General features: G+C 42.5%; 4 protein-coding genes across 7 annotated transcripts in view; 2 read left to right on the top strand and 2 right to left on the bottom strand.

Moving 5' to 3' along the window:
* PLLP (plasmolipin) overlaps window positions 1-4,070 on the top strand; it is a 35,242-nt gene extending 31,172 nt beyond the window's left edge. The window contains exons 3-4 of the mRNA XM_032157433.2: window positions 1,567-1,689; window positions 3,124-4,070. Coding sequence (XP_032013324.1) covers window positions 1,567-1,689; window positions 3,124-3,240 — 240 coding nt within the window. The 3' untranslated portion in view covers window positions 3,241-4,070. The remainder of the gene's footprint in view (window positions 1-1,566; window positions 1,690-3,123) is intronic.
* A 2,927-nt stretch (window positions 4,071-6,997) lies between these two features.
* Window positions 6,998-15,780, bottom strand: ARL2BP (ADP ribosylation factor like GTPase 2 binding protein). The gene is made up of 6 exons (XM_032157432.2): window positions 15,490-15,780; window positions 14,768-14,829; window positions 11,973-12,079; window positions 10,764-10,849; window positions 10,109-10,205; window positions 6,998-8,455 (listed from the first exon to the last, which is right to left on the bottom strand). The coding sequence occupies exons 1-6, from the start codon at window positions 15,525-15,527 to the stop codon at window positions 8,393-8,395; spliced, it is 453 nt and encodes a 150-aa protein (XP_032013323.1). The 5' UTR covers window positions 15,528-15,780; the 3' UTR covers window positions 6,998-8,392.
* A 4,661-nt stretch (window positions 15,781-20,441) lies between these two features.
* On the bottom strand, window positions 20,442-71,996 carry RSPRY1 (ring finger and SPRY domain containing 1). 4 transcript variants are annotated; one of them, XM_058441021.1, is made up of 15 exons: window positions 71,887-71,996; window positions 55,759-56,263; window positions 52,647-52,699; window positions 51,581-51,693; window positions 47,694-47,820; window positions 46,817-46,875; window positions 44,578-44,644; window positions 43,711-43,842; window positions 40,227-40,342; window positions 39,655-39,798; window positions 33,693-33,804; window positions 30,028-30,130; window positions 29,528-29,680; window positions 25,621-25,725; window positions 20,442-22,023 (listed from the first exon to the last, which is right to left on the bottom strand). In XM_058441021.1, exons 2-15 carry the CDS (start codon window positions 56,106-56,108, stop codon window positions 21,927-21,929), a joined length of 1,731 nt encoding a protein of 576 aa, XP_058297004.1. In that variant the 5' UTR covers window positions 56,109-56,263; window positions 71,887-71,996; the 3' UTR covers window positions 20,442-21,926. The 4 variants fall into 4 exon arrangements, with proteins under 4 accessions (XP_058297004.1, XP_032013321.1, XP_032013320.1 ...); XM_032157430.2 differs by lacking the exon at window positions 71,887-71,996 and adding an exon at window positions 71,065-71,811; XM_032157429.2 differs by lacking the exon at window positions 71,887-71,996 and adding an exon at window positions 71,671-71,811.
* On the top strand, window positions 71,949-104,341 carry PSME3IP1 (proteasome activator subunit 3 interacting protein 1). Its single transcript, XM_058441022.1, has 7 exons — window positions 71,949-72,091; window positions 84,232-84,373; window positions 85,229-85,327; window positions 85,731-85,853; window positions 90,843-90,975; window positions 94,023-94,087; window positions 103,379-104,341. The coding sequence occupies exons 1-7, from the start codon at window positions 71,969-71,971 to the stop codon at window positions 103,594-103,596; spliced, it is 903 nt and encodes a 300-aa protein (XP_058297005.1). The 5' UTR covers window positions 71,949-71,968; the 3' UTR covers window positions 103,597-104,341.
* Window positions 104,342-108,923: the final 4,582 nt, after the last annotated feature.

The raw sequence follows: 108,923 nt of genomic DNA, 5'->3' as shown, positions 1-108,923 counted from the left end.
AGGCGCTCCTCACTTCCCAGATGGGGAGGCCGGGTAGAGGGGCGGCCAGGCAGAGATGCTCCCTACCTCCCAGACGGGGCGGCGGCCGGGCAGGGGCTGCAATCCCAGCATCCTGGTAGGCCAAGGCAGGCGGCTGGGAGGTGGAGGCTGCCGCGAGCCCAGACCCCGCCACTGCACTCCAGCCCGGGCAACACCGAGCACCGGGTGAGCGAGACTCCGTCTGCAGTCCCAGCACCTTGGGAGGCCGAGGCGGGCAGAGCGTTAGGGGTCAGGAGCTGGCGACCAGCGTGGCCAAGATGGCGAACGCGCGCCGGCAGCCAAGGGAGAAAAAAGAGGCAGCGGTGGCGCGCGCCGGTAGTCCCAGGCAGTCCGCGGTGCGGGGCAGCAGCGAGACGAGGAGATTGCAGCCCGGGCCACAGAGGGAAAGGGAAGGGAGGGAGGGAGGAAGGAAGGAAGGAAGGAAGGAAGGCAAGAATTTTTTAATAAGAAATTTTTACATGAAGTCTTCAGGTTTTCATGAAATTTAATTTTATAAGGTTGGTAATTTTTTAAAAGTATATTGGACAAACTGAATGAATGTTTGAGGACTATGCGTTTGAAGACTGTGAATGGGCTCCTGGGGTCAAGCGTTTGGGATGAGGGACTGGGGCCTGGTTGTCAGCAGAGGGCCCCTTCCTGCCAGTCTGGTTCCGTATCCAGCTTGAAATATCTGGTCCTCCTGGTCCTGACCCTGGCATTTGCTTAGAGCCTTGAGCTTAGGATGTAGCCGAAAGGGAGACTAAGATTCTTCCCCCTGAAGGCAGAGAGGGATATGAGGCCCAGCCCAGGACTGGCCACAGAGCCAAACCTTGCAGTGGTACCAGGGATGGCCTGGGCTTGGCACTGGGCTGCACTTGGAGGAGTGGCCTGTGTTTCTTTAGCTGGTATAAAGAGATGGGTCATGGATTGGCCTCTTTCTGTGAGGAATGGGTCTGGCACTGCCCCTACCCCATCACTGAGGCCCTCCTGTCATTCCCCTCCCCCAGCCTCAGATGTGTTCATGCTCCCTGCTCAGCAGGCTTCCTGGGGACCAGGGCCTCATGGGCTGACCCCCTGGCAACTGTGGCCTCTTGAGGCGCTGTCGGTGGGAAAGACCCAGGTGTTTGCATCCCCATCCAATGGCTACTCAAGGAGTATGCCAGTGGGAACCAAGAGGCCCCAACCGTTGGTCTCCTTGTGTGTCTTTTTTTTTGATACAGGATCTCACTCTGTCACCCAGGCTGGAGTGCAGTGGTGTGATCATGGCTCACTGCAGCCTCAACCTCCTGGCGCCAGGTGATCCTCCCATCTCAGCCTCCCAAGTAGCTGAGATCACAGGCATGGCCACCATGCCTGGCTAACTTTTTTATTTTTGTAGAGATGGGGCCTACCTATGTTCCCCAGGCTGGTCTCTAACTCCTGGGCTCAAGCAATCTTTCCACTTCAGCCCCCCAAAGTGCTGGGATTACAGGTGTAAACCACCGTGCCCAGCCTCTCTTTGTGTCTTAAGCCTTTTCTCTCCCCACTCCCTACCCCCATGTCCTGCAGTTAATGATCTTTAACATCAGCGCCACTGTTCTCTACATCACCGCCTTCATCGCCTGCTCTGCGGCGGTTGACCTGACATCCCTGAGGGGCACCCGGCCGTATAACCAGCGTGCAGCTGCCTCGGTGAGTCTGCTTCCCAGGCTCCCTCGGTGGTCTGCAGGGTCTCGGCCCCAGGACTCGCACTGCTCGCTTGGTCTGAGGCCAGGCACCTGCCACCTCCTGAGGAGTTGTCACCTGAACACTCAGTAGGTCTTAGAGGGGAGCTGGGCTGCCTCCAAGTTTCCATAATTAACAGTGGGGAGTGGTGTGTGGTGGGCAATGGAAGTTTTGGGTTAACTATTTTTTTTTTTTTTGAGATGGAGTCTTGCTCTGTTGCCCAGGCTGGAGTGCAGTGACGCGATCTGGGCTCACTGCAACCTCTGCCTCTTGGGTTTAAGTGATTCTCCTGACTCAGCCTCCCAAGTAGCTGGGACTACAGGTGTGTGCTGCCACACCAGCTAATTTTTTTGTATTTTGTATTTTTTTTTTGGAGATGGGAGTCTACACCTGGCTAATTTTTGTATTTTTAGTAGAGATGGAGTTTCACCATGTTGGCCAGGCTGGTCTTTTGAACTCCTGTCCTCAGGTGATCCACTCACCTCAGCCTGTTAAAGTGCTGGGATTACAGGTGTAAGCCACCATGCCCGGCCTGGGTTAACTATTGAACCTTGTTGTAAATCAGCTGTGCCACACTGACTTAGGGTCACGTGCCCCCTTGGAGAATGTGAAAAACATGCTCTTCCACTGACAAGTGCACGTGCAAAAACCTTTTGGTTTAAACCATTCTGGGAGATTCATAGGCTCTCCCATGAAACCCAAACTCCGGGCCCACGTCAGGTGGCCAGTGAAATGGCTGCAGTCCCTTCCATGCCTGTCACCCTTCACACCACCAGGCCATGCACACCATCTCCTCCCAGGATCCTGCAGCACCCACAGTGAGGGGAGAGGAAGGGACTACGAGTCCCTTTTGACAGACAGGAGGCTCCCACTCAGAGAGGTTGGACGCTGGGCCTGGAGCCACAGCCAAGCCCAGGGGAGGGCAGGGCCTCGATCGGCATGCATTTGGTTCCTTACTCTTCCTGATGAGGGCAGTTTTGAAATTAGCAAATTCAGTGAGGGGGACAGAGATGGGGAGCTTCTGAATGTGGCTGCAGGTGTTAGTATAGAGGCATGAACTGGTTCTAGGAAATTCCTAGGGTGGCCTTTGAATGTTGTCTTTTTAGAACTAAATCCTTGCTAGGTGTCCCCTGTGTCACTCTTATCTTCTCCTTCATTGCCCTTATCACAATCTGACAGGCCCCGCCTGTGGTTCTTAGCTGTTTCCCGTGCTTAGAAGGTAATGTTGGCATCCCAGGACCCTGGTGCTCATCATCTCCACCATAAACAGCTGTGAAATGCACCGGGCTAAATGTGAGATGGTGCGGCTGCTACAACCCCTCCTGCCTGGCCTGAGATCTGGTTGGAACTTATGTCACTGTCACCCTCTCGGTCCTTAAGCCCTTCTCACCTCTCTTTCAGTTCTTTGCGTGTTTGGTGATGATCGCCTATGGAGTGAGTGCCTTCTTCAGCTACCAGGCCTGGCGAGGAGTAGGCAGCAATGCAGCCACCAGTCAGATGGCTGGCGGCTATGCCTAAACCACCTGTGCCACGGCCCCCTCTGGGGCTGAAGCCGCCGCTGGGTCACAGAGCAGGGTCGCCCTGCAAGCCCGAAGCTGGGGAGCCCTGCGCGGAGTCAGCCCGACAGGGACTGCATTTGCTCCTCTCTGCCCATCAGACACAAGCTCTCACAGCGCTAAGGAAGCAGGCCCAGGCTGGCAGGCACCTCGGCTTGCAGGAGGCCAACCGCTGAGACCTCCTCTCCATCCTCCTTATTCAGTGGAAGGTGACGGGGGATCTGAGGCTGTGTCTCTGCCTTGTCTTTAGAGGACTTCAGCGTCCAAGACTGGGGCCCACCCTTCTCACCAGCACTAAATGCACTAACAAGGACTCCACACCTGCAGCCCCAGACCCGCCGTAGTATAAGCCTAACAAGCAACATGTAGCACCTTAGTCTTTGTTCCAGGAGAGCTGAGCAAGCTCGTGAAACCACTCTCCTTTTTTTAAACACCGTTTCGACCAACCTCTCCCTGGAGCCAACCTGTAAAAAGTGGGTTATGATTGTTGACAGCATGGTCTTCCCTCCCTGCATTTCAGACATACCAGTTACTGAAAGCAAATCAGTTTTAAGTGATTTCTCAATGCTGAAAAGCCTGTCCAGGTTTCCTTCCCTTTCCCAAGCCTCTCTCTGTAATACTTCCTTTGGGCGAAGCTAACATCAGTGCCGACTGCCTCCCCGACCTTGCTGACTAGGCACACGGGACGCGAAGGAGGGAGGGATGCAAGGCCTTGCCTGGCGAGTTGTCATGTGGTTGGTGGTGACTGTTTTATTTTATTTTTTTTAATAAAAATAAATATGAGAGAAATTATTTGGACAAGACGTTGGCGAATCACTTTTGCAGGTGCTTGTAACCTCCAGGAGACCTCAGCTTGACTGTAGAAGATGCCTGCTATAGGGCAGTTCACGTTCTGGAGTCGTTCAGCAACACCTGCCGACCCTTTGACCAGAGGAAGGCTGCCTATACTTCCTGCTTGCTGGGTCTGGAACAGTCCTGGTTTATGCTGTTTGTGCTGGCATAAGTAGAATAGCACGGACTTTTATTCTCACAGGTGACTCAGTTTGACAATAACTTAGTCACCCTTGCTTTGGGCAGGTTAGATGAGCTTACTGAATGAGAGATTTCAACAATATCATCTACCTTGAAAGTCTGTGGAGCTTGGAGGTCATATAATCAAGGCGGCTGGCCATGCTGCCTGCTCAGAGCTGGTAGAGACAGCAGAGGAAATTCTGCAGCTGAGTATTCCTGAGCTTATTTTTCCAACACCACAGAGCAATGTTCTCTAAACAATAAGGTAAAAGCATTTCTAGGTACCCTCTGTACCCTTTTCATTTATTTTATTTTATTTTTTTGGTGACGGAGTCTTGCTCTAGCACCCAGGCTGGAGTGCAATGGCGCAATCTTGGCTCACTGCAACCTCCGCCTCCCGGGTTCAAGTGATTCTCCCACCTCAGCCTCCCAAGTAGCTGGGATTACACCCAGGGTTTAAACAACAGGGTTTCACTATGTTGGCCAGGCTGGTCTCTTAACTCCTGACCTCAGGTGATCCACCTGCCTTGGCTTGTCAAAGTGCAGATAAGCTACACTGTTACTAAGGGATGGGGGATTAAATCCAGTACCTATGTCCCAGTCCGCCTGGGACAAGCCCAGTTTGTGCTGTTGTCCTGGTATAATTTTTTTTTTTTTTTTTTTTGGAGATGGAGTCTCACTCTGTCACCCAGGCTGGAGTGCAGTGGCACCATCTCGGCTCACTGCAACCTCTGCCTTCTGGGTTCAAGCAATTCTCCTACCTCAGCCTCCCGAGTAGCTGAGACTACAGGTGAGCGCCACCATGCCCAGCTGATTTTTTGTATTTTCAGTAGAGATGGGGTTTCACCATGTTAGCCAGGAATGGTCTTGATCTCCTGACCTCGTGATCCACCTGCCTCAGCCTCCCAAAGTGCTGGGATTACAGGTGTGAACCATCGCACCCGGCCAATTTTTTTTTTTTTTAAGAGACAGGGTCTTGCTGTTGCCCAGGTTGGAGTACAGTGCCACAACCACAGCTCACTGCAGCCTTGACTGCCCAGGCTCAAGCAATCCTCCCACCTCAGCCTCCTCAGTAGCTTGGACTACAAGTGCCGGCCACCATGCCCAGCTAATTTTTTTTTTTTTTTTTTTTTAAGACGGAGTCTTGCTTTGTCACCCAGGCTGGAGTGCAGTGGTGTGATCTCGGCTCACTGCAACCTCTGCCTCCCAGATTCAAGCGATTCTCCTGCCTCAGCCTTCCGAGTAGCTGAGACTACAGGTGCGTGCCACCACGCCCGGCTAATTTTTTGTATTTTTAATAGAAATGGGGTTTCACCCTGTTAGCCAGGATGGTCTCAATCTCCTGACCTCGTGATCCACCTGCTTCAGCCTCCCAAATTACTGGGATTACAGGCGTGAGCCACCGCACCCGGCTGACTTTTAAATTTTTTGTAGACACTGGGTCTCGCTATATTGCCCAGGCTGGTCTTAAACTCCCAGCTTCAAGTGATCCTCCCACCTCAGCCTCCCAAAGTGCTGAGATTATAGGCATGAACCACCACACCTGGCCCTGGTATAAATGTTAATAGCATCTAAAGTCTCAGAGTTTGAATAATAAATTAGTCCTTCCAGGAGTAAGTTATAAGAGTTTGGTTTTAAGGAAGGGCAATGCACTTAAATGCAAAACAAAATCCCAGGCAAGTTAGAGAGCTCACCCCTCTTATGTTTCCAACATGAATCAAAAAGCCTGTTTCAGGGGGGACATTAAAGGCACTCAGTCAATGCTAAGGCTCAGCAGTTTGCATGACTATTGCTTCCCATTGGGGAGGAGTCCTAAGCAAGAGGACTGGGGCTTCCTCACCCCAGGCCAGATGAGAGCCCCATCAAAGGTGGCACCTGACATCTCAGTCTAAGTGTCTGTGGATGGAGAGACAGGCTGCTAGTTTATTTTAAAAGAAATCAGAACGTCTACTTATACTAAGTGACAAAAGACTTGCCTCCTTTTTTCTGAGCAGAAAGGGTGAAAAAACAGCCAGTCATGGTGGCTCACACCTGTGATCCCAGCACTTTGGGAGGTGGGTGATCACCTGAGGTCAGGAGTTCAAGACCAGCCTGACCAACATGGTGAAACCGTCTCTACTAAAAATACAAAAATTAGCTGGGCATGGTGGTGGACACCTATAATCCCGGCTGCTTGGGAGGCTGAGGCAGCAGAATCACTGGAACTTGGGAGGTGGAGGTTGCAGTGTGCTGAGATCATGCCATTGCACTCCAGCCTGGGCAACAAAAACCAAACTCCATCCCCCCCAAAAAAAGGGTGAAAAACCAATTTGCCTTTATCATCGTTTTTTCATCATTTAATCTCTGGACTTGTCCACTGGCCTTTTCTCAAGCAGGCAGGCTGGTCCACAGGTCTTAGCAAGTGCTCCCAGCATGCCTGGGCTGTGGTGGACAGTCCCATTTATAGACAAAGCAAGGGAAAGCAAGCCCAGGAGAGGTGGCATTTTGAAAAGCTGGCTCTGAGAGTGGTTTTAAAGGGCCAAAGCAGGCTGGTGCGAGTGCAGTGGTGTTTACAACTAATAGATCACAACTAGTGGCAGATTTCTTTGTTCCTTCTCTACTTCCATTGCTTCACTTGACTAGCCTTAAAAAAAAAAAAAAAAAAAAAAAAAGACCAAAGCAATAATAACCTGATGGCAGTGGCTACCTTAAAGTAAGAGTACGACTCATTGAGAATGGTGGTTCTCGCAAAACACCTCAAATTTTACTCATGGTACAAAAGTATTTAATAAGTGACACATCAGTACAGAAAAACACAGAGCTTATAGCTTGTCCTTTAAAACCAGAATGGCCAAGTGAAAAGTAAGTACAGATTCTTTTTACTATTAAAAAAAATCAAAGGGACACACTGGGAATTGAACTACTATGCTTTTTCTTCATTCTAGAGATGACATATATGTTTTCTGATAAGTAATCTACCACACATTGCACTAAACTAAAGCATACAAACAGCCAGTAAAGCTGTGCCCTACCTTCTACTCATGCTGGGCTGGACAGTGGAACACCATCTTGGTAGGAGAGATTTTGACAGGAAGAAACTGCAGAGTCCCTACCAGAGAACCTTACAAACTGGTTTATACACAAAGGATTTTCAGCAAACATGCAAACACACTAACATGCTATAAGAATATGTTTTAGTCTATTTCTAGCACACAGCATACATTCATAGGTGCCCAGTAAAATAGGAATGAATGCCAATGTAGAAAGCATTTTTGCCTTCACGAGTACTAACACCTAAAAAGCACACAGCATATAATACTTTGATCTTTAAGTGGATAATCATGGAAGTTCCAAGATCACATCCACTAGGTTAGCCTGAGTATTCATCTATAAAAATATTTTTTTTTTCAAAAATAATGCTTAAAAGAGACTTCTAGAAACAGTGGGACTACATCAGGACCAGAAGACAGTGACACAAGGACTGCAAATGTTAAGACTAGGAGTAGCTTTTCACATGGACGTCTTTTATGTAGAGGACGTCTCTTTCTGTTGATTCCTACAGCTGAGACAAGATGTGATCACAGGAGATTCCAAAATCTCAAACTGGGCTTGAGTAACACCCTAGATAAACATCAGGAACCCCACTGAGGCTGAAGTACTGAAACTGTGGCCCATGTGAAAAAGAGGTGCAAGTGCACAAAGATTCATGCAAAGCCTGCTGGAACAGAGGGTGGTGGTGGCGGGTTAGTCCACACTTACACACCAGCAGGTATGCTGGGGAAGGGCCCCCCAGGTGGAGTGCCTGACACAGGGCTCGCTCCAGAGGCATCTGACTCAGAAGCTCCTGAGAGAGATGTCTACTTGAGGTGGGGAGGAGTACTATGGTTAATGAATACAAGAAGGTGTTTCAGGATAAATAGGTCCAGGAGGGTTAGGTCATTTTGGTTTTGACCTATCAATACTTAACATAAATGAAGAGTTACATAACAGAGTCAGTCTTTCCAAGATGTGTTCTGTCATCATGAGCTGAGTCTATTGGGCTGGTGACATCCAGAATGATCCCATTCATTGGCTGGAGGTAGGACCTAGTGCCGCAGATTGTTCTGGGAAGCTGGCAGAGAAGATTATTTGCACAACGAAGTCACCACTAAGCCACTGCTTAAGTCCAGTCCTCGGCCTTCTTTTTCCTATATGAGAAAACAACCAAAAGGAAGGACTAGAAAGAGCCCTGGCTTGGAATCTTGCCGCTGACATGGGGAAGGCAGAGCTGAAGGTGGGAATGTGGACCTCCAGGGTACATAGGAAGGGAACACAGGTTATTGGTTATTCTGCATTTCTGCTCAATACTGGCCTGCCCTAGTCTTAATTTTTTTTAATATTATTTTTAAAGAGGTAGGGTCTTGCTCTGTCACCCAGGCTGGAGTACAGTGGCTTGATCATAGCTAACTGCTGCCTGGAATTCCTGGGCTCAAGTCGTCCTCCTGCCTCAGCCTCCTGAGTAGCTATGACTACAGGTGTGCACCACTACAGCTGGCTAACTTTTTTATTTTTATTTTTGTAGAGACAGGGTCTTGGTATGTCACTTAGGCTGGTCTTGAACTCTGGGCTCGAGTGATTCTCCTGCCTTTGCCTCCCAAAGCACTGGAATTGTAAGTATGAGCCACTGTGTCTAGCCTGGCCCTGGCCCTTAAAATGGACTCTTAAAAGGTACCTCCTTTCACTGGAAAACATTTTTCTTTCTTTTTTTTTTTTTTTGAGATAGGGGTCTTGCTATGTTGCCCAGGCTGGAGTGCTGTGGCCACTCACAGGTACCACTGCTGTGTAATACAGCCCCAAACTCCTAGGCTCAAGTGGTTCTCCTGCCTCAGCCTTCCAAGTAGCTAGGACGACAGGCATGCACCACCATATCCATTTCTTTTTTCTTTTTTTTTTTGACACAGGGTCTGGCTCTGTCACCCAGGCTGGACTGTAGCGGTGCAATCACAGCTCACAGCAGTCTCAACCTTCTGGGCTGAAGCAGTCCTCCCACCCAGCCCCCAAAGTAGCTGACTGAGACTACAGATGCACACCAGCACACCAAGCTAATTTTTGTATTTTTCATAGAGACAGGGTTTTGCCATGTTGCCTTGGCTGGTCTCAAACTCCTGAGCTCAAGCCATCTGCCTGCCTTAGCCTCCCAAAGTGCTGGGATTATAGGTGTGAGTTACCATGCCCAGTCTCCTATTTTTCTTATAAAGAGCTTGCATTATAAGAAAAGCAAGGCAGGGCCAGGTGTGGTGGCTCACGCCTGTAATCCCAACACTTTGGGAGGCCGAGGCGGACCATGCTTCAGGAGTTTGAGACCAGCCTGGCCAACATGGTGAAACCCCGTCTCTACTAAAAATACAAAAATTAGTTGGGTGTGGTGGTAGGTGCCTGTAGTACCAGCTACTCAGGAGACTGAGGCAGGAGTATCACTTGAACCTGGAAGGCAGAGGTTCCCGTGAGCCAAGATTGTGCCACTGCACTCCAGCCTGGGTGGCAAGAGCAAAACTCTGTCTCAAAAAAAAATAAAAGAGAGGCAAGGCAGAACGAGACCTGAGACCTGCTTTTTGGGTTTTGTCCTTCTGATTAGGAACTCTAAGATGGTACCTGGGGCTTGTTTCATGAAAACATGAGAAGGTCCCAGCCACAGTAGAATAGCAGCTCACTCTTCTGATGCCTCATCGGCTGCTAGACTGATACTAGCCAGTTTGAAGGGAGAATGATGGGGGAAGCGCAGGAGGTTCATGTGTGGTATTTCTACCTGGAACTTTCTAAGTGGCTCAAAGTGGCTAAATAAATAGGCAGTAGTAACTTACTGCTCTGTAGTCCAAAAACATTTCTTTAAAAGCCAGAAAATCTGTGAAGGTGAGCAGCATGTCGAATATGTCACCAGCCACTTCATCCTTATGGTGCCTGCAAATGGAACAGATGGCTGTTTCGTGAATGAATGATGAGACAGTCCTCAAGACTGCTTTCATTTTTCTTTCCACCACCCCAGCCCCACCCCCGCATTTTTTTTTTTGTTTTTTTTTTTTAGAGACTGGGTCTTGCTCTGTCACCCAGGCAGGAGTGCAGGGGTGCAATTATAGCTCATTGTAGCCTTGAACTCCTGGGCTCGAGGGATTCTCCAGCCTCAGCCTGAGTAGCTAGGCCCACAGGTATGCAACACCACACCTCACTAATTTATTTTTTGTAGAGTCGGGGCCTCACTATGTTGCCCAGGCTGGTCTTGAACTCCTGGGCTCAAGTGATCCTCCTCCCTTGGCCTCCCAAAGCATAGAGAACACAAGCGTGAGCCAATGCCTGGTCTTTTCAAGATTTCATTAAAAGGTTTGAGGGCTTCCTACATAGGACCTAACCACTAAGGGCATGCACAGGAAAACAAAACAAGGAGGGTCTTTTGGTCAGCCTAGGGAAGGAAGAAAGTGAGGAAACAAAACAAAACATAAAAATCCGTCAAGCTCAACTCACTGTAATGTTGTGGTGAAAGCTGCCATGTTGAACCCAGGAATCCGCTGCAGCAGCTGTTCTTCAATATATTTTTCTACCAAACAAATCTGCAACAGTGGAAAGGATTTTGGTGAGACCACACTTTGGGAAAACAAGACTTCTTTTTCAGAAAGCCTGCCCAACCCTTCCTAAACATTTCCTGAGGTCTGTGTGCCACAATCTACACTGAGTGCCAAGGATACCAAAGAGGACCAAAACACAGCTCCTGTCCTGGAGAAGTACTCAGCCTCGTGTGGAAGAGAAGCATTAGCTGATAATGATGCTGTAACAGGGTGGATGCTCTGACACAGGTGGAGACCGTGAGTAGCACGGTGCCCACATCCACAACCCAGTGCAGGATGCAGTAAGTGGGGGCTTTGCCTCCTGGGTAGAGGGCATCTGTGTAAACAGAACATATGGACATGGAGGCAGTCACAGGTTCCTTCTGGACAGGTTTGTTTATGCCATGCTTCTGTGTTAAGAAAATAAAGTCCTGGAGGCCGAAATGGATTCTTAGATGACAAAATCCCAGGGGGCTGTTAAGAGGCCTCAGGGTAAAGTGTAGAGACCCAAGGATGACAAGCTGAGGTTCCTGGGTTCCAGTCTTGGTTCTTCCACCAAATAGTTAGTGATCTTGGTCTCAGTTTTCACTTTTACTTAATAGTCATGCATATATGACTGGATTATATAGAAGAAAGAAAGAGTATATGAAAGCAGAAAGGTTTGTCAAAAGCATGCAAATGCAAGGTATGAAGAACTCATGTACTGTGATTAAAAGCAGGATTTTGATAAGCCAAATGTCTTTTATTTATTATCTTTATTATTATTTTTTTTTTAGAGACAGAGGTCTTGCTGTGTTGCCCAGGCTGGTCTCAAACTCCTGAGCTCAAGTGATTCTTCCACCTCAGCCTCCCAAATAGCTGGTACTACAGGTGTGCTACCAAGCCCAGGTCAAACTTCTTTTAAATAAGAAGCTGATGAGCTAATCAAATATTTGCCTGAAAGCCTTTTGGAAAATAGCCCCAAAGGCTGTGCAGAGGAAAATGAACTTCAACCAGATTCTAATGAGGATTCCTGGCAGTGTACAGGTGGCACATTTTAAAAGGCAACAAATTTCAATGTCTTTTGATTCTAAATTTAAATTTTTAAAAAACTCTGACCTCCTGGTAGGAGGCATAGAAATCTACTTACGTATTCATTAAAAATAGGTGTGTAGGTGAGTTTATTCTCTTCTGTGTCTTCAAACTCCAGGTAGTACTTGTCCATGAAATTTCTCTGTAATAACTGGAACTCGTCATCTGAACCACAATGGGGAAAATTTATTCTTTTTAATGGAGATTACCAATCACTATGATTTATAAGTAGGCAGGATATATGTCAGCAGTACTGCTTTCTCAATGGTCAGTCTCTGGAAGGAAAGCTGATGTTTTAAGAGGGTATTAAATGGGACCCTGATGTTGAAATAGCCCAATCCTGTTTTCTTTTACTTTCTTTTTTTTTTTTTTTTGAGCTGGAGTTTCTCTTGTCGCCCAGGCTGGAGTGCAATGGTGCGATCTCGGTTCACTGCAACCTCCACCTCCGGGGTTCAAGAGATTCTACTGCCTTAGCCTCCTGAGTAGCTGGGATTACAGGTGTGTGCCATCTCGCCAGGCTAATTTTGTATTTTTAGTAGAGACAGGGTTTCATCATGTTGGCTAGGCTGATCTCGAACTCCTGACCTCAGGCGATCTGCCTGCCTTGGCCTCCCAAAGTGCTGGGATTACAGGTGTGAGCCACCGCACCCAGCCCTGTTTTCTTTTTAAATTGTGGTGAGATATATAATTTTTTAAATCATTTTAATGTTTAAGCACACAGCTCAGTGGCTTTAAGTATGTTCACATTGTTGTGCAATGATCACCACCATCCTTCAGTCCACTTTAACCATATCCACACAGGGTGGCTTGGGAACTCCCTCACATTACTTTTCTGAAAAGGAATGAATTGGTTCTCTCTTATTTTGATATAACTTCAGCAGCAGTTGTGGAAACAGTGTAGTAATTAAAATTATGGGGTCTGAAAGAGGCTAGCCCGTCTGGGTTCAAATCGCGTCTCAGCTACTTACTAATTGTGTGACCTTGGGTAAGTTACTTAATTTCTCTAAACCCCGTATAAACTTCTCATTTATCTGGAAAATAAGAATGGTTTATGGTAGTTATCATATAGGATTGGAAGTGGAATTTAGATGAAAATTCATGTAAATAGATTAGTTCATGTTGAACACTTAATAAATGATAGGGAATAGGGAATCTTTTTTTTTTTTTTTTTTTTTTGAGACAGGGTTCTCCCTATGGTGCCTAGGCTGGTCTTGAACTCCTAGACTCAAGCAATCCACCTGCGCTGGCCTCCCAAAGTGTTGGCGTTACAGGTGTGAGCCACCGTACCCAGCACGGAATAAGGAATTTTAACAACTGAATAGATTATTTCTAAAAATAAAAGGAAAGTTTCAGAAAGGACCCAGACCTTGGGATAAATACCGTAGGCTCACAGAAGGCTCATTTTCCCATAGCATATAGGGCATAATAGGCAAGAGAACTGAATGGATTCTTCGGTATTCCCCAGAAATCCCCAAGTCCACATGGGAAACGAGCTTAATGATGAAACATCTATATTCAGGAGTTAAGGGCATGAACCTTTATACCTGAAGGTATAAAAACTTGGTAATTTTCATACTAAATGGATTAAGCCATACAGCCAATAACACCAAATAACAGTGTTCTTTTCTCAATTCTCATAAAACTTAAAGTCAACAGAATTTTCTCAAATGTAAGTTTTCCCCTCCTACATACTTGTCTTAAACCTCTGGGGAGTGTTACTGCTTGTCTGTTACTTAGCAGGTTTCATGGATGCCCAAATACATCCATAAGTAGGAACTCAAAACCTAGGAAAATACAGAACCAGCTGAAGCTTAATACCTTGTTTTCTTTATGGCCATGTGTGCTTGTGGTTATGGTTTTATGTGTTTATTTTCATTTTTATTTTTTCCAGACGGAGTCTCACTCTGTCGCCCAGGCTGGGGTGCAGTGGCACGATCTTGGCTCACTGCAAGCTCCACCTCCCAGGTTCACGCCATTTTCCTGCCTCAGCCTCCTGAGTAGCTGGGACTACAGGCGCCCACCACCACGCCCGGCTAATTTTTTTGTATTTTTAGTAGAGACGGGGTTTCACCATGTTAGCCAGGATGGTCTTGATCTCCTGACCTCGTGATCCACCCACCTTGGCCTCCCAAAGTGCTGGGATTACAGGTGTTAGCCATCGCACCTGGCCTGGTTTTATGTGTTTTATGGCATGAAAATGTTAAAACTCAAAACTATCTAAAAATGAAATTGCTCTTACCCTACATAAGAAATAGAATAGATCATTATTTCCTATAGTTTTGCAAAGAACGCCACACTGCTGGTGCCCCATTAGCCTGAGTCAGTCCCTTCCAGGCCTCTGAATCTATGCTTATTAGATGTTTTCAGGAGTACTGGGCTGTTTGTTTCTAAGACAAACTGCAGTAAGCCTTTACTTAAGTATTACACTGTGCTACATTAAAAATTGCAGGCAGCTTGATGTTTTCTCTTTTTAAAATTAACTCTCCAAATTGATTTCAATGTCCTTAAAGAAGAAGCAAGCACCGGGCGCGGTGGCTCACGCTTGTAATCCCAGCACTTTGGGAGGCCGAGGCGGGCGGATCACGAGGTCAGGAGATGGAGACCACGGTGAAACCCCGTCTCTACTAAAAATACAAAAAATTAGCCGGGCGTGGTGGCGGGCGCCTGTAGTCCCAGCTACTCGGAGAGGCTGAGGCAGGAGAATGGCGTGAACTCGGGAGGCGGAGCTTGCAGTGAGCCGAGATCGCACCACTGCACTCCAGCCTGGGCAACAGAGCGAGACTCCGTCTGAAAAAAAAAAAAAAAAAAAAAAGCAGCAAGCAAGTCCTTAAAAACAGTATTTTAAAAGCTTACCCATGATAATGTCCTCTAAATATCCAACCACAGCATCAAATTCTGCATCAGAGGCGGAGGAGCTGAAAAACATGCCTGGATTAGGTGCTATTTCAAATAATGCATTAAAAAAATGTTTTTAGTATGGACGTTTTCAAACATGCACAAGAGAAAAAAGAGTAGCAAAACGAACTTCCCATCACCCATCTTCAACAATTAAGAATGACTGATTGTCTGATCTAGTAAGTCCAAACAGAAGAAAACACACTCGGCACGTTTGTGACATGAACGTTCAATGTCATGACTCCACTTTAATAAAAACTTGTTCTCCAGGCTCTTCGCTATCACCCCATACCTGTCTGCTTGTGAGCATGAACCCGGCACGGGCGAAACACCTGCCAGGGGGGTCATTTGGTCAGGAGTCCGGGAGGCAGGGGCCAGGGAGGCGTGGAGGGGCCTCGGGCGCTCAACCCCTCCAGGCTTTGCTGACAGCTGAGGGTTGGCGGCTGGGGATTGTGATGGAGGCGCTGATCAAGGTGACACCCGCCTCGCACTCCTGTCCTGCGGGGCCTGAAACCTGCGGCCTTAGTACTCTACAAAACGAAGGCCTGGAGCTGGGACGGCGCCTTGGCGGCCCCCACCCTGCCCGGCCCCTAAGGACACCTGTTTTATAGGGTCAGGCCCGGGGCGAACGCCCGCTGCCCCTGGCCCCAAGTCACCTGCGCCCTGGTGGAGCTACTCACAAAGACAGCGCAAAGCTCTCTTCTTCTAAGGCGTCCATCGCCGTCGCTCCGAGTAGGCTCCAACCCCGCCCGCGGCCCAACTCGCATGCAGGGCGCGGCGGCCGGCGGGGTTAAGGCCTCTCAGCCAAGGCCGCGGCCCGCTCACTGCCAGGTCGGGTCAGCGCCTGCGCGCCAGGCCCGGCCTTGGGTACCCGCTGCCGCCACGCGTCGGCCCGGCCTCTAAGCCCGGCCTGGCCCTCTGCGCGCGCCACCGACGCCGCAGGTCCAGGCCTCGGTGACTGCCAGAGGGGCGCGGCGCCCCGCCTCCCGTCACCATGGCTACCGCAACCCTTTCCACCGCCTCACGGCCTGCCGGCAGCCAATCACAGGCGCGCGTTACCGATGCGGGCGGGGCAAGACAGGGAGAGGAAGTCGCGGAAGGGAGTGCGGAGGGATGCGGAGACTCGGCGGGCACGCGTTGTGTGCAACTGCGTCTCACGTCGCCCCCATTGTAGAGATGAAGGAATCGAAGAGACAAGCCTGAATTTCCTCACTCGCAACTCGAGAATAAATTGCGCCTCCCTGAGTGTGGAAGATTAAATAAGTAGTTTAAGGCGTGTTTGAAGAGCGCTTGTAAGTTGCCAAGTCGCTAGAGAGCAAGTCCCTTATCCCTTGAACCAGGTGATGCTGACGTCTGATTTCAAGACAGTTCCTACCCCTCGTGGAAGGAAAGCCCCATCGCAAGAAGTAGATGTCTTGTAATTTACATTATAATCTTCGCATCATAAAGATTACTCGGCAGTAATTGGTTTCTTGACTAATTATACAAGATGAGAATTGAAGAACTATTTTGAGCCACGCAATCAGGAATCAGATACCTTTCAGGAAAAGGCCTCTTCAAATCTGCCAAACTTTGAAAAAGGATTCGTTTGAGCTGATTTCTCTTGATTGGACAACTAAGCATTGTGTCTCTTTAGTTGCATGATACCTTTTGGCCAAAGTGTGGTATATGACTAGAGGAACTAGAGGGGTTTAAGGTATGAACTGAGGGTCAGGTGGCCAGTCAGAATGGGTTAGCAGACATTTTTTATTTTTTTGAGATGGAGTCTTGCTCTGTCGCCCAGGCTGGAGTGCAGTGGCATGATCTCGGCTGGCTACAACCTCCGCCTCCCAGGTTCAAGCGATTCTCGTGCCTCAGCCTCCCGAGTAGCTAGAATTAAAACTGCCTGCCACCATGCCCGGCTATTTTTGTATTTTTAGTAGAGACAGGGTTTCACCATGTTGGCCAGGCTGGTCTCGAACTCCTGACCTCAGGTGATCCACCTACCTTGGCCTCCAAAAGGGCTAGGATTACAGGTGTGAGCCACCACGCCCGGCCTAGCAGATATCTTTGAATGGACGGAAAATAGATATCCGTGGGATCTGGAACAAAGATGGTTACAAAGACATAGTCTGGTGTGACAGCTGTGACCAAGGTGACATCAATTATTACTAATTAATTTATTTATTTATTGAGATGGAGTTTCGCTCTTATTGCCCGGGCTAGAGTGCAATGGTGCGATCTCGGCTCAACACAACCTTCGCCTACCGGGTACAAGCGATTCTCCTGCCTCAGCCTCCCGCGTAGCTGGGATTACAGTCATGCGCCACCATGCCTGTCTAATTTTTTTGTGTTTTTAGTAGAGACGGGGTTTCTCTATGTTGGTCAGGCTAGTCTTGAACTCCCGACCTCAGGTGATCCACCCGCCTTGGCCTCCCAAAGTGCTGGGATTACAGGCGTGAGCCACTGAGCTCGGCCTATTTATTTTTTGAGACGGAGTCTTGCTCTGTCGCCCAGGCTGGAGTGCGGTGGCGCAATCTCGGCTCACTGCAACCTCTGCCTCCCAGGTTTAAGGGATTCTCCTGCCTCAGCCTCTTAAGTAGCTGGGATTACAGGCACGTGCCACCACACCCGGCTAATTTTTGTATTTTTAGTAGAGACAGGGCTTCACCATGTTGGCCAGCGTGGTCTCGAACTCCTGACCTCTGGTGGTCTGCCCACCTCGGCCTCCCAAAGTGTTGGGATTACAGGCGTGAGCCACCACGCCCGGTCAGGTGACATCAATTATGAGTTACTCTGTTTAGCACCAAGTGGAAGATAGGCATTTTAAATGGTTTGCTGAATTACTGGACTGAGTTGTTTAGTCAAGCCCTGGTCACACAGCTCACAGCAAACTCAGAGTTTCTTCATGACCTACTTTCTCTATATACCACACATTTCTGGACAAAATGAATTTGCCTACCCTTCCTAAGTCATTGATGGAGTGGAGGAGGAACACACCTTGATTTAATCTGTTCTGGTTATCTATTGCTGTTACAAACCCCCTGAAAACTTAGTGTCTTACAACAACCATTTTGCTCACTAATCTGTAATTTGGACGGGGCCAGCTAGTCTCTATTCCAGTTGGTGTCAGCGGGGGCAGCTGGAATGGATTAGAGGAGCTTCCTCCAAGGAGTTTACTCACGTGGCTGGCAAATTAGTGTTGGCTCTTGGCTCTCGGCTCTCAGTTGTGGACATTGGCCAGAGAACTGGGGCCGGGAGTTGGGGGGTTTCAGTTCCTCTCCATGTATAGGATTCAGGGGATTCTTGGGTTTTCTCATACCATGGTGCTGGGTCCGAGAGCAAGTGTTTCAAGAGACACTGAAATGTAAGCTGGCAGTCACTTAAAGGCCTGGTACTGGAAACTGGCACAATATCCCTTCCACTGTGTTCCACTGATCAAGCAGACACAGAACCACCCAAATTTAAGGAGAGTAGACATAAACCTCATTTCTTGACGGGAGGGATGTCAAGTAATTTGTGGCCATCTTTTAATCCATTTCACCACCCTTATTGACTCTAGGAACAAATGGGGATAAAGATAAAAAGTACCCACTCACTCAAGGATCTATCAGATAGTGTGCTAAACATTTATAAATACATTGTCTCCTTTTGAAATATTTGAGACCCTATAAAAACAAAAAACCGGTATGAAGTGGGTAGTATCTCCATTTTACAGACTGGGAAGCCAAGCATTAGTGGGACCTGGGTCCAGTCCCACTCCAAAGGGCCTATTTCAACCATCATGCTATATAGCCCCTAATCCCTGGGTTGTTAAACCATATTCTTGGAAATCAGAACATGTTTTCTCCTGATTACAGAATGGCCTTTTTCCACTTGTAGCAAAATTAAAAATTGACTTGAATATACTAAATGTTTTTCCATTAATACTCATTTTTAAAATCCTTTGATTGGGGGTTGGCACTAGGAATTCTTCTGAGTGAATAAATAGCAAAAGGTAAATGATGGGCAATACTGGAAAGAGCTGATCTTAGGTGGTTTTTGTGGATACACATTCAAGATGGTTGAAACTTGTGCAAAAGTCATTTTCTGCTAGTGAAATTGTGTCAGTTTTGTGACTGAATCAGTTTCCTGGCACTCTGCAAATGGCACCATGACTTTCTTCTGCTCTATGTCATTTTAAAAAGGGGCCAATTCATTAAAAAGCTTTTTTTTTTTTGGCTGAAACGCTGGATTTCCCCAATGAATCACCTGACAAAATACCATAATTTTTTGTTTTTCTCCCTAGTAACAATTTATCAGTAGTAAAAGTCTAGCTTTTAATTTCTCTTAAATGCTTACATTCAGTTCAGAATATGGATGTACGATTTTACTCTTCCACATAGCTTGCTAACCCCTAGTTTTTTCTTTGATACGGAGTTCCTGTCTTTCCCTTTGAGGTGACTCCAACTTTACAACTTAGCTTCCATCCTGGATGATTAGATGAATTTAACATTGAAGCCCTTTTGTTTTATGATCTAGAAGTTAAGAACAGGAAAAGTAAACCACCTTAGGAACAAAGTTCAAGGGTAGATTTTTAGAAAGCTGTTAGGCTCCTGCATTCCTTTGCCTGGCAAATTATTAATTCCATCTATTTTTCCTTCTCTCCACTAAGTGTACAGACTACCTTTAGTTTCAGCTGGACCACACATTTCTTTACTGGTCTATTTCCATTTTTTTGCTTGTCCTTTACCCCCAGCCCACCCCACTCCTCCATTCCATTCTCCAAATAGAAGCCAGAGCCATCTGTTAGAATTATCAAGGCACTTACATGCTTAAACACCTTTGCTTTCTACTGCACTTAGTATAAAATAGAAAATCCTTCACATAGCCTTCATGAGCAGTTCCCTGGCCTCTCCAACACTGTAGCATTACCTCTTCTACCTACTTCCTTCCTATTTTTCCAGTTACAGGGGCCTTCCATCGGATCCCCAAACCCACTGAGACCCATTCTTCCTCAGTTAGTGCCTTTGCCTAAAATGTTGTGTTTGCCTAGCTACCCAGTCCTAGAAGCTAGTCCTCAGTCTCTGCCAGGCTATGTCCCACTTCCTCCTTTAAGTTTCACTAATGTTACTTCCTCAGTGAGGTTTCTTCTGACACTCCCACCACCATCTAAATTAGGTCCCCCTCATTCTCTCTAGGACCCTATTCTTTTCCGCTAAAAATTTGTTACAATAAACACAAATATACTGTCTTCTCCCCACCTTAGGAACAAACTTCAAGGGTAGATTTTTAGAAAGCTGTTAGGCTCCTGCATTCCTTTGCCTGGCAAATTATCTATTAATTCCATCTATTTTTCCTTCTCTCCACTAAATGCACAGACTACCTTTAGTCTCAGCTGGACCACTTCCAAATTACTGTTAAGACATAATAAGACAATAATTAGACAAACTTACTAGACATAAGCTCTACAAACAGATATTTTGTATGCCACATAGGCACAGTGCCTAGCACATATTAGGTGCTCAATAACAATCTGCTGGATGAGTAAGTGCCCTTATTCTTAATTCTAATACTTGATTCTCTCCTACTCCCAAAAGTAGCCCTTAAAGTCTGAGAGTATAATGTCTTGGAACCTTAGCAGTATACACCAATGAAAGTTGTGAAATCTTAGTCAAAAAAGGCAACAGATGTTTTATTCTTCAATGCAAATTACTGTATTCACCACAAGCTAAAGAACAGAACATGTATCTACATATATATTTTTATATATATATATATATATATTTTTTTTTTTGGATTTATGGAAGACTAAAGACACAGAAAAAAATCCAGCACCCCAACATGTACAGCCAGGAAGGAAATCAGCTCTGTAATAGGACAGGTATAATGAACTACAAATAAGAAGGGGTGGAAAAAGAAGAAAAAAAAATGTGCATTGAGTTTAAGACACTGTAAAACTCAGAAGACATATTTACTATTCAAGTATAAACTCTGTAAGGACTTGGCATAAATTGAAAGGCAGCTGCTGAGGTACACCATTATAAAAGAAGTTCTATGAATTTACAATTCTACCTTCCAATTTCCTGGGAGAAAAAACCAAACTCTTGAAGGTCTTCACCAGAGACCCTGAGAGGGATTAACACTTTTGATGAAGACATAGTCAATAATTCATGATTGAACTTACTATTCAAAAACATGTATTTATTTAGAACAATAGAAATACGTGTTCTCAGACTGTCCTCTAGAGTTTTTGAGACTATTAGTTCAAGAGTTTCAAAGTATATTACTTGTAAAAACAATACTGATTTAAAAAATTTAACAAAAAAAACAGAAATCTGATTTGATGGTACCTTAAAAATATCCTAAATACCAAATTTTCTCCAACCTAACATTACAGCTAATTTAAGAATTCCTCCTGCATTGGTAAAACATTTTTTCCTCATTAAATGTGGGTACTGAAATTGGATAGAAACACTATGAATGTGAAAATACCACCAATTTTCTGCAGTAAAAAAAAAACCCAAAAAACAAAAAAAAAAACAAAAAACCTAGAACGTTCTTTGGAATCACTGAAATACCACAAACTTGGGCTTTTTCTTACAGTCTGTGCACCTTCTTTCAGGTTCTCTGTTTTGCTTATACTACTGACTGTGTGATTCTAATTTTTATAGATTCAAGTCTTGCAATGCAATATCCATGCTTGACACACCGGTGTCTCTGACCAGTGAGAAGTTATGCATAACCCAGAAACGCTGTCATTTACATCTCCATAAAGACTTCTGCCCCAAATAAAAACTTCAGAATGACACAACACATCCTGTGTTAAACAATCAAATGAACCCAACATGGAGGATTCCAGTGTGATTTCAGTACTTGGGAGGGCATTGTCTGCTATGGTTTTTCATGGAAGTACCATAGGCCTGGCTGCTAGCATTCAGCTTTCCTTGGCCTTAAAAGGGATTTTCTCAGGGCTGGCAAGTTGGATTAGATTCTAAGAGAATTTTGTCTTTGACAAACTACCATTTTTAGCGTAAAATCTGGCCATGGCTGTAAGTTTCAATGTGTGTACAACTGATTAGAGAGTTTTTTTTTCTTTTTCTTTTCAACATTGGCTGGAATTGAGTAGAAAAAAGTCCACGATGCCTCTTCACATGTGTCATGAAATATGAGAAATCTGTCTGATTCTAGATACTATTTCTTTACGACACAATGGGCAGGTCTCCAGTTGCAAGGCACAATCCATGCACAGGTCACTGGGGAGAAACACAGAAAAGTCAGTCAAGTTAATGCTTCAAAAGGTCAAACTCCAACTGCCTGCCAACTAAATCTAAAATGTTAACAAGTTTGTTCATTGAAAGGGTTACTAATTATACATGGTTTAAAAAAATGAATATATAAATAAAAAATCTTACATTTCTGATCAATTGTCTTAGTCTGAGGAACGAGTAAAAAGTTCATATGCATTCTTTCAGACACTCTATATATGCACAGCATATACTTACAGATGTGTACATATAGGTAGGGATATACTATTTCTCCCCAGAAAGCTAGCCATTTATCCCAGAATCATTTACCAAACAGTCCATCTTTCACCACAGTTTTGACAAAATGCCTTTGTTATATGGTAAATTTTCATTTTTAGATAGTTCTATTTCTGGGCTTTTATTGTATTCCATTATTTCTGCCATTCTTGTCATATAGTCATGGGACCAAACTGTTCACACTTTTAAATCAGCATGTCAAGTTCCAGAAAAAAATCATGTTGCTCTTTTTATGTTGACCAAATTAAACTTAAGAGTTTAGAGAAAACTGTCACCTTTACAATACTGAGAGGTCCTCCTATCCAAGAAGAGACTCATTTATTTAAGTCTTCTGTTATAGTCTTTGGTAGTTTAAAAGTTTTCTTCATATACGCTCTACATATTTTTCTTGCTGTGTATTCTTAGATAGCCCTTTTTTTTAACCCTTGTAAAAGGGATCTTCAATTACATGCTCTAATTGGCTGCTATTTATACATATAGCTAGAAGAGCTACTGATTTTTGTGTATTTTTTAAGTCATAGTGGTGACAGTAGGCATCCTTATCTTATTCCCAACGTCTCTTGAAATGCTTCCCATGTGTCACCATTAAAAAGATGCTAGCTGGTGAGACCCCGTCTCTACTAAAAATACAAAAATTAGCTGGGCATGGTGGCGGGCGCCGGTAACCTCAGCTACTTGGGAGGCTGAGGCAGGAGAAATCACTTGAACCTGGGAGATGGAGGTTGCAGTGAGCTGAGATCATGCCACTGCACTCAAGCCTGGGCGACAGAGCGAGACTCCGTCTCAAAAAAAAAAAAAAAAAATAAATAAATAAAAATAAAGAGATACTAGCATTTGGCTGAAATATATGTTTTTTATATTGTTACAGAAGTATCCATCCATTCCTATTTTATATTGTTTTCGTCCCTTCATTCATTTCTGTTTTGTAATATTTCATCCATTAGGAATGGATATTGAATTTTAACAAATGCTTTCTCAGCATTCTTGAAGAAAGTGATAACTGCCCCTCTCCTGCCTCTGGCCTATTTGAGTAATTACATTAAAGACTTCTATATTGTAGGCTGGGCACGGTGACTCACGCCTGTAATCCCAGCACTTTTGGGAGGCTGAGGCAGGTGGATCACTTTAGGTCAGGAGTTCGAGACCAGCCTGGCCAACATGGTGAAACCCCATCTCTACTAAAAATACAAAAATTAGCTGGGCCTGGTGGCATGTGCCTGTAATCCAAGCTACTCGGGAGGCTGAGACAGGAGAATTGCATGAACCCGCGAGGCAGAAGCTGCAGTGAGCTGAGATCGTACCACTGTACTCCAGCCTGGACGACAGAGCGAGACTCCATCTCAAAAAAACCTGCCCTTGCCTGGGCTGGAGTGCAGTGGCACGATATCTGGTCACTGCAACCTCCACCTCCCAGGTTTAAGCAATTCTTTGTCTCAGCCTCCTGAGTAGCTGGGATTACAGGCACCCACCACCATGCCTGGCTAATTTTTTTTTGTATTTTTAGTAGAGACAGGGTTTCACTATCTTGGCTAGGCTGGTCTCAAACTCCTGGCCTCGTGATCCACTTGCCTCGGCCTCCCAAAGTGCTAGGATTAAACAGGTGTGAGCCACCGCACCCAGCCTAAGATTTCTATATTGTACCATCCTTGCATTCCTAAGATAACTCCCCCTGCCAGTTGTGTTGCTGGGTCTTACTTTCTAATATTTTATTTGGGAGTTTTAGATTTATATTCATAAATAAAAAATAGTTTTTTCTTTTTATGAGTTTTATCAGCTTTTGGTATGATTACTAAAAATAACATTGTGGTTTTCCTACTTTCTCTGTGGTTTGGCCAAGTTTAAATAGAATTGGACTACCTATTCCCTGAAAGTTGTAAAGAGTTCACCTGTGAAACTAGCCTTAGTACTTGTGGAAGAGAAGACAAAGGTAGCTTTGATAACGATTTCAACTTCTTTTTATGGTAATAGGAATGCTTAGATTTTCAGTCTCCTCTGGGGATTGATTCTTGTAATTCATTTTATCCAGGTTTCCTTTCTTTGTCCCTATATCCCTTTTAAAATTGTTGCTGCTCAAAGTTTAGCTAAATTTTCTTATAATTCTTTTAATGTCCTCTTCCAACTCTATTTTGGATATATATCTACTATGGAGACTATGATACTTAAGATACCTAGTTCTAAAGTTTTATATTTCAGCACTCATAAATGACCCCTTGTATTATGTGCAAGACTGCAGAGCCAGAGAGCTCAAAGCTGATTAAGACCAGATCCTGCTGTTTGAGATTTTAACATTCTTACAGAAACAAAGATCAAAAAGGGCATGAAGATATCCAACCTTTAAACTCTGCATCTGTCTGTGAGGCCCTGATAACTAAAACCTCCAAATATGCTCAAACTGAGAAATTCTGGGCTGTAGAAGTAATAGGGAGGATCAATCACAGCTGGAATCACGGTGCCTTTCTTTCAGAAGAGAGGCTGGTATAGCTAAGAGTGAAATGAGATACACTCTACTTCCCTTAAGGGCACAGCCAATTAGATAATCCGTTTCAAAAGACAACAAACGTAGAGAGGCAGAGTCAGGGGCCCAGGCTGAGTCATTCCTGGGGATGACAAACTGGGTCCATCACTCTAGGCTCTGGACCCCCGTAGAGCCACGTGACTAAAGCTATGTCAAAAATAAGACCAAGGCAGGGTATGGGATATGATGAATTACAGGTAGCTGGCTTGTAACATCAGCTTGAGTGTTGCTCATAAACAATCGGCACACATTGACTGGCCAGGACGCCACATTGCCCAACTGCTCTTCTCCTTTCTAAACTTAGTTGGGCTAGCCTTCCTGGGGACCATCTTACTTGCTTCTCTTGCTGATGCTCACTCTGTTCTATAGGGTCCAAGCTGCCCTCTGAGTTCATCTCATACAACTGAAATTTAGTAAGATGACATGGAGGCTGCTAACTTCTCAATGGTTGACTGTAAATAAGAAGTAAATGAGGAAGCTCTAAAACTAAAAGAGTGCCCAGGAAGCTCATAAATAGCATTAAACCTGTTACATTTTGTGAAGCCAAAACTGTATCAAAAATACAGTACTAAGTAAACAAAACAAAAAGAAGCCTTCCACATCAAGCAGCAGCTTCTATTTCAGGTACTTTGTGGAAGACAGCCAGGTTCTACTTAAACTCTAGTTCCTCATTCGGCCTGCTTTAGATACAATAAACCTTGACGAACAGCCATGGAACTAGCAATTCAAGAACAGTATGAAACTTTGCCTAATATAAAGTACAAAAGAGGAAACAACCCAACAAATCCTCTTACCTGTGTCCACATGGCTTCAATTGTGTGTCTGCTACCTCATCACAACAAAGGGAACAGCAGTTTTCTCGGATACTGACTTGCTTCAACAGAGCAAGACGCCTGTGCCTGAGTAGAAAAAGCAATTTGAAATACATTTTGTCAGCAGGGGGCCTGTTAGCAGTGATGCATATGAAATGTTTTGAAAATGCTCTGCACCTGTGAGATATATTCCTTAAACTTTGTTCAGTAAGGTTTTCATACATGCCATCTCCTTTCAATCCTACAATCGTTTTCTAAAGTAGGGAATGAAGGAGGTATAACCATTCCCATTTTACAGACAAAGTTCAAGGAAATGACTTGTATAAGGTATGCAGTCAGGAATCAAATTCAAATCCTTTAGTTCTAAGTCCAGCGCTCTTTTTATGTTACCAGCAAATTTCAGCCTTTTAAGTCACCTATGTGAGAGTCTGCTCACAAGCATAGAGCCTTTCTCAAGAAAAACACACATATACAAGTTTTTATACAATTTCAAGGGGTTTATAACAGTCCATTTTAGACTCCCTGCAAGTCCAAACACCTCAAGTTAGAACCCTTCCATTATACTTTCACTCAGCATGGAATGGAAGCAGACAGGCAAAACTGTTCTGCTGAAGGTACAGCCCTAATAGATGGGCAAGGGAAGCATGAAGCATGTATTCAGTTCACTTATGGGCTTACTGTGTGCCAGACACTGTTCCAAGCCCTAGAGATTCAGCAGTGAACAGAGGACTAAAAAATTATCCCTGCCTTTGGAGAGCTTATGCTCCAGTAGGGGAAGACAGAAATAAACAAGATAAGTAAAATACAGTGCTAAATGCTGATAAATACTATGAAGAAAAGAGAAAATGGGAAGGACAAAGAGTGTACACATCAGAGGTGGCGTGTTATTAAAACAATTTTAAATATGGCAGCCAGGAAAGGTCTCACTAAGGTAATATTTAAGTAAAGAGGTAAAGGGAGTGAGGAAATGAGTTTTGTGGTTGTTTGGAGAAACTGTTTCAGGTAGCAGGAACAGCAAGTGCCCTGAAGTGCCTGGTGTGTTTCAGGAGCAGCAAGGAGGCCAGGGTGGCTGAAGGAGCATGAGAAAATGGGAGAGGGTAGGAAATAGGTCAGAAAAGTAACACAGGGAAGGGAGAGGACAAATTGTACAGGGCCTGGGAGGTCACCGGAAAGGTTTTGGCTTTTCCCTTCAGTGAACAGGAAGCCACCCACTGGCGTCTTTTGAGCAGAGAAGTGTGTGATCTGACTTACGTTGTAACAAATCATTCTGGAGGCTGTGTTGAATAGACTGAAGGGGGTCTGGGGAGGAACAAGGTAGAAGGCAAGACAAAAATAATATAGGTAGGAAATGGTGGAGGCCTGGACCATGGTAGCAGCAGTGACGGTGATGAGTAGTGGGATTTTGGATATATTCTGAAGGCACAGCCTACTGGATTTGCTGAGAGATTGAATGTGGAAATAGCAGAAAGTAAGGTGTCAGGGATACTCTACGGTTATGACCAGGGAAACTGGGATGATAAAGGAGTTATTTACAGATGAGGGGCCAGGCACAGTGGCTCATGCCTATAATCCCAGCACTTTGGGAGGCCGAGGCAGGCAGATGGCTTGAACCCAAGAGTTCGAGACCAGCATGGGCAACATGGCGAAACCCAGTCTCTACAAATAATACAAAAATTAGCTGGGTGTGTTGGCATGCCTGTAGTCCCAGCTACTCGGGAGGCTGAGGTGGGAGGATCGCCTGAGCCTGGGAGATGGAGGCTGCAATGACCTGAGATTGTGCCACCACACTCCTGGGCAACAGAGTGAGACTCTGTCTCAAAAAATAAAAAATAAAAATAAAAAAACAGAGATGAGAGAAGACTGTAGGAGAAGCAGTGGCTGTGAGTGGATGACTTGTAGCTGAGAGTGGGTATGTGGTGCTTCACTGTACTATTGTTTTTTTCTTCTGTGTGTAATTGAAATTTTCCATAATAAAAAGGTTAAAGAAAAAAAAGAATGAATGGAAGAATTACAAACAGAGAGTATATACAACACAGAACAATTTACAAAATCCCAGTTAGTAGTAACAGGGCCATGATCTCCTACCCTGATGCCAGAAAGGAGTAATATTCCAGTGAATATAAAGTATCACTGAATATACATTTTTGGAACACAGGATGAAAATATTAATGGCACAGAAAATGGTCTTAAGTTCATACTTAATGCCACAATTTATAATTAAGCACAACTGGAATGTTAAGGGCAGCAAGGTGCAAGAAGGAGGTTGGCACTAAGGTGGCCACTCAATTAGGCTCCTGACAACTCTATCTTCTTGTTACTATCAGAGAAAACAGTCTAGAGACAGCACAGGATTGACCTAGCTTGGAATTCAGCTATTCTTATTCAAGACAAGACGATCTTTGGGTACCAAATTTATATACATGGTTACCAAGACAGTATGTATAAGCTGCCTGTAAAATGAGACTTTCTGACAGTTGATGCCCATTGCCATCTGGGTTTGGGAAGGTTTAATTCTGCAGGAGCAGTTAACTAAATGCTGAAGCATTTTAACTATGTCCCGTCCCCATGGGAACTTAGATGGATCAATTGTCCCTTTTAGGGTATATGTGAGAAGACTTATTTGTAGGCCTCATCCAAGGAAAAGGCAGGCTAGATGAAAAAGAATGGGGTATGATAGATAAGGGAGAGGTGTCCCCTCAGACTTTGGCCAAGAGGAATTTAAAGTTCAGAATCTCTGTCAGGCACCAAGGATGAGCCTGAATGAAAAGTTCTAGGAATTAACCTCAGAACCCTGAGCGGGAACATATGCAACCCTTATGTTCTTGGGCTATTACTGAGGCTTTGCTGCCAATGCTACCATCTGCAGACAATGCTACCATCATCGTCCCATTTTCTAGTTCATCTGGAAACTACTGAACCACTGAGACAGTGAGTCCAAGGTGAAGCACAGCCCAGAGCACTGCTTGCAGATCTGCTTTTTGAGCCAAAACTAGAGCTAGGATTATGTTACAGATACCTTCAGGGGCGTAACAGTCCGACATTAGCTATGTCATGGCCAGTATGCTGGCCTTGGCTGCTGAGAGAGACTCTCTTACTGATATAAGATATGTGGTCTTAGTAACAGGAATACCCTTTAAACAGGCAGCTGCTCTGTTTAAAATGATAAACTTTAGCTCACATTGTGAAACAAGCTTCAACTTGAAGTAATTAACAGGAAGCAGCTGGAGTCTTTCCCCAGCCTAAGGAATAGACTACATTCATCTCACAAGGAAGCAAAGCAGGCATTCATCTGATAAATTAATGCCAATCACAGTTTTTGTCAAATAAGGGCTGTGAAATTTTATGCAAGATGGTATTCACTGATGGTTGTGGAACAGTGTTGTCATCTTTGCTACACAGTTGAAACCACATAAAAAGTCTGTTTCAATAAAGCCGAGTCTATTAAAAGGTGCACTAGATTTCCTAATATTTAGGATTTTGACATTGACATTCAAGTGAAGTTAGTTTGCAGTTTGTGTGTACGTGTGTCATATTTTTCTGATTTTTATACCAATCTTGTTTATCTCACAAAAAAAATTTGAAAGTGTTCCGTCTTTCTGGGTTTGGTAATATTTTAAATAACAATAAGGTTATCTGTTACCTAAAGATTTGGTAGAGACCCCCTGTGAAACCACCTGGGTCTGGTGCTTTCTGGGGACAGATAGATACAATAATTGGTTTGTGTATATTTCTTCTGGGATCTGTCTCAGAAATTTATATTTCCTGAAGAGTCATCCATTTTACTCAGGTTTTCAAAATTTGTTATATTCTTTTAAAGTTGATTATAAATTGTTTAACTTCTCATAAGATTCATGTGAAAGTCTGGAGATAGCCTGGGCAGATTCCTTACCTTGGCAAAATGATTTTTTCTTCAGCTGTTAGGAAGGCGTAGTCATTAAAAGTGCTAAATTTCATAGATGGTGGGTATTTGAATGGTTTTGCTCCAAAATTGAACTCACATTGTTGATATGACATGAAACTAGCTGCAGCAAAAAATCCAGATCTACAAATAAAATGAGTACAGAGGCCAACAGAATTAATAAAAATCAAAATAGAGTTAATAGAACAGTTTTCAGAAAGACAGGGTGAGTCAATCCTACCCTGGCAGAAAGGAAGAGTGACAGATTGTGTTTATAACCCACACAGGTCTGTGACCAGAGAATATTCTGCCTTATCTTCCTGTATCAAATTTTGGGATAGTTTTAGGTCTGATCAAATGGGTTCCCAATCACTTGAAATTAATCGATTTCTCATCACAATTGCATATATAAATGGACAAAGACTTTTTTCCCTAGAGAAAAGGGCATTCCGTGCATCTACTCAAATTTTTGACTGAGAAAAGCTACTTACACAGTAGATGAAAAGACTTGCTTTTCAGGAGGCAGCTGGTTGCCATTTAAAAAGAAGATCATTTGCTTTTCATTCAAGTCTAACAGAAATCCTACTGTGTCTCCTAGAGGATAAAGAGAAACACTGTTAGGATAATGATGTGTACTACCAGAATTCTTTGCTAAGCATCTCAAGTGTTTCAATGGCACTGTATTAAGTCTGCATCTTTAGCTATGCATTCAACATGTTCATTTTTGTTTCTTCTGTAACTGATCTGACCCCTATACACCAATATTTTAATGTAACAATAAGAAAAAAATACTGCCAATTAAATTATGACAAGCCAATCTTAAGATGCATCCCAATTTCAAAGATGTTAAAATGTGGGGAAAAATGTGCATTTTGGGCTCAATGAAATATGGTAAGATCAAGAAATCATGTGGTTACTTGCCTCTCTGGTGAGATTTATAACTCCCTAGATAACTACCCCAAAATATGCCTTTCTTTAAAAAAAAGGCAAGGCAGGCTGGGCGAGGTGGCTCACACCTGTAATCCCAGCACTTTGGGAGGCCAAGGTGGGCAGATCACCTGAGGTCAGGAGTTTGAAGACCAGCCTGGCCAACATGGTGAAACCCCATCTCTACTAAAAATACAAAAATTAGCTGGGTGTGGTGGCGGGCACCTGTCATCCCAGCTACTCGGGAGGCTGAAGCAGGAGAATCACTTGAATCCGGGAGGCAGAGGTTGCAGTGAGACGACATCACGCCATTGCACTCCAGCCTGGGCGACAGGGCAAGACTCTGTCTCCAAAAAAAAAAAAAAAAAAAAAAGGCAGGGCATGGTGGTTCATGCCTATAATCCCAGCACTTTGGGAGGCCAAGGCGGGCAGATCATCTGAGGTCAGTTTGAGACCAGCCCAGCCAACATGGTGAAACCCCATCTCTACTAAAAATACAAAAATTACCCGGGTGTTAATTGCGGGTGCCTGTAATCCCAGCTACTCGGGAGGCTGAGGCAGGAAAATCGCTTGAACCCTGGACGTGGAGGTTGCAGTGAGCTGAGATCGCGCCACTGCACTCCAGCCTGGGCGACAGAGTGACACTGCATCTCAAGAAAAAAAAAAAAAGCATTTATCTTCACTTATCAGACAAAGTAAAACTCTAAGGTTTCAGTTTTTGGTTTTGTTGTTTTTGTTGTTAAGACAGGGTCTTGCTCCATTACCAGGGTGGACTGCAGTGGTACAATCCTAGCTCACTACAGCCTCAAACTCCTGGGCTCAAGTGATCCTCCTGCTTCAGCTTCCTGAGTAACTAGGACTACAGGCACGTGCCACCACACCTGGCAAATTTTTAAAATTTTTTTGTAGAGATGGGGGGTCTCATTATGTTGTCCAGGCTAATCTCAGACTCCTGGCCCCAAGTGATCCTCTCAAAGGCTCCTCACACTTTGACCTCCAAAAGTGCTGGGATTAAAAGTATGAGCCACCACGTCTGGCCCAATTTTGGTTTTGAAAGATGAGATAAACAAATTTGTTTGTCAAAGATAAACAAATGAAATTACACAGCAATGACAAGAAAAATGGACACTCAATGCTGGTGGAGGAAAATCTGGCAATATATAGCAACAGCTTTGAAATTCTATATCCCCCTTGCCAGAGAAGTTTCACTTCTAAGGGTTTTGTCTTGAGAAAATCCAGAATGGTCTATAATGATAATTTTAAAAGGCAAAAATATCAGTGTCCAACAATGAGGCATTAATTAGTATATCATAGTACAATTGTATAATGGAATATTGAGAAGCCATTAAAAGTAATGTTATTGGCTGGGCCATGGGGGCTCAGGCCTATAATCCCAACACTTTGGGAGGCCAGAGTTGGGTGGATCACTTGAGCCCAGAAGCTTGAGACTAGCCTGGGCAACATGGCAAAATCCCATCTCTACCAAAAAAATACTAAAATTAGCCGGGTGTGGTGGTGTGTCCCTGTAGTCCCAGCTACTGGAGAGGCTGAGGTGGGAGGATGGATTGTACCTAGGAGGTCAAGGCTGTATGAGCTGTGATCACACCACTGCACGCAAGCCTGGGCTATCGATAGATGAAACCCTGTCTCAAAAACAACAACAATAAAAAGTAATGTTATTTAATAAACTGGAAAGCTGTTCAAGGTATTAAGTATAACAACAACAAAAATATATGTATATAAAATTTAAGTGTTTTTAAAAAATCTCGAGAAATTACAGGAGATTTTTAGTTTATTCATTTTTTTCTTTTTTCTTTTCTTTTTTTTTTTTTTGAGATGGAGTCTTGCTCTTTCACCCAGGCCAGAGTTCAGTGGCGCGATCTCGGCTCATTGCAAGCTCCGCCTCCCAGGTTCACGCCATTCTCCTGCCTCAGCCTCCCAAGTAGCTGGGACTACAGGCGCCCGCCACTGTGCCCGGCTAATTTTTTTGTATTTTTAGTAGAGATGGGGTTTCACTGTGTTAGCCAGGATGGTCTCGATCTCCTGACCTCGTGATCTGCCCGCCTCGGCCTCCCAAAGTGCTGGGATTACAGGCATGAGCCACTGTGCCCAGCCTATTCATTTTTTTCTTTTTCTATTTTTCAAATTTTTATAACAAACATATGACTCGAATAATCCTTTAAAAAATTCTTATTAAAAAACAAGCTAGTTTTTGAAAACAGTGCCTTTATCATATGCTCCGTTAAATGAAGAAGTTTTACGTTCCTTCAAGAACCTGCAAGCCATTAAAATGAGTGTTCCTGTTGGCTTTTCTAATTTTTTTTTCCCACACCAGCAATTTAATCAAGTGGAGCTGTTTCCACATGGGGGTGGGCAAATTCCTGCTTTCTTTCCTTTTTTTTCTTTTTTTGAGATGGAGTCTTACTTTGTTGCTCAGGCTGGAGTGCAGTGGTGCAATCTCGGCTCACTGCAACCTCTGCCTCCTGGGTTCAAGTGATTCTCCTGCCTCAGCCTCCCAAGTAGCCGGGACCACAGGTGGGTGCCATCACACCTGGTTAATTTTTGTATTTTAGTAGAGATGAGGTTTCACCATGTTGGCCAGGCTGGTCTTGAACTCCTGACTTCAAGCAATCCACCTGCCTCAGCCTAAATTTCTGCTTTCTTAGCTTGCCTAAAAATTCAGTTTATATCCATAATGCTGATTGGGGTAGCAAAATGAGAGAGGGATGCTTGGAGAAAGAGTTGGGTTATATCCTCTATCTAGTTCTGATGCTAGGAATCAAATCCTTCCAGAGATTATATCCTCTGCCATATGATCCTACTTCCTTAGAGTGTGGCCACTGGATAGGACCTGTTCCGTAGCCATCTTGTCCCTGAAAAATCCTCATTTTAGTGGCATTACAATTCCAGTGTCCCTGATATTGCCATGGCTGCTTTAATTCAAAACAGATCCAAAGAGGAAAATAGAATTCATACTAATCTTGAGCATCATTTTCTGACAAATGTAAAAAATTTATTTTCTGAAATGTTTTTGCTACAGGAAGGACTCCACCAGAGGTAAATTTATCAGAGGAATACCATTTATATCCTTGGCAGTGACACAAAAGTTAATATTCCTTTTCACATTTGATCATCTTCTAAGACATTTTAAGGCTTAATGTAATAAATGCCTCATAATAACCAGATGTCTTAACCCACTTGATAAATTTATAATGGAGGGAATGAATACCTTCTTTCCAGCATGGGTGTATGTGAGGCTTACTTCTGGCATTGTACCAAATCAGCTGCCGGCAGCCATCATACGCACAGGAGTATTCATCATCCCCAATGCCATAGCCTTCCTGGAGAGAGACAAGGCCCAGAAGATTAGCAAGTCTGCCTACTCTGACCTGGGAAGAGAGAGTGTATCTTTTACGACCACTGACCTAATAGCTTGGATTCTAAGCTTTCTGGATGAAGAGAGAGCTCATGGTTTTTTGAAAATACTAAAATTATGACTTAGAGGGCTGGTTCCAAGTGAATAGATAATGACTTCACCAACAAATATTTTCCCAGTGCCTCCTTTGTTCAGGCACTTTCACATTTGTTAGTTCATTTAATTCTCACTATCATGAGGCTGGTGGCATCAGACTCCATTTTAAGAGGAAACAAAGGCTCAGAGAGGTCAACCAGCTTGCCCAAGCACGTATTACTTGCCCAAGAAACAGAGCCAGGTTTGAACCTAAATTCTTCTGATTCCAAGATCAGTCAGTACACTTGTATATCAGCACAAGATTGTCAGAGGCATTCAAACCAGATAGACTCCATCTTGAACAGGGGCAGGGTAAAATGAGGCTTAGACTTGCTGGGTTGCTCAGCTGCATTCCCAAGAGGTTAGGCATTCTTAGTCACAGGATGAGATAGGAGGTCAGCACAAGATACAGGTCACAAAGACCCTGCTGATAAAACAGGATGCAATAAAGAAGCCAGCCAGAAGCCGGCCAAAACCCACCAAAACCAAGATGGCAACAAAAGTGACCAGTTGGTCATCTTCACTGTTCATTATATGCTAATTACAATGCATTAGCATGCTAAAGGACACTCTAACTGTCATGGCAGTTTGGAAGTTACCCTATATAGTCTAAAAAGGAGAGGAACCCTTGGTTCCAGGAATTGCCTGTCCCTTTCCCAGAAAACTCACGAATAATCCACCCCTGTTTAGCATATAATCGAGAAATAACTTACTAAGTTACTTCTGTTTCTTTAATAAACTTGTTTTCACTTTATTCTATGGACTCGCCCCAAATTCTTCCTTGCGCGAGGTCCAAAAATCCTCTCTTGGGATCTGGATCCAGACCCTTGCCAGTAACAAGATCAGATCAGGCAAACACCTTTCTTGCATGTAGCAGACTTCAAAATACCCAAATATTCAGAGATTTCAAAACTGGAGATAAGAGAAAGGTTATAGTGGACACTCAGCTAAAAGCTATTCTGAGATCAGCTTGATTTGAGGATTGTACAGGTCCTTGGCAGTTTCTTCTTTTTTTTCTTTGAGATGGAGTTTCACTCTTGTTGCCTAGGCTGGAGTGCAATGGCGCAATCTTGGCTCACCACAACCTCTGCCTCCCGGGTTCAAGCGATTCTCCTGCCTCAGCCTCCTGAGTAGCTGGGATTACAGGCATGCGCCACCAGGCCCAGCTAATTTTGTATTTTTAGTAGGGACGGGGTTTCTCCATGTTGGTCAGGCTGGTCTCGAACTCTAGACCTCAGGTGATCTGCCTGCCTCGGCCTCCCAAAGTGCTGGGATTACAGGCGTGAGCCACCGTGCCTGGCAGTTTCTTCTTTTATTACTTACTGCCTTTCAATTATTTCACAGAACTGTTAAAATAAAAGGGTGGCTGAGATCTTAAGAAATTATTTTGAGTGCTTATAAAAAAATAGAAGAAGCATGCAAATCAGACAACTGCTATCTTTAAGGAACAATGGTGAAAAGTTTTACTAGAGAAAGAAATTGAAAACGGCCAAATCCAAGTAAGATCAGGTCCTGATGGCCTGCTTCTTCTATGGGGCAAACAATACAGCGAGGAGATAGATTGGAAAAAAAGTTCTGAGGAATGCAACAACGATTTTGTACTGGATTTTTGGATTACAACATACTGAATTTGGATGAATGCTCTCCAAAGTGACTCTTCTGAAATAGCTATTGATATTCACTATTCAGACTATTCAAGAGTTAAATGAGCTTGCATCTAATTGCCTTAGAAATTCACCACCCAAGGCTGCCAGGAGCAGTGGCTCATGCCTGTAATTTCAACACTTTGGGGGGCAGATCACCTGAGGCCAGGCATTTGAGACCAGCCTGGCCAACATGGTAAAACCCTGTTTCTACTAAAAATAAAAAAATTATCCAGGTGTGGTGGCGCACACCTATAATCCCAGTTACTCTGGTGGCGGAGGCACAAGAATCACCTGAACCTGGGAGGCAGAGGTTGCAGTGCGCAGAGATCACGTGCCACTGCACCCTGGCCTGGGTGACAGAGCGAGACTCTGTCTCAAAACAAAACAAAATAAATTCACCACTTGCTAGAAAGAATGCCTTGCCACCCCTTTCAAAGGCTGAACAAGTCAGTAAGTAAAAAACTTAAAAACCACTAAAATGTAGGCACTGGGGCATAAGTAAACAGCAAGCAATTCTTTTCTATCTTCACCTTCTAATGTCCTGAGAAGTCCTTGACAGAACACTTGAAAGAAATTCCTAGAAGCAAGCCACCATGAGTTGGTAAAGAGCAGACTCATTACACATTCTTTACCATGCAATGTCTTTGATGACTGGGTAAGTTCCACAACAGAGTGGCACTGTAGCACAAAGAAGGGACTCTAATAACTTTAACTACAGAGCAGCATCTACAGATTTAAGGAGAAGATGCCTCTGCCTAGCAGAGATGCACTTTAAAAATCTCTTAAGCTTACATCTCAGAGAACAACCTAGATGTCCTACACCTTCTCTCAGCTCAAAATGTTCCCAGCAGGATTAATCTTGGTTTCCATTGGCTAGGACAGATAAATGAGAGAATAGAGTGGCTAGCTTGGTATTTATTTTGAACTACCTGTTTTTTGGTCATGCATATTTTAGCAATGGAAACATTACCAAATACAAACAAAAGAAAGTTTATCCACAGCTTGTCATTCAAGGAATAGTTTGAGTCTCTTTCCCATGTGGTGGACACTGTCCTTTTTCCTGCTGTAGGGCATCCCAACCGCTTCCTGTTACGGGAAATGTATGAAGACAGTGTTCTGCCTCCTCCTTTGGAAGTGGAAAGGTAAGATATGACCTAAGCTTGGCCAGCTGGACCTTCCCATCAAACACTCAGTATGGTGCAAGTGACCCCAAACAGAAGAGGGATAGTTAGGATTGATTTCCAGCAGCAATGTTGGCTGCATGCTGGCCAGATCATTCCCCTAAAATACCGGCTATTGTACTTCCTGTTTCTTGGCCCTGACAGCCTTGGAGCCTGTCTAGTTCCAAAATTTCTCCACAATCTGCAGGCCCCGGAAAGGCTTCTAAGTCATTCCTTTTCTGTCTGTGATAGCCAGAGTCATTTTCTCCAAGGCAGATGCTTCAACAGGGGAAGGAGCATGGGCTATCCCGACCTGAAATCTCTAGCAGCTGGAGACTAGATGGCTTTGGGCAAGTTTCTTAATTTCTCTGAACTTGATTTTCCTCATCTTTAAATGGCAGGATAATACCTTTCCAAACTCTCAAAAAGATTAAAGATGAATATGTGAAAGACTTACCACATGACAGATGCTCACGAAAAAGCAAAAGATATTTATTTATTTATGTATTTTTGAGACAGAGTCTCACTCTATTGCCCAAGCTAGAGTGCAGTGGCACTATCGGGGCTCACTGCAACCTCTGCCTCCCATGTTCCAGCGATTCTCCTGCCTCAGCCTCCCGAGTAGCTGGGATTACAGGCGGCCACCACCACGCCCAGCTAATTTTTTATTTTCAGTAGAGACGGGGTTTCACCATGTTGGCCAGTCAAACTCCTGACTTAAGTGATCCACCCACCTCAGCCTCCCAAAGTGCTGGGATTACAGGGGTGAGCCACCGTGCCTGGCCAAAAGGCAAAAGATATTTTAGATAAATCAGAGTACACCCTTGGAGAGTTGCTCCTCCTAAGCCTCCATAAAAATATACAATACAACAAGACAAATTGTTCTGTAGGTTACCTGAACAGAACTATCCTTAAGCTTATTTTAATGACCTAACATTGAGCCCAGTGGCCAGCCTTTTAAAATGGAAATCTAAGCAGCAAGAGTTCAAGTAAGAGGCACTATGGAGAGACCCGGAATCTTTTAAAACTGGGGGTATCCTAGGAATGACTTACTTCATAGAATCACACCCTGTCTGAATAGGCAAAAAGATTCAGAATCACCAGAACAATGTACATTTAAAGCAAAGTTTTATATATGGCAGCATCATTAAAATCCTGTATTTGGGAAAAGACATCATGCCAGACTTTATCATTTTCTAACAGGGAATCAACTAATGCTTGGATCAGGGAAGAATGTTTGTTTTTAAAGAAACCAATAGCCTGTCAAGTGATCTGGAGGATAAAAAAAAAACAGTATTTAAGTCTTTAACTTGACAAGCCAAAGGTCTGCAACTACATGGCAAAAATTATAGTTTCATCGAGCAGATGAAATGATCCAGCTTCACTGGTCATTAAAAAAACACACTTGTAACATGCAGTGTCAGACCTAGATCTGTAGTGTGTTTGCTGCCAAATCAGGAGAGGCAAATTTTATATCAAAGCTTCCTCCCTGGAAGAATCCCCTATTACTTCTAGTTCTAGAACAATTTTTCACTTCCAAATGAGGAAACTAGCTAATTCTCTGAGATTTTCCCCATTTTTGAATACAAAGAAAACAACTGTTGTAGAATAGGAAGGCCACTGAATTCTGTTATGAGTTTCTTCCTACTCTGTCTCAGTTTTCTCATCTGTGAAATGGAAATTGCAACAGTAAAAGCTATTGTGGGAATCAGATGATTGGCAGACTGGGGTCTAGTTCTCCACCCCAGACAGGAGTACAGACCTGACCTCTCCACTGGCCCTTTTCCTCCAATTTGTCTTCTCTCCAGCCTAGGAGTTTTAATAACACACCATCAACAATTCCAGGGTGAAATACAGCCTTGCTGAAATAGGCCTTTAAAAACTATGCTTATAAGTAGGTCACCATGGGATGTGCCTGTAGTCTCAGCTATTCGGGAGGCTGAGGTAAGAGGATGGCTTGAGCCCAGGAGTTAGAGGCCAGCCTGAGCAACACAGTGAGACCTGTCTCTAAAAGCAAAGCAGAAAACCAGAAAACCTCACCATGCTTACGGCCGGCAAGTTTAGCTTGATTTTGTTGGATCACTTCTAAAACCCATTCCAGGATCTTACATATTGGAGAGGGGGCTATTATTTACATTAACAAAATAATCCAAGGGGCTTTTCCCACCTCAAATGGTAGAAACCATATGAAAACAAAATATTCCTGATCAAAACTGGATTAATTCCAAACAGCTTATAATTTGACCATCAGAAGAAAGCCAATTGGTCTGGGTGTTAGAAGAGTATAAAGTGGCAAGAAATCATACATCTGTAGGAAAGGGAGGAACTCCAACACCTTCAATGCTACTTACTCTAGGATTTAAGTTTCCCTTTTATATTATAGCTTTCTATAACAAAAGATAAATAACTAAATAAATATTGAGAAAAATGTGCCAACTAATTACCAGGTAAAAGTCAAGTGAAAGAAGTCAAGCCAACACTATTTTTTGAAAGGGAAAGAATCCCTACAAAGCCCTTGGAGCTTCAACTCAAGGTAATAATCAGCACTACTTCCTGTATAAGAAATGAGCCAAATATGTGGTTGGGGTGGAAGCAGAGCCTACAAAGACAAAGGACACATCCAGCCTCTAGGTGAAAAATTAGCGTGAACTTAAGATTCAAGAAAAATCAAAGGCCAAGGGACAATTTCACTTGTTTTCCTATTTCTCTATCAGTTTAGTAGATCATTGTTAGGGACCTGGTACCATGTGGCTCTGCCCAAGAAAAGATTATTGAGCAAATCTATTTGAAAAATAAATATTTTCCACCCACCAACTAGGGGGAGAAAGCAAACTGCCACTGCCCCCCATTTTCACAGTTCTCTAGGGTACTCACATGATTGAGGAATTTGCTGTCTCGAGTGGCCCAGCCAATCTGCATGACGCCAGAAGTGACTACTGTTACTTCATAGTACCATACCCCAGCATCCACACAAAAGGTGCAACGCACACTTTCAAAAGAGGAGGCATCACAGCGAGCCTGACAAAACCAAAAAATGTGACAATCAACCATGAGGGCCTGAAGACCACCAAAGATAACTGACTACTGGGAAGGTTGAGTGTATTTTTCCTTATTAAAGCTTCTGGTGGACTATTGCTTCCTCCTCTGTCTATCCTCAGTGACAAAAAGTACAAAACCAAACTATATAAGGCATTTGGCAACATACAGAATCAAAGAATTGTTTGCAGCCATTCTTCAAACAGTTCTTTAATCCTGACACATCTAGTGCCTTATGGTACCTTCTGTTCATAAGCAGCTCTTTCATCAAGACTTCCCCATGAAGTCAGCAACACTTCCAAAATATAGGGAGAGAGGGAAGCACTAACCCTAAGACAACTGGCTATGCAAGCATTAAAATAATTACCCTCTCATCCCCCAAAGGGTCCAACTGTAGAAGCGTTACCTACCTCTAAGCCATGAGGTGAGATCTTCAGGTACTCGCTGACATCATTGCTATTCAGCATGGCCCTAATGCTACTCAAGTTCACTTTCTCATAGGTCAGCTGTCTACCTTCTTTTAAAACTGCAAAAGAAAGAGTGTTCATGTTTCTAAGGCAGGCTGCTGTGGAGAAAAGAAGAAGCTAGTGCCAGCTATAGCAATCAGACAAGAGAAAGAAATAAAGGGCATCCAAAATGGAAAGGAAGAAGTCAAATTATCCATGTTTGTGGATAATATGATCTTATATTTAGGAACACCTAAAAAAATCCGCCAAAAACTATTAGAACTAAAAAGCAAATTCAGTAAAGTTGCAGGATATAAAATTAACATACAAAAATCAATAGCATTTCTATATGCCAATAGCAAACAATCTGAAGAAGAAATCAAGAAAGTAATTGTATTTACAAAAGCTATAAATAAAATAAGATACCTAGGAATAAACTTAATCAAAGAAGTGAAAGATCTCTACAATGAAAAGTGTAAAACACTAACGCAAGAAATCAAAGAGGACACAAAGTTATACCATGTTCATGGATTGGAAGACTCAATATTGTTAAAATGTCTATACTACTCAAAGCAATCTACAGACTACATGCAATCCCTATCAAAATACCAATGACATTCTTCACAGAAATAGTAAAAAATAATCCTAAAATTTATACAGAACTACAAAAGACCCAGAATAGCAAAAAACCTGACCCTGAGCAAAAAAGTGAAACTGGAGGAATCACATTACTTGACTTCAAATTATACTACTGAGTTATAGGAACCAAAACTGCACGGTACTGGCATAAAAACAGACACATGGACCAATGGAACAGAATAGAGAATCCAGAAATAAATCCATACATCTACAGTGAACTCATTTTCAACAAAGGTGCCAAGAACGTACATTGGGAGAAAGGACAGTGTCTTCAATAAATGGCGCTGGAAAAACTACATATCCATAAGCAAAAGAATAAAACTAGACCCCTATCTCTCATTGTCTACAAAAATCAAATAAAAATGGATTAAAGATTTAAATCTAAGACCTCAAACTATGAAGCTACTAAAATAAAACATTGGGGAAACTCTCCAGGACACTGATCTGGGCAAAGATTTCTTGAATACCCCAAAAGCACAGGCACCAAAGCAAAAACGGACAAATGGGATCATATTAAGCTAAAAAGTTTCTTACAGCAAAGGAAATGATCAACGAAGTAAAGAGACATCCCACAGAATGGGAGAAACTATTTGTAAACTATCCATTTGACAAAGGATTAATAACCAGAATATATAAGGAGGTCATATAACTCAATAAGAAAATATCCAATAATCTGATTAAAAAGTGGGCAAAACATCCGAATAGACATTTCTCAAAAAAAAGACATACAAATGGCAAACAGATGTATGAAAAGGTACTCAACATTATTGATCATCAGAGAAATCCAAATCAAAACTACAATGAGCTATCATCTCACCCCAGTAAAAATGGCATTTATCTAAAAAACAAGCAACAACGAATGCTGGTGAGGATGTGGAGAAAAGGTAACGCTTGTACGCTGGTGGTAGGAATGTAAATCAGTACGGCCACTATGGAGAACAGTATGGAGGTTCCTCAAAAAACTAAAAACAGAACTACCATATGATCCAGCAATTCTGCTGCTAGGTATATACCAAAAAGAAAGGAAATTAGTATATCAAAGAAATATCTGCAATCTCATGTTTATTGCAGCACTATTCACAATAGCCAAGATTTGGAATCAACTTAAGTGTCCATCGAGTGACAAATGAATAAAGAAAATGTGGCACATATACATAATGGAGTACTGTTCAGCCACAAAAAAGAATGAGATCCTGTCATTTACAATAACATGGATGGAACTGTAGGATATGATGTTAAGTGAAATAAGTCAGGCACAGAACAACAAACTTCGCATGTTCTCACTAATTTTTGTGGGAGCTAAAAACAACTGAACTCATGAAGATAGAAAATAGAAGGATGGTTACCAGAGGCTGGGACGGGTAATGGGGGTGAGGGAGAAATAGGGTTGGTTAATGGGAATATAGCTAGATAGAATGAAGAACACCTAGTATTTGACAGCATAACAGGGTGACTACAGTCAACAATAATTTATAGTACATTTAAAAATAACTAAAAGAAAAGTACAAAACAAAGAAATTTTAAAAAACCAAAAGAGTATAATTGGAATGTTTGTAACACAAATAAATGATAAATGCTTGAGGGGACAGATATCCCATTTACTCTGATGTGGTAATTACTCATTGTATGACTGTATCAAAATATCTCATGTGCTCCAAAAATATGTATTACTATATATCCATTAAAAATAATCCTCCTGGAAGGTAAAACACACTGATTTTTCATACATTAAAAATAAACAAACAAATAAGCTAGTGCTACCCTAGTCAAGAAGTAGAGGTGCTCATAAATGGCAGAATAGGTGAGGAGACATAGCCAGAGCTTTGCTGCTGCACTGCCATTTGAAGATCAATCAAACAAATGCTAGGAAAGGCAGCACTGCTAGATTTATGCTTCCATTCCCTAGAGTATCCTTTTGTACGAACAAAATCCAAATTGCACTCTTTCAGAATTATTCTTTAACTGGCACTTCACAGGCTGTGCATGAAGCTCCTCCCCACAATATTGGGGTAACAGTGGGGGTGGATTTACATGTCCAGTTGTGCTTTAGCACAGTACTAACCATGGATGGGGGAGTGAGGGTACATAAGTATACAGGTTGATCGCTCTTAATCTGAAAATCCAAAATGCTCCAAAATCCAATAATTTTTGAGTGCAGACATGAGGCTCAAAGGAAATGCTCAATGGAGGAGTTCAGATTTTTTGATTAGGGATGCTTAACCTGTTATCTGCATATACTCCAAAATCTGAAAAAATGTGAAATCTGAAATACTTTCAGTCCCAAGCATTTCAGATAAATTCTACCTATAAGAGAAACTATAGTAGGTTTTGTCCCAGCAGCCATTGGAGGAGGAAAAGAGAAAAATCAAGAACAATTCTCATGATGTAGGTAAGACATGACTTGGGTTTTGAAGAGCAAAGTTGGGAAAGGGAGAGAAGTAAAGAGGGAATTCCAAGTGAGGGGAATAGGTCCAGAGGTAGGAATCATCAGGACCTGTTTGTAGGACCGTGAGATGATTTGTGTTGGAAAGAGATGGTCAGACAAGTGCCATATAATTAAGGGCTTTGATGCAGCAGGAAACTGGGAGCCAGTAAAGGTTTTTGAACAGGAAAATGCTGGAATTAGAAGCATACCATGTAATTCTTGTCTAAAGGGTCTCTAGGATACTTCTGCTAGAATATATCCAACCTGCCAGTAGAGGTCCTTGTAAGGACTCATACTTACCATTGCAAAAGACCAGTGAGCCTATGAAAGAAATGAGTCTGGAAATGGAAACAGACATTTTAATAAAGGACAACTCCCACTTACAGAGATTGTCTAAGCTCCACTGGGCACAGAAACCAACTTGACGTTTCAGATAATCAGGATCATTAGCCCAGGACTCCAGTGTGACAAGCCGGTCACTAATACTGGATTCAGAAATAGTCAATTTATTTTCACCTGTTTGGAAAGACATAATCTTTGAATTAACAATGAAAGGGTAGAATGATTTGCTCAGCAAATTAGTATTGCTAAGGAGGGGGAAGAGGCAACTAAAGAATTGGAGACTAGATTAGACTTCAATTAAAATTTCTAGGGATAACATAGCCAAAGAGCTTTGACTATTTTCTTTTCCTTTTTTTTAGTCACAGGGTCTCACTCTGTTGCCTAGGCTGGAGTGCAGTGGCACAACTATGGCTCACTGTAACCTTGAACTACTGGGCTCAAGTGATCCCCGCCCCCGCCTCAGCATCCCAAGTAGCTAGGAACATAGGTGCATGCCACCATGCCTGGCTGATTTTTAAAAATTTTTTTGTAGAGATTGAGTCTTGCTATGCTGCCCACCCTGGTCTCGAATTCCTGGCCTGAAGCAATCCTCTGGCCTTAGCCTCCCAAAGTGCTGGGATTATGGGCAAGAGCCACCACACTTTTTTCTAGAAACTAGCAATTGCATCACTAAATTTTTGGCTATAAAAAGTGAGTAATCATGGTTACCAAGTTTTGATTCTTAGGTGAGAAAATCCTTGCCTTTGTCCCTGTTATACTTCATTGGCTTTAACGTGTCTATCCAGATGAAAACAGAATGTATGCCCATCTGATGGGGTTCAAAGTGTAGGCTCATCCAGTAACTAAGAAAAATAAAATTTTTAACAACCAATACAGAAGATCATTAGTGCAAGAAGTCACTATACCTACTTGTCTGTGCAAACTTTTCCAGTGCGATAAGTGCAAAAAGCATGACTGTGGGGTGGGACTGTAACTTCTGAAAAACAACAAAAGATAAAAAAAAAAAAAAAAAAAATCATTCCCCTGCAGAGGTGGCAAGTTATCAGTCTCATTTCCTTGCCCAATATGTGCTAGAAGTTTTTTTGAGTGGTCAGAAAAGTTTCATTCATTCAAGTTCTCAATTATCCATTTGGCTAATAATGTTAGTAATGAACTGGACAGGCTCTCTTAATCTTGTATTTTTTTTCTTAAAGTCACTAGGTTAATTTATAGATTTGGAAATTTCAAAAGTATCCTGTTAAATACACTATGTTATTTTACTTAGTAAAACTTATATTAGGGCTTTGTTAAATAAAATATTCATTCTCACATTCATTTATGCAAGCCAAACAGAAACCTAGAATTATAAACTAAAAATGATCTTTTACTTAGAATCCTAAAAACAACCACTTATCACTACCAAGTTCCAAAACTATAAATAAATTAACAATTAATGGCTTAGTTTTTAAGCTGTTCCCTGAAAGGAATTCTACAAATGCTGATGGTAGACAGGAGAAAGCAACAAGTGAACTCTTTTAGTTACATTTAAGTTCATGTCACGTGAGTTCCCCTTTAAGGAAAGGTCTATCTGCTGAACATGACACCTTCTCATAGCTGTGCCTTCCCTACTGCTACATTGGGAGGCACCAGAGGAGCTCCAGAACATCAGATGATTCCCACTCACTTCCCTGGTACCCCCCTAAGTTCTGGAAACCTCACATAACCACCATCCCTGCTGCTGGAAAGCCTATTCAGCATTCTATTTCTTCTCATATCCATCTAAATCCCTCTGCCTGGCTTTTCAGGCCCTGAACCCTTTCTAGCTGCCTACTCATTCTGTGTCCTATCTCTGAACACTGTCTTCTCTCATCAGACAATTCTCTGTCTCTGGGCTTCTGCCTGTGATGTTCCCTTAGCTAAGAAACCAATTTTTTCCCTCCTCTGGGCACAATAAAATCGTCATCTTATGGCATGACCCAGCTGAGGGTCCACCTTCATCAGGAAGTCTCACTTTCATGACACCCCGGCTCTTATTACCCATACCACCCACCTCCCTCACCTTCTCATTTAGTTTTTTTTTTTTGAGATGGAGTCTCACTCTGTCGCCCAGGCTGGAGGGCAGTGGCGAGATCTCAGCTAACTGTCATCTCTGCCTTCTGGGTTCAAGTGAATTCCTGCCTCAGCCTCCTGAGTAGCTGGGACTACACACACATGCCACCACGCCCGGCTAATTTTTGTATTTTTAGTAGGGACCAGGTTTCGCCATGTTGGCCAGGCTGGTCTTGGAACTCCTGACCTCAGGTGACCAGCCCACCTCAGCCTCCCAAAATTCTGGGCTTACAGGCATGAGCCACCGTGCCCGGCCCTCATTTAGTCTTGACAAAGTACTTTCTCCCATGATCACATCCTGTGATAAAATGGAGGCTAATTACCTTGTCTGACTAGTTTTGTTTCCTCAATTAACCAATAAACTTCTTGAAATCAAAGGACTGCCATGCTGTAACCCCAGAGTGCTCATTGAGAGTAAGGTAAGTGTTTTAAGCACGTATCAGTTGGTATTGACAAATAAGGGTTTTCAGACCAGAGTTTTGAAAAAGGCCAATGCTCACTAGGCCTACAAAAATAACTTTTAAAAATACAGACCATTCAAGACCACAGGCCAGAACTATGAGAGATCTGAGGGCACAGTCTCAGCAAACCACAAACTTCACAGACAATATATTAAATACTCCAGTGACAACAGTTTTAAGAAGAGTAGCAGTGAGGGGGAGGGCAGGGAGGAGTAGAGATTTATATATACTGGGAATCTGACTTGATTGCCTCCTGGCTTGGAACGCCATGTAATTTTGTTTCTACTGTGGAAGTCCCTATTACCATTTGGCAAACTCAACGAACATGCAAAAGAGCCAATCATAGCAGCTATCTTATGACTAAATTTAAAACCAGACCAACTCAGCTGTTTTTGCTGTTGGGATAAATTCCAATCCCACTCTCTTTTTTAAACATAGGAGGGAATAAATAAGCACTTGGGAAACACCTGCAAATAAAATTTACAATTGATTCCATTCTCTGTGCCAGTGGCTATGCCAGCAATTTGAGAAAATGCACAGTTCTAGATGATGCCCACTTCTAGATGACTAAGAATAAATAGTTTTGATGTCTCACTTACCAGACACTGTAGCAAATATTCCAGTATTCCTGGGCTAAGTAAACCTATACTTGCAGGACCTAGACAAATACAACAAACACTTGATATAATTAAAATGCCATATTATTTTAAATCACTGGTAACAATCAAATTGTTTTGGTAGAACTCTTTCAAGCACATTATCTTATTCAAGCCCCCTGCTCTGAGATAGAAAATAGTACGAGCCCCATTTCACAGTTAAGCAAGTGCGCCCACGGAGTGAAGCAACTAACTCCAGGGCACTTGGCGAGCACATGGGAGAGTCCAAACCAGTAGCCACATGTTCTGATTTCTAATCCATTGCTTATTCCACAATACGTGATGTAAGTAGCTGAGGTATGCCCCTGTACTTTGCTGTTAACTTTCTTAAAATGGGTAACATTCATAAACAAATTAAATATCTGCTTCTCAGGAACTGCTCCAATCAGAAGTTCCTTTTCCTCTCCCTCTCCCTTGTATGTCTTCATAATCTGGCTAAACTTTATAAAGTGTGTATATATGCAAATTATATATTGTATACACACATACATATCTTTGTTATGCTGAATTTAGCTTTTTTCCCCTTTTTTTCTTATTTAGCTTTTTCCCCCTTTTTTTCTTTTCCTCACTCCCTATTCTTAAAGCAAATAAGCACAACTTTTTTCTTTTAAAATTTCCCCTGAAAATCCACAAAGCTAAATTAAATTGCATTTATCTCTGTAGCCTTTCAGTAATTTTCTTCCAGTTAGTCTATGTCTCTCAATATCATTTTTAAGAGATTTCTTTCTGGTATAGCAGTTTGATCAAAGACCTACAGTACAGATTTCCCTTTAATGTCAAACAACTTAAGATCTTCCACTGTGGAATGTCCCGAAGTTACCTGCTAGTTTCTCAGCCAAGCAGCCTAGGACTGCAGATGTGTTCCTGTGTTTGGCAGGATGGCTTGAGTCCTGGCAAGCTACTTCTCCATTTAAATTGAGAATTTCAGTCAATTTCTGGAGCGCATCCTAAAACAAAAAAGTACAAGTGGGTTTGACCCATATACTACACAGGTTGTTTTCCCAGGCTCATTTTTTTTTTTGAGACAAAAGCTATAACCAGCACTTTGGGAGGCTGAGGCGGGCAGATCACGAGGTCAAGAGTTCGACACCAACCTGGCCAACTTGGTGAAACCCCATCTCTACTAAGAACACAAAAATTAGCCGGATGTGGTGGTGCACACCTGTAATCCCAGCTACTCGGGAGGCTTAGGCAGGAGAATCACTTGAACTTGGGAGGTGGAGGTTGCAGTGAGCCGAGATCAAGCCGCTGCACTCCAGCCTGGACAACAGAGCAAGGCTCCGTCTCAGGGGGGTGGGGGGAGCTATAACCAGGTGTTAAATAAACTCAGAATGACCATATAAAAATTATGCAATGTACTCCAATGATATCATTGATGGGAAATATCTGATCAACCTGAAAGTCTCCTTACATGACTTACTAGATTCCATTTCATTCAGAATGCTTAAGTTGTATCAAATATATGCTACATATTCTTGAATCACTAAACAGATTAAATCCACTCAGACGCCATTATGAAAACATTAAAGGCTAGTGATGTTGAAGTAAAAAGTTACTTTAAAAAAAGTTTTACTAAGCAAAAACAAATCCCAACAGAGTTTTCTTCTTTTCTTTTTGCTCTTGCTCTGTTTCCCAGGCTGGTGTGCAGTGAAGTGATCATGGCTCACTGTAGCCTTTACCTCCTGGGCTCAAGTGATACTCCCACTTCAGCCTCCCTCATAGCTGGGACTACAGGCACATGTCACAATGCTCAGATTTTTAATTTTCTGTAGAGATGGGGATCTCATTACGTTGCCCAGGCTGGTCTTGAACTCCTGGCCTTAAGTGATCCTCCTGCTTTAGCCCCCAAAAGTTTTGGGACTATAGGCATGAACCACTGCACCCTGCCCCAACAGAGTTGAAGGCAAATTGAAACAGGCACCTCTTACAAGCCTAGGCAAAGGTCAATTCATTGGTGACTAGGCTAAAGACTTTCCCCTTCTGTCCACAATGTTTTTCTGCACTGGGCTTAATTAGATGAATGAAAATGCCAGAATCGAGGCTGGGCACAGTGGTTCATGCCTACAATCCCAGCACTTTGGGAGGCCGAGGTGGGAGGATGCTTGAGCCCAGGAGTTTGAGACCAGTCTGGGCAACATAGCAAGACTCCATCTTAAAAATGAAAGATGCCAGAATCCAAAAAAAGAAAAGAAAAAAAAAGGACTCTGTAAAACACATGGACTAAGGCAATGAAAGTTCAATGCTTTTGTTCTATGTAAAGGATAACCAACGTTACACTAATCATTAATACATTTGAATAAATTCAAAAGTGCTTTCAGTTTTAACTTTTTTGTTGTTGTTGTTGTTGTTGAGACGGAGTCTCACTCTGTCGCCCAGGCTGGAGTGCAGTGGTGCAATTTCGGCTCACTGCAACCTCCACCTTCTGAGTTCAAGTGATTCTCCTGCCTTAGCCTCATAAGTAGCTGGGATTACAGGTGCATGCCATCGTGCTGGCTAATTTTTGTATTTTTAGTAGAGATGAGGTTTCACCATGTTGGCCAGGCTGGTCTTGAACTCCTGACCTCAAGTGATCTGTCTGCCTTGGCCTCCCAAAGTGCTGGGATTACAGGCATGAGCCACCATGCCTGGCTTTTTTTTTTTTTTTAATAGAGACAAGGTCTCACTATGTTGCTCAGGCTGGTATCAAACTCCTGAGCTTAACTGATCCTCCTGCCTTGGTCTCCCAAAGTGCAGGGATCACAGGCATGAGCCAGTACATCCAGCCCCGCTTTTCCTCTTAATAAAAAACATTCTTAAAACTTTTGTTAAGAGGAAATTGCTTAGAGAAAGATAAGAAAATCAGCTCAGCAACTCAACATTCTCTTCTAGCTTCTGAATAAAGATCACCACCTCAGATATAAATACTTCTTTTTTTAACCAGGCTGGAGTGCAATGACGCAATCTTGTCTCACTGCAATCTCGACCTCCTGGGTACAAGTGATCCTCCCACCTCAGCCTCCTGAGCAGCTGGGACTATAGGCACGCACCACGACACCCTGTTAACTTTTGGATTTTTTTGTAGAAACAGGGTTTCACCATGTTGCCAGGCTGGTCTTGAACTCCTGGACTCAAACAATCTGCCTGCTTTGGCCTCCCAAAGTGTTGAGATTACAAGTGTGAGCCACTGCGCCCAACCTAAATGCTTCTTGTTCTTCTTCTTTTTTTTTTTTTTTTTTTTGAGACAGAGTTTCGCTTTGTCACCCAGGCTGGAGTGCAGTGGCACGATCTCAGCTCACCGCAACCTCTACCTCCCAGGTTCAAACAATTCTCGTGCCTCAGCCTCCTGAGTACTGGGATTACAGGTGCCTGCCACCACTCCCGGCTGATTTTTAATAGAGACGGGGTATTTTAGTAGAGACAGGGTTTCACCATGCTGTTCAGGCTGGTCTCGAACTCCTGACCTCAGGTGATCCACCCACCTCAGCCTCCCAAAGTGCTAGGATTACAGGCGTGAACCACCGCGCCTGGCCTTAAATGCTTCTATTTTTAACATTTTAAAAATTTTAACCTAGGCTGGGCACAGTGGCTTACATGTATAATCCCAACACTTTGAGAAGCCAAGGTAGGAGGATCCCTTGAGCCCAGGAGTTCAAAATCAGCCTGGGCAACAGAGTGAGACCCTTTATCTACAAAAAATAAAAAAAATTTAGCTGGGTGTGGTGATGCACGCCTATACTCCAGCAACGTGGGAAGCTGAGGCAAGAGGATCACTTGAACCTGAGAGGTTGAGGATACAGTGAGCCATGACTGTGCTGCTGCACTCCAGCCTAGATGGGGCCGGGGGAGGAAGGGAGGCAAGAAGTTAAGGGAGGGAAGGAAGGAAGGGAGGGAGGGAAAGAAAGAAAGAAGAAAAAAAAGAAATTAAATAAAGCCTTGATAGAGAATGTGGTGGGGCACGGTGGCTCATGCCTACAATCCCAGCACTTTGGGAGGCTGAGGTGGGCTGACTGCTTGAGCCCAGGAGTTTCAAGACCAGCCTGGGCAACATGATGAAACCCATCTCTAAAGAAAATACAAAATTAGCCAGACATGGGGTCATGCACCTATGGTCCCAGCTACATGGGAGGCTGAGGTGGGAGGATCACCTGAGCCTAGGGAGGTTGCAGCTGCAGTGAGCTGTGATCGCTCTACTGCACTCCAGCCTGGGTGACAAAGTGAGACCCTGCTTCAAAATAAATAAAAAGACAGAGGGCTGGGCGCAGTGGCTCATGCCTGTAGTCCCAGCACTTTGGGAGGAGGCCGAGGTAGGTGGATCACTTGAGGTCAGGAGTTCAAGACCAGCCTGGCCAACATGGTGAAATCCCGTTTCTACTAAAAATCCAAAAATCAGCCAGGTGTGGTGGCAGGCGCCTGTAATCCCAGCTACTTGGGAGGCTGAGGCAGGAGAATCGCTTGGACCCGGGAAGTGGAGGTTGCAGTGAGCCAAGATCACGTCACTGCACTCCAGCGTGGGCAACAGAGCGAGACTCTTGTCTCAAAGAGGAAAAGAAAAAAAAGAGAACATAATTCTTTGTAACACAAAATAAATTTACATAATAAAATCAATACTGAATAAAACAGACCCCAAATGTATAAAGATGAAACACATTACATCAAATGTTCTTTGTGGTCATTTTTCCTGTGCTTATGCACAAATGATAGTTTCATAAAAGATAAGTATTAACTTACTTTAGTGGGCAATGGACATTCATCTAGTAACAATGTTATAACAGCTGGTCCCAGTGGATCTTCCAGTGGAATAACTCTAATTAAAGACTGGACAACATCCAACCATCCTTCATCTAAGAGCAAATCAAAAAGATTATATGATGGAGTCACTATTTTTAAAATGTGAAAATACGTCACACAAGATCAATTCACATTAAAAGAAAGACTTTTGGTCTATAGATTTTTAGCAGCTAATATTTGGCATGGACATAATCATCAATTGCTAGTCATCGTGGTGGAGTAAAAACATCTTAAGTTACAGGAGTCTGGTAATTTGTGGGTACCTTTATTTGGAGAAAGGTTAAGCTATGGTCTTGTGCTCTCACATTAAAATAGTTTTAAGCATCTTATTTACTACATAGGAGTTAACTGAGAAAATGAAGTATACTCAGCAGTTGGCTTTGTTTTCAGAATGATACTTAGGAAACTAAGGAACAAAAAATATCTTTGGCCAGAGGCTGTGGCTCACACCTGTAATCCCAGCACTTTGGGAGGCTGAGGCAGGAGGATCACTTGAGTCCAGGAGTACAAGACCAGCCTGGGCAACATGGTGAAATTCTGTCTCTACAAAAAAACAGAAAAATTGCTGGGTATTGTGGCATGCGCCTGTGGTGCTAGCTACTTGAGAAGCTGAGGTGGGGTGATCACCTGGGCCAGGGTAGGTTGACGCTGTAGCTGAGCTGTGATCATGCCACTGCATTCCAGCCTGGGCAACAGAGTGAGACTCTGTCTCAAAAAAAAAAAAAAAAAAATTATATATAAATAATCTCCTCTCCATTCCAGAACAGTATGGTGAAAGATCCATCAATGCCAAAAAAAAAACAAAAAAGGATATAATATGCATTGCCTATTATACCTATTCAGGGAAATTTCCATACAGTAAGGGCTTTTTTCATTGTTATGTATGCTGTATTTTTGGAGTCTTTTATCTCAAAACAAAACAAAACAAAACCAAAAACAAAAGGTGGCTACTTTTCTTCATTATTATATATTCATTATAAAGTAATACAAACAAAACTAAAAATACCTGTTTCTGCCATTTCGTGTAATGTTATCATTGAATAGGGAGGTTCCTGATCACTGGAAAAAAAAAATTCAAGGCATTAAACCTGAGGAAATAATAAATGACAATTCCAAATAAAAATTGAAACTGGAGGTGTGGAGGTAAAAAGGGACAGAAGAAATGAACACAAATGTAAGGAAAGAGATAGAAGAGACAACCTGAGCTATGACCTGTAAGGATGAATGTATACCGTATGTGCTAATTTCCAGTCACTGTCCACAATGACCCACAGACAAAATGGGCAGGTGGGCACAGACAAGGACTACTATGTGTCCTGGGGTAAAAGCACAGGACTAAAACTGGAGATCACAGCCTACTCTCAGCTTTACACTCAGAGGCCCAGTGCCAACTAAGACAAGCCAGGAAGGTCAACATCATCTTCATACTTACCTCAGAGAAATGCCAGGAAGAGAGATGACGATCCTGGTTGAGGACTTATGGAAGCAAGGGCCTATATACACATCTTCATTTTGAAGTTTTCTTCTGGAAATACCACTACATGCTTATACTTCATAAAATGGTATTACAAGAAAACAAAACCAAACTTAAGGAACTACTTAACATTCTAGACATTGCTCCAAAATGGCATTATACACCTTAATTCAGTGGTGTGATCCCAGAAATCTTTACAAAGTCCTTCAGGGGAACTTCAATAATGAAATGTTTTCCATTAAACAATTCTAACTGCTTAAGAACTCACCACTTATTGTTTACATATTGTGGGTCTCTGTTTTACTGTGGAAAAAAAAAAAAGCCCCAAAAACTATCAACTTAAGTCATTTAATCCTGAGAATAACCTTGTGATATGGGAATTAGTATGGTCATCTCAGGTACTCATTAGGTGCTGCCTGTTTAAACAATATAACTGACTGATGCAAACATTTCTGAAGAATGATCTGGCAATAATAAAATTAAGTATGCATATACCCAACAGTTGTAGGTAAATTTTTACACAGGTCCAAAAATCGATGCATATTTTTGCTGTTCACTGCAGTGCTGTTTGTAAGAATAAAAATTTGGCAGTAACCTAAGTGACCATCACCAGATGAAAATGTAATAAAATATAATACTTTCAGGCATACAAGGGAATACTCTGTAATAGTCAGAAGCAGTTGTAGATTTATATATAGCAACATAGATTTCAATGTTGAGAGAAGTTAAAAACAAAGAGGTTTGTATAACTATGTCACTCTCTTTTAAAATATTGCAAGGGGCCAAGCGTGGGGGCTCACATCTGCAATCCCAGCACTTTAGAAGGCTGAAGCTGGACAATCGCCTGAGTTCAGGTATTTGAGACCAGCCTGGGCAACATGGCAAGACCTGGCTCCACAAAAACTTTTAAAAAATTAGCCAGGTGCAGTAGCACATGCCTGTAGTCCAAGCTACTTAGGAGGCTGAGGTGGGAGGATGGTTTGAACCCAGGAGGCTGAGGCTGCAGTGAGTCATGATCACGCCACTGTATACCAGCCTAGGTGACAGAGTGAGACCCTGTCTCTTTAAAAACAAAAAAAACAAAACAAAACAAAAAAACTCTCTCTCTCAAAGTCTATTCTGCACCCATTTTTCCAATGAGCTTAAATTAACATTGCTTGTGGTTTACTTCCTTATTTGGGAAGGACAACTTTTATTACAATTTGGTACAAGGGATTTAAAAATTTTTTTTAAATTAATTAATTTTTTGAGACAGGGTCTTGCTCTATTGCCCAGGCTGGAGTGCAGTGGTGTGATCATAGCTCACTGCAGCTGGAAACTCCTGGACTCTAGCAGTACTCCGGTCTTAGAATCCTGAGTAGCTGGAACCACAGGCAAGCGCCACTGTACCTGGATAATTTTTAAATTTTTTTTGTAGAGATGGGGTCTCCCTATGTTGCCCAGGCTGGTCTTGAACTCCTGGCATCCAGCTATCTTTCTACCTCAGCCTCTCAAAAGTGTTGGGATTACAGGTATGAAGCCATTGTGTCTGGCCAAAAAATTATTATTCTTGAAGACTAACAAATGCTCCAGTGTTTTATGGAAAAGTTTAATACAGCTCTAAAAATTCATTTGTATTCACAGGTACACTCTCTTTTATGCTTAATTTTTGAGGAACTAAATGAAACTGGATTTCTATAAATGTGATTATCAAATGTTTATATACTTAAATTTACTAGCAGGGCCTGAAGCAAAAAGAACACATAAGTAACTTTTTAAAAAATACTACCATCTACTGAGCAACTGTTAAGTACAAAGCTCCACGCTGAATGCCTTATGTACATTATCTCATGATAATCCTTGTGGGAAAAGTATTATCCCCCCCATTTACAGATGAGGAATCTGAGGCTTCAAGAAGTAACTTACCCAATGTCATGCAGTTAGTAAGGCACTGGGCCAGAACTTGAGCTAGGCCCATCATGGTTCTAAGCTTTGTACTCTTAACTACTGAAGTATACAACCTTAAATTAAATGTTTTTTTTCTACTTGGATGCCCTTTAATTTCACTGTTATTCAATCTATGATTTTGTATTTAGAGGTAGACAAAGCAGAGGAAAAGACAAAACAGGTACAGGTGTGCCTTGCAGTATCAACTGACAAGCTTCCTAAATGGATTAAAGATAGTCAAATAAGGGATAAAGGATCAAATAAAGGATAATGAAAACTCTCCTTGACCTTTGTCCTTATGTTGCCAAGAGAAGTTGCCTGTAGCCATATTCTTGGTAAAACAACTTATCTTGAATCTGAGGTCAGTGGAATAGACAGGCATGTACCATTAACAGCCTTCATGAAACCATTTCCTATTGTAGCTAGCAACATAAACTCACTCCATATTTACTCTATTCTCTAATAAAGATCATAGCTTTATAGTGTTTTCTGCTACAGAAACATTTAGACATTTCCGGACAGAGTAGATGACAGAAAGCAAAAACATCAAATCTTATCATTTACTCTGCCATCAGAGGAGAATTAAAATATTCTCCTTTGCCCTGTGAGCACAAGGCTTGGCGAGTATGTCCTAAAGGAACTGAAGGAGTCCTAAAGTCATGGTTCCTGACAGAACACTTTTCATTCCACTGGAGGTGACTGTGAATTAGATACTTACTTATCTACAAGAGTCCGTATTACTGCCAGCGTGTCCAACACTAGCCCATCCACATTTTGTTTCTTTCTCCTTGGCTCATGTGGTCCTCGGCCCCTCCTTGGTGGCCGAACAGGGTCCCGTGGTTGGCTCCTTGTGTCAGCAGTGGGTACTGCACTGTTCTCGGCCTGTTGCTGCTGGGTGTCAACACTGTCATCTGTTCCACTGTCATCTCGACAGATACAGGAATTACCCATGGTAGTAGTGGCACCTCCACTCCCTAGGAGGTGGGCTATGTGCTCTTCTAGAGTCAACAGCAGACCCTGGCCAAGGCTTCTGCTCGCTAAGAACACGGCCCAACCAAAGACGATCATTTAGGTAGTTTTCAGTTTTCCAAGTACTGTTTTCATAATCTGGAGTTGAGGAATTTGCATCCTATTTGTTTTTAACAACTGAATGCCAAAGAAAGTTGCAGAGCTTATTTCCAACATTATCAACTACAGGGAATTCTGGTCATCCAGTGGCAGTTCTAAAAGAAAATGAGAAAAAGGAAAATGAATAAAAGATTCTTGACCACTTAATTACTCAAATTTTCCTAGTCTGATTTTATAGATATTAGGATTCTAATGAAGAATTATCTTTGGTTATTTTTACAGGTTTCCAACACAAAGAGATAGCTTTAGATAACAAAATTAGCAATCAATCAATCAATTTCTTTTTATCATTCTGTTACAAAGTTGACTGACAAACCATATTCTTATAGACTAGAGGAGTTATCATTGACTTTTTTAAAACCATATGTATAGTTTTTCCTATCTATATAGAAATACATTAGAAGGATGTGTGCATTTCTTTTTCAAGGGCTCCTTTTATCATAAAAAAATGAATTGTCTTTCTGTGTAAGAGGTAGGTGTTAAAAAGAGAAAAATCTTTAAAAAAATGAGTTATCTCCTTTCTTTAAATCCACAGGATAATTTAACAAGTTTTAAATAAAATAATTATAGATGTTTGTTGTTAAAAAAAGTTATGATACAAATATGATAGCACCATTTGATATCAAGGAGAATAAAAGGATAGAGTTCCCCATTGGAAGCTCACTCAAGAACTGACAGAATTCATACAAGTTGTTGCAAAGTGTTTCTGTTATGTAAGCAAGGCTTTGTTTTGGGAAAGGAAAATTGATATCACAAAAGTTGTATTTTCACAATGATCAGTTTGTTGCACATGTCTGTTACAAAGTTCAGAATAAGATGCACCAATTTATCTTTGCCTGAAAATACTGACTAAGCACCTTGTGCCAGGCACCACGCTGGATTAGGAGAATAAAGATGAATAAGGAATAGTTCCTGCCCTCCAGGAATTCATGGATGGCCATTCTCATCCCACACAGTATGTTTATCATTAAAAACCTAATGAAAGAACCAGCTCTTCAAGAAGCTGATAAAATCTGGTTAGATTCTGGAAGGAAGTAAAGATTTAGAAATAGGAGACTTACACGGGCTGGTAGCAAAAAGTAAAAAAAAAAAAAAAAAAAAAAAAAACAGGCTGACATCTGGCGAATAGGCCACATAAGGAATAGACTATGCTAGTGTGCAGTCTCTACACAACATTTGGTTAGTTACAATTAATTCCTCATACCTTGAGCACCGACCAGGAATAATATAAACCAAACTTATAATTCAGTGGAATTAGAAGAGAAATATTACTTCCATTATTTTATTTATTTATTTATTTTTGAGGAGTCTCACTCTATCACCCAGGCTGGAGTGCAGTGGTATGATCTTGGCTCACTACAACCTCCACCTCCTGAGTTCAAGCAATTCTCCTACCTCAGCCTCCCGAGTAACTGGGACTACAGGTGCTGCTACCACACCCAGCCAGTTTTTATATTTTTAGTAGAGACAGGGTTTCACCATGTTGGCCATGAACTCCTGACCTCGGGCTATCTGCCCACCTCGGCCTCCCAAAGTGCTGGGATTACAGGTGTGAGCCACTGTGCCCAGCCTATTTCCATTATTTTAGACAGATTAATGGCAAATTCTTTTTATTTTCCCAGTTTGATTACTGCTACAGGGGAAACATAGAAGAAAAAGAGAAAAATGGAGACAGTAAGTCTTCATATACATATATATATAACAATAATCATATGTAATAAAATATATATAAAGAGGGAGGAGGCAAAGGGAAGGGACAGAAAAGAATGGAATGGGATGGAACAAGACAGGAGAAAGAAAAGGATAAAGGAAATGAGAGGCAACAGACGTTTTCGCTATTAAGACAGCAATGGCTGGGCCAAGTGATACCACAGATGTTCTTGGTTCCCCCAAACCACTCGGGCTGTCTTCAAAATTTGCAGGTTGTACTGAAAAGGATGTGACTGAAGTATATAGGTAGGAGTATGATGCAAGGACCAGCTGGAAATAGCTTTTTAAAAGAACACATTCTAAATCAGCAGAGTTGAAGTAACAACATTGCCATTACTGTGGGGATCAGAGTATGATTCGCTTTAGAGGGTAGATAACTAAGAGATTTCAATGCTTAAAAGAACAGAGGAAACAGAAATCCAAAATAGGAATAACTCTTTAAAGCGTCCCTGGAATTTCTACAGATCTTATAAATTATGCTGGTTTCTGAGAAAGATGAAAAAGCAACATTTAAGAAGCTATGCTCTGGGTCCTCTCACAGAAATTTCACTGATAAGGCGCTGTTAGAATATTTCAGGTGAAAAGAGGTAAACAATTCAAGGTTTTTGGACAGTTCTGACTCTGGGCCAGTAGGTCAGATGATTGTGCCACCAGAGTATTTACTTGAAATTGTATTTTATTAAAAAAAAATCTTTATCTAGAAACCTTAAAATATACAAATTCATTTCTAAAACCTAAATGCTGCACAGGCCTATGGAATGTGAAAGTTCCTCTTCTGCTCTGCCTGGCCCATGCCTTTCCCAGAGATAACTAACCTCTTAAAAGCTTCATATGTTTGCCTCCACATCTATTATTATATACTTTCAAACTAGCTTTTTCTTTTTTTTTTTTTTTTTTGAGATGGAGTCTCACTCTGTCGCCCAGGCTGGAGTACAATGGTGCGATCTCGGCTCACTGCAACCTCTGCCTCCCAGGTTCAAGTGATTCTCCTGCCTCAGCCTCCTGAGTAGCTGGGATTACAGGCACATGCCACCATGCCTGGCTAATTTTGTATTTTTAGTAGAGACAGATTTTCACCATGTTGGTCAGGCTGGTCTCAAACTCTTGACTTCGTGATCCGCCCACCTCGGCCCACCAAAGTGCTGGGATTACAGGCATCAACCACCGCGCCCAGCCGCTTTTTCTTTAAATCTAACTAGAATGAAGCCATAAATACTGTTCTACGATTTGCTCTTTTTAATACCACAACCCTGTATATGAGTATATATATAACTACCTCATGCATTTAAAGGCTGTACAGAAATTTATACTCTGGATTATCATAATTTCTCGACCACTATGCTATAAAAACTTGTGGCTAACCCAACTAACACTTTGGGGATGGTAGAAGGGAGTAGTCCAGGATTAGAGACATGGGACCTCTTCTGGGGAAATGTGTCATCCCCTAGGGAAGTGCTAACTCCAAACTCCTTCCTCACAGTGGTAAGGGTCCTAGGACTATGCTCTGTGGTGTCAACATTGCCATAGCAGAGAGGAACTCCACTGGCTTCTCTAATACCCCACAGCCTTTCCACACAATCTGTATGAAGGTGGGATGGGAAACAAGATGCAAACAGTAGATTCAATCCAAATTGGGGAAAACATACCTGAGGAAGGGAGGCTAATCACGTACTAAAAATAACTGGCAATGATTTGAGAATTTCAAGTTCCAGAAAACAAAGCCTTGAAGGGGAGAGAACAGGGATCTTGTTGCTCAGTAATTTCAGGGGGGAAAAAAAGCAAAAAGAATAGGGGATCCTATAAAGTTACAATTTAATGCCAACACATAAAGGTATTTAGGAATTATTAAGAAGAAACCATCTTGGGGGTGCCTGTGAGGAGAGAAGTTAAAAAGAAGTTTGTTGGATCTTAAATTCTTAAACTTTATTTTATCATTTTTTCCTAAGGTTTTTATACACTGAATACAGAATAATCTATGCAGATTTCCATTTAGTATAATTTTTTTTTTTTTTGAGACGGAGTCTCACTCTGTCGCCCAGGCTGGAGTGCAGTGGCTGATCTCCGCTCACTGCAAGCTCCGCCTCCCAGGTTCATGCCATTCTCCTGCCTCAGCCTCCGGAGTAGCTGGGACTACAGGCACCCGCCACCATGCCCAGCTAATTTTTGTATTTTTAGTAGCGATGGGGTTTCACTGTGTAAGTCAGGACGGTCTCGATCTCCTGACCTCGTGATCCGCCTGCCTCGGCCTCCCAAAGTGCTGGGATTACAGGTGTGAGCCACTGTGCCTGGCCCATTTAGTACAATTTTAAGGTGATTGGAAGATATCCAATACATGCAGATTTTTTTTAAAATCTGACTAAATCTGATAGGCTGGGCATGGTGGCTCATGCCTGTAATCCCAGCACTTTGGGAGGCTGAGTTGGGAGGATTGCTTGAGCCCAGGAGGCTGAGACCAGCCTGGGTAATGTAGCAAGACCCCATTTCTACAGAAAAAATTTAAAAATTAGCTGGGCATGGTAGTGCACACCTGTGGTCCCAAATACTCAGGAGGTTGAGGTGGGAAGATCACTTGAGCCTGGGAGGTCAAGGCTGCAGTGAGCCCTAATGGTGTCATTGCATTCCAGCCTATGTGACAGAGCTAGACCCTGTCTTTGAAAAAAAAAAAAAAAAAAAGACTAAATATGAAGGTAAGAAGACAAAAATTAAGTTTTTTTTTTCCAAATTGAACTAAAGTGCATTTTGAGTCAGTTTCTTCCAAAAGAGCAATTTTCCTTAAATGACCCAGAAAATGTCAACTATAAAATTTGTCAGAGAAGAAAATGAGGCTTTTAAAAAAACTGTAAATACTTTAAAGCCAAATACTTTTTTTTTTTTTTTTAAATAAAAAGGACCAGCTGTGAAAACCAAGTGTAAAGAAGAGGTTAATTAGGTGGAAGAAGCTGTAAGGCATTTTATAAAGGCAAGCCTAGGAAACGTACAAGGAAAAAAACAAGAGCTGTTACCTCTAAATACTTTCTGAGATGACTACACAGAGTACTCTTGAGGGCTACAGCCACAGACAGGGCACATAAATGAACAAAGTAGATGATCTTTCAGATTTATTTGGCACTGAAAACCTATAGGTTTTAAATTGGAAATGGCTGTCATTCGTGGTAATTTTTTTTTTTTTTTTTTTTTTTACAGAGAAGTGGTGGACTGTAGGCAAAAGACTGAGTGAAAGCTGATCAATTACACTTTAGACAACTTTGTTTTATCCATTTAAAAAAAGCTTTATGTGGCCCACTTTCCAAGGACCACTGCTTTAAGACAATAAAACTCAGCTTACAGATTTTACACACAATACCAGAGGCCACCATAGCACAGTACACACTGTTGTCAGACTAGGTGAAAGTCCCAGCCCTGCGATATTTACTGATACGCATCCTAATTAACCTGACTCTTGACACATGTTAAAAAACAGAAATAGTAACAGTTCTTATCTCACAGTACCACTGCGGGGATTAAATGAAATAATGCATGTAATACACATGGCACAGTGCCTAATACTTAAACTGGATCAAAAAAATGCTAGATGTTATAAAATGAGCACATATCTAATCAGAAATAACTAAATAACCCGGGGAAGAGGGATTCTGGAGTAAAACTTGAGTTAAAAGCACTAAGAAAACTAAAGAATTTATCTTTTACAGAACTACCCCGTACTGAAGTAATTTTATCTATAACCTATACTTACCTATATTTTTAGACAGAGAATCTTGGGAGGCATTGTAGCTTGATCATCGCATAGGTAGCATTAGAATCACTTAGAGTACTTATTAAAATGCAAATCCCTGGTCTCACTACAAATAGCCAGAATCAGAATTTCTGGGATGCCGGCCCAAGCCTGTGTTTTCTTAAAAGCTCCCCAAGTGACTCTGATGGCAGCCACATTTGGAAATCACTGTGTATAGAACCTACCACAGAACCTGGCACAGCAGTAAGGACACACTGACTGAATTAGGGGGCAAACTGAAATACTAAAGGGCAATTCTTCTTGGGTCAAAAATGTTAATCTCCTTGTCCAGTAAAATGAACTGAGACTATCTTTGAATGCAGTCCTTTGGAGAGGTCAGCCTAAAAAGCCATTAGAATAGTTATATCCATAAGTGACATGTACAGTACATATCAACACAAAGAAAAAAATGGCTCCATATATTTCCCATAAGGTCCATCTTATGAAGCATCAAAATGAACCTAAATGGTATGCTGCTTAAGGGTAATATCATCAAGGGTTAAGAGACTGAACAGAATAGAAAATGAGTAAGATGAGATTATATAAAGGCAACACATCTGTAATACACACACACACACATATATATATATATATATTTTTTTTTTTTTTTTTTTTGAGATGAAGTCTCACTCTGTCGCCAGGCCGGAGTCCAGTGGTGCGATCTCGGCTCACTGCAACCTCTATCTCCTGGGTTCAAGTGATTCGCCTGCCTCAGCCTCCTGAGTAGCCAGGACTACAGGCACGTGCCACCATGCTCAGCTAATTTTTTGTATTTTTAGTAAAGACGGGGTTTCAATATGTTGGCCAGGCTGGTCTTGAACTCCTGACCTCATGATCCACCCGCTTCAGCCTCCCAAAAAGTGCTGGGATTACAGGCGTGAGCCACCGTGCCTGGCCAATACCTATATTCTTTACCTTAACTTCAAAGACAACAATAGCTGGTGAAGTCAACTTTGAGACAAAAAAAAAGCTAGTCACACAATTTAAATACACATCTGTGGCAACCATCAACTGATTTAATAATTTTTATCACTGGATGCCAGTGCTTAGTAGAAAGACTCTTCTTACCACCTAAATGGCAATACTTTTACTATCATTATACTTTTTAAATATTTTTCCAGATGGAGTTCTGAATATTTTTATTATTTTATGAATAATAATATTTTTATTTTTTCAGACGGAGTTCCACTCTCATTGCCCAGACTGGAGTGCAATGGTGTGATCTTGGCTCACTGCAACCTCCATCTCCCGGGTTCAAGCCATTCTCCTGCCTCGGCCACCCGAATAGCTGGGATTACAGGTGCCTGCCAGCACGTCCGGCTAATTTTTGTATATTTAGTAGAGATGGGGTTTCACTATGTTCACCAGGCTGGTCTTGAACTCCTGATCTCAGGTGATCTGCCCACCTCAGCCTCCCAAAGTGCTGGGATTACAGGCGTGAGCCACCACGCCCAGCCTAATATTATACTCTTGATAACAATTTTGCTGCAAGAGCGTAATTATGATCGAATATTTCCTTTGCAAATCTATTTCTCTGAAGTGTGGTATTATTAATTTTGATTCTTGCCTTTTTAAAACAGAAACTAAAGACTATTCTCTCCATTTCTATATTATTTGATTTATTAGATTTTTACATTTTACATGTTTTTTCTTTATTCTTGGGGGCAAATGAAGCACCTAACACTTTATATTTTTTTAAAGCTGCTCTGAGACAAAAAATAATCAAACTTAGGGTCTTGGTAAGTTTGATGTTAAAGCAGTAAGGTTCTGGTACTCACTGTCTTTATAAAACACAGACCTCTACCATTATAAACAGCTCACCATGGAGACATCTGGCCAACTAGTCTAACCCTCTCTGACAAATGGTCCAGGAATCAATGATTCATCTCTTCAAATATTTGCTTGCATTCAGCCACAGTACAGATCAGTGAGAAAGAACACTTTCTTTTCTTTGAAAATAGGACTGCAGAATTACACTGCCTAGGAAGGAAAAGCTGATTAAAGGAGTGACCATAAAGAAGAAAAACCAGACTTTGGGCACTAAATTACTATTGTTATAATCTTCACCTTATCATTCCAAAATAGTGTTAGAGGATGCGACATTTTTTTTCAACCCTCCCCTGCAAAGGCTAAGTCAAATAGCATGAATAGCAAAATGTGTAACATCCTGAAAATTTTAATGATGTTCTCTCATTAGAAAATGTTTTCGGATTTTTCCCTAAGTGTGTTAAAGCAATAGCTTCTATCATCACATTTACTCCCCACTCCCAATATTTTATTATGAAATTATTATGAAATACAGAAAATTGAATTAGAGTTCACTGTAAACTGTGAACTATATACCCACCACCTAGATTCTACTACTAACATTTTACTAAACTTGCTTTATCACTATCCATCTCTATATCCATAATTAATCCATATAGTTTTTTTTTTTTTACATATTTCAAAGTGAACTATAGGCATCAGTATACTTTCCCTTAAATAATTCAGCATGCATATCACTAGACTTCAATAAACTTCAAGTTTTTAGGAGTCGAATTTACATACACTGAAATGTGCAAATCTTTTTTTTTTTTTTTTTTGAAACGGAGTCTCATTCTGTTGCCCAGGATGGAGTGCACTGGTGTGATCCCAGTTTACCACAACCTCCGTCTCCCGGGTTCAAGCAATTCTCCTGCCTCAGCCTCCCGAGTAGCTGGGATTATTGACACATGCCACCACACTCAGCTAATTTTTGTGTTTTCAGTAGAGATGGGGTTTCACCATGTGGGCCAGGCTGGTCTCAAACTCCTGACCTCAAATGATCTGTCCGCCTCGGCCTCCCAAAGTGCTGGAATTACAGGCATGAGCCACCGCACCCGGCTGCAACGTGCACATCTTAAGCACAGTAACGTGCTGAGTTTTATCAAATGCATACACCTGTGACTCAAACCCTATCAAGATAGAGAACATTATCTAGAAACATATTTGCTTTAAAAAATACAAAAATTAGCCAGGCAGAGTGGCATGTGCCTATAATTCCAGCTACTTGGGAGGCTGAGGTGGGAAGATCACCTGAACCCAGAAGGTGGAGGTTGCAGTGAGCCAAGATCATCCCACTACCCTCAAGCCTGGGTGACAGAGCAAGACTCTGCCTCAAAAAAAAAAAAAAAGCCTGCAGAACACCCCAAAGACCACAATCTTCTTACTGAAGATTGTGTTTAAATGGGGAAAACTCTGAAGTCAACAATACTGATTTGGTAATGCATGAAGATTACACTTGCCAGCTGAAACAGAAACTACCTAAAGATGTTTCAACAAGAGTGTTTCTGTCTTTAGACTCTAAAGCCTTTGTTGGGGAAGGTAAGAAGGGGGTAGATTGTGAAATATTTGGTTGGAATTTTACTTTTCCCCCAAAAAGAAAGGTTGTCTTGATAAGGTGTTTTTACTTGCCTCCCAGATGTCCAAAGCTATCTATCTGTAGGTTTAAGTCACACAGAGTACCATTAACCCCTGAACTGTAACTGTCAAGAAGTCTGGGAAAAGCACTGGATGATTCTGACATTTCCCTTATGCACTGAGGATCTTTAAGAAAGCACACCTTTGAAAGCAGATTTTTTTTCTGGTTGAAAAGAGTATCTGAGCAGGGCATGGTGGCTCACACCTGTAATCCAAACACTCTGGGACGCCAAGGCGGGCAGACAGCTTGAGCCCAGGAATTTGAGACCAGCCTGGGCAACACGGTGAAACCCTGTTTCTACAAAAAATACACAAATTAGCCAGAGTGGCGGCTTGGACCCTATAGTCCAGCTACTGGGAAGGGCAGTGGGAGTGAGGGGTGGGAGGATCGCCTGAGCTGGGGAGGTCGAGGATGCAGTAAACCATGATTGCACCACTGCACTTCAGCCTAGGAGACAAAGTGAGACCTTAAAAAGAAAAAAAAAAAAGTCTTTGGAAAAACCTTCCTCTAAAAAGTTGAGAGTTTTTTTAAACTAGTAACAGTGCATCTGTGGTCAGAAAGAATTACAGAATATAGTCCTGACCTAAAACGGTACAAAGGAGAAAAGACAAATCCTTTCAGCATTCAAAGAATTTATTAAAAAATAAAATTTAGGCCTAGGATAGAGTAAGGAATTTCCAGAAGCAAATAATAGTGAAAAAGGGGAAGTAAATAATCCCTGCCCGAAATCTTAAGGATTGAAAAATTTGCCTTGGACTCCCAAAAAAATACTAAGGAAGAATTGAGGTAAGTGCTTATGATGGTTGCAGTACAGGGAAGAAAAACAAATGTAATATTCCATGGTACTTGTAGTTTTCCCCCCAGGAGGCCAAATAATAGGAGATCATATGTTATTCAAATATACACAAATCTAAAGGAAAAGCATTTTTCTATTATAGAAAACTCTTTGCTTTTAAGAAAAGCAAATAAAATATATAAGCAGCATGAATATCAACATTTTCCTTAATGATGTCTACTTTAAACGATGTCTAAAACACTCATACTGAATACTCATTTGGATACTCATTAGACCCTAATACGTATTCAACAAATATCTTAGGTGAATTTATTCTAAAATCTGTAACATAAAGTCTCTCCAAAATATTTACCATTTTGAAAAACTGAGACAACACCATTCAATAACTATATATCCAATGCTTATATGGCAGGCAGTGAGGAAAGACGGAAAAAGGTCCCTCATGCTCCTGACAAAGGGAGCTGGGGTTGGGGACAAACTTAGCTCCCTACCCAAAGACTACAGATAAAGCATCTACTAGAAGGAGGCCTCCTGTTCCATCAGTTTTCCAGTGGAAAAGGAACTTTGGTAACACTGAAGTATCTCTGTGTGAGCAAGTTTTTAGGTGACTATACAAATCAGCAATAGCAAAAGGGGAATAGAGAATCTATCTTTGCATTGTAACACATTTATGTCTTACATTATAAGCCAAAATATTGTTGGTATAAATATCCCTGCCCACACAATGAAAAGTAAACAAAAAACCTATAAATTAAATTGATAAAGATGAAGCTAAATAAAAATTCTAATAAAGAGGAATCATGATGAAAACTGAGATCATTTTGAGACAATACAGATGATGCACCCCAAACTAAGCATGCTTCCTGAATACTGCAGGAATCCCCATTCTGCATATGACATGTGAGAAGCTTGTACTGGTGTCAGGTTTCCTAGGACAGACTTCCTGGGCGAAAAAAGTATTAAGAGACCACAGTAAACTCCAATATTGTTCTAGTTTTAGGTTATGAATACCATGTTTTAGTAATCCTTAGTAATTCACTTGGTAGGTTATTAATAAGTAGCCCTTAGGCATACCTAAGTATGAACAACTATGAAGCAATAAGAACTTAAAAAAAAAAAAACCACAGAGCTGTATTTCCCATGTGGAGGGATTGGGCAGGAACCACATCTTGAGAATCACTGCATTAAGGGAACACAGGAGCGAAAACAATTCTTCAGGAGATAGAGGGGTAAGAAAAAACTAACACTGAACATTAAACTATGAGGTAATATACTTGCTGAGTAAGGTATTTCCAATCTTCTATTTGAGGTACATAGGACCCATTAAATTACGCCTGGAAACTATAATTTCAAGCAATAAGAAAGCTATGTGCAGAGTTCATTCCTTAACAAATTTAAGGAGTATATAAATTCCTTACTATTTCAAATGTATTGTCAGTTTTCAAAAGCTCAGAAACAAAGCGGAATGTTCTCTAAGAGGCCACCACTATTTATAAGATAACTTTTCCTGATGTAACCTTGTATATACCACACATCTATTTAAAATTACTGCTTTTACATATTTAACCAGCAACCACTCCCTTTTGGAATGGACACATTTGTATGTTTTCTCCACTCACAAAGGTTGGCAAGAAAAGGATTTCAAAAGCTGACTTACTGAATGATAAACCAAAGGGAAATATTCACTTCTTTGCACTTCTAAAAGTTGTAAAAGTCCCCTCCAAAAGGTTGTGGCCCAAGTTACAGCATTTACTACTTCGTGATTATTCTGCTTTTCAATTTTCTAATTTGAATATCAGGGAAAAAACTACCCAAATTCAATGATAACTGCCTTGAAAATGCCAAAAGCTTGAAGAGAAGCTAAATCCATAGTTTATTATCCCCAAATAATTCTTTTGAAATAGATTGCTGGTTCCACTGTTTCCCATTTGTGGTGACTATTGACTTTCCACTTATTTTGCAATCCTGAGACTATCACACCCTACTTTACAAGTATCCTACTAAAAAATACAGAACATTTCCTATTTATTTATTTGAGACAGGGTGTTGCTCTGTTACCCAGGCTGGAGTGCAGTGGCTCACTGCAGCTTCAACCTCCCAGGCTCAAGAGATCCCACCACCTCAGCCTCCCGAGTAGCTGGGACTATCTGCATGTGCCACCATGCTGGGCTAATTTTTGTATTTTTTTTTGTAGAGATGGGGTTTTGCCATCTTGCCCAGGCTGGTCTTGAACTCCTGGGCTCAAGTAACGGTGTGAGCCACCATGCCCAGCCATAACTTCCAATCTTAAGTAGTGTAATAGTGATTACTACCCTCAAGAATTCCTAACATTTTCTCCAAACCATATAGAGTGCGAAAGAAAGCTGTATTTAAAAAGATGCAAAGGGATTTCCTACTTCATTAGAACAAATTACTTCATTGCTAAGGAAAGCATATACAATTCTCAATAGACTAAATTAAGCTCACGAGGCTAGGCATGGTGGCTCCCACCTGTAATCCTAGCACCTTGGGAGGCCAAGGTGGGTGGATGGCTTGAGCCTAGGAGTTTTGAGACCAGCCTGGGCAACATGGCGTAACCCTGTCAAAAAAAAGTGCAAAAATTGGCCAGGTGTGGTGGCTTGCACCTGTAGTCCCAGCTACTTGGGAGGCTGAGGTGGGAGGATCACCTGAGCCTGGGAGGTAGAGGCTGCTGTAAGCCGTGATTGCACCACTGCACTCTAGCCTGAGAGACAGCATGAGACCCTGTCTGAAAAAAAAAAAAGAAACGGAAAAAAAGAAATACAGAATAATTGTTTGTTAAACTCTTGCCAAAACATACTTTTTTTTTTTTTAGCCTCCAGGCTCCACAGTGTTACATAACTCAGATTTGTTGTTTTTACCTGATTCACTACAGATTAACACACTATTATACAAAATGCTAAGTTTTTATTTCCCTTTGATACTTGCTAAAAGTTATTTTGCTGACAAAAGCAGAAGCCCACATAGAGTGTGCTAGGATACCTCCTAAAATCAATAACTTAAAAATAATCACTGAGGGCCGGGCACAGTAGCTCACGCCTCTAATCCCAGCACTTTGGGAGGCCAAGGTGGGCAGATCACTTTGAGCTCAGGAGTTCAAGACCAGCCTGACCAACACGGTGAAACTCTCTCTCTACTAAAAATACAAAAATTAGCTGGGCATGGTGGTGCTTGCCTGTAATCCCAGTTACTTAGGAGGCTGAGGCAGGAGAATCGCTTGAACCCAGGAGGTGGAGGTTGCAGTGAGCCGAGATCGCGCCATTGCACTCCAGCCTGGGGAACAAGAGGGAAATCTCGGTCTCAAAAAAAAAAAAAAAAAAAGTCATTGAGTACAGAAAAAAGGATAACATAGAAAGACATTAAATAGTAGGTTAGGGCAACATGCATCCTGGGAGATCAAATAACTCACAATCACCAGTTATAGTTTTTAAAAAGATCCACAGAATATAAGATCACAAAAACAAAAAATTCAGAGCAGTACAAAAATTACTTCGAAAGGCAGACGCAGTGGCTCACACCTGTAATCCCAGCACTTTGGGAGGCCGAGGCAGGCGGATTACCGGACGTCGAGAGTTCGACACCAGCCTGACCAACACGGAGAAACCTCGTCTCTACTAAAAATACAAAATTAGCTGGGCGTGGTGGTACACGCCTGTAATCCCAGATACTCCGGAGGCTGAGGCAGGAGAATCGCTTGAACCCAGGAGGCGGAGGTTGCAGTGAGCCGAGATCGTGCCATTGCACTCCAGCCTGGGCAACAAGAGCGAAACTCCGTCTCAAAAAAACAACAACAAAAAAACAAAATACACAACTAAATTACTTCGAAAAAATCCCACATAAATTGCCCGATATTTGGAAAACCATCTCTAACAAGTACCACGAACCAAACACTAGTAAAACGTCACACAGGGACACAAGTCTCCTATAATCTCATAGAGGGATCTACAAAGCAAGATACCATCCCAGGAAATGCAAACTCCACATAAGGGGAAAAATAAAGAGAACCACTGTGCAAGAGAAATTTAAAAGCAACTTCCAACGTGCCTCATAATCTATAGTCGAGGGCTACCACAACGCATAGTATTCGTGGAGGAAAAAAGGCAGTCTTTACTAATCACAACTGAGGGAGAAAGTATGATATTCACTGCCTGTAGACATCCAAAAGCCATGCATGTGTGTGTGTGTGTGTGTGTGTGTGTGTGTGTGTGTGTGTATGCAAAAGGGGGAGGAGGTTTACAACGTTGAGATCAAATTACTTAGAGGAAAATTTCAGCTGTCAGGGGAAAAAATTCCTGAAGGAAAAGATATTCCAGTGGTAACTCCTGCCAGCACCATAAGAAGTTCAAAGTAAATGAAAACTCTGAGAGCAAAAGCTGGAAATCCCACCATCCTCATCTAAGCAGGGTTTGAAACCATGGGTTTAGATCTTAGTATGACCTAAGAAGCTGTGAACCTTGAAGCTTTCAGTACAATATGGCTCCCAGCACTCCGCAGGTGACAGACAACGACTGTATTAATCTCACCCCTTACCTCTACATACTACTTTACAGTTTAGAAAGTGCCTTCACTTTTATTCCTCAACAGCAACCCGTTTGGTGGTAGAATCACAGTAACTTAGGTTCACGCAGCTTGTAGTTTGTACTTTCACATACTGCGCTGGTTATTTTACAGAAGAGACTTAAGGAGGTTAAGTCACTCCACTAAGCACAAACAGATGGTAGGTGAAGAGCCTGGAAAACTGCGGGATTCTACTCAGTCAATAACAGACACTTTTAACCCTTCAAAGTTCAAAGTACAACACTCCAGGGGGAGCAACCTCACTCAGAGAACTATACAAGACAGGACCTCGGAGTCTCAGCCGACCGTCTCGGTCTCGGTCGGTTTCCCTCCCCAAAGACGGGGAAAGTGAGGCAGCAGGCAGAGACAAACGCCTAATTTGGACTCACGCAAGGGTTGTTGGTGGGATAGACCCTCCCCACCCCACTCGGGCAATAAGCCCGGAAGCAGTTGGATCCTGTGTCTGGGACACCTGGTCGATCTCCAAAGAGAGGGAATAATTCCCGTTTCCCTTTCACTATTCCCCACTCTGGCTTTCCTATGGATGGAGGTGTCTTCTTCCCATCACCGCCCAGAAATCCCCTCTCCCCAAGGTCCTTACCCAATTTTCAGCTCCGGCTTCCGTAGTAGGAGATTCCGCTAGTTCTGGCTCCTACCTCCTAGCCCCATTCTCTTTCTATCCCAAGGCGTTTCTGAATCTCCCCGGGGAGGTATGCCTCCCACCCGTGCCACCTAGACCGCAAACTCCACAAAAGGAAGCCTCCCAAAGCGTCCCCTCATCTACCCTTTCTATCCCGGGCACCCCTGAGTAGATCAAGACCCCCTCAGTACCAGGAGCCACCCCAGGAGATAGACAGCTGCCTCTCACCCGGGCCCTGTTAGCCGCAGCCTCCTCAGAAGGACGACCCCCAAGAACCTCTTCTGGTGAGGACCCCCGAAAGAGGGAACACCCTCTTCTAGGAACCTCTTCAGATCCCTCAAGCGCGGGCCTCGGTGGAAAACCTCTCGGCTGTTTCTCAGGTTCTGACCAACGCCACCTCTCTCCCGGGCCCTTTCCAGAGCCTACCCCGGCCCCAGTCCGGTTAGCCCGCCCCAGGCTCGAGCGGCTGTTCCCCTCCCTCACAGACGTCCCCAACCCTCAGACTCCCTCCCGTTCCCCGTGCCCAGGGGGCTTCTCAGAGCAGCGCGGTCGGGCTGCGGCACTGACTTTCTCTAGCTCCCGGGCCCACTGGAGGGAGGGGGCGGCGACGGCGGCGCGACTCCTTTGTGACAGGTCCGAGAGAACGGTAAAGATGGACGCGAGGCCACGGCGCTGCCATTACGCGCAGAGCCCACCCCCGCTTCGTACCGCCCCAGCCCTCCCTCAGTCCCCTAGGAAACGCCCCTTCCTCGGTAGCAATCCCGCTCCTTGACAGCCAATCACCTTTCAAAAATTGTGTCACGCGATCAGAGGGACCGGCCCGCCCCCCAGGCGTAAACTGACCAATCCTCATCCTGAGGCGTGAATGGTCCAATCAAGTCTCTCCGGCTCGTTTTCAGGGTACCGGATTTCCATCGGGCTCCCGGGGAGGAAGAGCTCCGCGGATTGGGTTACGTCACCGGAAGTGGGGCGGGACTCTATTGTGGCGGTGAGGAACAGGAAGCCCTGAAGGGTCAAAAGGAATACAAAAGCAAAGGCTATTTTTTTTTTTTCCTTCTTTCATTCCTTCCTTCCTCTGTTTCTTTCTTCCTTTCATTTTTTTTTTTTTTTTTTTTTTTTTGAGCGAGCGGCTCTGCGGTGGCAGTTTGGGGTGGGCGCCGCCGAGGTGAGGGCGTCTCGCCTCCCGGGCGCCGGTAGGTGAGTGCGGCCTCGGTCCTGGCCTGGCGGCGACACCTGGGTTCCAGCTTCCTTGCGGAAGAGATGAGCTGCGGCTGCTGTTAGGGTTAGCGCCAGGGCCAGGCCTGTTCTCAGTCCGCGCATCCGCTCCTTGTCCGGAGTAGCCGAAGCCTGGAGCTTGCGGGCCCAGCCTGAGGGGAGCCGAGGGTGCCCGCGGGAAGGCATCTGGGTCGCGGGGAGGACCCTTTCAGGCGGGCCCAACACTGCTGGGCGTTTAATGGGGTTTCCCCAATTTTCTACCAGGTAGGGCCACCCAGGCTTCAAGTGAGTAGCAGGCTCCGTTCCAGAGGTCTTGGAACAGGTCCAGGTTACTCACTCCGATGTGCGGCGTCTGGTTGGAAATGGTTGAATCCCAGAATGGCAGTGCAGGATGGGAAGCACATTTATTGTGTGCCATGTACCAGTTGCTGTGCCAAGCGAATTTTCTATTACGGAAAACAAGCCAGTTGGCCCGTTTTGCAGGAAACTTAAGGAACGAAGACAAGAGAGTTGAAGCGTCATGCTTGAGAGTTGGTGGTCCTTGTGACTGTCAGTCCACACAGAGGAAAGGGGGAGACCTGTTTGTTCGTAGTCGTGGTTCTTAAACGTTAGTGGAAAACAAGATCTCCTGGGGCCCTTTTAAAATGCAGTTTCTCAGACTCCCGCACGCTCGGGTAGTCCGACTGGTTAGTTCAGGAGTGGGACCCAAGAAGCCAGATGCGAGCCTGGTGATCGGAATTCCCGATGACCTCTTGCCTACCACCTGTGAGATAAGATTTGTCGATTCTTCAGTTATTTGGTGTATTCATGTGTCCACAGGGACACCATAAAATGGAAGGCACCCTTCTGAAATATTTGAAGGGAATCAGTGGGTAGACTCCTTTTTGATACAAAGTATTGAGCCGACAGCAGCTTTTACAATCTTTTAGTTAGATGACCTGCGAACAATTTGTAAGGGTCTGAAAGTAGAGGCTGCCCGATTATCTTTCTCAACTGAAGTCTTCATGTCGTTACCCTGTGGGGAAGTGCTTCATGATATAAGAAAGGAATAATTGTGTCAAAACCATTTAGTTGATTATCAGTCTCCACTTTCATCTTCCAAGAATCGTGATGCTTGGTTAGAATCAAGCTGCTGCTTTAGCTATTGAAAACCACGTATGTGGTAAATCAAGTAACAAGTGCAATGTAAGTACAGGGTCAGTCATAGTGTAATTATGCCTTTATGGCAGCTAAATTAAGCATTTTCAACGTGTTCACTATTAGTCACCTTTTGAACATACTTTGTCTTCATTCTTAAATATTGTTTACTGTAGAATATGTTGTTAAGATTGTTTTGTCTAAAATCAAGTATCGACAAGTTTAAAAAAAAGATTGTTTTGTGTTTGGTTTTCTATATTTCCACTATGCTCTATGGAACTATGGGTTGGTTTGTGTTCAATTTGTTTGGTATTTATTAGACTTCTTGAATCTGTGGATTAGTGTCTTTTATTAATTCTGTAAAATTCTCAGCCATTTTATATGCATATATTGCTTCTTCCCATTGTCTCTCTTTTTTGTCGATTTAACTAAACCTTTTCACTCTTTTCTCTATGTCTTTTACTCTGTTCTTTCATAGTACATTCTGCATAATTTATTCTCAAGTTATTTCCATTGTTATTAAACTCGGCCTCTGAAATCTTAAATCATATATTGCATTTTTTAGTTTCTGAAGTTCTGTTTGGTTTGTGACACTTTTACAGTTTCTTATTTCTTATTATTTTGAGGCTTAATTTTATTTCTTTAAACATGGAAAGTATAGTTGTTTTTATAATCTCTATGTTTAATTCCACTGTCTGAATTCCCTTTGGGGGAGTCTATTTCTGTTGTCCATTATTCCTGCTGTTTTACTTCCCAGTTCACCTTTACTTTGAAGCTGTAGTTCTTTTGGGTACCAAATTAAGATGGAGAGGGAGGTAGTTGTCAGACTGCACTTCCTGGATGGGCTCCTGGCTTGAACTTGTTTCTGTTGTCTCATAAAGGCATTGAAACTTTAGCTTTTAGGTCAGAGAAATCCTCAGGATGAAATCCATTTTGAATACTGGGCTTAATTTCTGGTTTTCACCTTCTAGATTGTGTCCAAATTCTTTACTATCTTGTTAGCTTTTCTATTTAAGAATTAATATTTTTGGCTGGGCGCGGTGGCTCGCACTTGTAATCCCAGCGCTTTGGGAGGCCGAGGTGGGCAGATCACTTGAGGTCAGGAGTTTGAGACCAGCCTGGCCAAATGGTGAAACCCTGTCTCTACTAAAAATACGAACATTAGCCAGTCATGATGGCGGGCGCCTGCAATCCCAGCTATTCGGGAGGCAGAGGTAGGAGAATCGCTTGAACCTGGGAGGTGGAGGTTGCAATGAGCTGAGATCATGCCACTGCACTCTAGCCTGTGTGACAGAGCGAGACCCTGTCTCAAAAAAAAAAAAAATTATTTTTGACAAATTTCCAGCATATTTAGTGCAGAGGTGGAGAATTGGTTTCAATTACCTAGCCCACTATTTCAAGAAATGAAAATCCCCGTTTTCTGATTTTTGGAATGTGAAATTTGTGTGATTTCCAGCATCCTTAAATTAAAGATGGTTATTCTTCATGTACGTAAAATTTCCACCACTTTTCACTGTGCATCGTCACAGCCATTATGAAAATTAAGCTTCCCCAGTGCTTATTCTAGTCTTCCTTTCTGAACTGCTTAGTGCCTCTTATGCCCTGTAACCTAGTTTTACTTTTCCTTAAATTGCTGTGTGCCAGCCTTACGTCCTTTACTAAATGAGTATGAGTTCCTCAGTTGCCTGTTTAGTACATAGCATTGTGTCTTGCACATAATAGGTTCTCTGTAAATATTTGCTTCAAAAAATGTTTTTTCTTTGAGATGGAGTCTCGCTCACTTCGCGCGGGCTGGAGTGCAGTGGCGCGATCTCGGCTCACTACAACCTCCGCCTCCTGGGTTCAAGCGACTCTCCTTCCTCAGCCTCCCGAGTAGCTGGGATTACAGGCATGTGCTACTACGCCCGGCTAATTTTCATATTTTTAGTAGAGACGGGGTTTCGCCATGTTGGTCAAGCTGGTCTCGAACTCCTGACTTCAGGTGATTGACCTGTCTCAGTCTCCCAGAGTGCTAGGGTTACAGGCATGAGCCACTGCGCCAAAAAAAAAATCTTAGTTGGCCTTGTCTGGTTATTGTAATGCAAAGCTCTTTTTTTTTTTTTTTTTTTTTTTAAAAGAGAAATGGGTATCTCATTATGTTGCCCAGGCTGGCCTTCAACTCCTAGGCTCAAGCAATCCTCCAGTCTCAGCCTCCTGAGTAACTGGGACTGTGTTTTTTTGGTTTTATTTTGTTTTTAATTTGGTCTTGAAGTGGAGTTATATAGGGTGGGGGGAGGGAGGATGGAGTATGACTTGAGGTGTGGGTTAGGTTCTAAAGCGAGCCTAGGTGACAAAGTAGCTTACAAGCAAAGCTACCCTTGAAATCTCAGGGAGGCAGCATGTTAATTGTAGGAATACCAGTGTTGCAGAACTCTGACATGGCCAGTGTGATATTGTAAAATATATATTTGGCCTTCATCCCTGTCTCCTGTGGCATACAACTCCTATAATCCTTGAAATCTCCAAAATGATTAGTGTCTTTTTATATGCTAAGGAGCTGACTGATGGCTGGCAGCCTCTAAGTAACTTTAGCATGGGGGCTGGTCACTTGAAAGACCCAGGCAGGATTAGAGGGTTGGGACCTTCAACCCCTCCCCCGTGTCCAACCTCTGGGGAGAGGAGAAGGCAGAGGAGCTGATGACCACCAGTGGTCACTGGTTTAATTAATCATGTCTAAGTAATGAAGCTTCCATAAAAACCCAAAAGACTGGGTTTGGGGAGCTTCTAGATAGCTGGACATGAGAGGTTCCTGGATGATGGTACCCCAGAGAATGCATGGAAGCTCTGTGCCCTTACCACATGCCTCGCCCTATGTATCGCTTCATCTGTATCCTTTATAATATGCTTTTATAATAAACCATTATATGTAAGTAAAGTGTTCTTCTAAGTTCTGTGAACTGGTCTAGCAAATTAATAGAACCTAAGGAGGGGGTCATGGGAACCCCGATTAATAGCCAGTTGGTCAGAACCACAGGTAAAACAACCTGCTTCTTGTGGTTGGTACCTAAAATGGAAGCTAGTCTTGTGGGACTCACCCCTCAACTTATGGGATCTGACACAGTCTCCATCCAGGTAGGTAGTGTCAGAATTGAACTGAATTAAAGGACACCCAGCTGGTTGGTATCTGCTGCAGAATTCGTTGATTGCTTGGTGTGTGGGAACATATCCCTCACAGAATTATACTGTGTTGATTGTTGAGTGAGAGAATAGGAAAAACGCTTTGATTTGGTTTGGGTTTTTTTTATATATATATCCTCAGGCAAGTTTTATTTTGGCTTTGGAAAAAAATGCTGTTTTTCTTCCTGTGAGCCCCAGATGAAGTTGTTGGTTTGTATTTAGGAGTCACAATATGTAAAAAATACAATGAATACAATCATTCATGCATAGTGAGGGAAGTATTTATATTCGGAGTGGTGCATGTGAGTGAGGATCAGCTAAGGGAACCGATATTTAAATTAGTTGTCTTCTAGTGCGTATAGGTGAATTCAAGATAAATGCACATTTGAGACCCTGCTCTTGTGCTATGGAAAGATAAATAAATCAATACTTTTTTTTTAACTTCTTTTTCTTCCCCCCTCGCCAGGCAAGGTCTTGTGCTGTTGCCCAGGCTGGAGTGCAATGGCCCTCATAGCTCACTTTAGCCTGGAACTCCTTGGCTGAAGCCATCCTCCCACTTCAGTCTCCTAAGTAGTGCACCATCACACCTGGCTAATTTTTAAATATTTTTGTAGAGACAAAGTCTCACTGTGTTGCCCAGGCTGGTCTTAAACTCCTGGCCTCAAGTGATGCTCTCAGCTTGGCCTCCCACAGCTTTGGGACTGCAGGCATGAGCCACTGTGCCCAGCCTGTTTATTTGTTTGTTTGTTTTTAATAGAGATGGGGTCTCACCATCTTGCCCAGGCAGGTCTTGAACTCCTGGGCTCAAACAATGCTGCCTTGGGCTCCCAAAGTGTTCAGATTGCAGGTGTGAGCTAGTGCACCAGGCCTTAATTTCTTTTCTTTTTTTTTTTCTTTTTCTGAGACGGAGTCTCGCTCTATTGCCCAGGCTGGAGTGCAGCGGCGTGAAGTCTCAGTTCACTGCAACCTTCGCCTCCTGGGTTCAAGTGATTCTTCTGCTTCAGCCTCCCAGGTAGCTGGGATTACAGGCACGTGTCACCACACCCAGCTAATTTTTGTATTTTTAGTAGAAATGGGGTTTCACCCTGTTGCCCAGGCTGGTCTTGAACTCCTGACATCAAGCGATCCTCCTGCCTCAGCCTCCCAAAGTGCTAGGATTACAGGTGTGAGCCACCGCGCCTGGCCGAATTTCTTATTGTATGTGTTTCATAGATGACTGAAAGATTATTGCAAAGCCGAATTTTTTATTGTATGTGTTTCATAGATGCCTGAAAGGTTATTGCAAATTGCTCCTTATGATAAACATTTAAAATATGGATTAAATTGCTTTTTCTGTGGTTTAGTTTTTAGATTCTTTTAGTCTCCTTTGCTACTGGAATATGTTAATTAAGCTTCGGTGTTAGAAGATTGACTTTACTTTGCCTAGTAATAAATACTAACAGCGGGATTTCTGTTAGTAGTTGTCATTCTCTAAAGAAATTTTATGATATAGGAAAAGTCAGCTAAATTTTTAAAAATCTAAATAACTGTATCTTGGTTGAAGTGCCTTCTGGCCAGAAAGAAGTCTTTATTTGGAATATAGTTGAGTTAGCCAGATGGCAAATTCCTCTTAGTTGCTGTCCTGCATTTTGAAGTACAATGTGACTTGAACATCAGAGTAAAAAATGTTGGAAAGCAATAATCTGTATTTACTGACAAAAGGAAATGGATTGACCTATTGCTTTTGCTACTCAAAGTGAAGCCTTAAAACAACAGAACACAGAAACCTGATTCTGGTGTGTTTTTACATGTACAATCTGTCTGTTTTAGAATTAGAAGGATATGGTGGCCAGTGATGTAAACACTTAAGTAGTTTGCCATCACATAATTCAATTCCATAGGAAACCAGATCTCATTACCTTGTGTCATGGCACTAGCTAAATGGAGTCATTTTTCAAGTTAGGAATAGCAATTATTTGGGGAGCAACAATGTAAGTTTTGTATTTTAAAACATGTGTAGTGTGCTATGTAAGAACTGAGCGCATTTTGTCACACCACCCTGGAAATTAAATACCATGGTCTCCAATGTAAACCCAGTAGTTCAGTGTTGCCAGTTACTTTGGCTTGAAATATAAGAACTTTGTTTTCTTGACTGTCAGGCAGATTTGAAAACCACGTTCTTTATTTGTGCCAATTTGGACTCTAAGTTTGATGGACAAAGTGAATTTTGAAATGGTTTTAGTTTTCCATGATTCCCTATTTGAAGAAATTGAATAAATCCTTTAAAAAATAATGTAATGTTTAGTTTGATAATTAAACTTGAGTCACTTTGGAAAACATGTGAGTAAAGGAAAGCTGACAGCATTTGTTTACTCTTTCTAAAGTGGAACACAGTAAGGACAAAATAAGCATTCCTAATGTAAGTCCTCTGCATTCCTACAGGGGTCTTCACAGTTAGAGCCCATATCCCTGATATCCCTGGGCTGTTTGTCTTTTGATTTGTTTTTAATTACTCTAGCAAACAAAAGTGAAAAAGAAGAGACTTGTGAAAATTTACCTAGACAATAGGAATTAGAAGTCAACACAATCTAATTTTCTAGTTTCTTTGTCTACTTCCAGCAGGTCAGAAAGTTACAGGTACTTATCACCTCTTTCTTGCAGAATAAACAGCCATTGGACTCTTCAAAGAAAAACGCTGTCTCCATCAAGTACTGCTTTCGCAGGATAAGTGACCATTTTTAATCAGTTGAAATTAACAGAAAGTAGCAGTTATTTTTGAAAGATGACATCAATTATATAATATAGTAAAGAGATTTAATTTTTAGTCCTTTGTTTCTTACTGCACAAATTGTATGGTGTTTGAATAGAATTCCCATGATACTGACACTTCAGAAAATGCTTGATGGCTGCCAATCTCTATAACTTACATTGGACAGTACTTAGGAATATTCATGTGAGTTCATTCCTCCCTGCTCAGATTCTTCAGCTCCTCGTGGTTGGTTTATTCAGTAAGTATTTGAATACCTAATATATGCCAGACACTGTGCTAATAATAATAAGCACTGTGGAGACAAAGAGCTGTTGGAACAGTCACAGATGATAAAATACAAAGAATAAGGGCTGTAGTAGAATTATGAATGATCGTAGCAGGAACACAAAGGAAGGAAATACATATTAACTACTCTAGGAGGTCTTGGAAAGCTTCATAAAGGAGATGGTCTTTAGTCTGATTCTGGGCGGTTGGAGCAGCAGTTTGCATGAGTGAAAAGAAAGCAAGGGCATTCCTGGCAGAGGGAACAGCCTGAGCAAAGCCATGCAGAGAATGAGGACCTACAGAAGAAAATGCTAATTTGAAAAAAGATGCATAAAGCAGTCTATGTTTTAGTCTAGTCCTTTTAAACTTACAAAAATTTATTAGTATGTGTGGCCATCTAACTTGGCTTATTTTCTTTATTTGGGGATCAAGGGAATGCCAGAATTATGATATTAGTTTTATTATTAATTAATTAATTAAGACAGGGTCTCACTCTGTTGCCCAGGCTAGAGCGCAGTGGTGCGATCATGGCTCACTGCAGCCTTAGCCTCCTGGAGTAAATGATCCTCCCACCTCAGCCTGTGAGTAGCTGGGACTACAGGCACCCACGGCCATGCCTGGCTAGTTTTTTAAATTTTTTGTAGATATGGGGGGTCTTGCTTTGTTGCCCAGGCTCGTCCTCCTGCCTTGGCCTCCCGAAGTGTTGGGATTATAGGCATGAGCCACCATGCCCAGCCTGAATTAAGATATTAGTTTTAAAGAGCAGACTTTTATAAGTGTGCATTAGTTTTGACAGTGTGACTGTGTTTTCAGGAGACCAACCCATTGACAGCTGATGAGAAATACATTTCTTGTATTTTTCTCGCCCCTGCAGTGCTTGTCTTTAAATTAAAAAAAAATATGCATTTGCTTTATTTCTTATTTTCATAACTGATTTCTGGTTTTGTCCTTGTGTATAAAAGACTGTAGGCTGGGCATAGTGGCTTATGCCTATAACCCCAGCACTTTGGCAGGCTGAGGTGGGCAGATGGTATTGCTTGAGTCCAGGAGTTTGAGACCAGCCTGGGCAACATGGTGAAACCCTGTCTCTACGAAAAAAAAAAAAAAAATTAGCCAGGTGTAGTGGTGCATGCCTGTAGTCCCAGCTGTTCGGGAGGCTGAGGCATGAGAACTGCTTGAGCCCAGGAGGCTCTCTGAATTCTTATTTAGATGGAAATGTAAAATTCTAGGGTTTGGTTTTTTGTTGTTGTTGTTGTTGTTGTTGTTGTTGGCATATTGGGAAATTTTTAAATTTTCTCTTTTAAAAATATAGGCCAGGCACAGTGGCTCACACCTGTAATCCCAACACTTTGGGAGGCCAAGGCTGGTGGATCACCTGAGGTCAGGAGTTCGAGACCAGCCTGGCCAACGTAATGAAAGCCCATCTTTACTAAAAATACAAAAATTAGCCGGGCATGGTGGCACACACCTGTAATCCCAGCTACTCAGGAGGCTGAGGCAGGAGAATCGCTTGAATCTGGGAAGCAGAGGTTGCAATGAGCCAAGATCATGCCACTGCACTTCTGCCTGGGCAGCAGAGCGAGACTCTGTCTTAAAAAAAAAAAAAAAAATTATCTATATATATATAACAAGAATGAAGAGAGACATTTACTGGGACACCAATGGCATTGCCATATCCTACTATTTATTTCCCAGGTTTGAATCATATCTAATCTGATAAATTCATTTCCTTGAGACATGATTATTTTTCTCCATCTTATAAAATTAAAGTAACTAGGAATGTTTGGCTCAGAAAAGCAACAAATTAGGAGGAACATGGGAATTGTCTTCAAACAACTGAAGTATGGTCATGTTAGAAAAGATTTGATTCTTTTTATATAGTCCCAGTGGATTGAACCTATGAGTTGAATTTATAGTAAAACAGATTTCAGTTCAGTTTAAGGAAGAACTATCCTAACAGTCAAATCTGCTTAGAGACGGAGTTGGCTGCCTAGGAAGGGAATGCAGTGGTCCCTCTTGAAGTTTTAATATATGAGTTGGATGACCTTCTCCTGGGTGTGTATGGTAAATTCAGATGTCGAGTGGATTATCATATTAGGTGGGCTGTAAGGACCTATCCCACTCTGAATTATTTACTGGGAAAAATGGGTGATAGAAAGAAACCAGATGATTAATACAGGATGAGAAAGGAGACTTAACGGTTAATAGGGGATAAGAAAGGGGGAAATTGAGGGTTTGAAATGTCTCTCCCAACCATTAGAGTCCTAGAAAGTTCACGTTTTCTCTGCCAGAGACATTTAAGAAATTGTTGGCTCTGGTTTCATAAGAGGTTGTTCTGTAGAACTTGAGGAATTTTTGGCATTTTCACAGAGACTGAACAGTTCTGCTTCAGTAATGAGCCTCTGGCTGGAGTCACTGAGTGCTGCTAAATCAGAAGTGTCCAGGTTGTGGGCTTTAGGTGGGAGCAACAGCGTCTGTCAGTTGATTTCATTTCTTTCTAGTAATTTTCACAATTCTCTCTTATTATTGTTACATTAAACTAAACCTCAGCAACAGTAGTATTCAGGCTGAGACTATTTTCTTGTTCTGAACGTTTGGGTTTGTTTTTTCAGCTTCCATTTCTAGCTTTACTAAATAAAAATGTTGCATGAATATTCTCAGCACTGGAATTTGAAGTAGGAAGAAAGCTGAAGTTGACATGTCTTTGTTTTCAACCAAGATTTAGTGTTTTCTGGGGAGGAGTATGGTAAAGTTGGTAAGAGTATGAATTTTTGATGTCAGGCCTGGATTTGGTTCTCAGCTCTACCATTCACCACCTGTATCACCTTAGACAAATAATCTAACTCCTCTGGACCTCAACTTCATCTGTAAACAGATAATATTTCTCATAGGGTCAATGATCATGTAAATTAGATAATATCCATAAAAGATACATAGTACATGGTAAGAGCTCATTAACTGTTAGCTGCTTTATTTTTGTGGTAGTGTGGAAACTTACTGTTTTTGTTGTTAGTGGTCGTCTTGGAATGGACATTGGATTGAATATGTGCCTCCTTGTTAGTGCATAGTGCTGTGAATAACACATAACATGTCTGGGTAGGGGTTAACTCCACAGTTACTCAAAAGGAAAGAAACCAATAAAGAAAAACAGAGGTTTAGTTTAAAAGGAGTAATATGGCCAGGTGCGGTGGCTCACGCCTGTAATCCCAGCACTTTGGGAGGCCTAGGCAGGTAGATCACGAGGTCAGGAGTTTGAGACAAGCCTGGCCAACATAGTGAAACCCCATCTCTACTAAAAATTCAAAAATTAGCTGGGCGTGTTGGCACGTGCCTGTAGTCCCAGCTACTCAGGAGGCAGAGGCAGGAGAATTGCTTGAACCCGGGAGGCGGAGGTTGCAGTGAGCTGAAATTGCACTACTGGACTCCAGCTTGGGTGACAGAATGAAACTTCATCTCAAAAAAAAAAAAAAAAGGAGTAATAAGTAATACACACTCTGCTATCTTTATTTCCTTCTTTCCTCTTTGAAGAAAAGCTCAGGTAGAAATAACAGATTCGGTAATCTTCTGTGTCAAAATATGCATAAAATGGTTGAGGTGATTGTGGGAGTCAGAAAAGAGAAGGATTGAAATTCAAATCTTAAATGGCACAGACAAGGGGTTTACAGGGAGGAAGGTCAGAAGAGATATAAATGAAGAGTCAGATTAGTATTCAGGAAAGTACATGAAACTGAAGTTGGGAGATCTGTTCTTCCAGTCTCACTTTCTCCATTCATGGTTTGTGCATCTTCCCTGCTATACAGACTGGACTTGATCACTAAGTCTTCAATAGCTGAGATTCTCCATCTTAATCTACTTGGAGGCAAGAGCAGGTGAATCAAGATAGTGTAATGTCCCAGAAACAGGAATTTCAAGAAGAAACAATGTCAGATGTTACAGAAATAAAGGAGGATGAGAGCTGGGAAAAGGATAGGATGCTCAGGAGGCCAATTTATCTAGATTAGAGGGACAGAGAAATACCTGCAAGAAATAGATTTACTATGGAACACCAGGTAATAAGAATTATCCCAGGTCCTCTTGCCAACTGTGTAGATAACATCGATGTTAATAAAAATTATCGGATATGTTAGGAAAAATGTATTCATGTGCTTTCATCAATGGCCTATAAATTAAACTATTTGAGTTTTTTTTTTTTTGAGACAGAGTCTCGCCCTGTCGCTCTGGCTGGGGTGCAGTGGTGTGATCTTGGCTCACTGCAACCTCTGCCTCCCAGGTTCAAGCGATTCTCCTGCCTCAGCCTCCTGAGTAGCTGGGATTACAGGTGCGTGCCACCATGCCTGGCTAATTTTTGTATTTTTAGTAGAGACAGGGTTTCACCATGTCAGTCAGGCTGGTCTTGAAATCCTGACCTTGTGATCCGCGTGCCTCGGCCTCCCAAAGTGCCAGGATTACAGGCATGAGCCACCGCACCTGGCCGAGAATTTTTTCAATTCAAAGTTGGAAGATAATTTTTAGTTTGTTGCTGGGTGAGATAGAGCTAAATCTTGTTTCTCTTTAGAATTTTAATTGCAGTTCTCACTTGAAATGATTTTTTTGTTTTTGTTTTGTAGATTGGTTGTTTCATTATGGATGGAGGGGATGATGGTAACCTTGTTATCAAAAAGAGGTTTGTGTCTGAGGCAGAACTAGATGAACGGCGCAAAAGGAGGCAAGAAGAATGGGAGAAAGTTCGAAAACCTGAAGATCCAGAAGGTATACTGTGACATCCAGTATAATGGTCTTTAATCCACACAGCAACCCTGCAGAGTGGGTATTAATTGTCCTCACTTGGTTTTATTTATTTATTTTTTTGAGACGGAGTCTCGCTCTGTTGCCCAGGCTGGAGTGCAGTGGTGCGATCTTGGCTCACTGCAACCTCTGCCTCCCAGGCTCAAGAGATTCTCCTGCCTCAGCCTTCCAAGTAGTTGGGATTACAGGCACCTGCCACCACGCCTGGCTAATTTTTGTATTTTTGGTAGAGATGGAGTTTCCTCATGTTGGCCAGGCTGGTTCCAAACCCCTGAGCTCAAGCCATCCTCCTGCCTCAGCCTCCCAAAGTGCTGGGATTACAGGTGTGAGCCACCATGCCTGGCCAATTGTCCTTACTTTAGAGTTGAGGAACTGAGACTCAGAGGGGCGAAGTCACCTGTGTAAGGTCCTGCACAGCTGGGAGCAGAGCCAGGATACTCAAATCCTGCTCCTTTTCTGCCACCACACTTCCTTCCAAGAGATTCTGCTCCTCTCCTCCATCTGTACAGGTGGATCCATGGTCTGAACAACTGAGAACATTGCTGCTGTGGAGGGTTTGGGCTGGCCCCTCAATCAGTTAACTGTCTCAGGCCATGGGCGCTATTGACATTGATAGTTGGCTTTGAGAACTGGTGGCCCCTCTCTGAGGTCCAAAGGGAAACTGGACTTTGTACTGTTTTTGTGTTATCCACACCCTCAGATCATGCAGAGACTTGACTTTGTCTTTAAAACCTTTTGTGATTCCAAAATAATATGAAAACAATCTGAAGTATATATCTCCTCCCCCTCCACCTCTCTCCCTTCTCCTTTTCCATTCAGAATGTCCAGAGGAGGTTTATGACCCTCGATCTCTATATGAAAGGCTACAGGAACAGAAGGACAGGAAGCAGCAGGAGTATGAGGAACAGTTCAAATTCAGTAAGCTTCAGAAAACACAGAGTTCAAGGGGGTCTGCGGGGTATTTTTTACGTACTTTTGCCTTGTGCAGCACTTTTCCTAACTAACCATGGAATTGTCTTGATTTTCGAGTCTCCAGATGCTTATTTGGTGGAAAAGAGGCAGCCTTCAGCCTTCTAGACCACATTGAATATTTTTGTTTAGAGGTCAAAACACCCATTTTAATTCTGTGGTAATATTTAGCAATGGGAAAAATGTGTTGTTTTTTTTATGCCCTGTTATCTATTCAAATGCCATGGTATTTACCAGTTCTTTTTTTTTTTCAATCCCCTGAAGAATCTGCTATTTATTAAAAAGGGGGAAAGGAAAAATCTTATTTTTCCCTTTAGCCTGCTAAGTGTTCCTTGTTTAATTATTTCCTCAGAAAACATGGTAAGAGGCTTAGATGAAGATGAGACCAACTTCCTTGACGAGGTTTCTCGACAGCAGGAACTAATAGAAAAGCAACGAAGAGAAGAAGAACTGAAAGAACTGAAGGAATACAGAATATCCTTTGTACTTGGAGGAAAACCTGTAAGGTGTCCATTTTCTCTTCAGCATCTATGGATGTTGTCTCCTCATCAACAGAAAGAGGGTTTTCTACCTGGTGATCTCTCAAGTCACTTTGAACACTGATATTCCTGTGATTCTGAAAAGCTGGCAGTGGTTTGTGGAGTTTGTGTTGTGTGCAAGAGTGTTGTAGTCAAAAGTCCACATCCTTCTTAGGGTTAACTCTAGGCATCAATCCTAATAGTACTGGGATTAGACTCTGACACAGGTGGTCAGTGCAGTCAGCTTCATCCAGGGGAGAAATTGCCCTCTGAGTTTTAAAAGAACATGTTTAGCAACTTTCCTATATTCTTAGTAAGATGTTCTCTACTGGTATAGCATAGAAGGGCTAAGAAAGCAGCAAAGATGACTTTGCTCTAGATCAATGTTGCCTTTTGGTCATCCACTTGAATGTCTTAATAGACATCCCAAATGAAACTTGGCTGAATGAAAATTCTCAGTACTGTGCCACATCACCCCCACTCTCATCACACTGCCCTTCCCCAAAGTCTCTTATTTTTCTGGTCCTCCCAGTCCCAGTAACTGGTAGTCCTGTGCCTCCAGGTGCCTGGGCCAAGAACTGCTTCCAAAATGTACTCCAAATCTCTTGAATTCTTGGTATCTACTGCTACTGTAGTAGTAGTAGACTTTCTTCTGGACTCCTGTGACCATCTAATTGGTTTGTTTCTGCTCTCATCCTCAATAATCTATTCCTTAGACAAGAAAGGGAACTTTAAAAATTATACATGGCATCATGTCACTTTTCTATTTGAAACACTCTAGTGGCTTCCCCTTACATTTAGACTAAAGTCTTACTCTGTATCAGGTCGTAGAAGGCTCTACATTATTTAGGCCAACCCACCTCCTTCTTGCATCTTAAAGCCACTCTTTCTCATGTTGACTGTACTGCAACCTGCTGGCCTTCTTTATGTTCTCTTTCTCCATGCTTTCTGAGTCAATCTCAAGGCCTCAGACTTGCTGTTTCCTCAGCCCAAAATGTTCTGCCCTCAGATTTTGCAAGACACATTTCATAGCTCAGCCCTCTGCTCAGCTCTCCCTTTTAGAGACCTTCCCTAAGCACCCCACCTAAAATTGCTGTCGATAATAGCAGTTTTTTTTTTGAGATGGAGTTTCTCTCTTGTTGCCCAGGCTGGAGTGCAGTGGCGTGATCTTGTCTCACTGCAACCTCCGCCTCCCGGGTTCAAGCGATTCTTCGGTCTCAGCCTCCCAAGTAGCTGGGATTACAGGTGCATGCCACCACGCCCAGCTGATTTTTGTATTTTTAGTAGAGATGGGGTTTCATCATATTGGTCAGGCTGGTCTCGAACTCGTTACCCCGGGTGATCCGCCCACTCCAGCATCCCAAAGTGCTGGGATTACAGGCATAAGCCACCACACCCAGCCAGTAATATCATTTTTTATAGATTTGTCACTATATGAAAGTTGTCTTTATTTATTTGCCTACTGGTTTGTTTATCTCTTTCCTGCTAGAATGTGAAGTAAATGAGCTCCATAAGAAAAAAGACTATCTGACTTGGTCACTTCTGATTTCCCCAGTGCCTGGCATATAGTAGATTCTCAGTAAATATGTGAATAAATTAATAAATGATTCATAGGAGATATTAATAGGACCATTTGTCTTCATGTGAGGAAGTTTATTTGGATATTTCAAGCTTGTATGTTGAGTAACATCACTGGTGTAATCCAACAGGCTTCATCTCTAAGATGGACAACATTACTGTGTATATGTACTAGTTGGTATTTTCTTGCAGAGAATGTGCAGCACATTCCATTTTAAGAGTTACATGGGAGGCCTGGACACGGTGGCTCACGCCTTTAATTCCAGCATTTTGGGAGGCCGAGGCAGGAGGATCGCTTGAGGTCAGGAGTTTGAGACCAGCCTGGCCAAAATGGTGAAACCTCGTCTCTGCTAAACATACAAAAATTAGCCAGGCATGGTGGCTTGTGCCTGTAGTCCCAACTACTCAGGAGGCTGAGGCAGGAGAATTGCTTGAACCCAGGAGGTGGAGATTGCAGTGTGCCGAGGTCACGCCACTGTACTCCAGGCTGGGGACAGAGCAAGACTTCACCTTAAAAAAAAAAAAAGGGTTATGTGGGAGAAGACATGGACAGATTCTCTGAGAATTGATTTACATCAGAACTGGTAGGAAAAGACCTGGCTTCCAGTCCCCATTCTGTTACTGACATTCAGGTGCAACATGGAGATAGAAGCTCATGGGAAGTTAGACCTCAATCTCAACTGTAGGATTGAGGCTGATTATTCTGAACTCCCCCTTCCCCGACCCTGATAACCCCAAAATAATATGTGTCTATTTGTAGAGATAGGCAGATACCCATATTGTGTTGTTTCAGACACTACGCTTTTTCCTCTGAGGAAATACATTCATTACACTTCTCACTTGAATGATATTTTGTTTTATGTTGGTAGACTAGCAAATAAGACATATAGTGTCCCCCAAAGCAGCATCTGGGGAGAAGTGCTGTTGAGTGTGAGATGCCCTTTGGTTTTCAATTAAAAGGAAAGAATGAACAGGACAGCAGTGGGAGAAAAGAAACCTTTGTGTCCTGGTAACATTGCAGTACAATGAGGCTCCAGGGATAAGGGCTTTAACTGGAAACTTAGAAAGTTCTGTCTAGAAAAACTGAAGAAAAGGAGGCCTTCCAACTCACTGACACCTAATGCACTTATCCCAAGCATGCAAGGAGCCAGAGACATGTTGAGATAGGAATTGAAGGATTAGACATTTGTTTATTGAAGCTCTAAGTTAGGAACTGATTCTTGGCTTTGCTTGATTACTATATGATATGTTGTATAATAGGATAATTCTGAATACAAATAAGCTGTGGTTTAAACCATGTAAATAACAGAATCTTGTTGTTTCCTCTCAGGTTAAACCAGTATTTAGCAGTATTGCGTATGTTAAAAAATGGTGCAATTTTAAGAGAATGCTGATCTAATGAATTTCTTGAGATTTTTGAGGTGTGTTTGTGTTTTTAAAGCATTTTGAGAGAAGAGGGGCTTACGAAGGAAAAATTGCTTGTACTTTGTGGATCAAAAATAAGATTATTAACACCCCCTACCCCTAAAAGTTTAGGACTTTTCTTCATTTCAAAAGAATAAAAAGTTAAATGTTGGGTTTTGTCTATGTCCTGGTATAAATAATATATAAATATATACATGCTTTTGTTGTGTTTTTTTCCGTTTTTGTTTTTTTTTAAATATTTAATATTGAGAGTTTTGAGAACTTCTGTCTCCTAATGATGGAGTTACAGATAAAAAATCACAACATGCTAATTTTTTTTTTGGCATTCTCTCCTAGAAAGATGACATCTTTTTTTTTTTTTTTTTTTTTTTTGAGACAGAGTTTCACTCTTGTTACCCAGGCTGGAGTGCAATGGCGCGATCTCAGCTCACCACAACCTCTGCCTTCTGGGTTCAAGCGATTCTCCTGGCTTAGCTTCCCAAGTAGCTGGGATTACAGGAATGTGCCACCACACCCAGCTAATTTTTTGTCTTTTTAGTAGAGACAGGGTTTCTCCATGCTGGTCAGGCTGGTCTTGAACTCCTGACCTCAGATGATCTGCCCACCTCGGCCTCCCAAAGTGCTAAGATTACAGGCGTGAGCCATTGTGCCTGGCCAATCTATTTTTTTTTTTTAAATAAAAATGAGTATTAACATTATCTATTTCCATGATGACCCTAAAAACATTAAATTAATTAAACTCATAATAGTACTGAGCATTATATCTAATTTCCATTGCATACTGCAAATATTTAAGGTAACTTGTGCCCATAAGAACAGAGTTAGTTGCCAGGAGAGTGATTAGAATTAGAACCTTAGGATTTCTGGAACTCAGTTTTCTCCATTGTTCAAAGACTCGTAGACAACCTTAACCATACATTCTCTACTTCCACCCACCTCTTTGGGCTGATAATTCATGCTTCTTAGATTTCCTGGGCACTAGATGTCACTATTGTTCCAGGCACTACTGCATCTTAAATAAGGACTTGCACCGTGTCAGAATACTTATCTGTTGTCTAAGACGTTTCAAGAGAGAGCATAAAATGGGGGGAGAAGTGGAGGGAGAGGAGGGAGGGCTGGTGGAGGGAACAAGTGAAAGTGACCTCTCTGACAAAAATTTGGGGCCTTTCTTCACTTCAAAAGAATAAAAAGTTGAGAGCCAGAGATTGGCATCAAGAACGAAAAACTGATGTTACAAGCGAACTGGTCATGCTTTTAAAAAGAGCTTTTCAGTTCTTCTATATATGCACAGGATTTCTCATTAAAATAACCTTGGATTGTTTCTCGGCCTTTTGGCTAAGATCAAGTGTAAAATCACCTTCAGAGAGTGTTTAAAACAAACTCCCGGGCCTCTAGAGGTCTCATTCAATAGGTTTGGGGCAGGAAGGAACTTGACACGTTTAATGAGCCTTGGGGTGATTCTGATGTTTCCTTGCACCAGTGGAGCAGGAGTTAGTCTTTGTGATGTCTAAGATTAATTGCCACTGATAGTCATAACAACATTCTGCAAAATTTGATTTAACCGTTGAAGGGGGAAGCACGTTTTCAGGGAAGCCACATTTCTTTTTCTGTTTTCTTTATATTCCTTAAGATCTTTGTTTTCCTCATCAAGCATGATACTGGCCATGTCCTTGAATAGTGGGTTTTGTGGCTATGCTCAGATTTTCATTGAGAATCAGAGGAAAAGGTTGCTTATCTGTATTATTTTGGGCTTTATATGCTGTCTTCCTCCATGGTCTCTTTCATTTATCTTTGAATTGGCGGATTTGACTGGTAGAATAAAGAATGGTGGGGCATTTATTTAAACAAGTAGGCCAGACATTACATAGCACAGCTGAAGGGCTAGTGGGTTATATTTGTTGTCCTTCCTTTTGCTTAGTTTGACCCTTAACTGGTAACTCACAATAACCTCAAGAAGGTTGGAATTTCTCAAGAGAACAAGAAGGAAGTGGAAAAGAAACTGACTGTGAAGCCCATAGAAACTAAGAACAAGTTCTCCCAGGCGAAGCTGTTGGCAGGAGCTGTGAAGCATAAGAGGTCAGTCAGCACTCACACAACTTAGATTTCGCTCTGACCGTGTGTACTCTGAAACACCACTTGTGATGGAAGCCAGAGCCAACGCTTGCCTCGCATGAGTCCTGGTGAAGTCCCCTTGGAGTGCTCACCTATCTCTCCCTTTCCAGATTTGGGGCCTTCTATAGGCTTTGACCCTCGTCTCTCTGATCGTTTATTCAACAAATATAAATAATAGCTACTCTTCAGTGGGGATCTGCCACACCAGGCATTGTGTTAAGTGCTTCCTGCACATAATCTCATGTATTCTTCAACAATCCTATGAAGTACAATTATAATCCCTGATTTGTAGATGAGAAGACCAAGAGTTTGAGAGGTTGAGACCCTTCTTTGTGCAAGATCATAGAGAAATAGAGAGCTGGAGTTCAATATTTGGGCTTCTGTCTAGACAAATGAGGTAGTGAGTCTTGTGAAAGGATCTGTGTAGGGTGTACTGAGAGCAAGGAGGAGGAGCATACAATGCTGCTTGGAGGGTGTTGTGTGTATCTTCATGTTGGGAGGTGGGGGAAACCATTGGAAAGATGCTGATTAGGTAGGACGACTAGGGCTTTGACAAGCAACAAGGGAGAGAACAGTCTAAGCAGAGGCAATAGCTGCTGCAAAGGCATCCTGTCCTGAAAGAACATGGCAGCCCTGGCAGGGTTTACAGACCTGGCTGTGGCTAGGTTTGGATTGATGTGGAAGTGATAGCACTGTCTCGAGGCTGTGATAAGTTCTTTGCTATGTTTGCTCTTCCCTTTCCAAATCCTGAAATGGCATCAGAGTGATTGAATCTGGTCATTTCGATTTGACCCAACAGACTGTGGGCGAAATGATAAGTTTAAGTGCAGTCTATTAGGAAAATCAATATGATATATTGGCAACCAGCCATATGTTTTGAAGGGAGTGTATTGATGCAGTCTTGTGGTTTGGCACACCACCCATCTGCTGCAGATGTTCTTAGGAACACTGCCTACATGTAAAAATGTCATGCTGGTATAGCAACAGAGGGGAGGAGTTATCCTGAGAAGGGCTTGCTACCAAAACCATGAATTATTCCTTTCAAGTTCTCACATAAGCTTTCCTGCAAGACCAGGGACTCGCAGGATTTGGACCTGGGTCAGTTTTACTGGAATATGCCAAGGGAGGGCTCTCCAGGGATCAATTTGTTATCCCTTGAGACTGCTCTTGGTGGTCGCAGAATGGGTGTTGTAACTGTCTCCCTTAGTTCTTAGATCACCTTTAGAAAAGGCTCTGTAGCAGCGTATTTGGTGACCTGCATATAACCCGTTTTGGGTTTTGAAACAACATCATTTAATGTTTCTTTGTGTAGCAAGGTAGTCTCCTGGGGCAGGAGTTCCTAATCTGTCCGACTCTGAGTTTATTGGAATCACCTGGGAGTTTGTTAAGAATTTATATTTGCAGGCCTTGCACTAATTCTGCTTCAGTAAGTTTGAAGTGAAGTCTGGGAGTCGTAGTTTTCAAAGTTCCATGAGTGATTCTGCTGCCTGGTGAAGGTCTGGAAGCCATTGGCATGTATATGTCATGAAGCATAAGAACAAAACAATCAGCAATTTCTTACCTTCTTCAGAGGAATATTTTTTACTCTCTTCTAGTTTATTCTTTTATTTATTGTTAGAAAAAACTGTCAGATACCTAGTTCATGAATGTGCAGCCTTTTTAGTTATAGGCATCTGAAGCTATAAATTTTCCTTAACTTTCATTGTATATAAGTTTTATATTTCCTTCTAAGTATTTTAAAATATCTATTATGATTTCTTCTTTGATTCAGGAATTATTTAGAAATGTATTTTTTAAATCTCCATACTGAGGTAACAACCATATTTCAGTGAGGGGGAAGATAAGCCTTCCCTCTCGCCACACACGTTTTAACACCTTATGATGAGATATATATATATATATAGAGAGAGAGAGAGAGAGAGAGAGAGAGAGCAGTGTCTTACAGGCTACAAAATATGTTTCTCTTTTGTCATTGATTTCCAACTTAATTGCATGGTGGTTTTGTATACTCTGATTCTTTTTTCTTTTTCATTTCTTTCTTTTTCTTTTTCTTTTTTTTTTTTTTTTTTGAGCTGGAGATTCACTCTTGTCGCCCAGGCTGGAGTGCAGTGGCACGATCTTGGCACACCTGTGCCTCCCGGGTTCAAGCGATTCTCCTGCCTCAGCCTCCCAAGTAGCTGGGATTACAGGCATGCACCACCTTGCCTGGCTAATTTTGTATTTTTTGTAGAGACAGGGTTTCACCATGTTGGCCAGGCTGGTGTCAAACTCCTGACCTCAGGTGATCCGTCCACCTTGGCCTCCCAAAGTGCTGAGATTACAGGCGTGAGCCACCGCGCCCGGGCCTCCCATATAACTCTGAACCTGCTGTGCACTCCCTGCAAGAAAATACCAACTAGTACATACACACAGTAATGACCCCAGTCTTAGAGGTGACTTCAGTATGGTCATGTTGAACACCACAAACTAGACATTATTTTTTGATACAGTATTTGTTTAGATTTATATTTGTGTTTGCCAGTTTATTTGTTCACCACCCCTTCCTTCTGGGATCATTTCTTTCTTCATTGAAATACATTCCTTATACATTCTTTTAGTGAAAATCTTCTGGGTGACTCTCAGAATCTCTAGCATGTCACTAAAGATGTTTTCTTCAATCTGTAATTACTAAATATTTGTAATTTATGAACATGTCTAAATATTCTTGAAATCCATCTGTGGTTCTAACCAATTTGAGTGACAAAGACGGCCAGGAATCTGAAGTTGAAGTGATGCTTGAAGATACAGTGCTTTATTCCCTGGATTTGTCAGGAGTTTAAATTGTCTTTATGACTAATGATGCAATTGGAAGGAGATTAAGAATCTGAAATGAATACTTTTCATTCATTTTTATCATCCCAGCCTCTTGAGACTGCCTAAGAACCATGTAAATAGTTATTGGAGCTCCTGATTCCCTAAGCTTTGATCTGCAAGATTGGACATGGCTCAAGTCACCATGTGTTTTGTTACAGCTCAGAGAGTGGCAACAGTGTGAAAAGACTGAAACCGGACCCTGAGCCAGATGACAAGAATCAAGGTGGGTGGCAGCCTTCATTACTTCCTTGTACTCAGAATACAGAGTACACATGAACCACAGTAAAGGGCTGTAATGCATTGCATCTGCAAATGAATGCATTTCTGTCTTCAAGCAAGCCTACCTACGTGTAATTTACCCAACTTTTTTATGCCAGGCAGGATTTTATACCAGGCAAGAGTTTATACCAGGCAGGATTTTATACCTGCAAAAGTTATTATATTAGAAACCAGTGAAACTGATCAATGAAAATAGTACTCTCCCAGGAGTGCTTACCAGGCCCTGGTCATACCACCTCTGCTCACAGAAGGTGTTTTTCTGTTTCCCCCAAATGTCAAGTTTCTTGATTTCACCTGGTTTGCTACCAATGGGAGGTAAATACCTGGCTCCTGCTCATTGTTGGATTGGATTGAGCCTAGAAGCTTAATACAGTCTCCAAGAGTATACTTCTTTGGTTTTTACCTTTATGCGATGAAATCTGCCTCTGTATTAAGAGGCAAGAACTTGTAAGTGAAGGTGAATGTTACTGGGGCTGGATTAGGGATGAGAAATTCGAGTGCGTTTTCAGTTTTATTCTAACTCCATGTGGGATTGAGACTCTGAACTAAATTCCATCGATCAACAGGGCTTACATTAATTTCTCTCAAAAAAAGATGATGCTTTTTAATATGCATCTACTAAGCACCAGTGGTGGTGGTCTGTTGCTGTTACCCTTTTGCTCTAGAACCGACTTTTAAAAAGAAGAGTCTAGGGGAAAAAAAAAAGAGTCTGCCTTTTACCCATATCCTCTTCCATCTAGTTCTCCTTAGAGGGAAACAGAATTATACTTTTTTTTTTTTTGAGATGGAGTCTCACTCTGTAGCCCAGGCTGGAGTGCAGTGGCTCAATCTCAGCTCACTGCAAACTCCACCTCCTGGGCTCAAGTAATTCTTCTGCCTCAGCCTCCCGAGTATTTGGGATTACAGGCGTGCACCACCACACCTGGCTAATTTTTGTATTTTTAGTAGAGACAGGATTTCACCATGTTGTCCAGGCTGGTCTTGCACTCCTGACCTCAAGTGATCTACCTGCCTCGGCTTCCCAAAGTGCTGGGATTACAGGAGTGAGCCACCAAGCCCAGCCACATTTCTTATGTATCCATCAAGAGCTATTCTATGCATGTGCAAGCAATTGTAAATATGTATCTTTTAAATGCTTTATTATGGATAATTTAAGCAATATTCAGAAGTTGGGATAACTATAATAAACCCCTATTACCAAGCTTCACTGACTTTTTTTTTTCTTTGTAAGCTATCTCCTACAGGAAAGACCGTCAACAATTTTTTTTTTTTTTTTTTTTTTGAGACAGGGTCTTGCTCTGTCACCCAGGATAGAGTGTAGTGGGGTTATCTTGGCTCACTGCAGCCTCTGCCTTCCTGGTTTAAGCAATTTTCATGCCTCAACCACCCAGGTAGCTAGGACTATAGGCATGTGCCACCACGCCCAGCTAATTTTTGTATTTTTAGTAGAAACGGGGTCGCCATGTTGGCCAGGCTGGTCTCGAACTCCTGGCCTCAAGTGATCCATCTGCCTCGGCCTCCCAAAGTGCTGGGATTACAGGTGTGAGCCACCACACCCAGTCAGCAGTTTTTAAACACATAGCCAATTTTATTTCATTTATATCTCTCAACTATAATATTTTATGACAATTCCAGACATATCATTTCATTCATAATTCTTAATATGTGTCTCTAGCAAATACAAGTTCTTATTTTGTTTCTTTAACAATTACAATACCATTATATTAATAATCACAGGCCAGGTGCGGTGGCTCATGCCTATAATCCCAGCACTTTGGGAGGCTGAGGCGGGCAGATCACCTGAGGTCGGGAGTTTGCGACCAGCCTGACCAACATGGAGAAACCCCGTCTTTACTAAAAATACAAAATTAGTCGGGCTGCTGGCATATGCCTGTAATCCCAGCTACTCAGGAGGCTGAGGCGGGAGAATCGCTTGAACCCGGGAGGCAGAGGTTGTGGTGAGCCGAGATTGCGCCATTGCTCTCCAGCCTGGGCAACAAGAGCGAGACTCTGTCTCAAAAAGAAAAAAAATAATAATCACAGTAATTACCAAATATTATCGAATATTAAGTTAGTATTTTCTCTAATTGTCTCAAAAAAGTTTTTTCTTTTTAAAAATTATGATATTGGCCAGGCGTGGTGGCTCCCACCTGTAATCCCAGCACTTTGGGAGGCTGAGGTGGGTGGATCATGAGGTCAGGAGATCGAGACCATCCTGGCTAACACGGTGAAACTCCTTCTCTACTAAAAATACAAAAAATTGGCTGGGCGCGGTGGCTCACGCCTGTAATCCCAGCACTTTGGAAGGCCGAGGCGGGTGGATCACAAGGTCAGGAGATCGAGACCATCCTGGCTAACACGGTGAAACCCCATCTCTACTAAAAATACAAAAAATTCTGCGGGCGTGGTGGTGGGCGCCTGTAGTCCCAGCTACTTGGGAGGCTGAGGCAGGAGAATGGTGTGAACCCGGGAGGCAGAGCTTGCAGTGAGCAGAGATCACGCCACTGCACTCCAGCCTGGGCAACAGAGCAAGACTCTGTCTCAAAAAAAAAAAAAAAAAAATTATGATCTTAGCAAGGATCAGATATTATGTTTGGCTACTATGGCTTTTTTAAAAAAAAGTATTGAGGTATAATTCACATACCATAAAATTCACCCTTTAAAAGGATACAACTCAGTGGTTTATATTTTTAAAAAATCAGTTGACCATAAATGTGTGGCTTTATTTCTGGACTGTCTTCTTCCACTGAGCTATATATGTCTATCTGTATGCCATTACCACACAGTCTTAATCACTATAGCTTTGGAGTAAGTTTTAAAATTGCAAAGTGTGAGTCTTCCAACTTGGCTCCTCTTTTTCAAGAGTTTTGGCTATTTGGAATCTTGAATTTCCATATGAAATTTGGGATCAGCTTATCAGTTTCTGCAGAAAAGGCAGCTAAGATTTTGATACAGGAATTGTTGGAATCTGTAGATTAATTTGGCAATATTGCCATCTTAGCAATAGGCTAATACACCTTTTAATTTGAATTTAATCTGTAAGTTCTTCCTTTCTAAATTTATATTTTGTTTTCTTTGTATTTTATTTGTGGAGAACCTGGGTCTTTGTTCTTTAGCATTTCTCTGGCTCTAGATTTTACTGATTGCATCCCCATGCTGTTTCCTGCTACCTTGTGTTTCCTGTAAAATGGTAATTTGATCTGGAAGCTTGATCAAGTTGGTTTTTTCGGCAAGAATACATTATATACTGTTTTTATACTTTCATTGTTAGTAGTATTTTAATCTAACCTACTCTGTTCATTGCTTAATTCAGCAGTTATTGTATCTTGGGAATCATTGCATAATTGGACATAGAGCACTTCCTTGTTCCTTTTTAAGGCTGTGTAGTATTGTATATTGTATGGGTATATCATTTATCCCACTTTATAATTGATGAACACTTAGATTGTTTCCATTCTTTCCCTGTTCAGGTGTTTCAGTAATAATCCTGCATGTGCATCATTTTTCACATGCACAGATCTATCAGATTAAAAACTTTGAAGTAGACTTGATAGGTCAGAGAGGACATACATTTGTAATTTAGGTAAACATTGCCAAATTGCCCTTCAGATAAGTTATCCCAATTTATACTCCCATCAGCAATTTTGGAATTTTTCACTGACATCTTTTTAATAAATAGGAAACTTGCTTAAATAGGATAAATGTATACTGTATATGTGTATACACACTCACACATAAAGCTTAATAGGAATATTTTTCTTTCAATTAATTTTTTTTAGAGATAGGATCTCACTTTGTTGCTTAGGCTGTAGTGCAGTGACTATTCACAGGTGCAGTCATGGCACACTACAACCACAAATTCCCAGGCTCAGGTGATCCTCCCACATGAGCCTCCTGAGTAGCTGGGGTTAAATGCGCTTGGCATAGGAATCTTAAATGTATTTCCACAAGTAAGCTAGTCGCTCTCTATATGGTACTTATTTCCTGGTAGGAACTATACGAATGAATCAGTGGAAACGAAAACTTGCGTGGATTCTTTGAACTATCTTAGGCAGACAGTTGTGTTTCAGAGCCATCTTTTTGTCATTCTAAATCCCTTCTTCCTACTCCTGCATTCTTGCAACAGAAACTAGGCAGGAAGTGTCCTCCTTTGCTAGGAATTAAGGCCCCACAAGAACGCTCCCTGAAGCTTGCTTCAGCCCTGTCCTTAGCAGTGGGAGGGTTTCCTTCTTGGGCTCCTGTCACTCTGATAGAGATTCAGGCTTCCCCCAGTGAAGACTTTGAACTTAAGCACTGAGCAGAGCCAGTGAATGCACAAGTTGGCCCCATCTACTCCCAAGTCACGCATCTGTCTGAATACTAAGAATATTCTCTATTAGTAATTTTCTGTGTTAATTTGGTATGACAATGTGGTCCTGCAAATGCAGAAGTTGGCAGGAAACTTCACCAAATGGGTGAGATCAGAGGGCACCATTTTGTTCTCTTTGGACAGTTAACTGCTTTTGGAATGAAATTTGTCAGATTTGCAATCTCTTTTCTTTCTTGAAACCTCCTAGATAATTGGGGTATTTGGTCTTTTCACTTAAACTCTTCTGATGCCACAGTGGTCCAGATTCCTTGATTATATTTCTGTAGCTAACTTCCATCCTTCCGTTAGGCCAGTTCTCTACCCTCACAGGCACGCTGACTTTCATCCTTCTTTTCTGTGTAAAATAGAACTTTAAATTCCATTTGCCCTTGAAATATGGTCATGTGCCACATAACGACATTTTGGTCAATGACGGGTGCATATATGATGGTGGTCCCATAAGATCATAATATCGTATTTTCACTGTGCTTTTTTCTATGCTTAGCTATGTTTAGATACACAAATACTGACCATCGTATTACAGCTGCCTACAGTATTCATACAGTAACATGCTGTACAGGTTTGTAGCCTAGGAGCAACAGGCTATATACCATGTGGCCTACATGTGTAGTAGGCTATACCATCTAGGTTGTGTGAGTACTCTATGATGTTCACAACAATGAAATTGTCTAATGATGCATTTCTTAGGTCATATTCCCATCATTAAGCAGGGGTGTCTGTACTTCATAAAATGAAATACCTCATTCAACAATTTCACATAAATTAGTTTTCCAGGTAACTGATCTATATATCCTTTTAAGGTTTTTTTTGTTTGTTGGTTTGTTTTTTTATTTTGAGACAGTCTAGCTCTGTCACCCAGGCTAGAGTGCAGTGGCACGAAGCTGGCTCACAGCAACCTTCACCTCCCGGGCTCAAGCAATTCTTCTGCAGCCACCCAAGTAGCTGGGATTACAGGCATGTGCCACCACTCCCAGCTAATTTTTGTATTTTTAGTAGAGACAAGGTTTCCCCGTGTTGGCCAGGCTGGTCTTGAACCCCTCACTTCAGGTGGTCCGCCCACCCCAGCCTTCCAAAGTGTTGGGATTACAGGCATGAGCCACCACGCCTGGCCGGTTTGTTTTTTTTAAACAGCCAAATTTTTCTAACCGAATGCTGAAAGTATCATTCTATGTGGTATACATAAGTACTACAATGTATGTTTAAGTCATGAATGGTATAGTTTGATGTTATGTTCCAAATGTTAAAAGAGCATCACGTTTTTATACCCCTTCCCCCCAAATTAGCCATTTGCAATGAAACTGTAAACTGTCTGACACATTTTCCTGCATTCTGATTTCTGACCCTTGTGAATGCAAGCCTGCTCTGAGCCAGGCCCTGTGCTATATGTCCTGGGGGTGGAATGGTGATAAAAGAGTGCTTGCCTTCAAGGGGCTTATAGTTAGTGGAGAATACACACAAGCAACTCCTCTCATCTTCTACAGCCTTCTTAGTTTTAGTACTGGGAAGCTCTTGGGGTTACAAAGATAAATGGGACTATTCCTCGCTAGTTTAAGGGCTCAGGATGTTCTTTGAATTTTTGTATTTGCTTTTTTAAAAAATTGTCTAGCCAAGCACAGCTGCATTTTAAAAAATTGTCTGAATTGGTAATATATGCACATAATAAAACATTTAGGCCAGGCTAGGTGGCTCATGCCTGTAATCCCAGCACTCTGGGAGGCTGAGGCGGGAACATCACTTGAGCCCAGGAGTTTAACCTGGGCAGCATAGTGAGCCTTATGTTCTAAAAAAAAAAAAGAGAAAAGAAAAGGAAAAATTCAAAAGGGACCAAAGAATGTGAAGTAAAAAGTAAGTCTCCCCCGTTTTGCAGCCACTCATTTCCTTTCCCCTGAGCAGCCACTGCTACCAGTTTTTATTTATTGTTCTCAGACACTGATATGCATCTACATGGGCATGGCCACTTTGCCTCGGATTATAACTTTCACACACTGTCCTGCTCCTTGCCTTTTTCATTTAGCACAATATCTTGGGGATCATTCAATAACAGTACACACAGAGATGCTTTCTTCTTCCTCTTCTTTTTTTTTTTTTTTTTTGAGATAGGTTCTCGCTCTGTCACCCAGTTTGGAGTTCTGTGGTGCGATCATGGCTCACTGCAGCCTCAGCTTCCCCAGTTCAAGTGATCCTCCTACCTCAGCCTCCTGAGTAGCTGGGACTACAAGTGTGCACCACCACACCTGGCTAAGTTTTTAAATTTTTTGTAGAAACAGAGTCTCCCTGTGTTGTCCATGCTGTTCTCAAACTCCTGGGCTAAAGTGATCCTCGTGCCTTGGCCTCCCAAAGTGCTGGGATTATAGGCATGAGCCATTATGCTCAGCTACTTTATTCTTCTTCATGGTTGAATAGTAGTCCATTACTTAACTCGTCATCTATTAATGGACATTTTGGTTGTCTGTACTCTTTTGCTACTATAAACAGTGCTGCAATGAATGTTCTCTTATGAACATCATTTAAGTTCAAAGAACACTGCCAAATTTCTCTGTGCTCCCTGAACAGCATATGAAGTTTGCTGTTCCCAACACGTTCCCTCCTAATATATTGTTTATCCCGTTATGTTTAAAATTCATCTGTTTGTTTTTCTTTGAGTTGTTCATGTTTTCTGTTCACTTTTCTATTTGGTTGTTGGTTGTTTTTTTAACAGATTTGGAAGAACTCTTGGTATCTTAAGGAGATTTGCTTTTATGATATTGCAAGTATTTGCTCCTGCCTTTTTTTGTAGCCTTGCTCTATCTCTATAGCCGTTGTCGGCTTTCATTTTACTTTTCTCCATCTCCGTGTTTTAACATTGCTTATCTTTGGCAGCTTCCTTTTCCCTTCTTAGAGCTTCTTGCACAAACAAGCAAATACATTGATCTCCTGAACTTTGTGTGCAGGTCGTTTGATATCTCTTCTAAGTGCTCAGTGGTATTGTTTGCTTACTCCTGGTTTCCTATACTTGGAACTGTGTATTCTTTTCACATTTACTTGAGGTGTCTGGGTAAATTAGGTGTTAGTGCATCTAAGGCAAAACCCTAGAAGGTAGTATGTTTGTCAGCCTGTGGCAACAAAGTATGAACTCCAACCCTTACTCTGCAGTGAGCTCAGGTTATCATTTTAGTATGTTCTCTTTTGATTCACGTTTAGTTTCACATTTTCTGCCCTAAGCAACCTACAACCTTGCCAAGTCATTTGACTTTCCTCATCAGTAAAATGGGGATAATGCCAGTACATCAAGTTGTGATTAAATAAGGCCAGAAACATTTCAAGGAAGAATGGAAGGGCTGGAGTAGAGTTCTTAACTTTTCATTTTGTCTTCAAGCCCTGCATTTTCTTTCTTCCTCCTCCTTCTTTCTTTCTTTGTTTTTTTGTTTGTTTGTTTGTTTGTTTGTTTATTTGTCTTTTGAGACAGGGTCTTGCTCTGTTGCCTAGGCTGGAGTACAGTGGTGCCATCATAGCTCACTGTAACCTTGAACTCCTGGGCTCAAGCAATCCTCACATTAGCCTCACAAGTAGCTGGGACCACAGGCACGCACCACTATACCCGACTAGTTGTTTTTTTTTTTTTTTTTGAGGCAGAGTCTTGCTCTGTTGCCCAGGCTGGAGTGCAGTGGCGTGATCTCAACTCACTACAACCACTGCCTCCTGGATTCAAGCTATTCTCCTCCCTCAGTCTCCCTAGTAACTGGGATTACAGGCACACGTCACCACACCCAGCTAATTTTTTGTACTTTTAGTAGAGATGGGATTTCACTATGTTGGCCAGGCTGGTCTTGAACTCCTGACCTCAAGTGATCCACCCACCTTGGCCTCCCAAAGTGTGGGATTACAGACATGAGCCACAGCGCTTGGCACTGTCTAATTTTTCAAAACATTTTTTCGTAGAGATAGGGCCTCACTATATTGCCCAGGCTGGTCTTAAACTCCTGACCTCAAGTGGTCTTCCTATCTCAGCCTCCCAAAGTGCCAGGATTATAGGCATAAGCCACCATGCCCAGCCAAGCCCTGCATTGTCTAGATTGAGGTCTTTGTCATTGAGGTGGCAGAGTAACTGTGGGTTTCCTGTAAGAAAAAGAGTCCCAGCTCCTAGATGACATTCTGCGTGGCTTTAAAATGTTACCTGACAGGCTTCAGTTTTCTCATTTGTAAAAGAACGCAACTGGAAAGCAAAGGTTGTGTTAAATTGGTTTCTGAATTGCTCCTCTCTCCCACCTGGGAAAAGCGGCCCTTCTTAATAAAGAACATTGTTCTGGTGAGTCCTTCTGAGCCTATTCTAGTCCAGGGGGCTACCCGATTTTTTAAAATGTTTAAAAAGAAAAGAATGTTATTTTGTAGCTGATGTTTGGCCTTAAAATTGTATCTGTGCTAGCTGGCTTATTGGTCAGTAAATAAGGAATGGCGTAATATGTTGAGAACTTAATGGAATTGTTAATATTGCTCACAGTGTCTCTCTTAATCTGTTTTCAGATTCTCATGGCTGTGTGAGCACAGAGAAATCAAAGCACTCTGCGCTACACTCCAGAGTAGCTTGTTCTCCAACTCAGATTTGATGGGGAACAAGAGAGTGTAGTCAGGTTCTGGGGTTAAAAAGACCTTGATTCAAGTCTCAGCTCTCCCCCTTTACTTTCAGAAGTCCTTTCACCTCCTGGAGCCTCCCTTCCTCCTTCAGTTTCCCCATCTCTAAAACGAGGGTGATGATAGTATTGGCTGCATAGCGTTGTTCTGAGGCTCCTCGGTGGGAAAAGCCCTTGGTACAGTGCCTGGCACATGGTAAGTCAGTCCCCAACTTTGGAAAAGGGTGATGAAGTGACAGTCTTTCCCCTTTTATTGCAGAGCCCTCATCCTGCAAGTCTCTCGGAAACACCTCCCTGAGTGGCCCCTCCATCCACTGCCCCTCTGCTGCAGTCTGTATCGGCATCCTCCCAGGCCTGGGCGCCTACTCTGGGAGCAGCGACTCTGAGTCCAGCTCAGACAGCGAAGGCACCATCAATGCCACCGGAAAGATTGTCTCCTCCATCTTCCGAACCAACACCTTCCTCGAGGCCCCCTAGTTTCTCCGTCCTTACACAGGGAGCTCCTCCCCAAGGGTAGATCAGACCGTTCATGCTGCCTACAGGCATTATGTCTCTCAAAAAAAAAAACTTTGCCTGCATCCTGTGCACAACATGACATTTTTAACCAATCCAATCTAAAAGTGTGCCAGAATCCACCTGTGGCCCGAATTGTGTTTGGTTTCTTGTTCTACTCCAGTGCAGATGACCAAACCTGTCCCGCTGCCACTTTCCTCACTGATACTGGGAGGAGGGCAAGGCCCAGCCGAAGTTCCACTAAAAATGCCCTAGGAGAATAGGCACCGGCTGACTTGCCAAAGGGTTTGGGTTTTATTGCTTTCTGTTTTTTTCTTTTCCCGACAGCACAAAGAAGTAAGGGCAGTTATTGGACAGGTGTTATTTAAACATTCTCTTGTAGATGAATGTGTTGTTTGGTTCTACTGCATTGTGGAGCATGCGGGGGAAGAGAACTGACCCAAGTGATGAAATGGAGCCCTTCCCTGGAACTAACCAGTCCTTGATGTTGTGTGACTAAGTAAAGATGATAAACCCCATCTGCTGGGGGTGTCACTTCACACTCGGCCTGCATTGTGAAAGCTTTCCATACCCTTGGCCATTCCCTCTCTCCTCTCTCTCCAACCCCATTTATGCAGGAAGGGACTGCTAACAACGCTTCCATCTCAAACCTTTTCTCTGCCTGGGAAATTATTTTATGTTTGTTTTTGAAATAAAGGATTTAGTTTAAGATTCTAAATTTTAGAGAAACAAACGTAGGCCTTGTTTACTCATAGCCAGACATCAGAACTGCAGGTAGGTATGTTAATGAGAAGACTTATTTCTGGCAGCTCCTGGAATCCTAATATTGTAAACGAGTGGGACACACTTGCATATTGTGACTGTATTCTATTGAGGCCCTTCTCTGTTTAATGCATATTATACTTGTGCTTTTAACTGTGGAATCTATTTCTAACCTAAAGGTGCTGCCCTAGTACTTTTCTTTGCTGCCCCTGCTGCTCTTTTTCCTTTCCAAACAGCAACTCTGAGGCCATGAGCAGCCAAAAACTAGAGGTACTGCTCCACCTCGTCTCATAAAGGGAAACGGGCTCATCCCTTGGATTCTGGAGGAGGGAGAGGGAGATGGTGTGGAGGCCTCGAGGACGGAGATAGACATGAGCTTTGACGACAATCTGTAGGCTCTCCTGCTTTAGAATAAGCGTGTACCGTTCTTTATCCATTCTCCTTATTCCTACGTCAATTGTTTTTACTTTCTTGGGTGTGAGACTGAGCGAGACACACAAAAAATGTGTTGACACTCTGATGCCGGCAGGCAGAGCAGCTACCGACTTTGAACGTGGGCAGAGAGGCCCCTGGATCTCATCCAGCCCACTCCTTTTCCCCTTCCAGTGCAGTGACACTCTGGTGCCCGTTGGCAGATGGCGACTTCCCTGCACCCATAGCTGATGCTTTGTGAATTCTTCCTCCTTTTCAGAACTACTCTGTGCTAATTGTTCCTGCCAGTATGGGCGCATCAGCTCCATCCTAACAAACAAGACGTTAGGTAAAACTGTAGGCACCTTCTGCTTCTCTGCTTCATTGTTCCTGTGATAGTCCTGTTGTTATTACAGCATGTACCCAAAACAGCCTCACATTGTTACAGGAGGCAGGCCAGGGCATCAAAGTCACCATCTTTATGTGGCATGACTCTTAAGAGGCCATTACTGTACCTCGTGGCCTCTTGATGTGGAAAGAAGTTGACAAAGGGTTGCAGGGTTTAAAAACATACATTAACATGAAAGCTAATAAACCTGTCAGAGAACAAGATCTTGTTTTTCCTCTACTGAATATTGTGCTTCCAACTCTCCCCGTGTCTCTCAGCTAGATTGTGTTGAGAAGGTTGAGTGAGACTCTTCAGACTGTGACTTACCTTCTGGTGTCTCAGGAAAGACTGAGAATCACTGGTGATCATTGCATCATATTCCATTGTACCCATTAGCACAGAGCTCTGGAACTGAAACAGAGCTTCTGTGGAAACCACAGCTAACAAAGCAGCATCTAATCTGACCAACAGAGGAAGCAGCCTTGGAAAGTATCTAGTGTAGACCTTGAAGTTCAAACCCAAAGGAGAATAGAATAAACAGGGCTGGAAGGAAACACTGCTTTAAACTGTAAAGTGTAGTACTCCTGCCTTAATAATTGGGATTTTATAACTGGGTAATTATGGGACGAAAACAAAGTTTGGCATGGGTTTCTTTAAGCTTGCTTGCTTTGTCCTGAGTGGTAGGATTCTTACAATTCTCCAACCATGTGAGGGAGAAAGCTAATAGGAATCCTACTGCCACCTCTATATGGGGAGGATTATCTAGCTTGTGTCACCCACCTGGGTGGAGGAAGTGAGTGTGATATTCAAAGCATCTATTTTTCCATCTGTAAAAACCAGGGAAGCTGATGTGACTAGACCCAAAAAGGTGGCTGGCTACCTACTTGTGTATGTCTTCGCTGAATCTAAGGATGCAAGAGACTGAGAGCTGGCTCCCCAAATCCAGAGGGGTGGGGCGGGGGGTGGCTTCAGCTTTTTTTTGGATAATTCTAGACTGGGAGTCAGGAGGCCCTAAGTTGGGTGACTTAGTGCCAGGCATCCTCATTTCTTTCACTCTAGCTCCTGAGTTCTTACCGTCTGGCTACCTCCTTCCCACCCAAGAGAGGAGCTTCGTTTGCCTAAGCCCTTCCCCACTGTTTCTGCTGCTGCTCCCTGGGAACTCAGCCTAGTTCCACCATAGTGGTTATGAGTTAGGAGCCAGCTGTGACTAGCTGTGTCACTTGGGCAAGGTTAGTGTGACCTCTCTGGACCTCACTTTCCTCCTTGGTAAATAGGAATAACACCACCAGTTTCCTAGGGAGATAGAGATAACCTAGATTAGGTGCTAGGTGTGCAGTATCAGACACACAGTGTTTAGTAAATGGTGGCCACCCTCAGTGCTGTTACCATCAGCCCTCCCTCTTTTCTGGGTGGCATAGCCAGAGCTTCCATTAGTGGTGATTTATGCAGGTTTATCCATTCCACTGGCATTCCTCAGTTGCAGCTAGAACACTGGCATGGGTGAAGGGTCAGATCTGGTCGTCAAAGCTCCAACCACCAGCTTTTGTTGTATGCTTCCCTTTTGGCAAAATGTTAATTGCTTAGGCACACCCAGTTCCTTGGCGCGGTTGTCCTAGCTGTGGGTATATGGCTCAGCTGTCATCTTAGGCCCCTCCAGAAAAACAGCTCCATGGCAGTGCAGATTATCTGGACTTAGGTATTTTCTTGGTTTTCTGGCATGCCCAACCCACTTAGGCGTCACAAGATGGAATGCAAGTTCTGCTCAGTGGGAGGCTAGGATCTTGGCAACACTTTTGTAGTCACAGGTTGAACACAGAAACCAGTCACACATTTGTGCTTTAGTGACACTGGCAAGGGCTGACATTTTGCTCCCTTACCTGCTGGAGCAGCGGTTCGGAGAGAGAGGGAGCCTCACAATGGTAACAGGCAGAACATGGCCCCAGCATCAGAGCTTTGCAGAGGGGAGAGGCAGAAAAACACTGAGGGACAGCCATTCACCTGTGCTTTATACAGCAAGCTGGTCTTCCATTACTATTTTAGTAATAGTCATGCACATCATTGCTTGTGTTGGTTTTTTTCATTCAGTGTATACTGAGAGCTTGCTATGTATGTGCCAGGGTGTTTGGGGCATTTGTGCGTTATTTTTGTGGACTCTAGTGTCTTTCATTCTGGGGGAAAAAAGTCCTGTGAAGCAGCCCTTCTCTATATTTTACAGGAAATCAGAATTCCTAGGAGCTCCATGGCTTGTCTGAGGTTGCATAGCTAAGTGACAGAACCAGAATTTTCATTTGAGCCTTTAAGTCTGGCCTTCTGTGGTTTCAGTGAAACTTCTAAACAAATGCCAGTGCCCAGGCCTCCGTGGAGGGGATTCAAGGGTAAAGGAGTCTTTCTGGCTGGATTTCCAAGTTCGCTTTTCAGCCTGCTATCCATGTGCAGGAACCAAGTAGCGGCACCAAAGCTTGGATTTTTACAAAAGTGATTGGAGCCAGGCGCCGTGGCTCATGTCTGTAATCCTAGCACTTTGGGAGGCTGAGGCAGGTGGATCACTTGAGGTCAGGAGTTCGAGAACAGCCTGACCAACATAGTGAAACTCCATCTCTACTAAAAATACAAAAATTAGTCGGGCAAGGTGGTGTGCACCTGTAGTCCCAACTACTTGGGAGGCTGAGGCAGGAGAATCACTTGAACCCAGGAGGCGGAGGCTACAGTGAGCTGAGATTGTGCCACTGCACTCCAGCCTGGGTGACAGAGTGAGACTCTGTCTCAAAAATAAAAAAATAAAAAGTGATTTGGTTGGCCTTGTCAAGAGTTTAGACAAACTCTTTCGACAAGAGTTTAGACAAACTCTTTCGACAAGAGTTTAGACAAACTCTTTCTTTAGACAAGAATTTAGACAAGTTTGTGAACTGAAGCCAGCCAGGAGTAAAGGGCCTGCTTGACTTACCCACCCACTGTTAGGCAGAGAAGGGGCAGACAGAGAGCAGAGATGGCTGGATCTGCCCCCACATGAAGCCTGGATGTGGGGACCGCGGCCACCACACCTGAGGAAGTGATCTGAGAGTGGGAGCATGTGGGATAGACCCCCACTGCAAGGCCAGGGCTTCGCCTTCACGTGGCCCAGTGGATGGCAGTCTCCCTAGTTTCACCAAGCTCGTAAGCCGCTCCCACGGGAAGGTGTAAGGGAGGAGTGGGATTCCACCCATGTTGCTGGCCTGGGGCCCAGTGCACTGTGGTTTTCCGAAGGACAGTCTGCAAATCAGAGCTCTGTGCAGTCCTGCGGCCCTCTTGAGAGAGGTGTCCCTAACAGATCCTTCAGCTGACTCTTGGTGTCCACAGAATCAGCAGGGGCACCAGAAGCTTAGGATGAAGGTATCCCTTACTTGCTCCCACCAGAAAAACTGGCTGGAGCTTACCAGGCACTAAGAGGTGGGAATCTACCTGCTGTGGTGCCCAATCCTAGCAGGCCCTAGTAAGAATTACTGGCCAGAAGAGTAAATGGGGACAAATGACTTTCCAATTTCAGTGGCAGAGTGACAAATTCATTAGCAGCTTGAGCAAAAGGACCCCATCCAGAGCCAAGGCAAGGCATTCAATGCAGTGGAGCAAGTGTGGGCCATGAGGCAGCCAGACTTGGGTATGAGGCCTGGCTCTGCCTCTAGTAGACTTGATTCGCTTCTCTGCTTGTCTCCTCATCTCTGAAATGGTCACTGTCAGGAGCTATCGGAAGGGT

This window comes from Hylobates moloch, unplaced genomic scaffold (genome assembly GCF_009828535.3).
Source record: "Hylobates moloch isolate HMO894 unplaced genomic scaffold, HMol_V3 SCAFFOLD_6, whole genome shotgun sequence".
Taxonomy (NCBI): domain Eukaryota; kingdom Metazoa; phylum Chordata; class Mammalia; order Primates; family Hylobatidae; genus Hylobates; species Hylobates moloch.
The sequence above is the reverse complement of the archived record's forward strand: the minus strand, read 5'-3'. Positions and strand labels throughout refer to the sequence as shown.

Coding starts and splice junctions, on each gene's coding strand:
- ARL2BP (XM_032157432.2), bottom strand. CDS start 15,527: ATGGACGCCTTAGAAGAAGAGAGCTTTGCGCTGTCTTT. Junction 10,850..11,972: donor CACCTATTTTTAATGAATAC/GTAAGTAGATTT, acceptor CCACTGTTGCAG/ATTTGTTTGGTAGAAAAATA. Junction 8,456..10,108: donor TGTTTTTGGACTACAGAGCA/GTAAGTTACTAC, acceptor TTTCTCATATAG/GAAAAAGAAGGCCGAGGACT.
- RSPRY1 (XM_058441021.1), bottom strand. CDS start 56,108: ATGATCGTCTTTGGTTGGGCCGTGTTCTTAGCGAGCAGAAGCCTTGGC. Junction 40,343..43,710: donor GTGGAGCTTAGACAATCTCT/GTAAGTGGGAGT, acceptor TTTCTTTTGCAG/TTTTAAAAGAAGGTAGACAG. Junction 29,681..30,027: donor CAAGTCTTTTCATCTACTGT/GTAAGTAGCTTT, acceptor TTTTATTTGTAG/ATCTGGATTTTTTGCTGCAG.
- PSME3IP1 (XM_058441022.1), top strand. CDS start 71,969: ATGGTCCAATCAAGTCTCTCCGGCTCGTTTTCAGGGTACCGGATTTCC. Junction 72,092..84,231: donor GGCGGGACTCTATTGTGGCG/GTGAGGAACAGG, acceptor TTTGTTTTGTAG/ATTGGTTGTTTCATTATGGA. Junction 90,976..94,022: donor GGAGCTGTGAAGCATAAGAG/GTCAGTCAGCAC, acceptor GTTTTGTTACAG/CTCAGAGAGTGGCAACAGTG.